The sequence below is a fragment of the Xyrauchen texanus genome, chromosome 6, assembly GCF_025860055.1.
Source record: "Xyrauchen texanus isolate HMW12.3.18 chromosome 6, RBS_HiC_50CHRs, whole genome shotgun sequence".
Classification (NCBI taxonomy): Eukaryota; Metazoa; Chordata; class Actinopteri; order Cypriniformes; family Catostomidae; genus Xyrauchen; species Xyrauchen texanus.
Genome location: NC_068281.1, coordinates 13,586,863 through 13,708,758, shown reverse-complemented (window position 1 = coordinate 13,708,758; position 121,896 = coordinate 13,586,863). Strand labels below are relative to the sequence as shown.

The 121,896-nt window shown below is 38.7% G+C and overlaps 2 protein-coding genes across 3 annotated transcripts; both read left to right on the top strand.

The window, feature by feature from the left end:
• Positions 1 to 11,371: 11,371 nt before the first annotated feature.
• LOC127645590 (tripartite motif-containing protein 16) lies at positions 11,372 to 15,734 on the top strand. Its single transcript, XM_052129251.1, has 6 exons — positions 11,372 to 11,738; positions 12,401 to 12,496; positions 12,625 to 12,867; positions 13,335 to 13,494; positions 14,536 to 14,595; positions 14,758 to 15,734. The coding sequence occupies exons 1-6, from the start codon at positions 11,400 to 11,402 to the stop codon at positions 15,348 to 15,350; spliced, it is 1,491 nt and encodes a 496-aa protein (XP_051985211.1). The 5' UTR covers positions 11,372 to 11,399; the 3' UTR covers positions 15,351 to 15,734.
• Positions 15,735 to 19,102: 3,368 nt separating this feature from the next.
• Positions 19,103 to 113,782, top strand: carmil3 (capping protein regulator and myosin 1 linker 3). Of its 2 annotated transcripts, none has more exons than XM_052129317.1 (40): positions 19,103 to 19,239; positions 22,424 to 22,518; positions 46,657 to 46,707; positions 46,797 to 46,856; positions 53,157 to 53,278; positions 56,795 to 56,889; positions 58,704 to 58,774; positions 58,926 to 58,999; positions 61,108 to 61,183; positions 61,934 to 62,022; positions 62,199 to 62,293; positions 68,003 to 68,089; positions 70,127 to 70,236; positions 71,609 to 71,686; positions 71,920 to 71,996; positions 80,918 to 81,022; positions 85,893 to 85,962; positions 88,181 to 88,262; positions 88,401 to 88,497; positions 94,082 to 94,136; positions 95,061 to 95,233; positions 96,883 to 96,951; positions 97,526 to 97,619; positions 99,268 to 99,366; positions 99,499 to 99,618; positions 101,113 to 101,226; positions 101,324 to 101,499; positions 102,805 to 102,892; positions 102,992 to 103,102; positions 103,260 to 103,326; positions 104,300 to 104,487; positions 106,218 to 106,297; positions 106,419 to 106,583; positions 107,661 to 107,859; positions 108,232 to 108,511; positions 109,813 to 109,934; positions 110,289 to 110,430; positions 110,939 to 111,013; positions 111,186 to 111,293; positions 112,595 to 113,782. In XM_052129317.1, the coding sequence occupies exons 1-40, from the start codon at positions 19,182 to 19,184 to the stop codon at positions 112,633 to 112,635; spliced, it is 4,158 nt and encodes a 1,385-aa protein (XP_051985277.1). In that variant the 5' UTR covers positions 19,103 to 19,181; the 3' UTR covers positions 112,636 to 113,782. The 2 variants fall into 2 exon arrangements, with proteins under 2 accessions (XP_051985277.1, XP_051985276.1); XM_052129316.1 differs by having other exon boundaries at positions 111,144 to 111,293.
• The last annotated feature ends 8,114 nt before the right edge of the window (positions 113,783 to 121,896 follow it).

Genomic DNA, 121,896 nt, shown 5'->3' with positions numbered 1-121,896 from the left:
TCGAGTGTGTTAAAAATGAGAATAAAAAGACTGACCTTGAACTTGCTTTGTTGTCTCCTGACTCCTCCATTGCCCACAAACTAAGGTCTCATTGCAATCTTCTTTTCACCAAATGTTATACTTGAAATGTATACTTGTGCAATCTTTCTTTTAAATAAAGGCCGTTGGTTTTATGGTTTGTTATCTCATGCAATGTAATTCAGAAATTCATGTGTGACTTTAGTCAGCAATTTGGCAATTGTAGAATAGTTTATTTATTAGCATTCCTCAATGTGGTACCATGGGAAATGTTGTAAGAAAGGTAGTGATGTATTCTTAGGTTATGGTTTTGGTTTGTTATAAGAAAAAGTATTTAATGTCATAAAACATGACAAAGCAATAAACATCTTTCTGTATATGGCCATAATATGAGTTATGAATGTGACATTAATTGAGTTAACAATGAGTATATGAATGAGTATATGAGTATTTGACATCTCTGAATTTTTTACTTTTTCTGCTACACATTGTCTATTTTCACATGGCAATCAATATTTATTAGTGTAACCTGCCTATTTAAGATAATCTTTTCTATGTTGGCTAAACATTTCTGGATATAACACCAAGTAATTTGACTCAAGAAAATTTCAGTAGGCCTATATATTGTCTCTTTCATAAGGTGTAGGCTGCTACTTATTGTGTTGTTAATGTAACAAGATGTATTAGTAGACATGCTTTCCTGTAATTATCTGTGTGTTGGACAACACAGCAAATAAAATTTACATTTAAAACTACAATGAAGTAAGGGTATGATATAATACTGGGATAACAATGAAGTAAAACACTGCAAAGGGGATACGTATTTTATTTTTATTGAAAAGACAGCGATACATTTTTTAATTATTCTGTAAATAGAAATTCAGAATGCATAAATCATTGGAAAAACATTGGGAATCAAAGCTAAGAGACAATTTTTAACTCCACATTTGAATTATTTTCGAATATTTGCAGTTTTTTTTTATTCTGTCAAGATCCCAGACGAAGTCCTCCTCCAGTCCACTTGCCACCATCCCACAATTAGAAACCCATGCTGTGTTGTATCCATGCTGGTGCCATGTCTTCTGTAAAGGGTGTCCTTGGTAGTCCGTTTTCTTTATCCTTACTATATTTACAATCAGTTTAAGTACAGCAAGAAGATCACCTGGAATTGATTGGAGAAGGTAACGTCCGGCTTTCTCAAAACTCCTGCTTACATATATTCCAGGACCAAGCATTCCATTTGAAGAGCAGATGAAACCATAACGCTCAATATGATACATATGATCCATAGTTTTTATAGTCTGCGAATGCAGTTAAACCCAGAGCGTATCCTGCATGCTCCATCTCAGAAAAACTCAAGACAAGGAGCTTGAGATTTCCAGAAGAAGACTGTCTGTCTGAATTGTCTGTCTGAAACGATAGTGAATTTGACCATTTAAAGATTTGTCAGTGGATCAACATTATTGTCAAAAGAATCACTGCACCTGTGTGCTCACCCTTGCCTTGCTTATGAATTTAAAGATTATGCTACAGAATTTAAAATACTGTGGTTTTGTCATAATTAATTTCTTGTTGAGCAACCTTCTCATAAACTAGAATTCAAAGTATTTATTCTGAAATCTTTTTGATCATATCTGTCTCACTGATTACACTATATGCCAAGTCTAAAGTAAGAATTATTTTAGAGTTTTGAAAAATAATAATGATAATTTATTAGACAGACACCAAATGAGCGATAAAGAAATGATTTCTTTCTCTTTTTTTTTGTACATAAACAAATCAAGAAGAGCATTTCATACTTGATATTATGAATTGCCCATTGTGTTTGAAATAAACAAGAAATTATATACCCTGTTCTGAAGTCTTCTTTTGAGTAAGCATCATCTTAATTTGTTGCTCAAAAAAGCATCTTGCTGTCTCAAAAGTATTTGCATAAGTTGTCAAATAGTGCCCTTTAACTATTTCCTCAGTATCTACACTAAATCAATTTAACTTTTTACATTTTTCTGTTTCGAAAAATAATAATAATTATGCATCAAGCTTACTTTTATTAGACAGACATCAAATGAGCCATATACAAATTCTTTCTTTCTTTTTTTATTTTTTATCCTCCCCTTTTCTCCTCAATTTGGAAGGCCCAATTCCCAATGCGTTTTAAGTCCTTGTGGTAGCGGAAATGTAAAAAATCATGAAAATTTCAACTGAAGCATTTAAAAATAAAGTTTGATTTATTAGTTTTGTTATGAAATAAAGAAGTACCATTTAATCTCTTCTTCCCCATTTGGGTGGCAAATTTACTCAACCTCATGCCATGCCAGATACTGTATTTATGAATTTATTTTGCAGAACACAAATGAAGATATTTAGAAGAATATTTCTCTGTAGTTCCTCTCAATGCAAGTGAATGGTCATAAAGCCAGCGGAAAAGTAATGCATGCGACTCCAGTGGTTGAATCCATATTTTCTGAAATGGGTGAGAAACAGATCAATATTGAATTCCTTTTTATTATAAATCTCCACTTTTGACCAGCCCCGACCAGTAGGTGGCTGAATGTGAAATGTGATGAATGGTGAATGTGGTCTGAAAGTCACTTTCACACCAAAATAAATAAATAATGTGTGCAACACAGAAAGAGATGACAACCCAGTGAGCATTATAAAAAAGTACAGATTTCACCCAAAATAAGGATAGTTTCGCTGGTTAGCATGTGACATTTAGAAGCATGTGAAGCATTTTTTCAAATGAACTTTCTGTGATATGTTAATTTGTTTCACGAAAATAACAGCATGAGAAAAGTAGAAAAGCTTTCCAGCATTTGTGTGACCATAAAATGTAACCACAAAAAATACAAACATACTTTCCTGGATTTACCTAGATTATATAAAAAAAATGTAATTGCATGATCTCTTCTAAGGTTTCACTTTTGTTTTGCAAGTTGGGTGGAACCTAAAAAGGGGGAAAAACAGGTTGGATGGAAACTTCCAGGTTAGAATGTTATCTCATCTTATACCATGCCTTTGCATGATATGACGTTGATGCTCAATGCTGTAATAAAGCAATTGCAAGCAGTTTTTAAATATACTGACTCTAGCAGATGTTCAACATATTATCAGGGGTGGAAAGAGTACTGAAAATCATACTCAAGTAGAAGTACTGTTGCTTCACAAAAAATGTAGTGTGAGTAGAGTAAAAGTAGCTGTCCTAAAAACTACTCAAGTAAGAGTAAAAGAGTAGCTCATTTAAAAGTACTCATGAGTACTGAGTTGCAAAACCTATTCCCCTTTATCAAATCAAATCAAAATCAAATCACTTTATTGTCACACTACCATGTACACAAGTGCAACAGTAGGTGAAAGTCTTGTGTGCAGTTCCGAGCAACATAGCGGTCATGACAGTGACGAGACATATACCAATTACAGTAAACAACTTATTTACACAACACAATTTACATATCAAATGTACACATACTTACACAACACAATAATTATATACAATGTACAGTAGACAATACACACAATATAGAATACACAATATACAATAAGTAAGAGTATATGTATATATATATATATATATATATATATATATATATATATATATATATATATATATATATATATAGCAGTTGTATTGAGGAGAATATGTTGACAGTCCAGTGTGAGATTATAGATGAATAAAGTGTAATAAACACTGTATGCCAACTTTAAAATACATCACTTATCTATTATAAACACTACATGAATCTGATTCCAAAAAAAAAGAAGGGAGACATGATAACAGAAATGAAAAGATTAAAAAGTTATTTTCAATACACTGATCACCATTTTAAAACAATGTATGAAATAATTACATTAAAATCAGTTTATGTGTAGGGTCTAAATTTCCCTTAATGCCAACAAAGTGTTATTGTTGTGCATAAAACATGTTCAAACAATGCAAGGATTGCAAACAAATGCTAAATAAGCAGGATCACTTGGCATGTCATGTCCTGAACAAAATTGTGGAGGTAGAGCAGGCATGGAAAAAGTTGTTTTGTACAGGGGCCACATCACACATATAAAGGAATAATTCACCCAAAAATGAAAATTATTTTGTGAAAAACTGCAGCACTTTTATTTTACACACACACACACACACACACACACACACATGTTGTGTTTCCATGTTTTATGGGGACTTTCCATAGACATAATGGTTTTTATACTGTACAAACTTTATATTCTATCCCCTAAACCTAACCCTACCCCTAAACCTAACCCTCACAGAAAACTTTCTGCATTTTTACATTTTCAAAAAACATAATTTAGTATGATTTATAAGCTGTTTTCCTCATGGGGACCGACAAAATGTCCCCACAAGGTCAAAAATTTCGGGTTTTACTATCCTTATGGGGACATTTGGTCCCCACAAAGTGATAAATACACGCTCACACACACACACACACACACACACTCACACACACACACACACACACACACACTCAAAGAAAATACAAATAAAACATACTGGGTAAGTTCATTAAGTTTGTGAAAGCATAAAATAAAATGAAATGAATTTTTTTTGGACAAGTTCAGGTAGAATCCAATTAGTATTCCAGATTTTTCAAAGATCAAACATTTATCATTTTTGAGTCTTTAAAATATACAGTATGTAAGACTCAACACAGACTCGTGACGAAAGACTCGAGACTTGACTCTGACTCTAGTATAAAAACAATGGCGTCGACATGTGGCAACCTGTTGGTTGTTACTCCTCGCAAACTCGTCTTTTGTGTATTTTGGGCTTTTTATATCATTATTTTACCAGTCTGTTATATCGTCTGTTTTTTCACTTATTATGCATGACTAACAGATGCTTCTCAATATTGGTGGAGAAATTATACAAGGCACATTTATAAACACATTGAACATTGACCTGCTTTACTTATGGCACTTTTCCACTGCACATTACGGTTCGACTCGACTCTGCTCACTTTACTTGTCTGAGCTTGCTTTTCCACTGCAGTTTAGTGCAGCCTCAATGTGGGTGGGATTATAGGCTGATCATCCTAGTTGCGCCGCCTCTTCTGCCGTGATCATCTTAAACGTGACACAATCACACTACAAAGGAGCAATGGAGGATAAACCACTAAAAAAACAGGAGAGTTTGGGAAATCATACACTAAAGAGCAGACAAAGACATCACTGTATTAGCTCGATGATGCACGAGGGTAAGCTAACCTGCCATCTAGCTTATAGTTTCTCCCTGGCTAATCAGTGATCTTCAGGGTTTTGACGTCACATTTAGTATCGGCTCGGCTCGCTTGGAACCTCGACCGAGGCGGTACTAAAAAAAGTACCAGGTACTATCCACAGTGGAAAACCCCCCAAAAGCGAGCAGGGTTGAGTCGAGCTGTACTGTGCTGTGGAAAAGCCCCATTACTAAGGTCTACCTGTAAAAAAAGAGGCCGACATGACCCACATGTCCCACCGGAAATTTAGGAACTGTTGTGTTTCAAGCATCATGGAGACTTGGCTGACCACCAGCATCCCAGACCACTCAGTACAACTGGAGGGCTACACAGTATATCGTTCTGATCGAACTGAATTATCCGTCAAAATGCGCGGAGGGGGAGTGGTGTCACATGGTGGCGTGTTCTTTACTAAACACCTCCGCTAACTTAGCATACTCATTGGGAACATTATCTGGTAATGGAATGAGGTGACCAATGGATTAAATCCTTGTTCCTCCATGAAAACTGTGGTTCACGAGTGACAACCAAGGATATCCTAGAATCACTGGATTTTGAGGTGATGAAATTACATACAGGGGGATTTCTTCAATGTGAAGCAGACCGACTTAGAGTGTTAAAGGAAGAGTTTTATGAGAGATATGACCTTATCAACTTATACGATAGCAATCCAAAGACATGAATCCAGCAAACATAAGCAATTCATAACAGTCAGTCTGAACAATGGAATGGAAGAAACACTTGGTAAGGCAGATTGTCTGGCAATACTTCACAATGCGTTAATGTGAACACATAGCTTAAATACATGGTGAACAGGAAATGACAAGACAGGAACTGATTTGGCAGGAACAGGAAGAAACAGAGTTCAAAATTCAGGTGAGGGCTCAGTCTGGTAGATGGAAGACTGCTCAAATATTACAAGAGTAAGCATCCATTACATTGTATGTGAAAGTAACAAGTTACTCACTACTTGAATATTATTTTATTGGATAATTTCTTACTCTTAATCGAGTAATTTTTAACATTATTACTTTTACTTCTTGAGTAATCATTTTTTTAAAGTAATTGTACTTTTATTTGAATAGTTTTTGGCTACTTTACCCACCTCTGCATAAGACTGTTCAATCATACTGTTACATCTAATACAGAACTTTATAGACCCCTTCACATACACACTTAATACAATTTAGCACTCATTTCAGAACACTTACCATCAACCTTTTTGCTCTATTATTTCTGTTCAGCCTGCAACTGGTGTTTATTTATTTATAACATTGCTGTTGCCTCCAACATACTGCTGCTATTTATAGTTATTAATTACACACTTATATACATATATACATATTTCTATTACACATTAATATACGAGTGCATATATGCATGCTCATTTTACATATTCATTACACTACATATTCTCCAGGGATGGGGTTGGCTAGCCCTGCTCTATACACGTGTACACTACACATTCTCTATGCACATTGCTTTATTGTGTAAGCTCATGTAAATTTGCTGTCTGTCACTCATTGTTTGTCTTGGTTTCTTTGCATACATGTTTGTCTCAGGTTTGTGAGAAGCACCCAAGTAAGAATTTCATTGTACTTGGTATTCTGTATTCTGTACTCTGTACACATGCCAATAAAAAAACCTTTAACTTTTGGCTTTGAATTAAATACTTCAGACTTGTCTTGAACTTCAGTTGAAAAACTCCTAGTTATGGGTTGATAACTCCTCTGTTATCAACCCAGTAGATACATGATGGCATTTGATAATGTGCCATGAGCAGCCCCACACAGAATCTGTATGCACACAACACCGCAGAGTGAGTGCATTGATCTTAGCTTGGAGAAATGTATAAAATCAAACTGGCAAAATGTTTTAATCAAAATATGGAACAAAGCTGAAATTCTAGCATGTATTTAATGTGCATGTTGGCTAGTACAGCAAAGACAAGTTTGAAACTCAGAACTCCAGATAGAAAAATAAACATTAAAGTTTTTTTTTTAAGAAAAGTAAAGTTTATTGTTAAACTCCTATTACACATACATATTTTGTTATGACATATTACTTACTAAGATAATACAGAAATAAAACAATAAAGATTATTTTAGTGGCTGTGATTTTGTGTAAATGACAGAATAGGACAAGTGGTGGATCAGAAAATGTTCGTAAGCTAAAACATATTTCTTTTAAAATAAGACCCAAATTGAGATGTATTTTTTTTTTAATATCCAAGATTAATAAAACAAACAAACCAAAAGTAAATAAAATAATAAGCATCCATTTCTATTTTTTCCATTAATTAATTAATTAATTCTTTTAAATTAAGTTTTTTTTCTTCTTCATATAAATCATTTGGCAAGCATTAGCAGTGCAACATATTTACTTTTTTTTTTTTTTTTTTTTTTTTAACTTTTTTACATAGTTTCTTTTTCCTTTGTTTTGGAAATTGTCAACAATTATGTCATTTGCACACATTTAACGGTGCCAAATATACCTAGCAAAGGTTCTACCAGTTTGTACAATTTTCAATGATGTCTTAAATCCTTTGGATCAATAGGTGGTATAAATCCATTGTGTTTGATCCTATGTGCATTTGCCATTGTAGTGCCATGGAACATGATGTATGTTCTCCGTCCAGGATATTTCTGAAGCCCAGTGGAATAACCATTGCCTTCCACTGTATTCACAGTAATCAAAGCACTTTTAGAGGTTTCAAAATATTCGATAATTCGTTTTAATAATTTTTTTTGGAAAACAATATGCAATTTGCAATGTTAAAATTCTGAAAAAGGAAACTTATTATCAAAAATTTAGACTAATTATCATATTAAAAAAAAATACAACAAGAATTTATTCTTTGCAGAATTATTGTTTCAAAGTGCATTTTTTAATGTCACATTTCATATTCAACACAGGGTAGGATAGGAAATATAAAATAGGTCAAGAAATATGTGGTGGCTTAGTCTCTGTCAATAGCAGTTCTCTGAGTCAATTTGTTTGCCCCTGGCTTCCTGTCTAAATCCACACCCTTACCCATAATATTTCAATTCTGCAATGCCACAATCACACTTTCATAGAAACGAAACTCACAAAGTCGGATACTGCCAGTCATTCCACCATCACAATCATGGAGGAAACAGCTACAGCTCTTCACTCAAGTGAACCCTCAGATGTGTGTGTGATGTGTGCATCGGAAGGAAACGCAAAGCTGAAAAGGCCTGTTTGGAACACGTGGCTTCATGCTTCGATATTCATCTGGACTTGCATAACACTCTGCATGTCGGAAAGCGGCACAGACTGGTTGAGGTGAATGAAAAGTTGCAGGAGGAAATCTGCCCCGATCACGACAAGCTGCCGGAGGTCTACTACAGTACAGACCACAGTACATCTGTTTTCTGTGCATTACCGATAAACACAGAAGTCATGTAATAATTCCTCTGAGACGCCGCTCGCTCCTTCTTCTGAGACTAGTGATGTCCAGTTTGTGAACTAATCGTTCTTTTGAACTGGTTCTTTTTAGTGAATGAGTTGAACTAGTTGATCAAATCGGACTGAATCGACTGAAACAGTTTGCGTCTCAAGTCAACACTGATCCACAAGTTACTCTATCTTAACCTGTCTCTCGGATGTGCCTGACACTCCGAATCAAAATGAGCCGATAACTGGGAGTAATGTGATCCTAGAACTGGTAATATCTGCTTTTGCCAACTCTTCTTTGGAATGAACTGGTCCAACAGGTTCACAATCGAACTGAACACTCGGGTCGCAACAGTTCTCGAGTCAACAGTACAATGAGTTGCTCGTATCAGTTCTCGAGTCAACGGTACAATGAGTTGCTCGTAACAGTTCTCGAGTCAACGGTACAATGAGTTGCTCGTAACAGTTCTCGTGTCAACGGTACAATGTGGTGCTCGTAACATTTCTCGAGTCAACGGTACAATGAGTTGCTCGTAACAGTTCTTATGTCAACGGTACAATGAGTTACTCGTAACAGTTCTTGTCAACAGTACAATGATTTGCTCACAACAGTTCTTGAGTCAACAGTACAATGATTTGCTCACAACAGTTCTCGAGTCAACAGTACAATGAGTTGCTCACAACAGTTCTCAAGTCAACAGTACAATGAGTTGCTTGTAACAGTTCTCGAGTCAACAGTACAATGAGTTGCTCACAACAGTTCTCGAGTGAACATTACACTGAGTTGCTCACAACTGTTCTCGAGTCAACAGTACAATGATTTGCTCACAACAGTTCTCGAGTCAACAGTACAATGAGTTGCTCACAACAGTTCTCAAGTCAACTGTACAATGAGTTGCTCGTAACAGTTCTCGAGTCAACAGTACAATGAGTTGCTCACAACAGTTCTCGAGTGAACATTACACTGAGTTGCTCACAACTGTTCTCGAGTCAACAGTACAATGAGTTGCTCACAACAGTTCTCGAGTCAACAGTACAATGAGTTGCTTGTAACAGTTCTCGAGTGAACATTACACTGAGTTGCTCACAACAGTTCTCGAGCCAACTGTACACTAAATTGAGAATCGCCTCTTTCGGAGGTGTCCGACATAACTGAGAACCGATTAGCTGCTGACATTGAGCATATGTGTGATTAAGGGGCAAAATCATGTTTTAGTTGTGAACAACAGAGAGTGCAACAAATAAAACATACTGGAAATATGTTTATGACTTGATTGTATTACCGTTTTATCAACGTGTGAAGAGTATCCAGTCTACAGCTCTCAAGTCAACAGTACATTGAGTCGTTTGCAGCAGTTCTCGAGTCAACAGTGCACTGATCCGAGTCCAGCAGCTCTTGAGTCAACAGTACATTGAGTTGATCATAGCAGTTTACGAGTCACCAGTACACTGATCCGAGGACAGCAGCTCTTGAGTCAAAAGTATATTGAGTCGATCACAGCAGTTGTATATCACAGCAGTTCTCAAGTCAACAATACACTGATCCGAGGACAGCAGCTCTTGAGTCAACAGTTTATCGATTCCATCACAGCTGTTTGCGAGTCACCAGTACACTGAACTGAGAATCCCCTTTTCTGGACATAATACTGAGAACTGCTGATCAGTGAGCAGCTGATGAGTATGTGTGAACCGAGCACTTGAATGAGGTGGCAAAATGTTTCAGTCAAGAGATGTAAAAAAAAAAATTACTATTGTGTATTGTGCATGCAGATTATATCTCAAGTTGTGATTAGCTGGATCATGGTTTCTGTAAAAAAGTGTGAGTTGATTAAGATTAGTTTAATACATTTTTATACTTTCAACATGTGTAGAATATCCATGCTTGTATATCAGTGTCAGTATTGGGTGCTTTAGGTGCAAAACTTTAATGTAGGACAGATTGTAAGATCACTGAATGAAACACTGATGACAATATGACACCCTTATTATAACTTAATAAAAAGAAAATTATAATCAGCAATGTGCCCTTACATATGCTTTATTGAATGTATTTGTGCGTGTATTCTACAATGCCATTACATGATGATATAGTTTAACTGGTGAATCGTTTTTTGAACCAGTTTATTGAAACGAACCGTCCAAAAGAACTGGTTCGCAGAAAAAAATCGGACTTCCCATCACTATCTGAGACTGCGCCTACTCCTTCTTCTGAGACTTTTCGTCCAGCGGCTTCACTCTCTCCACCTCAAGCGGCTCCAACCACTCTGCCCTATTAGTCTTCTGAGGCTTCCGTGGCTCTGCCCTCCAAGCTCTCAGGGACTCCACCCACTCCACCTTCTGAGATTCTTGCAGCTCCACCGGACTTAACTATATTAACTGATAAACAAATACATTTCACATTCTTAAAAAAACACTGAAAACTCAAGCTCATTTCAATATTATTTCTGGCTAGTTGCCATCATGATTTGAGCATGGCAAGCAAGACCTACATAAAATTTAAAAAATTTTAATGTCACATTTCATATTCAACACAGGGTAGGATAGGAAATATAAAATAGGTCAAGAAAGATGTGGTGTCTCTGTCAATAGCAGTTCTCTGAGTCATTTGTTTGCCCCTGGCTTCCTGACTAAAACCACACCCTTACCCATAATATTTTAAATCATTGCCACAATCACACTTTCATAGAAATGAAACTCACAAAGTCGGATACTGACAGTCATACCACCAGCATAATCATGGAGGAAACAGCTTCAGCTCTTCACTCAAGTGAACCCTCAGATGTGGACTGTGATGTGTGCATTGGAAGGAAACGCAAAGCCGAACAGGCCTGTTTGGAATGTGTGGCTTCATACTGCGATATTCATCTGGACTTGCATAACACTCTGCATGTCGGAAAAAGGCACAGACTGGTTGAGGCAAATGAAAAGTTGCAGGAGAAAATCTGCCCTGACCACGACAAGCTGCTGGAGGTCTACTGCCGTACAGACCAACAGTGCATCTGTCATCTGTGCATTACCGATAAACACAGAGGTCATGATGTCATTAAAATGGAGAAGGAAGTGACTGATAAACAGGTCAGAAATGTGATTTAAAATGTAAAAATGTAAAGAATGGCATTCTTGGAAATTAGACGTAAATTTTACACTAAATATGTCAGAGATGTTCCTTAGTGGTTAGCGCACATGCTCCAAAATACTTCCCATGAGGGCAGTAAAAGCATGAGTCCTGCTCATATTACTGCCCATTTAAGTGGTAGAAAGTCTAAAACCATTAGAAATTTTACTGAATTGAATTCTTTTAAAGGTGAAGTGTGCAATTTTTTTATGTTTTCGATGTACTTTCTCCTATCCAATTTAATGTGCAGAGTTTGTAGGTTGATTCCCCTGAAAAATAACAATGTGGCTTTAAAGAGCTTTTAGAACAATGCTCTATTTGTTTGAGCATTCAGACTAGACCAAAATGGCATCACTGACTCAAACAATTTTGAGTTTAGGGCGTGGGCATCTATTTGATTGACTACTTTGGTGAATGGAGGGAGTGGTCAGGAAAACTGTTTGAAAGCAGTGGCCGAGTTCAGAATGGCATACCAATATAATAATTGTACTATTTCTGCCATAGACCGATAGGGCAGAAGTAGTAAGAGTAGTATGGGTAGTTTGCCATCCCAAACTCAGCAAGTGGTTTTTGTGCAATTTCATTTTTTGTGCTTCACCTTTAAATCCTCTTTCTTTTTAAGATTCAGTTGGGCGAGTTGCAGAGGAGGACCACTGACATAACTGAAGCAAAGGAGAAAGACGTGCAAGAGATTAGACAAGCTGTTGAGGCTTTTAAGGTCAGAGTACTTATGGCTTTGCTTTGAACCAGTAACTATGTAAATTGTTTTATGATACCATATTGGTTACTGTATGTAGTTCATTTTAGGACATCATTCTGCTCTTTCTTCTTTTTGCAATTTATTAGACTTCAGCACAAAATGCACTGGAGACCAATGAAAGGAACTTCACTGAGCTGATCCAGTCTATAAAGGACAATCAAAGCAAAGTGACAGAGCTGATTCAAGGTCAGGCAGAAGCTGCAGTAAGGCAAGCGGATGGATTCATAGAGACACTAAATCAGGGAATCAGTAATCTGAGGAACATCGATGCTGAACTACAAAATCTGGAGCTGCTTTCTCATACAAACAATGATGTCCAATTTCTTGAGGTATAGTGATTAGAACAGTGAAAGAGATTTGTGTGCCCATTTCAGAAACAATAAGATGGTTGGTTTTACTTATAACATATTCAGGTAAAAGACACACCATGACCAGGCTCAATTAGAATATATGGCCACAGAACTCTATGGATTTCAAAGAGTTGACCCTTCGCTAAGCTCGGCCCCCCTTGGCTACTGTTGCTAGCTCTAAAAAGCTTTGCAGAACTTCCCACAGGAATGAATGGGAGATTGCCATGAATGGCACAGTTTTTGGCTAAATATTCTCATATCTACATGTATACAGACAAGTTGCTGCTGCTTGTATCCTTTCTGCAGAATTCAGATTTTCTTCCCAAAATCAGCAAAGAAAATGTAGAAAAAGTCTGCAGACTTGTGACTGTCTTGTCTCCGGTGTTGCCAATGGCTCTTACATTAACAATTCAAACTTCTATTTAAGTGTGTTGTATTCCCTACAGAGTGCTATGCCTATGCCCTCTCTGAATGAGTACAAGAAACCTTTCGTCCTTCTTGAGCATCCATATTGTTCATTCGAGCATGCAACTAAGGCAGTCTCTGAACTAAAACAAAAGCTAAACATAATCACCCAATGGAGTTTATTAACAATCTCTGGAAGAGGTAAGTAGGAGTTACTTGTGAAAATGCTTCTGCATTACTACTGCTTATTCTTTCTATTTCTATTTTGCCTAAATTATCATATTATCTGCATTTGAATTTTGTGATCAACATTAATTTCTTAGTGCAGGATGGCTTCAGTGACTACATGCACTAGGAATATTCCAGGTTCAATACAGCTTTAGCTCAATCGAGAGTATTTTTGGCATAATATCTTAATTCTAATTTGCTCCTCCTTTCCTTTAAAAAACAAACAAAAAACTAATATCTGGGTTGCGGTGAGGCACTTAGAATGGAAGTGAATGGGGGCCAAGTTTTGAACATTAAAATGCTCACTACAAAGTCACCCTAAAATTACTGTAAAAATCACAATTTAAACAACTTTACAGCTCAATTAGTTTTAACAGAAGAATTAATGTAAGTGCTATTATAAAATTATAAGCTTCATATTACTGCCTTTAAACCCTCCAAAAATTGGCCCCATTCATTTCCATTGTAAGTGTCTCACGGTATATACATTTTTAGATTTTGTTTTTAAAGAAAAGGAGGTAATCAATATTATGCCACAAATACTGCTGATTGAGCTTAATTTGTATTGAACCCCGGATTATTCTTTTAAATTTGTGCAAAGCCTGATGATCCAATTTATTACAAGCATGATTTGATATTGTTCCGAAGAGCATCTTGTGTGCTTAAATGAAAGCAACAAACTCTGACTTTTTGTACAAAAGAGTTAACAATGTCAAAATATTTTTTATTATTAGTGGCCTAGAAATAGTGCACAATCTTAAATATTTCTTATTTATTTTATGTCATAACATTTATTTGGTTTAAATGATAATTCAATTTCTTTTTTTTTTTTTTTACTTTGTTGAAATTTATTTCTAAATGTATGTATAACTTTCTAATTATTTCCAGGTTTCAATAATTTTTTTAATTCCCAGATTTTCCAAGTGGTCTCAGACTTTTGGACCCCACAGTATATCATGGTTATATTAATGCATGTTAACGTGTCTGGCTCACCTCATCTATTTATCTTCGCAGTGAAAAACACTGGAATTGTGACATCACCACCACCACAGACACGAGAGGAGTTTTTACAGTGTAAGTTTCCTGAATAATAATGAGCAGAGCTTGTAGAAAAACATTCTTGTTTTCCAGTTGTCCTTATTCTATATGCCTGCCAGTGAGAAAGTTAAAGAATGACCCCCAAACGTTGTTTGGACTAATGTTGAACCTCTGTATCTGTCCATCTATTCAACACAGATGCATCTAAGCTCACTTTTAATACCAACACAGCACATGAAAGCCTCTGCTTGTCAAAAGAGGACAGTCAGGTGACTGCCACACACCTGCATCAGGACTATCCTGATCACTCTAAGAGGTTTGACTGCAGGTCACAGATTCTGTGCAATGAGGCACTCAGAGGGTCCCCTCAGTATTGGGAGGTGGAGTTTGGCGGTGGGTGCTGGGTCTGCATTGCTGTGTCCTACCAAGGAATCTGTAGGAAAGGAAAGCGGGGTCCTCTCTTTGGGAGGAACCCCTACTCATGGGGACTACGCTGTAAATGGGCCTCATTTGAGTTCTGGCATAACAACAAGGAGACAGAAGTTAAGTATAAGACACATTGCTCCACTATAGGAGTGTATTTGGACCACAGTGCTGGAATTCTGGCATTTTACAATGCTTCGGACATGAGTCTTATTTATAAGGCCCAAATGCAGTTCACTGAGCCCGTTTATCCTGGGTTTGGACTGGCAGGGACAGGTTCCTATGTGAGAATTTGTAATCAAGCAGAACAAGTGTCTGAAACATCTTCTCCTGCATTTATCTCTGACAGTTCTGACAGTTCTTTGTAAGATGTAAAGTTTGCACATTATCAAGCCATGATAATATTTGTAAGAAAATTGAGAAAAAAAATCTGTCTCTGATAATTTTATTGTGATTTCATATCAATTCATATCAATTCATCCATTTATACCTTTTTCATTTTTTAAGACTTGCAACAGAGACAGGATGCTGTTTTCACATGGGCACACTTGGTGGCAGCACTAGATAAGTTTTAAATGCAATCCTTTTATGTGTCTGTAGTTAAGGACAATTTGATCCATGTCTAAGCTCTGTATCTGTTCTGAGTAAAAAGAAAATAGGAGGCACATATGTTATACATTTGGTTAGTTTGATTTATTATTTTTATTTAAAAAAAAAAAAACATTGATTAAATTATGAAGGTTTAAGGGAAATAGGACTGTATATGTTAGCTGCTGTGTCTGTTTACCATTCTTTTCAGTTTACATTTTTAATAAAAAAAAATATTTTAGTAGTTAATTTTAAATGGCCCTGTTTTGACTAATTGTTTTTAAAAGGACAAATATTGCATGTAGTCTCAATAAATATGAGCTGCAGAAAAGCTCATGCAAAATAAAGAATTAGAAAAATTCTGTTGAAAATAGTTTTAGATGGAGTATAACATGTCACACTGCAGGAAAAGTCAACTTCCTAAAAGTATTTTGTGTCAATCACCCATTCACATTTGATTGTTTTTCTTTTCTTTTTTCAATATACTGTGAATTATTTTATGATTAGTGAATCATTATCTCTGATTTTATAAACTGTTGGAACCTCCATTTAACATTAGTTCTTAAAGGGTTCGTTCACCCAAAAATGAAAATTATCTCATCGTTTACTCACCCTCATGCTATCCCAGATGTGAATGACTTTCTTTCTTCTGCTGAACACAATCAAAGATTTTTTAGAAGTGTTTCTCAGCTCTTGAGTTCCAAACAATGCAAGTGAATGGGTGCCAACATTTTGAAGCTTCAAAATCCACACAATAGCAAAATAAAAGTATTCCAGATGACTCTGGTGTTTAATTCCATATATTCTGAAGCGATTTGATAGGTGTGGGTGAGAAAAATATCAATATTTAAGCCACTTTATTATTTTTTTTACTATAAATTCTCCCTGCACAGTCAATTTCCACAAACTTTTACTTTCTCATTCTCTTTCTGTTCTTGGTGATTCACATCATTCTTGCATATTGCCCCCTAATGGGCAGGGAGGAGAAATTATGACAAATTTAACCACTGGAGTCCTGCTGATTACTTTTATGCTCCCTTTATGGATTTTGGAGTTTCAACATTTTGGCCCCCATTCACTTCATTATTTCACGAATTATGAGGATCTACAGAGCTGAAATATTCTTCTAAATATTTTAATTTGTGTTCTGCAGAAGACAGAATGTCATACACATCTGGGATGGCATGAGGGTGAGTAAATGATGAGAGAATTTTCATTTCTGGGTGAACTATCCCTTTAAGTAAAGACAGAATCTCTGTTTTAAACTTTATTTGATTTCTAAAATGTTTCTTAAATAATTTCAGTACTCTCACCTTGTCTAATCTTTCAACAATATCACATACTTCCTCTATCCTATTCCTGTTACCCGCTGTCTGTCTATATTGGGCTCTTTCTTTATGCTTAACTCCTTCCTTCCTGTCATGGTGCCTTCAGGGTGTATCTCTTTCATCAGAATGACATGTTTGAGCAACACAAGCATAAAGGTCCCAACAATTAGACCTACACTGTCTCTTTCATTCTCATTAAACACACAGATGTAGATACTCAGACACACACACACACACACACACACACACACACACACACACACACACACACACACACACACACACACACACACACACACACACACACACACACACACACACAAACACACACACACACTTTCATTGAGGAGATATTTGGGCCCCTGAGGGCCAGTAGAGAGGACAACACCAAAGCCATTCGTCTCCTGCCCTTCCCCCTGCCATCCTTCTACATACAGAGGCAGCCAACGGGTATGTGTAGGGCAGAGAAAGAGAGAAACATGGCAAATGTGTGTGTAGAGAGAAGGATAGGCAGAGTGAGTTGTACCACTTGCCTCTGTCCTCTTGGAACCCATTTACAGTTCTGTCCAATCACAGACATCATTTGATGCCTGTATCATCCTTTTATGAGTGACGGGATTTTAAAATACCCTATAATTAATGTTTCACTCGCTGTCAAGGACACTGAGACAAGTCTCTAGAAATACCAGTTTCAAACACTGAGTCACCATATAAACTAAAAACGGTACAGTCACAATCTACCCACACTCTCGGGAATTTTCCTGAAGGCAGATGCTGAGGTCTATCATTCTTACTGCTAACAAGGTGATTGACTTTTTTGAACCTGTTAGTGTAATTGCAATGTAATGAGTCAGAAATTAACCAATTAACTAATTCAATCATCATTGACACTGACTTCTTTTAATTATTGTTAGTGCTTACACTTCAGTGCTTAGATTTGGTTCCATAGTAGGATACTGAATGATTAACATATTAATATACCATAACATTTAGGGAGAATTTAGATAAACTGGAACACTTTACACTTTATGATAAATTTGTCATTAGTGTTGTTTTTAAAATCAGCTATCAGTGTGATTCTAATTTAGGATGAATTTAAATTAATAGTTCTCCCGAAAATGGAAATGTGTCATCATTTACTCAGCCTCATGTTGTTATAAACCCATATAATTTTATTCCTCCAGGAAAAATAATTGAAGAATGTGACTGCTTTTTTATTTTTCATGCAATGAAATTAAATGGTGACTTCGGCTGTCAGTACCTTAAAGGAATAGTTCACCCAAAGATGCAAATTGTCTTATAATTTACTCACACTCATGCTATGCCAGATGTGTATGACTTCCTTTCTTTTGCTGTACACAAAGATTTTTAGAAGAATATTTCAGCTCTGTTGGTCCATACAATGCATGGGAATGGTGGCCAGAACTTTGAAGGTCCAAAATGGACATGTGAGTCCAGTGATTTAACCCATGTCTTCTGAAGCAATATGATATATTGTATGTGTGAGAAACAGATCTATGTTTAAGTCAACTTTTCATTGTTTTTTTTCTTTTGTTTTTGGTGATGTGTTTTTTTGTGCACATCACCCCCTACAGGGCAGAGAGGAGAACTTATAGTAAAAAGCACTTATCAATCTTTTTTTCACCAACACCTATCATTTAGCTTCTGAAGACTTGAATTTAACCACTAGAGTCATATGGATTACTTTTATGCTGCCTTTTTTGCTTTTTGGACCTTCAAAGTTCTGACTACCATTTACTTGCATTGTGAGGACCTACAGAGCTGAAATATTCTTCTAAAAATGTAATGATTCATTATTGTAAGGAAGGAAGAGTATAGCTATAATTATAGATGATTATATCCTACTTTATCGGCTGTATTCACCTACATGGTTCCATCTGTCTGTCTGTCTGTCTATCTGTCTGTCTATCTGTCTGTCTGTCTGTCTGTCTGTCTGTCTGTCTGTCTATCTATCTATCTATCTATCTATTACATTCATTTTTTTATTTTATTTATGTGTTATTCATTAACATCAAAAGACCTGACTGATGTTATAGCAATTGCCTTTGCCTTGCCTTTTCATTATTATTTCATTGCTTTACATAGATATATGCACACTTATGTGTGAACTCCTCTCGCATGCCCTCCTCCTCCTCCCCTCGTTGGCTCTTTTCGGTATGAAATGTTTATAGGCATTGGTTGAAGGACAGAGAAAGAGAGAGTGCACTATAGCTGTTCCTGCTTGATAAGAAAAGAAGAGGAGAGAGAGGGGCGCTGGACGTCATGGCATCGAAAGACACCGTCTCGGCTGGTTTTCTCCCCGTGAGCCGGGAAATGACAGGTGATTAAAACCCAATATCTCTCTCTCCCGCGCGCGTGTTTTCTATTCGTATCAGACATTCGACACGCGCGCTGGGGATTTGTTATGGGCTCTCGCGCTCGCTGCTTTTTGTTTAGTGGTTTGAAATGAACACAAGGGCTGAATGTTTGAAAGGTGGTACATTTTTGGAAGATGTAGCAAATTATATATCATGCTAAATTAATGGGATTAGCCTAATGATAGTATCATTCATTGCATGTTTGCTTATAGCCATGTCAATCCCGATAACCGTCATTTCGTGTGCATCTTCAAAGGACCAAATAGTGTGTATGTATGAGTTAGCGTTTTTCTGCAGTGTTTGCGCGAGTGTGTGTACTGTAGTACGTAGTTGTGTAGGTAAGCGTGTGTGTGTGTGTGTGTGTGTGTGTGTGTGTGTGTGTGTGTGTGTGTGAGAGAGAGAGAGAGAGAGAGAGAGAGAGAGAGAGAGAGAGAGAGAGAGAGAGAGAGAGACTATTTTCCCTTTGATGTTTCTTCAGTTATGAGTTACTTCCAGTTCTTTGCACATTTGTGTATCGCTGCTGCTGACGAAAATTCGCAGTGGCTGATATTCTTGACGTGTATCTTCAGGGCTTATTGAGCACATATCAACATTCACACACACTACACACACTCATCATAGATGCCTTCATCTTTGCACAGTGATGCATCCTCACACCTACTGACACATACCATGGCACATTGAGCACACAGTAGCTGTTTGACATTTGGAGAGCACTCACTGTTAATTACCCTCACACATTATTATCTTCCTTTGGTAATTAATCCCTATTACTTACCCAGTATTGACTGTCCTACATCATGTCTCTCCACACAATCTCGCTCTCTTCCCCTGATCTCTATGTGGATCTTTTTCTGTTTCTCCCTGTATCAATTTAAATTTAGTGGCATGAAAGTGACTGTACATGGATGTTAACATGACAAGTCACCCTGACTACAGTGTCCTGCAGTGTGCATGCTGTACTCAGTTTAAAACTATTTTAAACATTTTCATAATTCTTGCTTATTTGTCATACATGCAGTTTTTTATGACCTGATATTAATTGAGATACTACATAGAAAATGTGTACTTTTAATTTTTTTTTAACACAGCAAGACTAATTGACTGTATGTGGAACACAAAAGCATAATTTGAAATCAATGTCCTGGTCTGTCTTTTCAACATAATGGTAGTTCATAGAGATTCACTTTAAATCTTAATAAAAGGACCCTATACAGTATCATAAAAGTAGGCCATGACATTTTGTGCGTCATATGCAATAGGTGTTAGAAGAAACAACCCATAATGTAAGGATGTGCAATGGATAAGATTTTCATTTACTTAATGATTTTAATTTGACTTACATTTGTCATTTCTGGTGGTTTCTTACCAAATTCTATCCCTTCAGGAGTCTTGGAATATGACAAGTCCCATGGACTACTTTTATGATACTTTTGGGTCCTTTTTAAGCTTTACAGTGAGTCACTATCATCTGCCATTATACTGAAAAAAAAACAAAAAACAACTGGTATATTAATTAAAAATATTTATTTTGTGTTCTGCTTTACATAGAAAGTCATAGTTTAGAAAGACATAACGGTGAGTAAATTATGACAGAATTTTCATTTTTGGGTGAATTATTCCTTTAAAGGTAACGGTGACCACACAGCACATAAAATATACACTTTCCATTTCACATGCAGTATATAGGGTGAATTCAGATAAATCATGTAACTTTTCAATGAAATTTAGAAATTTAAAAAGTGGTGCAATGTATCTGAATTTACCCTATATACATTTTATCCTAACTAAAAAAAGAAAAGAAAAACTAAAATAACAGTATAGATAGATTAAACAAGTAATATTAACCAATTAGAATAGAATCCTTCATTGCAGTCACACATTATACACACAGTTTTTTTGCATATATACAGTGAAATGGATTAGTTTTCACATATTCCAGCTAAGCTGGGGTCAGAGTTCAGGTTCAGCCATGATACAGTACTCCTGGAGCAGATAGGGTTAAGGATCTTGCTCAAGGGCCCAACAGTAGCATCTTGGTGGTGCTGGGGCTTGAACCCCCAATCTTCTGGTCAGTAACCCTGAGCCTCAACCACTGAGCCACCACCCAGACAAAACAACACAATAGTGGTAAGTAAAATAAGATATACTGTAGAATAAACAACAGTGCTGAGTTTAACTAGAAATAAGCATTCAGCAAATGTAACAAAATGTAATCAATTATGAAGACCACAAAACAAGACTAGATGTGCCAGTAATGGTATTGAACAAAAGTTTAGTGATAGGAGCACAGGGCAAGACAGATCACTCTCTGCCCTTCAAATTGTGGTGGGTGGAGACATTCTGTGCTGCTAGAACACAGCAGTCTTGGCATTACACTAATAAGATGTGGACTTTTTCATTGTTTGGCAACGTCTCAAATGTGTGGTCTAGGTCTCTCTCTCTCTCTCTCTCTCTCTCTCTCTCTCTCTCTCTCTCCCTCTCTCTCTCCCCCTCATCTCTCTCTGTCTGCACTTCTTTCATCTGATCTCCATCTCACTCCTGCGCACTTCTCTCTTCCCTTTTCTCTTGTTCTTTTCCCATATTTACATATCCCTACCCCATTTACCCATTTATTTATCCCTCTGTGACTTGCTGTAATGGAAACATGTGCTCTAGTTTGGCCCTTTGCTGTTTTTAGTGTCAGTCGGAAAGCCCTGGATTCCGGGATTGGGTCTTACACAGATTAAACTTGATTGCAACTGTATTAGCTGTTGCTCACTCTGATCCTCTCTCTCTGACTCCCTCTCTCTTCTCTCTAGTATTTTCCTTCTATGGTACTTTCTTGGTAAAAGTGTAAAGTGCATATTCCAGGAATTATATCAGAGGTATCATAAAAGTGTTGAGCCACACAGAAAGTATTATGTTTCTGTTTTAGTTTCTGTATTTGCTTTGACGGACATCTTGAGCTGCTTTTTATTTCTGTGCAGCTTTGCTCTTTGGAAATACTGTACACACACAGACCTCCTACACAAGTTAACAAGGTGTAAAAATAAAACATATGGGTGTAATGCAGTCATTTTATAATCCTGTGAGCGTTGAAAATATTCTTATGTGTCTGTGAGAGTGCTTCTCTGGCCGTTAATGCATTGTCTTTCTGTTTTGCAGAGAGCATCAGACGTATTATCGATAAAACCTCAATCAAGCTTGTGAGAGCTATCAAAGTAGAGAGCAAGAGTGGCAAATCAGAAGATCGGATTCTGGTAAGGCGTTATGTTGAACTTCACTACCTCATGTACAGTATGTCCTTAAAGGGAGAGTTCGCCCAAAAATGGAAGTACTGTCATCATTTACTCACCCTTATATCGTTCCAAATCCCAATTACTTTATTTCTTATGTATAACAGAAAAGGAGTTATCTAGCAGAATTTTCAAGCTGAGCTTTTCCATACAATGAAAGTAAATGGTGACCATAGCTGTGAAGCATATTTTTCATATGGCTTCTGAAAATGCTGGACATAGACATAGTCATATGGACTACATTTTGGTGCTTGCTTGTCCTTTTTGGAGCTTTACAGCCCCTGGTCATTCACTTTCATTATTTGGAAAAGAGCAGCTTGGACAATCTGATAAATATCTCCCTTTGTTTTCCACACAAGAAAGAAAGCCATACAGGTTTGGAATAAAATGAGGGTGAGTAAAAGACAATTGACCATTTTCACTTTTTTGGTGAACTATCGCCTTTAAAAAACGCCTTTACTTTGTGCCTCTATTATGCAGCAATATCAAAACAAAGAGCCTGAAACTTTAACCTTTCCTACTCTTAAATGGTTTGCTCTTTGTTTACTGCCTGCTGGTTGAGTTGTTTTTGCCAATTCCATTTGGAGAATGGGCAATAGAATCAATTATAAAAACAGTGTAAGTGTGACGGTGCGCGCACGCACACACACACACACGCCACACACACGCACACGCACGCACACGCACACACACATGCACAATCGTTGGAGACCAGTCTCCTGCTGAGCTGTGAGTATTAATATGGCCATTGAGTTTCATTGTCGGTGGGGCTGACCGTGTGATATGGGCGAGATTGAGGATGGTTGGAGTAATGGTGGCATACGAATGCTGGTGTGTGAGTTTGAGCCATTAATTGAAGCTCAATTAATCATCCAGATCTGTTTCACATATACACATTCACACACATACACTCACCAGAAACAGAGAGTGAGGGATGTGACAGAGGTGAGGTATCAGACTCATTTCCTGCTGAGTGGCAATGGACTAATATTGTCACAGAGGAATGCATTCCAAATTAAGATGGTTCCATTCTATTTAATTGATTTAGTTCAAAATCTGTCATTTACTCACACTCATGTTGTTGCAAACCTATATGACTGTCTTCTGAAATGAATTGTATTTTTGAAACATATGCATAAAATCATGACCACTCACATGAGATGAGGATTCTAACTGATGAGTCATATCAGTAACCTTATAATAGCTGTTTATTCTACATGAGGCAAGGGTGCCCTCATGGGGCTGCCATTTTAGAATCACATGACCAGCTGAATAATACTCACTTAATCTCAGTAACCGTCTTGTTATTGGACACTTCCACTATTGGATTAAATTAATCATGGCTGATTGTGAACAGAGAATTTCTACATGGCATCTGTAACTGAAAATGATTGATTTTGAATGATGTTGCATCCACGCCAATAGGTGTCACTGTAAGGCCAAGATTACACAAGCAAAAAGTTACTGAGTGCACCTTTAAATTATCATAAAAGTGGTCCATATGACTTGTGTGTTATATTCCAAGTCTTCTAAAGCAGCATAATAACAATAGTGTGAGGAACAGATTTAGTAATTATTTACTTGACATCCACCCTAGCTGCTCTGGGCGAGTTCATGAAAGTTAAAGAGAGAACTAGCAATATCTGATTCATGAATTAATTTGTGTTGGATCTTTTCAATTAATCAGTTAAGTTAGATCCAGTTCATAAAACCAGTCTGAATGATTTGTTCAGAAATTGGACTGATCCATTCTCAAGTTCAACTCACTGACTCAGTGATTTGGTCACAGTGGTCAACGGCCCACTGAAGGCAAAGATTATCACGTTTCGTTCTGTTAGCACATAAAGCTATCGTAGGTCTTCATAAGACTTGAAATATAGCACTAGTGGTATGGATCACTTTTATGATATTTTGATGGTGCTTTTTTGTCATTTAAAGCTTGACAGCCCCGGTTCTCATTTCCTTTCATTAAAAGGACAAGGGTGACGAGTACAGTCTTCAAAATATACATTTTTGTGTTGCACAGAAGAACGTCATAAGGGTTTTGAATAACATGAGAGTGAGCAAATTCTGACAACATTTTCATTTTTGAGTGAACTATTCCTTTACTCTCACCCATCTGCCCTCTCTTTCTGTCTGTCTCACTACCCCCCACCTTTGTTTCTCTCTTCCTCTTTCTGACTCTGTCCATTTATGTTAGTGTCTTCTTCACCCCACCCCCCTCTACTCCCTCTCTTGTCTCTCTTTTAGACAATTCTCTCTCTCTCTCTCTCTCTCTCTCTCTCTCTCTCTCTCTCTCTCTCATTTTTCTCCATCATTCTTTTATATATATATATATATATATATATATATATATATATATATATATATATATATATATATATATTTCACGCTTTGAACAGTCCTACTTTTCTGTTCTGTCAGATTGATGTCAAGAGTGTATTTTCAGTAGTTTAATGTGCTTATGATTTTTGGTGTTTAGACATGGCTTGCTAAGACCTAAACACATTGAAATGTAGGTTCAACACAACAATGAGAGCTTGCAGGCATGCAAAAACACACTTATACCAACGTACACCACACCTCAATGCTTTCTGTCTCTGTAGAGATCACTTGTTGTCTGTCACTCTTTTCTTCTTTACCCCAAGCGTCTTTATGTGTGTGCATGTGTGTGTGCTATTTCAGCTGTACCAGCCAACTAACACTCCTTCAGCACATCCATCCAAACAGACATAGTTATTATACAGTAGTTTATATTTCTATATTATTTTGAATTTGTTCTTAAAATTAAGTGTAGTCTTGTTAGTTTTAAATCTCTTTGTTTTAGTTTTTTCAGTGTTTTCTAGCTTCAGTTTAGTTTTAGTCTTTCAGTATATATAGTTTTTTATTTTAGTTTTAGTTTTAATATCTTAGGGGGTGAAGTTAATGCATTAACTGATATATTTTAAATATCTTTAACAATGTTACATTTCTAATGTCTAGTTCTATCACTACTCTATCTGGAAGCATTTTAATGCTTAAGGAAGGTGGGCTGAAGGCTGGTTTCAAATTTTATAATATGCTGTGTATCAAAAATTATAATACATTTATGGTCAGTTCAATTTTATTTTAGTTTGTTAGATTTGGAGTCATGGAAAGTAATTTTAGAGCAGTTTTTCCAATTATTTATTTATATTTTTAATTTCAGTAAACAAAAATGTTTTAATTTTGTTTTTGTTTTAAGCCACGGTCACACTACACTTCACACTCCATTCACTTTCTTTAAAACGCAATTGAATGCAGGAGACTGGAAACATAAGCTCATGCGAAGAAATTAGGCTTGACGGAAGTTCAAGTTTGGTCAGCTGTGACTTGCGAATTTGGATTATGAGAAGATGTGTGATCAAATAGAAGATTGCAATGGCACACACTGATCTCTTGGCTTAATACAAAGAATACAGATTTCAAAGCTGTGTGTTTTTAATGTGGCAAGAAAGTGGGTAGATGGTATATTTTAACATTTTGAGTATAATATTATTTGTATTTGTGATTTATTATTTATAAAAAACAGAAGTCCTTGACATTATATCCGGTTCATTGTGGTGTCTGAAATAATTTGGCATGCTCGAAGCCTACAGTAGTGTGACTGCAGCTTTAGTTTTCGTTAATGATAATAACTCTGACAGACACATACACAGACATCACTTGCCATGTTTAAAGTACAGTCCTGCACAATAATGAGAGCTTACAGAAACAAAACACACTTTGGGAGACAAACAAATATACATAGATTTTCAATGAATTTGGTTTTTGTAGAGATCTTCACTCGAGATCTGCCAATCTTTGTTTACCTATTTACCCCCAAGGGTGTGTGTGTGCTGGTATGCCAACTCTACCAGCCTAGTAACAAACCCTCATCTGCACATCCATCAAACAAACACATACACTCTCAAATATCACTGGCTCAATACAGATGTATAGATGTTCAGCAAGACATCAGCACAAAACCCCAAGGCATACTAAAAAATATCACTCAGAACACACTTCCTCTCGTACACATTCACTTAGAGATCACATAGCATTGTGTATACACACACATTTTAATGCCATCCACATCACTGCCCCCACAGCAGAGAGCATTGGTGTGATGTTGGAAAAGGGGAGAGGATAAAAGCTAGGCTTGGTGTACAAGAACACACTAGGGAGAGGCTCACGGGAGGGGGCACTGAGAGAGAGAGACGGTGGTGGGGGGAGCAGATGTCAGTTGTTTTGAAGTCCCAAATGTTGCCTTTTCTTCCCCTTCAATTATTTACCTCGGTCTGTCGCATCAGTTTTCCCTTTCCAGTGGAATAATAGGCCAATTACAGGCCGTGAACACCACAGTGACTGACGTGATGACTTTATGAGACCAAGGCAGTTCGCACCACCACGCTGAGCGAGCTTACACCATCTACTTAGCTCATCAGGGTGTAGAAGTGACCTTAAGCCTAGCGCACACCAAAGTTAGTATAGTTAACTGAAACCGAAACTAAACCTGAAATGAAATCCCACAAAATAAACTAGAAAATAAAAATAAAAACAAAACTTTTCCATAAAATTTTAACAAAGCTGAAACTATCATTCATTGCTTCAAAACTAACTTAAACGAAATAGAAATGATCATAAAATATGTTTTTAATATTTTGACCTGTGCATGTCACAATATATTTTTTCTTTTTCTTTTAATATCTCCATCTGTTGCATCACAAACATCTACTGGCAATGAGTTTCATGTGCGTGTTCCCACATTCAGTTATGTGCTCAATGTTTCAAGATAATGGATTATATTGTTTATCACATCATACTTTGCTGTTAAAAAAAATAAAGGGAAACATATCTCCACATTTGTAAGTCCTTCTTGGTTGTTTTTACCATGTTGTATGTTAGCCTACCTATACACTATGTAGACCTATGTAGAATCTGGACTGGATAGGGAATAGTTTAATTTAAGGAACATTACACAAAGTTGTCCCCTGCCAAGTCATTTACTTATCAGGGTTTACTGAAATAGAAATAAAAACTAAAATATATTGACAGACTAAAATAAAAATGAAAACGAAAATGTATTGAAAAACTCAAACTAAACTCAAACTAACAAACACAGTTGGTAAAATAACTGAAACAAAACTAAAACCAAACTAAATTAAATAAAAAAACCCAAACTATAATAAATGTTTGTTTTTAGCCCTGATTTTGATGTCTGCAACAAATTTAGTAAATTCATTTCATAATAAGTTAAAATCGGCAATATTTGAATGACAGCTGAGCTTTGCATTGAAACTTAAAGCAGCAATAGACTTCTAAAGAAATGAAAGAATGAATGGGTGTGATGTATATTTTCAAAATCTGGACAAAAAGTGTTTGTTGTGATGGTTCAAAACAGCTGGCAAAATTTGTTGTGGCTGTTAAACACCTTTTTACTGCCATTGTTCCACATCATCAGTGAGTGTTGCTCCACCAATTTTGACGCCAACATCTTTTTCCAGTTGATTTCTTTTGATTAAAATTTTCCAAGACCATGTCATGTGATTTCTTTCTTAGATTAAGTCTACAAAACTCAAATACAATAACAGATGGCAACTGGTGCATATTATGGCCATATATACGGCCACAGCTTCTTTTGTTAATCTCATCTGTATTCTATTCATAGAATGGAATAAAATTTTCAATGTAATACTAGTTCATGTTTTACATGTAATCTGTTGACAGGACAGCGTGCATCTCATATCCACATACTCCTCTAAATGCTGGCCCCAGCTGCATGAATATTCTTAAAAACTGTTTCAAACTTCTTCCTAGCTCTGAGTGAAGAATGAAGAGGAATTTTGCTGTGAGTGTATCTAAAGCTTTTGCCTCTCATGATGTTCTGATAGAGTCTGAAATTCTGGGTCTCAGTTCTGCAGTTTGACTGCTCTTATGATGGCCGTCTAATGAAGAACCAATAAGAGTACAGAAATTAACGATGCGTGTTAAAGATAGTCAGGGAGATAGGGAGCGTGACAGGGAAAGGGAAAAATGTGGACACTAGCTTGTCAAGGTATATGATATGCAACATAAATATCTTGTTAATTAGCGTTCCTTTCACATATGATCTATTAACATTACATTAAATTTGCTATGAGGAATAAGAAGTTCACAAATTCTCTTTTTTACCCAGCCACGACACACTTCAGACACTCTTGACTTTTTTCTTTTCCTGGCAAAATATTTCCAACATTACTGCGTGGGCTTGCTTGGGTTTGTGCATTTTGAGAAAATCCAGTAACAACAAAATCCACACTAAAATCAAGTAACTGTTTTGTTGGTATATTTACTGTAGTTACAACCTTTGTATGGCAGTACTGTTATCATGAAAAAATTATAAACATTGGCTTTATTTCTATTATTTTATTCACGAAGTGGCACTTTACATTGATTATGAACGAGCTGAAAACAAATTATGTAATACCCATACAATTAAATAAACACTTCTCTATGAAAGCAGAGTAGAGTTTCACAATTTTTCATTTTTTTCTTTAGAAACTTTTATTATAGAGATCTCTTTAATACACAAGAAAATAAATAAAAGAAAATAAATATTTTTCTCTATCAAAACACTGACTACTATTATATTAAAAACTTCAACTGATTATATTAAAATAAAAAAAATATATATATTTTTTAAAGCATTGTTAATAATTTTTTATTTAATAGGATTCAATTATCTATTAGAATGAATCTATCCCAAGCCTAATCATTGCCCATTCTTTGCTGTCCCGACAAGCGAGAGGCTGACAATGAACAACAAATATAGAGAAAGCGTAAGAGGAGAGAAAGGCATTGGGAAGCAGGAGACAAAATATAATTATAAAAAAAATAAAAGCTTCACCCGCATCTCCCATACCGCCGTCTGTTTTTACTGTTCTGTGCAAATCAGTGCAATAACTGGTGCAAGCCCATCTTTCATGATATCATGAATTAACGCTCCCGTTGCTATGTGTCCAAGTTTGCAAATTAATTTTAAGATTGTAGTTTCAGTTGGGGACGATGGTTGTTTGGTTGATACACCCAGAATCGCCATGCAACGTTAAATAAAAAATAAAAAAAACTCTCCCACTCTTATTATTTACTCACTCTAATGTGACTTCAAACCCCTTAGACTTTCTTCAATGAAATATGGCAACTATGGCACAGGTTTGACTTCAGTAACATTAGACCTCATTGATTCATGCTTGTCTTGCTTGCTTGACCACATGTCATGACATCAAACCTGCACTGTAGTCGCCATATTTGATTTGGTTGCCGCATACTCAGCTCATCAATGTCTGTTCATCACACAAAGTTATAATATGGTTTAAGGAGACCTGAAAAATAACGTAGTTGTATCAATTAATTTTACTGGTGTTTTAAGGTGTTTTGTACTGTTTGGAGCTTGACACCCCAGAGTCACTATACATTTTTAGGGGGATCTGTTCCTTTAAGTTCAGTTAAAGTGATTTGATTTGGATATTTTGTAAAAGATTCTGTATTGCCATCGAACATACAGCATAAGCTTTATTAATATGCTGATCATTTTGCACCAGATCCTTAAATATAAAACTGACTATAGGATTATGGTTGTATGTCTTGGGGAAGTAAGCTCAGTAAGTATTTATGGATTATGGATGTATCACACAAGGAAATGAGCTCCGAAAGAATCTTGGTGTTGCACAACGGCAGCATTATGATAGTATAGGAAGGAGAAAGTGGGAAATATGAAATGTGAGACAAGGTGCTTAAGGGGAAGTCAGTGGTGCCAGGATAACATACAAAGATGTTTAAAGTTATTTGACGGGGGGGGGGATTCACTGCAGTCTGGGCGTATGTGATGCAACAGTGAAGACAGATCCTCATCTAAAGGGTGAGGGAAAGAGAGAAAGAAAGTTTTGACATAAAGGTCACGACAGTAGATACAGTGTTATAAATGTCCCTTGGAGTCTATGTTTATCTGTGGAGTAAGCCTTTTCACTGGAGGGTGGTGCTGCCTAGTGGTTAAAGATCTTGACTTGTTTAAACCTTACATTTGTGATCTCCATGCACCCTTGAATAAGACATCATTGCCCAGCAAGTGCTAGCTAATAGTGTTTTCCTATGGGACACAATGTGGTCCTCCAGGGGATGTTTGGCAGCTTAGAAAAGCCAAATCCCCTATTGAACTGCTTTCAAATCTCAGGACATGTTTTGCTTTTCAGTAATGCAGACCTTTTTATAATAAAAAGTGTAATTGTTTAAATCTTAAATTCCAAAGATAGGTACCTGACATACCAATTGAAATATGTGACTCTACATTGTGCATTTTCAGTTGTGCAAAACGCTAGAGCTAAAATTGGAGAATTATTCATTAGATCGCTCTTTCATCCCAAGGGGGTTCACCAATTATTCTTTGACCTTAACTTTTTATACTGAACAAAAAAGTAATAATAATAATAAATAAATAAAAAATATTAGGTTAACTTCAACTAAGGATAAAGTTATTGAGGTTTCACATTAAAATGAATAATTAAAATTAGTCAAATTAAAATGTAATGTTCAAGTATATGACGCTTTTCACCAATAATTATCAGCAAAGTATGGAAAATACATGAATGTGGTATTATACGCATGTTATTAATGAAATAGCTTAAAGGAATATTCCGGGTTCAATATACTTCAGTCATGACAACTCTCTGAAAGGATGATAATGTGGGTATGATAGGATAGGATATTGGTCTTGATGGACTATATCTGCTGTTCTGCTGCTGCTGCAGAGCAAGTACTGAGATTTGCTACTGCAAGAACATACACAACATGCACAAGACATGCTGCATCAAGCATGTTTGACATGCTGCTGCACAATTATACATAAATACAATCCTCCATGTAGCAAATCTAGACAGTGGAGCTGGGGAGGTGAAGGGTTTCAGAGAAAACACTTCCAGCACGCTGAAGTGAATCTGGCTTTACTTCCAAAATGAGCAAATTCAAGTGTTTGGCAAAGAGAGAGTACGCAAGTGGCTAACAGATAACAAGTTCAAGAACCTATCAGCTTGCACCATTCAGAGTTTCATGCCTGAACAGCATTTTTGGCATAATGTTGATTATACCACAACAAATTCTTTTGACTTGTCTCCCTTTTTTTCCTTAAAAAGGCAAAAATCAAGGTTGCAGCGAGGCACTCACAATTTAAGTGAATGGGGCTAATACTTTGATGATTGAAAGGCACAAATGTGAATTTTAGCATTTTATAAAAGCATTTACATAAATTATTCTTTTAAAACTTTTATATTATTTGTGCTTAAAGCTTAAAGTTGTTTAAATTGTTGTTTTTACAGTAGTTTTAAAGTTATGTGATTTACAACGTTACATCTTCATGGCAACAAAGTTGTAACATTGGATATAACTTTACACTGAAAAGGTTATTAAGTGATTTTACCACACTAAAAGCATGTTAATGTTGTTTACATCTTGTGGTATACTTTTGAAACAGTGAGTATTTTAATGTTTACATATTGGCCCCATTCACTTCCATTGTAAGTGCCTCACTGTAACCACGATTTTTGCATTATTTTTAAGAAAAGGAGAGACAAGTCAAAATCATTTTTATTGGTAATCAACATTATGCCACAAATGCTGTCAATTGAGCTGAACTTGTATTGAATTTGAAGTATTTCTTTAACTTACAACATTACATTTTATATACAGTATGACTTTATTAACAGTTATTTTTCGATCTTGCACTTGCACTGCTATATTATGGTATTGAGCCACCTTTACTATAACACATCATTTGAAAAACTATAAAGTTTAATGCTTTAATGCTTGTATAACAGCCCCACCTACATTTATACACTTATATCCATGTGGTTAGCTTCCACGTTAGCTCACATGATAGAGTGTTGGACTTTGGACTCGGAAGACCTCGAGCCCAGTTAAGCACGCAAGCTGACATGTGAGATGAAAATGTGCTTTTCATGTCGCATTTGCTTTTAAAAATCTATCGGGAAGGTTTAGGCAATGGTTAAGGGTAACCGTCTGTTTTGTTAACCTCTCATGAGCTTTTCGAACACTATTGTGTTTGGTTATTGGTTTAGACCAAAGTTTTAGGTAAGGGAAGTACGTCTTACTTATTATAACCTCCATCTAATATTCACCTCAAAAACCTTGCCTGATTACAATATAATTTCACTTACCTTTGGCGCCCCCCGCTGGACATTTCACTGGAAAAATGCAGACAAACGTGTAATACAGCTACAAAAAATGTACCATGGCAACATCATTTCCATAAGATCAGGCTGCCATATTTCTATACACCAAAGGGTCCTTGGTCAGAGACTCCAAAATGTAAATCTGTCATACTTGACTAATTAAAGAAAACCTTTTTGCAACTAAGCCCCACCAACTGCCATTTTCCCAGCCATTTATACTGGTTGCCATACTGTTGCTTATTCTATTGCTATGCAAGACTTCAAGCCAACCCCCAGTTTACTTCCTTCAGTGTGCATGGCCCTTTAATGAGCATACAGTAAGTAACTTTTAAAAAATCATGTAATAAAAACTAACATACTTACTCCAGCAGTCTTGCACTCTCAGCCCCGCCTCTGTCTTTCTCTTTCTTTCATTTCATATCCTGCACTCTCACTCTGGGCTTTAGCTACAGAGCTGCTTTGATTCTGAGACTTTTAATCACCAGTGAATCTGGAGCATACAGCAATTCAGCTCTGATTCATCCTTCCTTCTATCCTCCCTTATTCTCACTCTTTATTCCTCTCCTTCCCTCTTAAGTTCAGTGCAGTTAAGAGATGGACCTGCTGCGGGAGTGTATCCACACTTGTTCTTTCCCTTGCAAAGGCTGACAGCCAAAATAAACCAATCTTAGGCAATGATACCTTCGTGCATGCAGTCAGATCAGGCAGATCTGTCTAAGATGAGGGAGAGGCATGTTTGGAGCAATCTATCACTCTTTCTGAGTCTCTTGGGCATGATGCTGATGTGTCCCCAACACCCTTTGAATTACGGGACACGTTTGAAGTGTCAAGCTAGATCCCAATATCTTATGATTAATATAAACGCTCACCCTTCTGTGCACACAAAAACCACCCCTCCCTCACTTATTCTGATATACGCATCCTCATCTATCTCATTCTTTGAAGCTGGCAGTGAGAGGTAGTGGTTTTTAGGGCAAGTGTTCATAGTCTCCTCAACAGAGGGGTTACCAGGATATCATGTTTGGGGGGGCATTTGGCTTGTTTGGGGGGGCAACATAAACAATTGAAAAAATCGGCGCAAAATTAAGCTATACTACACACAATCTGTTTTAGTGCATATCTTTTTCTAAGCCAGGAACCCAGAGATAGGCACAGGGCCCCTATTAGACTATAGGGCTTAAACTGGATTTTTGTTGTGTCAGACCTCACTCATCTGCTAGCGATGGAAAAATATGCACAAAACAATCCACTTTTAAGTTGTAATTTATCATCAGATGCAGAGGCATTTCCAGCATTGAAGGACATCCGGGGCTTAGCCCAGACAATTTTATTTTCACACTAGCAACCACTTCCCTGTAGTCCAAAGCTGGTGAGAGGGTATTCTTTGAGTTTTGCTCTGGCAGATCCTACAGTTCCTAAATCTTCCACTCTAGTACTATCCTCGACTAACTCATCCTCTCTCCTCCCTGAATCATCTGTGATGCAAAAGAACAGATACAGCACATAACTTATTGCAAATCAGCTTCAAACAACTAATTCATCAAGTGCTACATATGTGAAATTGTAGAACAATACCATTGAAGAAAATGTATTGGGAAGAGCAGATCAGTGGGATTGCCCTAAGATCTATCACGATTCTTGAATTTTCATGTACATTAACATAAAGTCATCACAAAAGAGTTATATTATAGTGAGTAAAGTGAGGTAAAAAAATATTGAATATAAATAATTTATATTTTTTTACATAAATAGTCAAAATGATGTATAAGATCCTAAGTTAAAGCAATACATGAATGACTTTAGTCTAAGTTCATTGACACACTATGGCATCGAACTGTATATAATTCTCATCATCTCTATGAGAATAATTCATCTGTCAAAATCCTTTCATTAGGATCATTGAGATAAACAATGTTTCACTTTTAACTTTCTCTAAAGTAAAGTGACTTATTAATTGTTACCAGTTTCCATGCCTGATTCTGGCACAGCTGCTGCTGGCTCTTCAGTCTGTTGCTCATCTTTGCTACACTCTACAAAACCATTTAATCAAATCAAAGTGTATATTTCCTACAAACTAATATCACAAAACAAGTCACACATACATTTTATGTTAATGCTTATTGGTTATCCTTAGCGAAAACAACACCTGATAAACAAGAAAAGTACACTCCGAACGGGGCTCAAACCACGGTCTCCGGCGTGAGAGGCAACTGCGTTAACTCGGAGCTACCAAGCTGCATCAATCTAAACAAGGAGGTTAGAGGCTACAACTCTTGAGGTTTAGCCTACTGTGGGTGAAAGCCAGCTAGATGATGATCTTAAGACTTTAAGGACAAAAACAAATGTGAATTCTTACCCACTGACTTCTTTCGGAAAAATCCCCAAAGCCTCATTTGCTTAATTTTTGCTGTCTTTCCTGCTAATTGCCGTTAACTCGCCACTAAGTAACGTTAGTTGATGTCAACGACTGTGCAAGCTCCTCCTCTACCTGCTGCATATTCAACAGAGAGGAAGAAACGGAGTCGCCCATAGGCTACCGACAGCAAAGGAACTTATTCTATAGGCTAGATTATGCCTATGTCTATTTTTACAGGCTGTATGCAGTATGTGCAAAGCCAAAGCACAATGAAATAAGGCAACTTATGATTTCGGGGGTTTACATAGGCTTTTGTCCGGTTTCATATTTGTCAGTCAACTATTCAAAATACATTCGGGGCTACACTCAAAACAACAGATGGACAGATTATTTCTCAAATTCTCAGGGGAGGCAGAGCTTATCCTAGGGGAGGCACTGCCTCCCCCAGCCTCCCCCTAGACACGCCCCTGCTCCTCAACCAGTCTAATCATCCCGGGCTTAAATGGACTATGACAGCAACAGACTAAGTTGCCCAATCTCTCTCTCTCTCTCTCTCTCTCTCTCTCTCTCTCTCTCTCTCTTCTCTCTCTCCATTCCATGATTGGCTGTCTGCAGGACTCTAATCTGATTAGACGAGCAGCATTCCAGGAGTATTGATGTTTAGTATAACTGCAATTGGACACTACTCTGTTTGTATCACTCTGCCTATCAGTGTTGGTGGACTTAGATATACATACGTAGATGCCAGTGTCAATTGCTTAAAGATTAGATGGGAAGCACGGCTTCTCTTAAAATTTCATTAAAATTGCGCAATGGAATGTTTATGAAATTGCAAATAAACTCTCTATAATTCAGATCATTATTGTCCCAGTTCAATACTTTATGTAACAAATGTGTGCAATAGCATAGAACACTTTCACAACATTCGTTCGTTCTATGTCCGTTTGAGTTATGAGCTGTGCTTCAGTAAGAGTCTAAGGCAGATACGTGTCTCACTTTATTTTTTGTCGTTCCAGTACTGGTGTTCCGCATCCTCCTTTCCAAATGGTAACCGGTTAGAACGAAATAAAATAATGCTTAATAACATTCTTTTTAAATTGACAGTACTTTGTTTTAATGGTGGGTGAAAAAGCAGTTGCAGTGTTTACAGATCTCACAAGAGAAACAAGGCACCTTGTGGCAGCGGGGGCGTGGTCAAGCGCTCGTACGGGAGAGAAAAGCGGTAAGGGCGCTCTCACCTGAGCTAAATTATGTCTAACACCTGTCTCTAATTACAGTAGAGCGAGGAGAGCGGATAAAAAGCCAGCAGCCACAGAGCAGAGGGAGACGGACGTACAGCAACTCAGCGTTCCTGTGCTTACGTGTGTGTGTGTGTGTGTGTATGGTTGCACATTATAAAGAACCATTAAAAGACTTACCTTGTGCCAGATCCCCAGTTTCCCTGTCCTCCTTGAGAAGGTCCTTACACTGGTGCCGAAACCCGGGAAAAATTGATGATGGAACAGAGTCGCCCCATAGAGTCCTCCCAGCTGACGGAAGTCCTCCAGTCCCTCGCTACACTCCATCAGAGCCACCAACAATCCCTGCTTGAGCTCCGGCAAGACCAGGATCGTCGGTTCTTCGAGATCATGCGGGCTCAAGCAGAGGACCGGCACGCCATCCGGAGCCTCCTCAGCCAGGAGGCCGCTCCAGCCGCAGCCGCGACCCCGGACACCCGCTGCCACACACCTGTTTTGGAAAAAGAATCTCAAAATGAGGCACTTGCCTCACCCAAAATAACAAGCATAGTATACAGTAGCTAAAACAAAGTAACATCTTTTCAGTAAACGCATTCTTAATATTAAATATATCGCCTAATTTAAAAAACATATATTTTAAATATTCATTTGGCTACCTTAAATCAATCAATAACCTAAATCTCTCTCCTGCATGCACGCACACACTGCGTTGGTGTGTTTGGACTACAAGTCACCTTTTATGGGCTGAACAATTTTAATTTTGTAACATTTTAAACTTCTGGTGTCCTTCAGAATCAAAATGCATGCTTATGTTCTGCTAAGAAGAGAGAAGCCTATCTTTTTTGGGCAACAGGATGTGTAATTCGAAAAGATACTGTGATAAACGCTTTGGACTTTGGTTTCATTACAAAAAATATCAGAAAAAAATTAACTGTTATTAACTGTTTACCAGCATTTAAAAATAATGTATTCACTCCGGAACAGTTAAAAGGGATTTCGTTCCCATTCTCAGTTATGTTCTGCAAAAAGAAAATGTTTCGTTTTTGGTTTTGTTCCTTGAACCTTTTTTAGTAATGGACAAGAGGCTATAACTGTGTCTTTTTTTGTCCTGCCCTGACACCTTGTGTCTCTGATAGCCTACAGGAGCTTCATGAGCGATATTTGCATGAGGGAAATTATCTTATTGTAAACTGATTGGACAGTCGGCTTTCAATCAATGTATTTTTTATCCCACTTAGAAGCCGGCTTCTCTATATGATGATTGATTGAGCTCTCAAATGGGCTGAACCACGTAACAAACGGCCAATCATTGAAACGTTGATGTACGTGAGTGACAGCATTTGGAATTAAAACACAATTGCTGTCATTCAGACGGTGCAGAGTGATCGGCGGCGCAGAAGTATTTTGTTGAGGTGTTAATTAACACAATTATTTTAATGATTATAATTCTTCACTTTTGCCATTGCCATATGTATATGTTGTAAATAAAATTGTAAATATTAGGGTCTGTAAAAAACCTAAAGTTTTTTTTTAAAAGCTGAAAACAAACAGAGACTAATGAAATAAATAATTATAATATTTAAGACTGACATCTGTGCTTAGCCTCTTTTAAAAGCATCAGCCGCTACTGGTAGATCCCTCATTAGTAGCTGTTCCTATGGACTGTGAAACAATATTAGAAAGGTCAAGATTGACATTAAGGTGAATTGACAGATGTTTTCTGCAACAGTGTGAAGTCTTATCCAGCCAATTTTCATGAGAATTGATTTGCCAGAAACATTTGACATTATAAAATATAATATGATAAATGATAATATAAACCTTGACATATAAATCGATTGAACTAATTTATTAATAAAACAGATATTAATAATTACAGTGCAATTTCTAACCTATAGTTTACATGCACATCATACATACAGTATACAGCTAGACAGGGCTGGACTGGGAAGATAAATCGGCCTCAGATTTTTACATGTCAACTGGTCCAACTGTTGAGGGGGGGGATGTTCGCTGTTTTTTTCTGCATATCGCGGCGCCGTTTTGTGGTCCGTCCTGCATAACGTAGCGTGTCATTGTTGCTTATCGCGGCCTATTCTGCACATTTCGCTGCCGAACCACCGGCATACTCGGTTCTCCCGATGTCCATTCCAACCCTGATCGGCCCAAAAGTGCGTCGGCCCACCGGGAAAATGTCCGGTATGCCAGATTACCAGTCATGTCCTGCAGCAAGACAACTTTACCTTGGTGACATTCACATCAGCAGAATTTGCATCAATGCTCGGTACATCACAGGCATAAAAACACATGTACTGTGAGAACAACAACCACAAGACAATGCAGCACTCCCCGAAACATTCTCAGACTTTCCCTGGGGGTATTAGGAACTCCTTATTGTTTAGCTCTGAGTCTATGATCATGGAATAAAAGTCTTTATATTGCTCTTTAACGAGTAAATGTAGTGGGTGACCTGTGACCCCTTACATTGAAAAAGTTGTCAAAGACAAACTCAGCCACGCTTGGCTCATTCAGTTTTCCGCTGAAATCCTTGTTCAACAAGGCTTGTATCTGATAATGAATACTAATGTCGATATAATTATATGCTGGTTGCCGTATTCTGTCTGCGGGGTGAGTAATGTGTATCAGAGCTTAACTACTGCATTCATTACCATGCAATCAGCTGCAGTCCCCACCCATACAATGTGTTAGGTTGTCTTTGATGTATTCCAAATTCTCCTAATGGGGGGTACCCCTCTTCCATCCATCCATCCATTCATCCACAACTCGGTCAAGTCCAAACACACCAGCAGGCTTCAATAATTAATGTGGCTGTTTACATGCTGATCTTTTGTGTCTGTTTCCTTTAATAAAGCCTTTGATGAGTAGACAATACTTGCTGTTGCCAAAACTGACTTTTGCTTCTTTTATCTGTCTGTCTCTTGCTTAAAGAGTGTTTATATATTCTCACATAGCCAGAGATTTGACTTGCTGGTGCTCATTGCAACTTATTGTGTCCAAGAATAGCACAGTTAGGCAAGGGACCGTCTGATCAGGTCCGATTGGTGTTAAGAGACCCAAATGTTCTTTTTTTTTTTTTTGGGTAATCTGAAAATAGATTATACCCCAATAATAAAGTTGTGTTGAAAAATAAAGAAAAACTAGAAAAAAAAAGGAACTAAGAAAAAAAGCAGAAATACGTGAAGAATTTGTGATCTAAATGTCTTCTATCTGTACAGTTGTAAAGTATTTATCATTTGAAAATATAAAGTTGGTCAATTGCTGCGTTTACATGGACACTTTTAAAAAAAAATCGGAATTCAATCAATCCAATAGATGATTCCGAACTAGTGTTTACATGAACGCTAAATAAAGTGATTGGGTTGATGTGCGCATTTGCAATAAATTTCAAAAGCATCTAATTTCAATTGAACTTGTGACATGCTTGCACTTCACAATTATACAGCATTCTCTTGATGTTTGAAGGGGTGCCATTTAACAATGTGTGAATGAACCTTCAATGACCATGGAGCCTCTGTAGACTGGGCACACATCAGAGCTCTTAAGATGACGTTCATCTTCAGAGAGCTGAAGGGGTGGCCACACTAGACTTTTTGCATGTGATATTTTTTGGACAACACAATGAAGGAGGATATGTCACACAAGGGATTCTGGTTTTAATAAACAATATATCACAAATAAAAAAATCATTCAAAATGTTTACATACAGTCTATTTACTATCCAGCAACAGTAACAAACATCTAGCTTTGAAATATTAGAGGTCAGTTGTGTGTCACGTTTCGATCATCTGTTGGTCACACATCATTCAGCATTCCCTCATTTTCATGTCAGTTATGGACATGCGCACAACGTCTCAGTTTCAGAAAGCAATCCGATCAAGCAGTTACAATGCAAATATTTTCTTCTCGAATGGATAATGAAAGGTTAACACCACCCCTTACAATCCAAATTAAGTTTACATCGAATTTGGCCAATTTATTCCGTGGTTACATCAGACTTTTTATTCAGGCTGTGCTACAAGGCCGATCACAAACAGATTACTAAGGTCCATGTAAACGCACCTATTGTCATGGATGCTCATGGATATCTAGTTAGCTTGCTATTTATTGCCTCAAACAAAACTCTGAATATCTTTCAAATTTGATACCACTAAGCCGGAAAACTTTTGAAAATCCAGTGATTAGTTCTTCTGATCCTGGTACCTTGCTAACTCAACTTTAAGACTGATAAAACAACCTGTGTGCCCTTACTCATGGAAGTTACAAGTTTTGTGTGCAACATGTTTCAGACAGTTACGGCTGAGGCTGAAACTAGTATTTCTAGAACTTATATTCAAATATTATTTAAGTTTTCCTAACATGTTAAGGCAATTTGAAGCAACTTGTAACATTCTCTGAAATAGGCCCCCGCATAACTCAGTGGTTGTGTGATATCTATTGACTCTCACAAAGCCCCAAGAAATTCCATTCCTTGAAAATGCCTAAACTTCTATGCTTCAAATCTCAAGAATAGACAAGAGAGGCCTATGCAAAATCTTTATTAAGGATAAATCTGGGATCTCCATCTCTCTGTTCTTGGTGGGGTGCCATTAGTAATACATTGGTGGGAGACCTTGGAGAAACGAAAGTGACAGAACAGAAAAAGAATAGAAAAGTGAGGGAGAATAAGATAGCAGGGGGTTTAGGTGGGTGTATGGGGTGTGTGTGTGTGTGGGGGGTGTAAAGCAAGCAGGTCGCAGATGAAGGCAGTAAGAAAGTTTGAGATAAGATAAAGGAAGAGAGTGTAGCATACCAGATCATTCAAAAAGAGTAGAACAGTAGAAGAATGTGGGAGAAAAGACAGCAGGGGATGAAGAGAGAGATTGGAGAATGTTTATATAATGAGGAAGCATGCAGGGCTCAACAATAATAATGCTTTCTGCTGGACCAGTCTGGCCAATAACACCATTAAACATTATTAAGTTTTCTTTATAAAAAATATTTACTAAATAATTTATTGAAAATACATTTGCAATAATACCTGGAAATTATACAGTTCACTGTAATGTACCTCAATTCATACGCTTTTACTAGAAAATGTTACGACATACAGTGCAAAACACTGTTTTTTGAATTGTTTGTTGCTCACAAAACTATAAAGTTATTTTCAAAATTTTGACAAAACCTGTGTCAGCTAGCTTTATAATGTTACTGTAAAGGACTTGACATAGGGAGGGAAAGGAGGACACAGGGAATTGGATTCTTCAACTCAGGTAAGCTTTAATAAATTGACTTTCAGGGCTTTTCAGCACAAACACTCTTTAGCTTCGAACCAGCACAGGCTCTTTCAGAGCAGTAGCTCTCTCTATCTCTTGCCGCTGGCGTGGTCCCTTGTATACTGCTCTCCCCAAGCTTACTGCATTAGAAACAGGTGTTAGTCATTATCTTGTTCAGGTGTATGCACCTTTACCGCTTTCTCTCTCTCTGGACAAATGCTCAACCACACCCCCTCCGCCACAGTTACCTTTGTGGCATATTTAAATCAGAATTCAGAGCAACAATGGTCAATATATCACACAAAACCAATGTTTACATTTACAACGCATAAAAGGACATGTGGGCTAGTCCATGACAATTCAGATGCTGTTGCTGCACCGACTCAGATGTTGTTCATAGTTTGCTTATTTTATTTAGCCTTTTGAAGGGAAACAGATATTAGATCTATGTCCATGCTATATTTCAAGATTCTCTCAGGTAGTAAAAATTGCCAAATGAGTGCCTAAATATGAAATATTTATTGTACCGTTCTCAACACGAATGTTAATGTTAATTTTGATCATGATTGGGACTTATTGACAGAAAGTTAATCAAAGCTTATGTTTTAAGATTAAAACACATTTATTAATATCCTTGGTATTTTAATGTGTAATTAAGGTCTCAGTACTGCCCTTGTCTTGGAATGTTTGCAAATTTAGGTGCTAGTTATGAATGTATTTATACCATAAGGAGACTGAACCATTTGGACTTGAAGGGAAAACCTTCGTCTATGTATGTATTGATTTGTACACTCAAAAAAAAAATAGTTTAGCCCATTTTTAAGATTTACACATTTTAATTTAATAAAAAAATGTTATCAAATTGAATTGTGGAATGTTTAACAAAATAAAATTAGTAAAACTTGAAGATGAAGTAATGGGAAATATATAAAAAATATTTATTTTTATTAAAGATTACTCAATTCAATTAGATGAAATGATGTTGAGAATGAAAATGATGTTTTTATAAAAATGTAAATCTTCAAATATTTTTTGCATGAGACCAGAAATCATATTTCTTTAGACACCCCAAACATGACTACCCAGAAAATAGCGAAAATGTTAGAATCGGCAAGAAATGTGTTACAGACCTTAGCTTTAGCTTCCAAATAACACAAACAAAACCTGAACAAAATGTAAGTCTGAGCAGCAACACACTTATTTAATTCTGTCAGATTTGACATGTACAGACCCATGTTCATGATCAATGAACAACTAAGTAGTGATAACACAGCAAATGCCCCATAGGACAAGGGGCACTTCCATCCCGAAAGTCTCTCACAGTGGTCTTGAGTCATTGGCAATCCTTATTGTTAACCCTAGCTGGGAAGATGAAGAGATGGGAAGATGTTTTGTCAAGTCAAGTAGTCATTTTATTTGTATAGCGCTTTTCACAACACACATCGTTTCAAAGCAGCTTTACAAAAAATCATGCATTTACAGAAAATTAAACTGTAAAATCTATAAAGTCTTAGAGTTATCATTGTGTAGTTTGATTAAATATGATTGTAAATTGTTTATAATTATAATAAATAAAAATGTATTTAGAACCCCACTGAGCAAGCTGAAGGTGACTTTGGCAAGGAACACAAAACTCCATAGGATGTTGGTTATGGAGAAAAATATCCTTGTGAGTAACCAGGCTCACTGTGGGGGCCAGTTCCCCTCTGGCTATACAGGATGTATATAATGCCAATATGAGTTATTCATATGCAGTGCAAGTCATGGTTTAAAATTAGTAAACAAAGATTTTGAATGAAATGTAAGATTAATGACAATAGGAGTGGTGGTGGCGTAGTGGCTAAAGCACAGGGCTGTTAATCAAAAGGTTGCTGGTTCTAACCCCACGGCTACCACCACCATTGTGTCCTTGAGCAAGGCACTTAACTCCAGGTTTCTCCGGGGGGATTGTCCCTGTAATAAGTGCACTGTAAGTCGCTTTGGATAAAAGCATCTGCCAAATGCATAAACGTAATTGTAATGTTTTTTAAGCTCATATTGGATTAACTACAGAAATTCACATAGATGCATTGTCCTTTGTTAGTTGGCCGATGAAGGCTTTTGTTTGCAATGATTTGATAGTCTATGTATGTCATTTTAAGAGTGTAATCCATGATTAGACCAAGGTGATGCAGGATCACCTTGGACCTTCATCCAGAAGGTCATTTCGGTGAGGTCTATCCTAAATTCAAGTTACAGGCATATGAAGTATCCCATGTCTTATGGTTGGAGTTGGCATCAGTTCATCCCCTGAAGTCAATCGTAATAGACTGAAGTGATGTCTGGCTGGCACCGGCTGCATTTAGTTGTCATCACTCAGAGACACGTAGCAGTGGAGTCTGACACCAATCAGGAACAGAGCTGGGTCTGGCCGACACTGGTAACCTCGGGATATGAATCCAGGAAATAAATGTAATAATTTTAGCGTAGATGCAAAAAATTGTTTCCGGTTCAGGCAGTCCTAGCTAAAGCAGACTAATTGTGAGTCGATGGCTAAATTAGGTGTATACCTGGCTAAATAGATGAGTCTTTAGACTAGACCTAAACAGAGTGAGTGTGTCTGTGTCCCAAAAAGTGTTAGGGAGACTATTCCATAAATTTGGAGCCAAATAGGAAAATTATCTACCCCTTTTGTGGATTTTGATGTTCTAGGAACTATTAACAGGCCAGCATTTTGTGATCATAATGTACGTGATGGAATATAGTGTAGTAGAAGGTCACTTATGTACTGCTGAGCTAGACCATTCAAAGCTTATTATGTAGTTAACAACATTTTAAAATGAATATGGAATTTAACAGGTAGCCAATGTTATGATGATAAAATGGGGCTAATATGATCATAATTCTTGGTTCTCGTCAGCACTCTGGCTGCTGTATTTTGAACCAATTGAAGTTTATTTATTGAACTTGCTGGACATCCTCTCAGTAATGTATTACAATAATCTAGTTGTGAGGTCATGAACAAATTAAAAACATTTTCGGCATCAGCAACAGAGAGTATGTGTCGTAACTTTCTGAGGTGGAAAATGCTGTTTTACAAACATTGGAAATTGTATTTTCAAAGGACAGACTGGTATCAAATATAACACCTAAGTTCTTCGCTGTAGAAGATGATGTAACAGTACATTTATCGAGAGTCAAATGATATTTTAATGGCTTATTTTGAGAGGTTTTTGGTCCAATAATTAGTACCTCTGTTTTGTCGGAATTGAGTAGAAAGAAATGTCTTTGATTTCACTGATTCACTCTGCTAATTTGGAGAATTGTGAAGTTTTGTCAGGATTCGAAGAAATATAAAGTTGGGTATCGTCTGCATAACAGTGGAAACTTAGTCCACAATTCCTTCCCAGGGGAAATTTATTGTAACACATAAAGGATGGGCAATGAGGAGGCAGAAACCGGCTAAACAGTAAACATAAACTTGAATGAGATATATGAACTTAAATCCAACATAAACAAATGTGCTGTATGGCTGCGTGCGTCTTTCTCTCTCTAACCAGCACCTCCGGCTGGTTAGAACATCGATAAATGCTAATCCCAATGTGCCGTTATCATGATACAAGAGACCAAACAGTCTAATAAACTTCAAGCCTAACTTTTATTGTCTGGCTCACATGAGTGATACATCTCACTCTGTCCACAGCATGCACACACAGGAACTAGAAGAAACCCGTAATCTAGCAACCCCGAACAGTTCACTAACCAATTTGTAACTAACAATTACAGCCTTTTCCACAGTAACTACTAGATCTGATTTGAAATTGAAAATGTGCAAATTCACCAAGGAAATCAAAATATTGTATGGGTGATCTGTATACTGTAGCAAGGGCAAAAAATGACAGAGATTTTTTATTTGTATCTGACGTTGTCACATTAAGCATTATTAGTTCAAAATACTTAAACTTATATCCTGTACTCTGAGTAACCCCAAACACTTCAGGTCGAAGAGGAGGTGCTAAAAGCTTTGTACTAAAAGAGGAAAGAGTGGAGAGGAGTTGTGACAACAACTGAGGCCTAAATGAAGTAGGCTACTCTAATAAGGAATATCAATTATGAATGAGATTAAGAGGCTCTCCAGACCTAATCATGTTATTACATACACCCCTCTTTTCTCCTTCCTTCCTCAAAATATAGTACAATCTGTCATGTTTAGTCCCCTGGCATCACACAAATCCTTATTCCGTCTTCTATGCACCTTCTCATCTGTCTGTTATGCAGTTCTCCTCTCTCCTTTTGTCTCTTCAGCACATATCTGTTTAAAATATCCAAAAACCGCAGCACCCCAAAAACACTGAGTAAACTGTACCAGAACTTAGTTAAAACACAGAATCACTATTTAAGTTATTTTTACTTTTCTGAATGCTCTTAAAAATGTATTTCCTGCATAATGCACAAGCCAACAAGAACAAACAAGAAGCTGGTCCTTCGGTAGAGTTATCTTTGTAACTAAAGAGCTTAGATTTGCAGATGAGTCAGAAGAAAACATTACACTTCTTCACTTTAAAATTACATAATCTCTGTTATCCCTTTTGATTCAGTTAAAAAAGTTGTTATTCTCTCATATATTCTATTAAATTCGACCCAAATCATTATTAAAGGACATCTATTTTTTACTGTAGTGTTGTTCATTCTTTGTGTGTACTGTCTGCCACCTGAACCGTATAGACGTGCCCTGTGTTTGATTCCTGTGCCATGTCCTAGCCGCATCGTGGCGTGCTGCTTCTTGTCCGGTGTGCGACCACCTTTAGTCACCATTCACTTTCAGAAAAACCCAATGAAAATAAATGATGACTGAAGCTGTCATTTTGCATGACATCTCCTTTTGTGTTCCACTGGAGGAAAACACCATTCTCCAGTGGATGTGAGGCATAAATGTAGCAAAATCGATGCTTTTTAAACATAAACATATTAGTGTGGACGTGGCCTTAATCTTGCACTTTATTTACGGTGATATCAACACTTGTTTTGTCTCTCAGGTTCTGGCAACATGGCGGCTATACCTCATGTTCCCCAAGATACCAACAAAGGTACGGTAGGCAATTACACACCACCTGTCTGCTCTGTCTCAAATCATTGCAGTAATCTGATTTTGCATGACTTCTCATTTTCTCCTTAGGTGGAACAAACATTCAACTTCCTGGAGATTCGGGCAATGAACACCCACCCAGATAATCAAGTATGAAAGCAGCCTTTTCAGGGATCCAGTGTTTTAGCCAAATTTTTTCACTCTTTTGGTTTGCTGGCTCTCCATCGTTCTCTTACGAGAGGTTCTCTCGTATTGCGTAAGCTAGCTTACGCTACGGGAAAGATTAATCTTTTCTGAGATATTGAAGCCAAAAAATTATCCTTAATTTTGTATCATTTGTCAACGCAGTGCAGCAACTGCAGACCTTGAGCGGGCTAGCTAGCGAGCTCATTGGTTGCTCTGCGGCAACTGCTGCAGCCTATAGATCGAACTTGGGCGTAACTTGCGCCCAATGAGAGGCGTCCGCGCTTACTGCATCAAAGCCCGCCAAAATGGGCGTGGCTAGAGTGCATATAAGCGTAGTTCGTGAGGCTGGAACCCTGATTTTCATCTCTTCAGCGAAGCTCTTCGCATCTCTGAACTGGAAGCCGTGTCGCCGCTCGAGGGGCATCTAGCAAGCTTGGACAGCTCGAAGAAGCCGGCCGCCTCCGCCACCTTCAGCCATCCTGCGAGCTATGCCATCCGGCGACGTATCCTTTTTAGAGCAAGCTAGTTCTTAACGAACTTCACAAAAGAGTAACGAGCGTCTTTTTAAGATGCCTCGCACCACTTGGCGCTTCATGCCGCGCCCTCTCAGCGCCGGAGACCGCCACATCATCTGGCGCCTCTGCCTGGGACTGGGGCATGCAGAGCTCGCCTCGCTGAAGGCGGATGCGACCTCTGCGAGGAGCTTCGATGTCGACCCCGCGGGCTCGACTCGAGCGCTCAGAACCGGCCGCCGCCGCCTTCCGCTCGCCACAGCAGGAAAAAGCGCCGCCCCAAAGGCTGCCAGAACCGGTGATAGAAGCGACTGCCTCGCCGAGCCTCTCCTCGAAAGCATCGCTTCACCCTCCCCGCCCCGGGATGCGCAGTTGCCGCCCAGCGGCCACACTACTGCCATCTCGGAGGACGAGGCGGAGGATAAGGGCTGTTCCATCATGGCTTCGGACAGCAGGAGTGGTCAGGCTCTCACGCCTCCTCCTCGCCCAGGAATCCAGCAGGACCCGCGCCGAGTCGAGGGGAACTAACACGCTCCTCACACAGGCCGCCGACCGCCTCGGGCTCGAGTGGTCACTGCCCCCTGAGCAGGCTCCCAACAGACTCGACGGCTGCTTTCTTCAGAGCCGTCGCCGCACAACACCCACGGCCCGGGCCGCTCCCTTCCTGCCGGAACTCCACACTCAAGGGCTACTCCTCCATCCCCCCGGTCGAGGATTCGGTAGCAGCACACCTTTGCCCGCCCTCCGTGAGATGGCGGTCTAAGCCAGTACTCCCGTCTCGCCTGCAGAGCGACTTCCGCCTATGTTGGCCGCGCCTATTCCGCCGCCGGCCAAGCCGCATCTGCAGAGTGACTTCCGCCTATGTTGGCCGCGCCTATTCCGCCGCCGGCCAAGCCGCATCTGCTCTGCACTCCATGGCCGTCTTACAGATCCTCCAAGTGGACCTTCTTCGGGAGTGGGATGAGAAAGGCAGGCACCCAGAGGCTGTTACAGATCTAAGAAGCGCGACGGACCTCGCCCTTCAGGCCACCAAAGCTGCAGCCCAAGCTCTAGGGAAGTGCATGGCCTCGCTGACTGTGACCAGAGACATCTGTGGCTAACGCTAGCCGACATGGGAGAAGCAGAGCGCTCCACGTTCCTCAACGCACCGCTCTCTCCGACCGGTCTCTTCAGCTCCGCGGTGAGTGGCATTGTTGACCGCTTTCAGAAGTCCAGAAAGCCACCCAAGCCATGAACCTCTTCCTGCCGCGTTGCGCTAGCTCCTCTGCAGGCCGCCCACGTGACCAGCCTCCTGCACGAGCCTCTTCACAGCGCCCAGCTCAACAAAGTCAGACTTCTCAGCGTCGACAGGCGGCGCGCTCGAGGCCAGACAGCCGCGAGACCGCCGCCTCAGCGGGCCTCGGTCTAAGGTTGCGCTGAAACCTGAGCAACCAAGTCCTCCTAGCCTTGTTGAAAAAATGATGGCTCAGTCCGCCGCGGCCGGACCGCCGTCAAAGCTTCGCCCCTGTAAGTCCCCTCTCTCAGGCTACTACAGTGGTGGATTCAGCAGCCAACAAGCCAGTGATACTGCCCGCTTGCTCTGCACTCAAACGCCGCTTTCACGGCGACCCAAAGAAATCTTGTAAAGAGCAAACATGCCTTATGTGTAGAAAATGTGCCCACAATCCAGTGTTCACCCCTACACACAAGCATTACACTTCCTGTGTTCCTATCAGAGCCCACTCACATAAAGCGGACACAGCCCGCTCGAGTGTTAGAGTCAATAAACGCCCACCTAATCCATGCGCGCCTCTTCTCTGGCCGCTCTGTCACACGACCAGCCTTATGTGTAGAAAATGTGCCCACAATCCAGTGTTCACCTCTACACACATGCATTACACTTCCCGTGTCCCGATCAGAGCCCACTCACCTAAAGCGGACACAACCCGCTCGAAGTGTTAGAGTCAATAAACGCGCTCACGAATACGCGCGCTGCCCATTCTCTGCCCGCTCTGTCACACGGCCAGCAAACACTTCTCTGTATGTAAGTCCCATGCCTGTGACTATGCTCGCAGCATCACTTAACAGATGTGACACTTTCCCCATTCACCTCAATCGGAAGTCACTCACAGAACAGCCTGTCCCTGCTGTCTGCGAGCAGTCATGCATAAGCACAGTAAGCGCCACACATTCTGTTCAGCTGCTGTGCGGCAATCAGGGCGATTTGGCCATTCACCCTCTAGCGCTACGCTTCAAAGCGTGGGAAGCTATCCCAGGGATATCCAAATGGGTGTTAAGCACAATAAAACAGGGCTATTTGCTACAGTTCGATCGCCGCCTCCCCGCTTCAGAGCTGCTCGAAACTATTGTGAACACGGAAGCAGCCTGCATGCTTCGCTCAGAAATAGCAAACCTTCTGTGCAAAAGGGCCATAGAGAAGTGCCGCCTGCTGAGCTGAGTCGGGTTTTACAGCCGTTATTTTCTTGTTCCCAAGAAAGACGGCGGCCTCAGACCAATATTAGATCTCAGGGTTTTGAACAAGGTGCTTGCAAAAGACCGCTCAAAATGCTTACAATCAGGAAACTCCTCGCACGATACGCGCCAGGGGACTGGTTTATCTCTCTCGATCTGAAAGATGCCTACTTTCAGATTCAGATAAATCCCCGTCACAGGCCATTCTTGAGATTCGCCTTTGACGGCCAGGTTTATCAATACACCGCCCTTCCGCTCGGCCTGTCTTTAGCACCTCGTACTTTCACGAAGCGCATGGATGCGGCGCCGCACTCCTCGCGGAGTCAGGGCTTGCGAATTCTGAACTATTTGGACGACTGGCTGATTATGGCACAGTCACATACGGAGCTTCTGTCTCACAGAACAGTTCTCCTCAGCCATCTGAACAGTTTGGGTCTTGCAGTCAATTGGACCAAGAGCTCACTACAGCCCAGTCAGGCAATTTCCTTCCTTGGAATAGAACTAGACTCCGTGGCAATGACGACTCGCTTATCTACACAGCGCACGCGCCGTGTTCAGCGACTAGCCGCGTCCTTTCAGATGAACAGCCTCACGCCTCTGAAAAAATTTCAGAGAGTGCTAGGTTACCTGGCCTCAGCCGCAGCAGTACTTCAGCTGGGTTTACTGCGCATGCGCCCGCTTCAGCATTGGCTAAACACCTGCGCGTCTCGCCGGGCTTGGGCCACAGGCCGCCAGCCGATCAAGGTGACTCAGACCTGTATTTCAGCTCTGCAGCCCTGGACACTGGCCGAATGGTATCAGCGGGGAGTGACGATGGGAGCTGTATCTCGCCGAAAGTCATCTCGACAGACGCGCCCAACACGGGTTGGGGCGCGGTCTGCAAGGGCTCTCTGGTTTTTGGCCTATGGTCAGTTCAGGAAAAGCTCCTTCACATAAATTGTCTGGAAATGATAGCGGTCGAGTACGCCGCTAGCGCTTTCTCCCAGTCATTCAGGGTCACCACGCCCTGGTCCGCTCGACAACAGATCTGTGGTATCCTACCTAAACCGTCAGGGCGGTGTCAGATCCAGGAACCTCTTCCATCTGACTAAACGCATACTGAGTTGGTCCCAGTGCCACCTGCGCCGCTGAGGGCGACGCGCACGCTGCCTGAACGACGGCCCAGACAGACTGTCCAGAGACAATATTCCTCCAGGGAATGGTCCCTGCACGCTCAAACAGTCCAGAAGTTATGGCGCATATTCGGCAGAGCAGAGATAGACCTCTTGGCGTCAGAAGAGAACTCTCACTGCCCAGTATTTTTCTCAAAAAGCGAGGACGCGCTGGCCCAGGACTGGCCCAACCGCCCGCTTTACGCCTTCCCTCCCGTCTCGCTATTGCCACAGATAATGCAGAGGATCAGGGAAACGCGTCACTCGGTGCTCCTCATAGCCCCGTATTGGGAGAATCAGACATGTTCCCGGAGCTTATGCAGCTGTCACTGACAGCGCCGTGGCCCATCCCAGTGAGAGCAGATCTCCTCTCTCAAGCTCACGGCACGATCTGGCATCCCCACCCAGAGCGCTGGGCGCTGCACGCGTGGGTGATCAACGACTACCCGTCGCTCTGCCAGAAGGGGTAATAAACACCATCATACACGCTAGAGCCCCTTCCACGAGAAGTCTCTATGCGTCAAAATGGTCTGTGTTTTCAAAATAGTGCACCGACAGAGACCTGGACCCACGGACATATGGGGCATCGTCGCTGCTCGTGTTTTTACAAGAGCTGCTGGGATAAGGGCAGATCCCCATCCACGCTCAAAGTGTATGTGGCAGCCGTCGCGGCGTTCGCTGATCCCCTGCACGGCCAGTCACTGGGAAAAAACGAGCTGGTCATCCGCTTCCTCAAGGGAGCTAGAAGGATGAACGCCCCCCATCGGTTCCTATCTGGGATCTTGCTATAGTTCTCGAAACTATGAAAGCCCCCCCTTTCGAACCGCTTCAATCCATGGATTTGAAATACCTTTCACTCAAAACCGTTTTTCTGACTGCCCTGTCATCAGTCAAACGTGTGGGAGACCTTCACGCGCTGTCTGTCAGCGCTGCGTGTCTTGAGTTTGGAACAAGTGACTCCAAGGTCATTTTAAAGCCTGGACACGGCTATGTTCCCAAGGTGATCGGTACTCCTTTCAGAGCACAGGTCATTTCCCTATCGGCGCTGCCAGCATCCGATAGCGAACGTGACGCCAATCTCCTTTGCCCAGTCAGAGCACTGAGATTGTATACTGCGCGCTCCGCCTCTTTCAGACGCTCTGAGCAGCTTTTCGTTTCGTTCGGAGATGGATAGTGGACGCTATTGCTGCCGCATACGCGTCAAAAGACCTGCCATGCCCGTTGGGCATTAGGGCTCACTCCACTAGAGGCATGGCCTCATTCGTGGGCATGGTACAGCAGGATTTCCATTCATGACATATGTGTGGCAGCGGGCTGGGCTTCCCCCTCCACCTTTGTCAGATTTTACAATCTGGAAGTGCCCACCCTGCAGGCAAAACTACTAGCGGTTTAATACGCTACAGCTCCCCTGGTGAGCTGCACTGGTGGGACTCATTCCACACAGACCGGCACCGCCGCTCTGTCGTTCCCTTCCCACTATGTGCTTATGTATTACACACACACTGGCCCGCACTCTTGCCGGCCAAATATTATTTCCCCACTCACAAGGGCTCCCCGGTCCCCCCACCCCGGGCTCATGCAGTGGATGCTTGGCGCGACGGCGTTGACAATGGGTTCCCGTAGCATAAGCTAGCTTACGCTAATACGAGAGAACCTCTCGTGAAGAGAACGAATCGGTTACCTAACGTAACCTCGGTTCTCTCTAGATGAGGGAACGAGTATTGCGTAGCCGGCCGTGCTCGCGCCACGCAGCTGACTTTCGCTTCATTCAATGAAAACCAGGGTTCCAGCCTACGAACTACACTTATATGCACTCTAGCCACGCCCATTTTGGCGGGCTTTGATGCAGTAAGCGCGTGACGCCTCTCATTGGACGCGAGTTCACCAAGTTCATCTATAGGCTGCAGCAGTTGCCGCAGAGCAACCAATGAGCTCGCTAGCTAGCCCGCTCAAGGTCTGCAGTTGCTGCACTGCGTTGACAAATGATACAAAATTAAGGATAATTTTTTGGCTTCAATATCTCAGAAAAGATGAATCTTTCCCGTAGCGTAAGCTGGCTTACGCAATACTCGTTCCCTCATCTAGAGAGAACCGAGGTTACGTTAGGTAACCGATTCGTTTTCTTCTGTAAAGTGTTCTTTCCTTCACAGGTTGTCATAGAAACAGATAAGTCCACATATTCCCTGAGGCTGCAGTCTAATGACCACCTGGATCAGCTGATTAGCCACATCAACTTTGCACTCTCTCGGATCTTCAACAACTCCATCTACACGTAAGTATATATCACAATATATTTGTAATGATATAAAATTGAGCAGCATCATGAATCACAATGATTTTAAAGCACTTTTTATTTGGCCAATAAATAAAAAATTTTGTGGTTTTGTGACTCATACAACAGTTTAAGAGCGTTAGGGGAAAGAGTAAGATTAGATCTATCTAATCCTCAAATTTGGGGAGAGCTCTTGTTTCCAATGTTCAAGGAGAATTAAACATTGTCTAAACAACCTTTAGAAGATGCTCTACAGGAAGAGGGTTAGAGATAGGTTTAACGTTAGAGTTGGAAAGTTAAATTCATTTTCGTGCCATTGTTTCATAAATCTGATTTAATGATTTGTTTGCATTATCACTCAAATGTTTTCAAGTCTATATGTAAAAGTAAAAAAAAATAGTTTTTTTTACTATGTATTTTTATATTGAGAATAAAAAAAAAGATTTTTATTGTTTTTTACTTATTGAATTAAACTTTTTGAAGCTGGCCTGCTGCAGAAAAATGTAACTAATATGCCACAATTTAGTGATGACCGATATGTATGATCTGTTCTGTTACAGATATGTACTGTAACTAAGCTCAGAATCTGAGAAAATGGGGTGTGAAAATTCAGAATCAGAATCAGCTATATTGCCAAGTATGCTTACACATACAAAGAATTTGTCTTGGTGACAGGACAATACTTTTGGCCACGGCTGTATGTATCTATACGCACACATAAACACACATACACACACATGCATACATACACACATACATATACATAGTGCAAATTTAAATATAAATCTGTTATATATAGTGCAAGAGAATATAATGGCAGAATAGGTGGGATGTGTTGGATAAATATAAAATGACTAAACTGTGAATTGCACATCATTATTGCTCAATGAGGCAGTTTTAACAGTTCATGAGATGGATAGCCTGAGGGAAAAAACTGTTCCTGTGCCTGATGGTTCTGGTGCTCAGAACTCAGTGTCGGCCAGAAGGCAACAGTTAAAAAAGGTAGTGGGTAGGGTGAGTGGGGTCCAAAATGATTTTTCCAGCCTTTTTCCTCACTCTGGAAGTGTACAGTTCTTGAAGGAAGAGCAGGGGACAACCAATAATCTGCTCGGCAATCCAAACTGTCCTTTGTAGTGTACTGATATCCAATTTAGTAGCTGAACCAAACCAGACATTTATTGATGTGCAGAGGACAGACTCAATGACTGCTGAGTAGAACTGGATTAGCAGCGCCTGTGGCAGGTTGAACTTCCTTAACTGGTGAAGGAAGGACAACCTCTGCTGGGCCTTTTTCACAATGGAGTCAATGTGGGTCTCCCACTTCAGGTCCTGTGAGATGGCAGTGTCCAGTAACCAGAATGACTCCACTGATGCCACAGTGCTGTTTAGAATGGTGAGGGGGTCAGTGTTTGGATGTTCCTCCTAAAGTCCACAATCATCTCCACCATTTTTAGTGGGTTCAGCTCCAGGTTGTATTGATTGCACCAGACAGCCAGTTGTCCTCCCTTCTATATGCAGCCTCATCGTCATCTTGGATGAGGACGATGACAGTAGTGTTGTCTGAAAACTTCAGGAGCTTGGCAATGCGGTCATTTGTGTACAGGGAGAAGAGTAGTAAACAGAGTACACATCCCTGGGGGGCACCAGTGCTGATTGTATAGGTGCTGGAAGTTAATTTCCCCTGTCTCACAAGCTGCTGCCTGTCCCTCAAAAAGCTGGTAATCCACTGACCGATAGACATGGGAACAGAGAGTTGGTGTAGTTTAGTCTGGAGTATAGCTGTGATGATGGAGTTGAAAGTCGAACAGAAGTCCACAAAAAAGGATCCTTGCATATGTCCCTGGTCTGTCCAGATGTTGCAGGATATTATGCAATACCATGTTGACTTTATCCTCCACAGACCTGTTTCCTCAATAAGCAAATTGAAGGGGATCTAGAAAGGGTCCAGTGATGACCTTCAGGTGGGCCGACACCAGTCTCTCAAATGATTTCATGACCATAGACGTCAGGGCCACCGGTCTGTAGTAATTAAGTCCTGTGATTTTTGGTTTCTTTGGGACAGGAATGATGATTGTGCGTTTGAAGCAGCATGGTACTTCACACTGCTCCAGTGATCTATTGAAAATTAGTGTGAAGATGGTGGCCAGCTGGTTAGCACAGGATCTAAGACACACAGGTGAAATGCAATCTGGGCCCTGTGCTTTCCTTGTCTTTTGTTTTCGAAAGACATGGCACACCTCTTCTTCACAGATCTTAAGTGCAGGTTGAGTAGCGGGGGTACAGTAGGTGTTGTTGTTTGTGTGAAGTGAAGGTCAGAGCGGGTGTGGGGTGTACAGTAGAACACGTTCAAGTTGTCATCCAGTTGTTGGTCCCATACTGTGTTCGGGTTGGAGTCCTGTAGTTAGTACGTTGTTTTAAGCCACTGCACACTGATGTGATAAACTTGTTTTTCAGCTTCTCAGAGTATCTAATTTTAGCCACTCTGATTTCCTTATTCAGTGTGTTCCTGGCCTCATTGTAAAAGATGTTATCCCCACCTCTGTAAGCATTCTCTTTGGCCTGGCAAAGCTACCTGTGCTCTGCTGTAAACCATGATTTGTCGTTGTTGAGCGTTAAATAAGTCCTGGTAGGAGTGCACATATCCTCACAGAAACTGATATATGATGTAACAGTATCTGTGAGCGCATCCAGATTGTTGTCTGCTGCCTCAAAAACACTCCAATCAGTGCAGTCAAAGCAGGCATGTAGTTCCAGCTCTGCTTCATTGGTTCCTCTCTTTACAGTCTTTACTACAGGCTTAGCAGATTTTTGTTTCTGTTTGTAGGTGGGATGAAGATGAACCAGACAGTGATCAGATAGTCCCAAAACTGCTCTAGGGACAGAGCGATATGCATACTTTATTGTTGTGTAGCAGTGATCCAGTATATTTCTTTCTCTGGTTGGGCATGTAATGTGCTGTTTGTATTTGGGAAGTTTGTGTGCGAGATTTCCTTTGTTAAAATCCCCCAAAATAATAATAACTGACTCCGGGTATTGTTGTTCTGTTTAAGTAACTACAAAACTCCATACTAAAACAAAATAACTTTCAGAATTTTTAGAAGTAATTTTTCCAAGTTTAGTGTTGGCATGGTTACTGCATTTAGCTTTTTTACGGGAGTGTGTTGCAGCACGGTTCATCTTAACAGAAGTAGAAATCAGAATACTGTTGTCTTTGCTCTGTATCTTTTAGTGCTGAAGTAGTTTTTCTGTGGATTTTATAATGCTGCCTATAGGAACAAGTATCTGCTAGAGCAGCAGAGGTGTGAGGCACTGCTGTGCAGTTAATTGAGAGATTTTCTCATATTCAGATGGGGTAGAGATTAGTGCAATGTATAATAGTGCTCTTTTCACTCTCTCTCTAGCTCTCTTTCCTGTTTCAGCTCTTTTGCCAGGTGTTCACATGCTGGGTCAGAATAGCTGAGATATTGATGTATTCCAAATCTCTCTCCCGTTCTCTCCCTCCTTCCTCTTTCTCAGTCCTGCTATCTTTCATGCAGATGGAGAAGTTACTGATGGAAGTCGGAAATTCTCTCCAAGCTCTGAGAGTTCATTGGAGACCCAAAGGGCATGTGGTAAGAGAGAGATATAACTTTTCTCATGTAGACTCATAAATTCTATAACTCTTTTTATATAATGCACCAGATATTGAACTCTCGAAATGCTTATTTTTCCTCCTTTTGCCCCATTTCTGTCTTCATATAGAATATTTTAAATAGTGCCACAATAACTGCAACTGTAGGCAGTGAAGGACAGTGCTAAATAAAGAGCTGTGCTAAATACATAAATTAAGAAAATATAAAAAATATAATAGTAAAAAAAAGGAAAAAATAGAAATTATAATAAATGTACAAATAAAATTACAAGGATAGATACAGTGTACTACTAGCACAAAGCAGGCCTTGACTTTGAGATAAATATACATATTAAAACATGGGTTTAAAGCCTAGTGCCATAGGAGAATCTTCTTAGGTTCCACAAAGAGGTTTATTCACTACTACTTTAGAAAACCATCTATGTAATGGTTAAAGGGATAGTTCACCCAAAAAGGAATATTCTGTCATCATTTATTCAACCTCATGTTGTTCCAAGCTTGCATTACTTTCTTTCTTCTGTGGAACATATAATAAGTTGTTTGGCAAAATGTAGCCTTGGTAACCATTCACTTTCAATGTATGGAAAATAGATGCAACGGAAGTGAATGGTGACGGAGTCTGACATTCTGCTTGTTATCCCGTTAAGTTTTCCACAGAAGAAAGAAGAGTCATCTGGTTTAGAAGAACATCAGTGTGAGTAAGCAACCACATAATTTATATTTTTGGTTGAACTAACACTTTATTGCTGCTGATTTGTTTTTCTTGCAAAAGATTCCCCTACTACCTGGCAAATATCACTGAAATGGGTCTCTGTGACACTCAGGTAAACAGCAAAAAGGAAATGGACCATGGTGTGTTAGCCAATCAGAAAACTTAAATTCTGCTCTGTGCCAATAGTGTGAATGTGGGGCAGAACTACCTGTTTGTCCAACCAGTGGAACAAAGGAAAAGTGTTTGGGAAACTGTTTGGAAACAGTAGCAGCAGTTCTACAAACAACATTTTATTCTCTGGTTCTTTAGAAAAGCTTTTACATAGTAGTGCTTCAAATAACCCAGAGACCAAAGCCACCATAGACGCTGTTATTCAGATTTGTGGTTGATCACAATGGGCTATTCAATAACCAACTCTTAAAACTTTACATTTGGTCACCCCAAACATGAATATTTGGTTAGATCCTTGCCAGAAGACAACATGCTGATCTAAAAAGCTTGCCTTGACTATGTAACATCAACAAATCCTAAAACCCTAAACTGACTGTAAAAATTACAATCTAAACAAATTTACTGCTTAAATAATACATGAGTTTTAACATAAACATTTATGTAAGTGCTTTTATAAAAATATAAGCTTCACATTTCTGTTTAAATCCTCCAAAAATTCACATTCACTTCCACATTCGCTTCCATTGTAAGTCCTTCACCGTAATTTTTTTATAGAATATGAAGGACGGGTCTAAATTAATTTTCATGGTGATCAACATTATGCCACAAATTCTTTCAATTGAGCTTAACTTGTACTGACCCTGGAATATTCCTTTAACTCAGGAGCCTTTTAAAATGAAAAGATTGAAGAACCTTAATTTTAAGTGTAGGTAGGGCTGTGTGGCATGGGGGGCGTGGTCGTGTGTCGGTCTGCGGGAGAGAGACAGAGCGGTACATGACCACGCCCCCCATGCCACAGGCTGTTTTTTTAGTAATAGGCATATTATCAAATGTTGGGTAGATGTGTTTCATTTTGATGAAGAAGTTGCCTGTTTTTTTCTGTACTTGTATCTTCTCTCATTCTCTTTCAGGGGGTTTTTCTGAGACCTATGCAGCTTTGTGTGACTACAATGGCATTACCTGTAAAGAGGAAGTGCAGTGGGTAAGAACCTCCCATTGACCTCATAAATAACTTCAATGCCTTGAAGACCGTGTCTTTTCTTGTGTCATTGACATAACTGCACTCTATATATATTGTCTTCCCCTTTCTGTATCTCTCCTTCATTCTTTATCTATTTTCTACTTTCTCTCAGGATGTGGACACAATCTATCATTCGCAGGACAATAGAGAGTTTAACCTCCTGGACTTCAGTCACCTGGAAAGCGGGTAGCCAGAACACACACCTCTCCCCTACTGAAATTAATCCTGCTTAGACCAGCATTCATTTTGTTTATGCTGGTTTGGTCCTGGTCTTACTGGTGGAACTGCATAGCCATGTTCTTCACCAGCAATACTTAGGTGATGAAGCTGGTTGACCAAGGAAGTTTTTCTGGTTAGCCTAGTAAAAAATCTTGGTGGGGACACCAGCACACCACCATCCCATACTTGAGAGAACAACATCCAAAGAAACATGTTGGTAACCAGCTATGGTGGTATTTTCAGCAGGGTCATCTTTATGTTCTTGTTCTTTTTCTGGAAAGAGGAAGTACCTCTAATTAGCCTTCACTCTCATTGCCATCTCTACATCACACAGATCAGTAGTTTAAAGGCTTCTTCATTTATAAAGGATTAATCTAATCAAGCCTCTTTGCTTCGTTAATAGCTTCATTTTGACAGGGATTTGAATAATTGCCAGACAATCTGATGTGTGCTTTCAATATGTGCTGAATTGGCACAGTAATAATACATTTTGGCTCCTTCCTGTTGCATGCCTGCTGACTTCCTGCCTGACTGATTTCACACTCGCGTCCTTTTACATCTGGCCAATCGGTGTCAAGTTGTCCCTTGCTCTCACTGATCCCAGATCAGATTCTGCATTTTCTGCTGATGTTTGAGTTTGAAGTTTAGTTTACGACTCTCTTCCTGTTGAAACAGGATTACTGACAAGATGGTACCCATACATGACTTGTGGAAATCTACATAAGCTCTGCATGTTTTAGCCACACGACTCTCAACCAGCTGCCTTTTAACTCATAAAAAAGGAAATACACTTAATATTTATACTCTGACTCTGAGGAATGATATGGTTCGTTGAGCACTTTGCTCAAGGGCAATTTGACTTATCTGCAGAAAAAGGATTTTTTCAGCAGTCTCAATTGATCAAACACTTACAGGCGTATGACTGCATGTAGATCTTATGTACATTTTTACATTTATGCGTTTTAGTAGACCCTTTAATCCAAAGCAATTTACACAGCATTCAGAGAACATATTTTATCAGTACGTATGTGAAACCATGACCTTTGCATTGCTCTACCAGATGAGTGACAGAAAGCAAATTTGAACTCTAATTTGCATTTTGAACTTGGAATTTGTCATTTGAAATTTGAACTTTAAACTTTTGAATTTGAACTTGCAAGAAATTTTGCTGTGTTATTTCAGTTACAGAGCTTTGAGTGCTGGCTGTCCTTTTGTGCTTCTCAGATAATCTGAGGAATTTCATTTATTTAGAGTTCACTCTAAATCAGACTCGATGCATATTGCCTTGTGAGTTGAACATCAGAAAACATTTGTAAAAGAAGAATATTTTAGCATCTATACTGCTGGTAGATGTTGGCACAAAAACATTAACATCAACATATAAGCCTTTATCCTGCCATTGTTTCATAGTATTTCACTGACCTGGGCACTTACTGTCTACAGATCCTGCCTCTGTCTTGAGGAGGTTATGTTATTGATTTCTAAGGGTTTGTTCCATTAGAACATCTTGCGAGGTACTGGAGATTTAGAGACTCTCATTTAGGAGAGAGCAGCTGAGTATAAACTGCCTTTAGCCTAAAAACATTGTCCAAAAAGAGGAATAATGCAAATGAGAACACAGCCATAAGCCGTACTCTAATGGAGAAAGCCTCTGTCTGTTTTTTTCTTTCTTTCTTTCTTTCTTTCTTTCTTTCTTTCTTTCTTTCTTTCTTTCTTTCTTTCTTTCTTTCATTTTCCTCATCACCAATGAGTTCAGTAAGGTCTATTCTGTATACTGGGTAAAAAGGTTTTAGGCTGAGGGCCAAGATTAAAAGCTGTATCATAGACACATTGCACTGAGTAATCCACTGACCTGGCATCAGTTTTCTCATTGATCCACACTGTTCTCTTCTCTTCCTCTCTTGGCCTCCCTCTCAGGGAGCATTTACTGCTGAATCTGTCATTTTTCTTGAATAATGACATCTCTATTTTAGTCTTAGGAGATCATGCAATCTTATGAGGAATTGCATGAGAAATGTGAGAACACCACTGGTTGTTGCAGTACCTCTGTGATAAAATCGTCTCTTTTGTTACAGGGACCTTGCAGTGATTGTGGCTGCCATGGCTTATAACTCATGGTTCACCAAACTCCATTGCAAAGACTTGCGCATTGTAAATATTTTTTATACCCTACTTTATCTTTGTTGTGTCCTAGTACTGTACTGTTTTTTTCTGTTGGTTCACTCTTGAAATATATATATATATATATATATATATATATATATATATATATATATATATATATATATATATATCTTGGAATCTCATACTGTAAATTACCATGGTACATTGAGGATCAAAAGATTGAGATCATAAATTAAAAATCAACCTCTTGGTATCAATATAGCATGATTTGAGGATGTTTCACAGATTATCTTTTGTGCCATTGAAGCAAGGCAATCCAACATATATGACAAATGTGACAAATTTGCTCATATTTGACCAACATATTGTGTATTTTATTATCGTAAATATGTCTTATTCATTTACATCATAATATTTATTATATATTTTTCAAAATCCTCAATTCTTTTTGTCTATTTCTTAGTTTAAACTACATTTTGAATACGTCCCAAAATTTCCATGTGCGCTTTTGAACCCAACTCTATATGAAAATGGTAACCATGCAGTGCCGTGGTATATTTCAGAGTACCACTGAACCATAGTACCACCACATTACTGTTTTGTAAAGGCTGTATCGCCACATGTCTCTTAGATCTGTTGTCTGTGTGATATCTGGTGTTAGATTGTCAATATGCATGAGATTAAAGTCATAACAGTGGGTCTTACATCAGATTTCAATTCCAGTGCTTTTGTTTTTTCTCTCTCTCACACACACTCTTTCACTGTCTCTCTGCACAGAGTTCAGAGGTTGTAGAGCAGATTTTGCATACTGTCAGTAAATCTAACAGTTTGGAGGAGCTCACATTGGAAAACGCAGGCCTTAAACCGTAAGTTATAAATCTCTCTAATGTTCTCTTTCTGTTATACAGTACATCACTCGGACCACTTTACTCTCTTTCTTTTCATCTAAAAGTCTGTTTCATGTTCTATACTGATTCCTGTCCCAGAGTTCAGTGCTTCTTATTGTAGTTCCTTTCCTACTCACTATCTTTCTGTCATTTAGAGATTTCCCACAGAAAATGGCCACTGCTCTGTCAGAAAACCCAGCATCAGTCATACACTCTATTAACCTGGCCCACAATACACTGGACAACCAAGGTACATGCATCAAAGTCTCTGGTTTTCTATGATAAAACCTCTTGCTTTCCTCCTCTCTCCTTTTTCTCTGAGGTGGATTCACTAAAAAAGGTGGCACTTTTGCAAACTGTATTTTGACATAAATACCTTATTCACAACCACTTGCAATACAGTTTAACCAGATGCTATATGCACAGTGTAAAAATAGGGCTGCACTGTGAGCATTTAAAAGGTGTATTAAGTGATTTTTATTTGTTTGTTTTTTGGCTTATTGCTAAACATTAAACAAAAAGTTAGTTTAAAAAAAAAAAAATTATGTACACACATAAGTTTTGGACAAAAAAGCTGTTTTACTCTGCATAACATGAAAAAACAATGAATAATTTATCATAGCCAATAGTGTATTTCTACAATGGCATTGGTAACTAAGAACTTTTAGTCTTAAGTGATGCAGAATCTACACTTCTATGAACGTAACATAACCACAAAAATTATGGTGAACACCTTTAAATTAAGTCATTGTCACTCTTTTAAAAAAAAACTCACTGTCATGGAGAGAAATCAGGCAGAGGGATGGACACATTCGTGGGTTTTATTGATAAAGGAAATAGGTGAGAGGTGAAACAAACAGGTGAGGTAATCCAACACTGGTATGGCACGAACAGCAGGTGAGTAAAGTTCAAACAGGGTAATGTGACAATGAACAGATGATCGGAACACTCACAACAGTCTTTTGGTCTTTGTAAGAAACGTTGCTTGAGGAATACATGGAGGATGAAACAAGCAGTAATCTCAGGCATGGGAAACAAATAACGGGAAAGTATAGAAGGACTAGGGAGTCCGTAGTCTTTGAAAATTGATGAGAACAGACAGTGAATGAGAGTGTGAGAGGGGTTTATAATCAGTCCATGATTGGCGTTCTGATGACGTGCCGGTGCGGGTAATTAAAACTCAGGGGAGAGTGAATGCTGTGCCAGCAGTGAGGGAGAGGGAGAGAGAGCCCGGTGGATTCATTACTGTACACCACCTTTAGGGAGGGCCGGAGCCTCCAACATCGGGGCCAACCTCGTCCATGCGGAGCTGGACGAGAAGGATTCTCCGCGTGAAAGGTGGTAAGTTCTGATCCAGGATGTCATCTTGGGTAACCCAGGACCTCTCCACAGGACCACACCCTTCCCAGTCCACCAGGTACTCAAGATGTCCTCACCAACGTTGGGAGTCTAGGATGGCTCGAAACTCGTAAACCAATCCATCCTACAGGAGTAATGACTAAGGGGATTCCTCAGTCGCACCGGGCTCTGGGGAAGGAGACAGAGAAAGATAATGAGGTTTGAGGAGGGAGACATGGAAGGTGGGGTTAATTCTGTAGTAAGGGGACAGTTGTAATTGGTATGTGACTGCATTTACTTGGTGGAATATAGTGAAGGGACCAATGTATCTGGGACTTAGCTTTCGACAGGGCAGCTAGAGCCTGATGCCCAGGATGGTAGGTAGGCTTCTCAGATCTCCTAGTGTCGGCCTGGCTCTTCTGGCACCGGACTTCCCTTTGGAAATGAACATGAGCTAAGTCCCAGACCCTCTCGCTCTCCTCGAACCAGTGGCTCACATCTGGAACATCAGAAGTTACTCCTGACCATGGAAACAGAAGAGGTTGGAAATCGAGTAAGCACAGGAATGGGGTGAGTCCGGTGGCTGGCTGACGAAGGGAGTTCTGGGCGTACTCGACCCAGGGTAGGAAACAGTTCCAGCTGTACTGGTGGTTGTGGCAGTAGGTCCGCAGGAAGTGGCCAATCTCTTTGATCTTCCGCTCTGTCTGCCCGTTTGACTGCGGATGATATCCAGAGGCTAAACTTACTGACACACCCAGGAGGGAGAAGAAAGACCTCCATACCCCCAAGATGAATTGGGGACCGCGGTCAGACACTATGCTTTCTGGGAGGCCGCTGTTCCGGAAGACATGATGGAATAAAGCTTCCACAGTTTCCAGTGCTATGGGGAGGTCCTTCATGTGAACTAGATGACATGCCTTGGAGAATCTGTCAACAGCGACTAGGACACAGGTGAAAGAATCTGAAGCTGGTAAGTCAGTTATAAAATCCACCCCCAGGTGTGACCAGGGGCGCTGATTAAATTAGCAGAGGAATGGGTTTACTGGTAGGAGGATGGCATGGAGGCTGGGCAGCCTTGGATGTGTCACTGTACTTCTTGGGACTTACGGGCCACCAATATCAATTTTGGAGAAGCGAGTGGGTTTGATGGTAGCCAGGATGACCAGAGCCCAGGGAGGAGTGGACAGAAGTGATTAGGGAGATCAGAAGGTGTGAGGGGATGTATTTGCGTCCCTCGGGACATCCCGGCGGAGCTGGTTCTTCTCTGGTTGCCTCTTCTATTTGATCGTCCAGGGCCCACTGGATAGGACTGATGATTAATCCGGGAGGTAGAATGGTCTCAAATGTTCCCTTGGGAGGTTCCACACCGTGTAGTTGGGATAAAGCATCCACCTTGGTGTTTTTGGACCCTGGACGATCAGAGACAGAGAGGGCCTGGCAGGGGTTCAATCATTTTGCTTCTCTCAGGTACTCGTTGTCACGATGATCCGTGATGACCAGAAATGGATGCCGTGATCCCTCGAGATCCACTCCTCCAGAGCCAGCTTGATGGTGAGTAGCTCCCAGTTGCCGATGTCGTAATTCTGCTCCGCTAGGTTTAGCTTTCCTGAGAAGGCACATGTGTGAAGCTTGGTAGGATCCCCCTGCTGCTGGGATTGTACAGCTCCTACACCTGAGGTGGAGGCATCTACTTCCACGACGAATGGTCTCTATGGATCGGGATGAACTAAGATGGGAGCTGTCATGAATGCTTCCTTCAGGTGTTGAAATGCCTCTAAGGTGGGTCGGTTCCAAGACAGGGAATTGGGCTTAGATTTAAGTAGATTAGTTAAGGGTGCAGACATGAAACTGTAATTACATATGCAGCATCGGTAAAAGTTTGCAAAACCTAGGAATATCTGAAGCTCCTTTATTTTGGTGGGTTTGGGCCAGGAGTGAACTGCACTAACCTTCCCCTGGTCCATTTTCACTCCTCTGGGACTGATGATATATCTGAGGAACTGAATTGATGGTCGATGAAATTCACACTTTTCCAATTTCAGATACAGTTGGTGTTCTCTAAGCTTTTCCAGTACGAACACTACATGTTGACGATGATCAGTCTCATTTCAGGAGTAGATGAGGATGTCTTTGATGTAGACAATGACAAATTGGTGGAGATACTCCTTGACCGAAGGCCCGTTGGCCAGGCCATATTGCATGACCCGATATTCATAGTGGGGTCACGAAGGCCATCTTCCACTCGTTACCCCTCCAGATATGAATGAGGTTGTAGGCACTACATAGGTCGAGCTTAGAGAACACAGTGGTTCTTCTCAGGAGTTCTAGCACAGCCAGAACCAGGGGAAGGGGATACCACAATTTGACGGTGACTGCATTGAGAGCACGATAGTTGATGCTTGGCTGTAAGCCTCTGTCCTTTTTGGCCACAAAGAAGCTGGAAGCGGCAGGGGAAGTGGAAGGGCGGATATAACCTTGTTTAAGCGCCTCAATGACGTACACCGCCATGGACTTTTGTTCTGGAAGTGAGAGTGGATAAATCCATCCCCTGGGCAATGGTGCTCTTGGCGTCAGGTCAATGGCACAGTCCCATGGTTGATGAGGTGGTAAGGTGGCTGCTCATTGTGGACTGAAGACATCTTGGTATGCACGATATTCCTGGGGCACGTCTATCTGAAGCTCACTCGCAGGACTCTCTATAGAGGTGGCACACACAGGCACGGGTGTGTGGGGACAAGTAGGATGGGGAAGTTGTAAACATTCGTGGAAACACTCTTCATCCCACACTAGAAGGTTCATTCCAGCCACTCGCGGCCGCTAGTGTACAGAACTGCTGGGCATAATCAGTTATCGTTCTCTTTCCTTGTTTAAGGCGATACAGTCATTCACTCACCGATGAATCACCTGAGGGTAATCAAAAAACTTCCTTGAAGTGCTTGAAGAAGTCATCCAGTGACTGGACCATCCTGATGCCACAAGGTGTTTGCCCACTGCAGCTCACGTACGGAAAGTAGAGAGAAGACGTATGCGACCTTGGCTCTATCCGTCGCAAACCTTTGAGACTGCATATCGAGCATCAGTGAACACTACAAGAGGAATCTGCTGCAATCCTCCACCGCACCTGAATAAGGAGATGGGTTAAACATGGGACTGACATGGTGAGAAACCGGTGATGTAGGTGTGGATATTGAAGGAGAAGAGGAACTCCAGGCTCCAGGTTGTGTGATGACTCAACGAAGCTCATTGACCAGCTCCTCTAAGATGGTGGTGGTGATCGGTGGGAAGCCCCCACTGAGTCCATATTGGTTGCCTGTTCTTCTGTCATGGATGTAAATTTCAGAGGTAGAAGGATGGACTCATTCGTGGGTTTTATTGATAATGGGAATGGGTGAGAGGTGAAACAAACAGGTGAGGTAATCCAAACAATGGTATGGCAAGAACAGCAGGTGAGTAAAGTTCAAACAGGGTAATGTGACAATGAACAGATGATATAATGAAGGGCTAGGGAGTCTGTAGTCTTTGTGAGAACATTGACGAGAACAGACAGTGAATGGGAGTGTGAGCAGGGTTTATATGCAGTACATGATTTGCGTTCTGATGATGTGCCGGTGCGGGTAATTAAAACTCAGTGGAGAGTCAGTGCAGTGCAGTGTGGGAGAGGGAGAGAGAGAGCCCGGTGGGTCTGTGACACTCACCTCTTTTCTATGTAAATTAAGCTTATTTTAGCAATTTATTTACAAAACTCAGCACAATTTGCCTGACTTAATTAATATTGTGCTATTGCCCATGGCAGTAAGCAGAATTTTATTAAAAATGGATACTGTATTTGTGTAAATTTTCTACCTATCATTATTGCGGAAATTCATCAAATGATTACCTTGAATATGTCCTGACACTTTATGTAGTCGAGCGCATTTTTGGCATTTTAAAAAGAAGATTCAGTTAAGTTTGCACAGATCTCAATAGTCTGCTGCATCTTCCACAACCTAGCACTCAGAACTAACCTGCAAGATGAGAAATTGGGCCACTAAAATTTTTAGCGTTTGCGACGTCATCTGTTTGTCATGTTTTGGGTGTTAAAACAACTCAGAAAGTGAATGCAAATAAACCATCTTTAAACACAGTTCATTCTTAGTGAATCCCCCCACACACCCATAGTGTTTTTACCTATCTTTGTCTATATCACACTTTTTGTATCAGCTTGTGCCTCTGCTATTTCTGTCTCTGTGTGAGTGCTTTTTGTTTTTTTCCTGTCTCTGTTTTGCTTTGCTTTGTATCTGTCGCTGACTTTCAAATAAGATCTGTTTGTATGTGTGCAGTGTGGTCTGACTTTTTGCTTGTTTGTGTGTGTGTGTGTGTGTGTGTGTGTGTGTGTGTGTGTGTGTGTGTGTATTTGTTAGAAATGTTGTCTTTATGTCCTCTATATGTGTCAGGGTCAGAGTTTCAGTGTGTCATCATGTCTGACACGTGTCATTTCATATCTCTTCACATATGTGTGCATGCATTTGTGTGTGCATGATTCTGAACAGCAGCAATGCCAGTGTTTGCCTTGGGATGCATGTCTTTATGCTGAGTGTAAATTAAGCTGTGACTGATCCAATGTGTATATGTTTGCCTACAGGAGTGTCTAACCTCATCCAGCAGGTGTGTCGGCTTAGTAAAGGTTTGCGTCTGTTGAACCTCTCCAAGACGTCGCTTTCTTCAAAGGGTGTGTGCAGGATCAATCTGTCCTCAAGGATATAGTGCTCTCTGCTGGTTAAGACCATAACAGCCCCACAATCTCCATAGACCAGGACTTGCATGACTACTCATTTTTGTTAACTGACTCTTTGTCCAGAAACCTTGTAGATTAGTTGGCGGGTCAGTGTTTATTAAAATGACTCAACATACACCGTGCTGCAACTTTGGGCTTTCCTGTTTTTAGCAAGTCTGACACTTCATTGTCAAATGATGCATATGTGGAGAAAATGTCCATGTAGAGATGATGATCTCTATTCCTAGATATATGCTACATTGTCATAAAGAAGCAATGTATAGAACAAGTACAACTGTGTAGATCAAGCTCAATTGAAGTGTATGCGATCAGTGCTGTAGCAAGTAATTCTGAGCCCCCTAACTATATTGCTCTGGGCCCCTACCACATTTCACTCCACTAGCTACGGGCCTGCATGCGATCCACGACTAGTTGAGTGTGTGTCCCAACTTGACTGGTATTGACAAATTGTCAAAGACTGGACCCACTCAAACCAAAACCAGAAATCATACATATCATATCAAATTCATTCGCTGAGTGAGTAGGCCCAGATACAAAGATTATCATAGTTTTGACTCAAAGATGGAGTATGTGTGTGCGTATGGGCATGATAAAAATAAAACATAAAATATTGATAATGATATTTTTTCTCTTTTCATCATGCACCCAAACCCAGGTTGCATGATAAACTCACTTAAACACAGCTGGAAATCTAATGTTTATAGATAGCAGATAGCAGACTTCTACCACACTCAAGTCACTGCATATAGATCAACCTCTTACAAAATACTTGTTCTCCTTTAAATGGCTAAGATTTCCAATGGATTAGTTACACCTGACTGCAGACCTGAGTTAAAACCAAAGTATGTTTCCTCTTGGAAACCCTAGACTCAATTACCTGTATTCTTGGCTGCTTCCAGGATCTGCGAACTCTCTGGTTTTCTCTTTCAATCAATATACAGTTTTAACCCATTGGAAAGATGAATAGCCTTCCAACATACGCAATGAATCAATCGTCACCCAACCGTCACCCTCATTAATCCTTATTTGTAATCTGATTTTGAAAACTTCATTGTAAAATTTTGACATTGAAGATAGAAGTTACAGGAACTTGTGCCACTAGAAAAACACACCTAAACATTTTTTTATTTCACATTAAAATGTTTCATTTCAGTATCTGCATAAGTTAATACATTTTTATAATTAAAAGTTGTAAACATTAGGTAACGCATTATGAACTAATATGAACTATGAACAATAGTATATTTGTAAATTAACTTAACCTGGTTAATAAATAATAACTGTTGTAAAATAAATATTGTTCATTGTTAATTAATAATACTTAATGCTTTATAACAATTATTATAGAGCCTTATTGAAAAGTATAACTTTCTCATCGGTCAACGGATGCCTACATCAGAGTGTGTTGCAACAAAGTAAAGATTTCAGCATCTGTTTGTCACAGTGATGGAGAATTACTTTTGCATTTTTCCTCTACGTTCTTGTGACACACTTCCCTCAAATCAATGGATTCACAGCATTCTCTGATACAGCGTAAATTCTTGTGGTTATCGTGCTTATTGTGAACATTGAAAAGAAATCAGTCCAGCCTAAAAAACAGAATTTGCACATTTAAATCTGAAATAGTGCAATCATTAAAGGAAGAACCAAGACCTATTGGATCATGAAAGGTTGCAGTGGTTAACAATTTGATGGGAAAATGTTTCCTTTTAGAGAGAGCAGAACAGTGTTTTTTTTAATTCTCTGGTGAGGAAATGTACTGGTAAATTTTACTGGCAAGCTGCCACCTAACAGAGTTAGCAGAGCTGTCTTTTTGTCTCAATGTATAAAAGGCAATCACTGGCATTTTCTTCTTGTATTTAGTAACAGGATGAGAATCCACTCTGCTTAGCGGGTGCTGTGTGTGTTGCTATGGTTGACTGGTACTCTGTTTAACTGTATCATTCATCCTCTCCCTGTCTTTCTTCCCAGGTGTCACGTCTCTGTCTCAGGCTCTATGTTCCAGTGACGACTACTCCAACTCACTTCTGCACCTGGACTTGAGTAAGAACCCAGGGATTCTGTCTGGAGAGGACGCAACGGTTAGAGCCACAACACACATGCATGCATGCTTGTTTTTAAATCTCTTTGACTTCTAAAAATAAGCAAGTTATGATTACTGTACAGAGTCATGGTGTAGAGGATAGTCGATATGCTTCAGACATGTTAAGCTTTTGTACAGTAAATTCCTGGCTACTAGTTGCATTACTTTCATAGTGTATTTTACAATTGTATTTCTGCAATTTTTTACAATTAAAAGACAAATGTATACTGTGACTATGCACTGAACAGGGCCATGAAATTACTGTAATGTAGCTGTGCTGTGTTGAGTGTTGATAGATGTGCATCCCTGGATGCCAACTCTACCAAAAGTTTGTGCAATACCAGATCAATCATATCACAGCATGACATTGCAATCATCACTACCTCATTGTTTGATTACAACTTTTTTTCTTACAAATGTAACATATTATACATCTTGATCAGACTTAGTCAATCTCTGAATTGAATTGTTTGAATTCAAATCTGAATTATTTTCTCCCTGCAGTACAGTACAAAGAAAAGTGTTCTTTAAAACAGTTGTATCCACTAGGTGAAAATATATTAACTTTAAATAAGTCAAAGTTCCCATTCAAAATGAGCACTAAGCACCATCATGGTGACTTTGAACGAAACACAATTATCCCACAATGCAGTGTGATATTGTCATTTCTTTTTTCACAGTAATTTGTTGTGTTATAAAAGAAAATGGCATAGTCTGATTTTACAGTAAAATTCTAAATACAGTACTTTATTGTAAGAAATTATGCTGAAATCTTGTAAAATCAGCATTAATCAGTGTCACTATTATTACTTATACTTAGGGATAGGGGTAAAATCCTGCCACATTTTTGCTTCATACATTAATGTCACCTCAAATCATGTGTCTTGTTAAGGAGATTTTATGTTACTTTTACACGTGATCAGACTTATAGTAAAATGTTTGCCTTCTGGATGATACAATCTCATAGTATTTCAGTATACTGACAGAGGCACTTGAGACAAATATAGGGACAGGCATCCAGCTATCCTTCCATCCATCCATCCATCCATCCATCCATCCATCCATGCATCCATCCATCCATCCATCCACTCACCTAAATTTGAGAAATGTTATATATTTAGTTCTTTCATGAAGCTATTAGTCTTTGGAACTATAAGGTAGGTCTTCACAATATCCATTTTTTTTTCTTCAGTTTTTTGCTATCATTTTAGTGACAGCTTTGGAGCCTCCACTCAAAAAACCTGCCCTCACACACCTGCACAAACACACAGATGCTCAAAATAACTCGCACTCACACCTACAGTGTCAGGAACACAAACACACACATGCACAATGTTACTAAGAGCCTCAATTCTCTTCCCCCTTTGTAGAATCTGTACCTCTTCTTGGCACAGCCGAACTGCCTAGTGCATTTGGACCTGTCAGGCACTGACTGTGCCATAGACTCGGTGAGTTGACAGTACGTCTTATGCTTTTGAATTTGTTATTGCCAAACTCCGTTTTACTCGCTTTTATTTGTGTCATTCTACCCGCAATGCGAAACAACAATTGATCTCTGATTTCTAATTGATTTTTCTCTCACATTTAATGGACATGAATTGCAGAATTATACTAATGTTCACCACTCTTTTGATGCCACTCTCCCTCACTGTCTCTCTCCTACCTTTACATTTCCTCTCAGTTATTTGGAGCTCTGCTGCGGGGCTGCTGTGCCGATCTCTCCTACTTGAACCTCTCCAAAAACTCTTTCTCTCATAGGTGAGTTTAACTGCCTCCCACTGGCACAAGCACATGATATTCTGTCACATCACAGCCAGCCTCACAGGTGTGTAAAACCTTCAGCTCAATCTATGTAACAGGTCATACCAGCTCAAGATGGTTTTTAGAACATGGTAACTTTGTCCAAGGTGGTCTACCAGCTCTAACCAGCTTAAACATGCTAGTTTAAAAGGTCAATTGTTTTAACTAGTTGCTTTTTAACTGGTTTTGTTTAATGACCCAGATGTTTCATTAGACATCAAGTGGTGACCCAACCACATTGTCAACATTTTGAAATGTATTCATTTTGAACTTCACAGGCCCAAAAATATACTCCATTATTAACACTATTTAACAGAAGTTTGATTATAGTATTATTATCCATATATTATCCATATTGTATAGGAATTAACAGTATTACCAAGTGACTTTCAAGTTGTTTGTACGCACAGCCTTTGACATCAACACCAAAGGATATGAAAAGTGCTTTCTCCTCCATTTTATAAGTTGATAAATTGATATTTACTTTCCTATCCTAAATATACACAATATATTCTATAGTTATTTGCATTGTATTAGTTGCATTCAGTATTGTTTTTCCTGGCTGTTTTCACCTTTATCAGAGCAGACCTTTTTTTCACCAGTTGAGAACCACTAATTTAGACCAGCTTGGACCTGCTAGACAACATAAATGTCCATCTTAAATGAGCTACCATCGTAAGCTGGTTGTAGGTGGATTTCCCTGCAAGGAAAAGTGCTTGTATGGATACATTCCAAGTCCGCGATTATGAGTTAAACTGGGACATGAGTGATCAGGCCAGTATGTTTCACAGATGGTAGTTCAGCTAACAGCATCGGATGAAATCAGATGTTTGTGTGTGTGTGTGTGTGTGTGTGTGTGTGTGTGATGTAGGCTGAGGAGATATGGACACACAATAATCCATCTTCCTCCTTGAATCCCTCTGGAACCTCACTACAATTCCATCTCCCCTTTCAGCATGTTAACAGCATTATGAGAAACTCTCTGAAAAATGAGGCTAATTTTAGCAGGACTTATTGTTCAAGTACTGAAGTCACTGCATGCTTTGCTCCTTCTGCAAATTCGTTTGTTTTTAATTGGGTTTGAATTTGCAAACGGATGAGTTTATGAAAATGATTGGGTGACTGTATATTGAACTCTTCTCAGTTTCTTCTTTTAAACACTCACACACTCTCTCTCTCTCCCAGTGCTAATTTCATCCTCTCGTGAACACCCACCCAGACTCCCACACTCGTTTAGAAGCTAACAAACAGAACACATCCAAACACAGAGACACTGTATGAGGGAATCTTACGATAACATATACTGGCCACATTACACTCCAAAATCAAAAGAACAAAATGGGAAATTATGATTTAAAAGAAACTGAATCTCATTTTTAGGACTTCTTTGTACATTTGTGTAAAATTTTAATTACAGATCTGCTTCTCAGTCAAAACCCAACTGCATCAAATCTGTAGTAATGCATCATATCTAACAATAATTTAGTGAATGCTTTTAAACAACTGAGAAAATACTTTTTACCTCTAATAATATTTTTGTTGTATCTGGATTAGCCATGCATGTACAGTATATGTAGCAGTTATACATAGCTGTAAAAAAAAGGTCTTCATGGATCAAGGCACATGTTTACTTTTTTCAGGCAACATGAAGTGGAGTAGTTACACAAAGTTAACTGTAATAAATCCTTTGGCCTTTAGTTTCATGAAAAAACGTTTTTACTCCTGAACAATTAAAAATCATTTCACATTTTCCCCTTTTTCGGTTACGTTCTGCAATAAATTAAATTCATTTTCGGTTTTCGTTTTCATTCCTTGAACCGTTTTTAGTCCCTGCTGTATAGATACATATATACAGTCACAAAAACATCACAAAAGTCACAAAAACCTCATTTGTGCATTGAACTACTTTCTTATGCGACAGATCAGAATCTGCTGTTACTAGTTCAAATCAAATGATGTGTCCAAGCCTCTCAAAAATGTAACTTTAGAACTAGTATCACGGCTTGTACTGTTCTAACAAATTATTGGAGAAACAAGGAAGAAAGTTTGCATTCGATGTCCTTGTTAGGCATGAAAGTCGGTACGTTTGAAATGGTTACTTTAGTAGCGAGCGGTTGAATTTGGCAATATGTTCCTTTGATCATCACTCAACTCTCAATCAATCGATTAACAAAGGATTCACAACGACGCCTTTGTTCATTCTTGATGCAGATTTTATATCTTCACAGCCAATTTGTTCTCCAACAGTTAACAACACATCGTCCACTGTGAAGCCTTGCTCCGGCACGTACCTAACTCCATTGTGGAGTGAAAGAGTTGGCGCACACTCACCAAGGAGTGATGCCATTCTCACACCCACCAAATGAGTTTTAACACTAATCTCTTGAGAATAAAATCCACAATACACACATTTCTACAATAATAAAATTTTTAAAAACAGTAGAGGCTTTCTTCCCCCATCACTATCTTCACCACTCCCTACTCCAAGAGAGAGATAGAGAGAGAGAGAGAGAATTTTAAATAAACTTTTATTACATCACAAATAAAAAACTGTTACAATTGCCAAGTCACATTACAATATTTTAAATTATATTACAATATGCAAATTGCAATAAACAAATTACAAGACCAATTTATATAAAATGTGTAAAAAACAATTAACCTTCAAACACAGAGCACAAAGCCTCATTATTGCACCAAATACATTCAAAGTTAACAAGATCTTCCATGGATCTATAAAAATATAAATTGATCATCACTCTTTACTGCACTAGATTTGAAAATAACATGGTGATATTCTGGCCGACTTTTGTTCAACTTTATTTTTACTACTTGTATAAATGGCCAATTTTGCCTGACCCAAAACAAAGTTCAACAACTGACATACAAATAATTTTTTTTCAGCACATATTTAAAGATAAAAGTCTCAAAAGAAAAGGTTTCAATTAAACTCTTAAACTCTTAAATAAAAAATAAAGGTTCCAATCTAATACAGTGCATAAATGTATGAAAAACAGTTTCTCTTTTAAAACAAGATGGACATTCAGGACAAACCTCAGAATTTAAAACAGAAATAAAAGCATTAACAGTGACAGCACTATAAAGAATTCTCCACTGCTTTGCAGATGTATCAGTCCATGGCCACCCTCTTCTTTAGGCAGATACAGAACACTCTGTGGGACCTAGTGTAATTTATCCCAGAAAACCTCCACTAAGCCAGCCTGAATTTTTGCCAGCAGGTGTGAAAGAGGGTCAACACAGGCAAGCCTGTGCCATAGAGAAGATGGCACTAAAATTATTTACAATTAGTGTGTGCACTCTATATGACATTTTTGGAATTAACCACTTCCATCGTCCAGGCGACCTTTGACTTTTTCAACAGCTCCTTCCCAATTTCTTCGTACAGTCACATCTTCACCCAAAAACTCACTTTTATTCCAATTTATCTTTACAGAAGATAAAACCTTGAAATCGTCAAGTAATTTTAATCACTTTGTTACTAATCATAACTACCACACTACCGATCAAAATATCATAATCTTAAAAATCTTTTGATCTGTAGGCATATGCTGAAATGTTTGAAATTTGTTTTGCCACCATTTTAATTGATTTCATTATAAAATGTAAATTTAATTAAAAAAAAATGGTTTTTGAAATTGATGACTTGGACCAAATAATAAAGAAAAGAAAAGTGCCTAACATAAATGGGAACTCCTTCAATACAGTTTAAAAAGCATCCCAGGGTATACCTCAAGAAATTGGTTGAGAAAATGTCAAGAGTACATTCTAGCAAATTCTAGGCAAAGGGTGACTACTTTGAAGATGGTAAAAAAATAACACAGTTTTTATTTATTTTGGATGTTGTTTAGTCATAACAGAAGTACCATAGTTCCATTTATGTTATTCCATAGTTTTGATGACTTTACTATTATTCTAAAATGTAAAGAAAAAAAAATTATAATGAAGCACGAGTAAGTATTTCAAAGCTTTTGACCAGTAGTGTATGTCATCAGCCTAAGCTCTTAAATGAAAACTGCTTTTACAATTTTGAAAAAATATATCATCAAGTTTGATTCTTATTTGTTACAAAAATTGTTCTATGGCCAAAGAATAAAGCATTCCAGAAAAACAACACTCATGCTTAACACCTCTTTGAGCCCTAAAAGGAGCCGTTTCCCTTGAGTATACTCTCAACGTCACTATAGAGGACCCTTACCTGATCTATACAATCTTAGCAAAAGCCAAAAGCCGCTAAAACTCTCCTTAAGTAACGATGCTCAACACGGTCAAAAGCTGTTTCTTAATATAACAAAATTAAACCAGAATCTAAATATAACAGCTTGGAGACATCTAAAACCTCCCAAAACAGGGGAATAATATAAACAATTGACCAACCAGGCACACAGTGGGTCTGGTCAGGATGGATGACTTGGTCCAGCACTCAGCCAGCCTATTTGCTAAGACTTTGGAGAGCAGTTTGTAGTCACTGCAGAGGAGTGAAACAGGGCGCCAAGTCTTAATGTCTGCAAAGTGAACTTTTTAAGGCAAGAGAGTAAGGACTGTTCTATGGCAACTCAGTGGCAGCCTCCCTCCAGCCAAGCTGCCATACAGTTCCTGCAGCAAATTCTCTCCTACCTCTGAACCAGAAAGACTCGTAAAAGTCAACTGGAAGGCCTTCGATCCCCATTGCCTTTCTAGGCTCCATGCCTTGGAGGGCCTTGTACAATTATCCTGTACCCAAAAACCTGAGATTTTCAAATTTGCTTCCTCCGACACCTGGTGTAAACTGTCAAACAATTCACTTTCAACCCTGTACTCACTTTTGAATAAATTCTCGTAAAAACAAACTTCTCTCCTCTGAATGTCTTTTGTGTCTGCTAGTTGAACTCCAGACTCAGAGCGCAAAGCATGGATGATCCTATTCTGCCCATTTTTTCTTCATCTCCAGATTAAAAAAAAATCTGGATGGGTCATCCATCTGATCCACGTTCTGAAATCGTGACCGGACCAGAGCCCGTTATGTTTTAACCCCCAATAGGTGTCTTTTTATTTAGAAGAGACTCCATGTTACCTTGATCTCCAGTAGACTTAACCAACTCTTGCAATTTTATAATATCAATCTCCAAGTGTAATGTTTAATGTGTGAGTTCATGTATGGAGTTAGGTTTTTCACATATATAAATAAACTGCACTTGGGTTCTCCATCTTCACATCATCGTCTTCGTCATTGCCAGCACCAGCAGCTACGTTACAGAATACTTGACCACCCATAATGAACCCAGCAGTTCAGCTCCTCCGCCTAAGTCAGGGGTATCGTCCCCTGGAGGATTACGTAGAGGACTTCTGCGATCTGGCCAGCCAGGGGGATTTTAATGAGGTTGCCCTCAAGGACTGTTTCCGATTCGGAATTAATGAGCCCATCTCTTCTCTGATGCAAGGTGGTAAGTGTACCCTCACCCTCGCTCAATATATCGACCTCGCCCTTCAGATCATTGGTTCCACGTTCACTGTGGGGGAGCCGGATGCCGAGCCAGAGTTCCACTACATGGTCGCCGGATCAGCGTTCCATGTCATGGTCGATGAGCCAGCATCCCACATCATGGTCGACAAGCCAGAGTCCCACATCATGGTCGACGAGCTAACGCAAAGCCTGCCACGGCCAACCAGTCAATGCCCACACCTGCCACGGATGTCGTTTACAAGTCTCTGCCCCTGTTCAAGACCACAGAGGTCGTCTACGAGTATCTGTCCATTTTCACGACCACAGAGGTCGTCTCCAAGTCTCTGTCTATGCCCACGACCACAGAGGTCATTCCCGACACCAAGTCCATACCAATGTAAAACAGAGGTCATTCCCAACACTAAGTCCATACCAACGTAAAACAGAGGTCGTTCCCAAGACTCTGCTCATGTTCACGACCACTGAGGTCTATTCCGAGTCATCTAGAAAACTTAGTTTCGAGCCTCCCACAGCTCCTCCTTCCACGACTTGGTCCCACATCATGGCTGCCAAGCCCGAGTTCCAGGCCATGTCACAGCCATGTCACAGCCATGCCAGAGTCAGCTCCAGGCCATGTCACAGCCATGCAATGTCACAGCAACTCCTCAGCCTGCTTCATGCCATGTCACAGCAACGCCTCAGCCTGCTCCATGCCATGTCACAGCCTCACCTCAGCCTGCGCCTCAAGACCTGCGCCCCTCCCCCCCCCATATCCCTACAAAACTTTAGGATTGTGTATTCATGTTTTGGGGTGTCAGGAGTTTTCATGTATATTTATAAACTGCACTTGGGTTCTCCATCTTCACGTCATCGTCTTCGTCATTGCCAGCACCAGCAGCTACGTTACACCAAGGCATTCGTAGACCTGGTATCTCTTTAGTGGCGTTTCGAGTATATTGTTGGCAAAATGTCTTTATTTGAGCCTTTCTAAAATACCAACAATGTTTTCGTGATTAAAAAGATGTCTATGGTTCTAAATTCATCCCAAAAAAGTTTAAACGTGTCTTTAAAATACTTGTCACTTAGTAAAGTGGCATTAAAATGCCAATAAGCGCTCTTTGGCTTATGGACCTTAAAAAGACAGAACACTGCACCATGCTATGATTTGAATAAAAAACACCTTCTTAGAATACCATAATAGTGTTTAAAAACTTAAAACCTATCAAGTCTGGCTAGAGAAATCACACTATCATGAACATAAACCCAAGTATATTGCTTTTGTCTCCCTTTGAATTGCCTCCAGACAGCACTTGGCTCATGTGTCTTAATGAGCTGGGCAAGATGTTAGCGGGAAGACAAATTAAGTTCAATGTGATTCCTATCCAGACTCGATTCTGTGCAATTAAAATCACCACCAAAATAAGTATTCTGAGTGTATATAAAAACAGCATTCTTTCAACTGCTGAGGTTGGAATATACACAAAGAAACAAACAATAACAACATTTTCAAACACAGCTTTCACTTTAATCTGCCTTTATGACTTCTTCAACCTGGTAAGAACATGGGCTAAAAGCAAATGATTTTCAACTCCCCCACTAAGTGAAGTGTTGTGACTTAAAACATAAATTCCATCCCATTCCCTTGCCCAATCAATAGCATTCCTTAAGTCACCGTGTCACTTGTAACAAAACAATGTCTACCTTTTTCTGTTGAAGCACTTCAAACAGCTTGCCCTTTTTCACATTTCTCTCGCACCATTCAAATTCAAGGTTACTATATTAATTTCACTCATACTAAATAACAACAAGCACACTCCCCAAAAAACTGCCACTCCGTTAAAGTTTTCTCAACAAATTTTTTTATATATGGAAAATGTTCACTAACTCACACCCCTCTTTTCTTTTTGGTGGGTCTGAGAAAAAGCTTAATATCATCCACGTCATAACTATGACTAGAACGTTGCTCTGGGAGAAATTAACGCTGGAATCAAATAACTCGCTGTCACTTTCTGTTTCATCCTGATCGTTAAACTCTTCCATGTCTGCCTTCTTTGCTTGTCTGACATCCTGAGTTTTAAAATGTTTCTTCCATTTCAACAGAACTATAAACACAATCTGCTCCGTCTCCATATCAATGCCATCATCATCACATACAGATCTTGTAACTGGCTGCATGTTATTTTCGGAATCATTGTTTGTTTGCTTTTCAATCTCAGTAAAGGTCACATTTTTGACACTTCTGCTGGAGCAGATCTGTTTTGAAGGTCCTGCTGCAGATGACTCGGCTGTATTTATATTTGCATGACTTTCATCATTATCTTCACCACTACCAACTGATGAGTTGTGTTGGATTTCTTTATTTTACCAGGAGAAGCATGAACTAAATGACCCACTTTTCCACTACCAAAACACTTCATTTTGTCGGTTGTTACAGAAATGACATAATTAAACTCAGCAACACGAAAATGCAAATCCATATCTAATTCATCATCATCTTTTATCATCATATAAAGAATCACCTAAAATAAATGTTTTAGCATGTTTTAGCAGTGGGGATTTGCTGACAATCTGTATCTTTTTAATGGGTGAGACCAGTTTGCCGTAGCGAGAAAGAGTTTTCACTAGTGTTTCATCGCTTATGAACGGCGGGCATTATATAAGGTAACTTTGTTGATGGCATGGAAATTGGAAGAACAGAGTAAAGAGATTTTTTTCTTTAATTTGATTTTGAAGTGAAATATGACCAAGACATGTTCTTGGCAGGTGTCATATGATTCATCCCCATATGCTCGAGCATGCATGGTAACTTGCTGTACCTCTTAACAGCGAGTTAGGGTGTTGCTGTGTGTGTTTGAGTATGTGAGTAAATCTGGTTATGCCAGTGCCATATTCAAGCAGTAATGTAAATATGTTTTGAGCTGATAAGACACACACCTCATGAATATTGAAGGGCAATATTACCGTAACACTCTGTGCTCATGTTAACATGTTCGCCACACAGTCTCTCTCTCTCTCTCTCTCTCTCTCTCTCTCTGTCTATCTATTTCACTGACTAATGATAATGTCATTGTGTGGGACATACTGAGAAACACAGAAATGCTATCACAAACTGTCATGTTTTCTCCCCACTCCACCCTTTCCAGGCATCCCTCTAACTGTCTTTCTCTCTCTCTTTCTCACTCTCCCTGTCTTGTTCCATCCCACCCGAATGAATACATTTTTGGGGCAATGGTTTTATGCCAAAAACCCAAGACAGCTTGTTAAAATGTTGAATGTTGTTAAAATGCTTAACACATTATAGAGGGATACAAATGGCTTGTTTATAACAAGCCAGAGGGTATTCCTTTGAGCCTGTTCTGGCGTATTGCTCAGGGCTTTGTGAAGTGTGTTTTAATGTATTATGAATAAAGTTTCCCCTTTATTTTTTTTGCACTTTTAGGAAAGTGAGAGAGACACTTCCTTCCTTTCGTCAGTTCTTCAGTTCAGCATTCAGCCTCACCCACATCAGTCTGGCTTCTATGAAGATGCCTCCCGATGTGTTGAGGTGAGACTGGTCACCATTTTGGTTCAAATTCTCAGGCTTTTTACACTATGCTGTAAGGTGAAATGTGTACTTTTTTTGTCAAATGCGTCATCAAACAGAATTGCAAGAATAATAACTATTTTCAAACTGGTATCCTGAACACTAAGGCCATTTTTAACCTTGGGGTTTGCAATATTTCTTTCTTGTAATTTCATAAGCGAATCTGTTTATAGCAGGGTGTGTATGGAGTTAGATATGTGCCAAAATTCTGTGTGCGCAAAATTGTATTTTGAGTGTGCAAAATTATATTTTGAGCACACTAAAATGCAGGTTTATATTTTGAGCACGTAAGTTGATATTTTGAGTGCCAAAAAATATTTTGTATGTGCAAGTTGACATTGTGAGTGCACAAAGAAGTTCTGCATGCGGAAGTTGATTTTGCACGTGCTTGAGTTCAATGTAGCAATGTATCTTCTTGCAAAGATGAATACATTTTTTGTGTGTGCAAGATCTCACTCGCTCTCTCTCCTCGTATGCACTCTGCGTGTGCTCTGAACTTTCGACTGCTCACTTGCTTTTACACCCGTTTTCTGACTAGTCCCGCCTCCTGCGTCAGGATTGGCTATTAGGAGCTGCTTACAAGCACTCTTTGATTGGACAGTTGAGGTAGCTACAGCAACCATGAACATCTTAGTGTAAATGTAGCAAAAGACCCAACAGGCACAATGCTCCTAGTTTAGTATACACTTTATATACTCTATGCAGTTACCATTAAAACATATATTTACCACTTGGATTATAGACATACCATGAATACTGTAAGGCTTAACTTAATGCAATGTAATTTTTTCAAAATATTGTAGTCTGGGATCATGCAATGCTAAAGATTTTTTCTATTTTGTTTAATTTTTACAGTCTCAAACAATTGATGTTCAATATACTGTACATTCAAATTTACCTCAAACTATGACAGGAAACATAATTAGCCTCTTTTCCTTTTCTTACATTTCTTCTCATTAATAATTTTTGCAATATGGGTTGTTGTAGAATGCATAAACTTCATAAAAATAGCATACTGAACATTTCAAGATACTCCACAGCTTTAAAATGCAAACATAAACAGCTTTTCTAATTTATTATCAAGAATAGAAGATGTTAATTTAGGCAATATTTATAATATTTATAATACACATAAGGCTGATAAAAATGGGAGAGTACACACTAAATAAGGTGGGTAAAATAACTTGTTTATTAAAGAAAATAATATTACATGTAATAATAACAAAAATAAGAAGATTCAGTTGTTGCAGATCCATGGTAGACGGCAATCTGGTCACATTTATTTTAATAAACTGATCTCTCAGAATATCCTTTGGGATAGATAGAAGTCAAATTAAGTTCCTTCATAACTGTAGTTTTACACATGGGAGGGATTCAATTAATACAATCTCAGATAAAAGTGTTAGCTAACATGGCCAAGATAGTTGCTATGTAAGTTTAACTTGGTAACCTAGATGACCAAATATTAATATAGACAAAACTAAGAGAGCTAGACAGATAGTTATCTAGCTTGTAAGCCTATTGGCAGTGTACAGACTAAAAATATATATTTCATTAAGGTTAAATAAAAACAGTCAACAAAAGAACTGCTTTCATGTGGTCATAGTGTTACACATTTCCTTTCTTGAAAACAAACCATTCCCTTCTCCTCTTCCTTCTGTTTTGATTAGCAGTTTTATCTCTGATCTAGCCAGCCAATCAAAATGTACCACCTCATCTCTGATTGAATTAAGTTCTGACATATTATAATACTGTAAACTTGTTGAGCAAACAAGCAGTCAAAGCTATGAGCACACGCAGAGTGGGTAGTAGGAGAGAGCGAGTGAGATCTTATGCAAAAATTGTGGCGTTACACACATTTCAGAAATCTGTGCAAATTCACATTCAAAGACACTTTATTCAAGCACAAAATAGATCTTTGTTTGCTCAAAATGAATAAATCTTTGCAAGAAGATACATTGTTTTACAAAACTGAGCTCACAAAATACCTTTGAATGCACTCAAAATATAATCTTGCGCATTGAACATTTTTGTGTACTCAAAATAAGAATTGTGGCACATGTATAACTCCTTAGGTGTGCACCCAAAATTGCAGATGCAAAGGTTAAACAGTGTTGCTAGATTATATTGATGAGTTGTTTAGATATAGACAACCAACATATATTAAACAATGATTGCCTCATTAAAAATGTATGCACTTTGTACAATCACATAAACTTTTGTGTGCTGTGTTTACTTTCAGCGTCTTAGGAAAACCGTTTAAAATGTCAATCCTATTTTCTGAATCATATATACATAGCACGCCATCCATTTATGTAATTACTTCAAACCCTTAATAAAATAGATAGGCCTAGAATGGAATATACAGAAAAACAACAAAGATTCAATATGCATTCACTTCAGGGGACATTTTTTGCCCCAACATTTTAAATATCTTTTACAATTTATTTGTCGTATTCTGTCATATTTTTGCCCCGAGCCCTGGTCAATTTCTGACTCTGGCACAAGACAACCATAATCGCATTAACCCTGGCTTTAATATGATTCAAAAGTGTGAAAAGTCCAAAAGCAATGTCTTCTTTTTTCCAGTCTCGTACTATGAACATTACATGACCGTGGCAACATTTTAGCAAAATGATATTACGTACCTTATTACATGTTTTGCTGAATATTCCCAATGAAATCTCAAGTTGGTGGCACTGAAAGCTTATTAAATGGTGATGCAATAAGATGGGGCTTTTAAAGTTCATATTAGCTGAAGATTTTAATGAGTTAAACATACCTGCCTAATCTAAAACTTCAACCTAAACCTAACCAATAGTGATCTAAAATCAAATGAGTCGTAGAGGCAAAACAGTCATCTTTACCCTAACCCAAGTGACATTCGCAACCTGATTAATGAATTATGTTACAATAACTACATTTTTGCGAATTTCTTTTTACATGGCCTCATGTAAGTAACATGGTATTTTCCTGTTTAAATGAACACTAGAGGAGCTAAAACAACAATTACCTGTATATCCATTCACACAAATCACAAGTAAAATGGCAGAATATCAGTTTACTAACACTTTTCACCCTGTTCCTCAAGGGACAAACATGTATGATATAAGGTTTAGGGTAGGGAGGTCGGCTTTGTTGAATCTCGAGGGAACATTAACCTTAAAAACTCATCTGTTCAGGTAAACATTTCACTCATTTTTAGCACTCACAAATTGCGATGTCAGATCACCCAGCCCCTTGAGACAGAGAAAGATCAGAAAAATTCCAAATAAGCTTTGAAGAAAGTTTGTAATATTGGTGGTTTTGTGAATTGTTTTCTAGGTTGTAGTTATTCTTATAATTAATAGTTGCTTAACATCAACAACAACAATAATTATTCAGCAAATAGGGAGAAGAAATTAGTAGATATGATTTAAATATGAAGGCATGTTTAGAAATAAATGACATATGCACATTTAGTTACAAAAGCTTTTTGTTTTTATATATATATATATATATATATATATATATATATATATATATATATATATTTGCAAAATGAATTATATTTTTCTTGATAACTGTCCAATCTATAAAGTAGCAGGAGTTTAGAATAAAGTTTAGGATAAAAACTGTAAATGTTTCTCATTTCATGCTCATAGTTTTGCATGAATGCATCACACTCAGTCGGGCTGTCACATGCGTGTCTAGTCACACAAATATTTGAACGTATCGGAAGCTCAAATCAGATCCGAATTTCCACTTCTGCAGATGGTCGGAACTCCACACAGTTGCCGTGCAACACTCCATTTGAAATGGCTGACCTCTGGTCTGTCACCTGGTGTTTGTCGGATGCAGTGAAAAGGCGTCTTCAGTCCAGTAAAAAAGTACTTTACAAGTTTAAATAAAATTGTAATTAGTAAAAAGTACAATTTGTTCTTTGTAAATGTAATTAAGTAAAAGTACAAGTATTCAGTTTTCAAGTATTCAGTACAAGTATTCAGTACAAGTATGCAGTATTCAAACTGCACTTAAGTAAAATCCCAAAAAATAATACTTAATTATTTTTACTCAATAACTTTACAACCCAAAGTAAAATGTATTGATTTTGTAATGATGCCTTCAGGTAAAAGTGTTTGGATATCATAACATTGCACTGTGTAAGCAATAGTGTGAAAAATACATGTTTATATAGTCATAATCAGCCAGTGTCCTCAAGATTTGTGTGAAATTGAATAAAACACATAGTTGTTGTAGCGCCTCAACTGTTCATTTCACCAGCAAGCTGCGACGAAATTAAGAACGTGGCAGGTAAAACTATGTTTGCAAAAATTTAGTTATATCAACATTCATTCTGTTGAGACTAGGCTGTTTTTTTCCCCAATAGTATAGATTCATTTCTAGTTTTAAGAGCTCGATACACCCTAACTAATGTCAGAATTAAGATAGAATGCTCATGTAGGTTCAAATTTTGGGAATTCAGAATGATTTGAAGGAAGTATTTCAAACAGGGTCATACCTCCTCCCAGCTCATGAACACAATCCAAGTGCAAGACGGGCTGTCAGACCCAGCCAAACACCTGAATTTAGCTCTCTTCTGTTAACACCAGCAGCCCCTGGAGGAGTCGAACTAATCTCTAAGCTCTTTTCCCCTTAATCCTTTAAAACCCACATAATGCTTTGACACTGTCCATATATACCTTTTCTGATTTGATTTATTATGGAGCTGATCTCCATAATGATGAGAAATGAAAAGCATGAAAGCACACAATAGAATGTCTTCTAAATGAGGCATGTAATGGTCTCAGTAATGACAGTGTTTTTTGTCCATACACTGTCACTTCCACAGGACTTTGTTCCTTGGGCTTTCATCCAATCCCCACATCACTGACCTGCACCTGGACATCAGTGGCTGTGAGGTATACCCCCACCCCTTCCGTCCTCCCTTATGGCCCCAAATCTGTCTTTAATGCTATAAATGGTTGTCCTTCTTTCTGTGGTTACAGCTGTCAATCATTCTGTCTTTGCTACAGAAATAGTCATACAGAAAGGTTTATAAGCTTTTTCAAGCTTTTCAAGGCTCATTCTGCATTTTTTTTCTATGTGGGGCCTGCATTGCTTTATTTTTTTACATCACCAAGTCATTTTATTTATTCTTTGAATTCTAACTCATTAAAAGTAAATAAAAAAATAATCTATTTAAGAGCTATTTTCCCTTAGTACTTCTTATTAAAAGGTATATAAACCTTTCAAGATTTCTTTCGAGTGTTTGTTGTACATTTATCTATGTGGGGCTTGTATTGCATTATATTTACCTTACCTAATAATTTCATTAATTTTAATTTAAATGTTCATACATGGAATTAAAGGTCATCTATTTTAAAGTGATAGTTCACACAAAAATGAAAATTCTCTCATCATTTACTCACCCTCATGCCATCCCAATTTTTATGATATTTATTTCTTCTGCAAACACAAGTGAAGATTTGTAAAAGAATATTTCAGCTCTGTAGGCCCTCACAATGAAAGTGAATGGTGACCAGAACTCAGAAGGTCCAAAAAGGAGATAAATGTAACATTAAAGTAATCCATATGACTCCAGTGTTTAAATCCATATCTTCCAAAGAGATATGATAGGTGTAGGTGAGAAGCATATCAATATTTGAACTGTAAATCTACACTTTCGCTTTCACATACAGCCACCTACTGGTTGGGGCTGGTCAAAGGTGGAGATTGATAGTAAAAAAGGACTTAAATATTGATGTAAATGTAAATTATTCAAATATATAGATATATATGTATAAATATTTAGATGAAACTTTAAAATAAGTTCTGTTTTGTTAACATTAGTTACCTAATTTAAATTATTTAACATTAACTAACAATGAACAATACATTTACAGCACTTATTTATCTTGGTTAATGTTATTTATAACTTATGCAAAAAAAAACATTTATCCTTAAGACCAAAGTATTCTTCGATTTTTATGCAAATGCTCAGTGTCTGCGTACAGTCAAATGCAAGCCTATATGTGGAAGTAAAGTACAATATGTGGATTGTAGAGTAAACTTTGACAGTGGTGAATGGGAGTGAATGGGAGACCACAGAAAATATTTTTATATTTGGAGCAAATATCATTTTCACTTTCTCATTTGCTCCAAGAGCAAAAATAAAAAGTCCACTATTACATTTGAATGTTTTTCCAGAAGAAAATTAAGTGGATTAAGACGTCAGATTGAGTAACCAAGAAGTAACCAAAATTAATAAATGCTGTGAAAGTTTTGTTCATTTTTAGTTAATGTAGTAACTAATGTAGTTATCTAATGTTAACAAATGAACCTTATTGTAAAGTGTTACCAAATTACTGTTTATTGTTATTTCATATTTAATACCTAACGCCTTAACTAATATTAACAAATAGAGCATTATTTTAAAGTGTTACCAATAAATTGATATTTTTATACTATGTCTAAAACAATATTAATTTGCAGTACTTTAAATATAGATATACAATAATATGCTTCTACAATACACTCTATAATATGCTTTTAAGATGCTTCTTTTCAAAACAACTTACAGTGCAATCAAGTTATTCAATGTATTCGAATGCATGGTCCCTGTGAATTGAACCTTTGACTATAAGAAGTCATACGAGTTGGCTCATACAAAAACGTATGATTTTTACACCCTTTCTTAAAATGACGTGTTGGATTGGAGACTAGCAAATTGTTATGCCTGTGTTGCATTGGTTTGAAATTCTGTTTACTTGGTTGATCTCTATGGGAAGACAAATTTTACCTCTTTTGTATGAGCCAAACGATAGCAATTTTGGCATCTCACTCACATTCGTTAGTAAGTTTTCATGTATTTTATGTATGTTTTTGGTGTTCAGGAGATTGTTGTCCTCCTGCCAGGCTGTTATTGTAATCAGAATTTTGTTCTTAAGTGACTTGCCTGGTTAAATAAAGGTAAAATAAAAACTCAACCAAATAGTCATGAGACTATATAGGTCTAAATTATGAGTGTTTGCTTTAATAAATTATGCATGGAAGAGCCTTTGAGTTATCTCTGTCTCTCTGCCCCCATGTGCCCTGTCTTTCTCTATCTCTTTCTTATTCTCTCTGTCTGTCTCTCAGCTCAGGTCTGCTGGAGCAGGTATAATACAGGACCTGTTCCCCCGAGTCTCCTGCATCAGCACACTGGACATCTCAGACAATGGTGAGACATCCAACAGCTTAAATCGAAGAAAGCTTTTGTATGTCTCTTCTCTCACTGACCTTCATCCCGTCTCTTTATTTCTCCTGCATTTCTTCAATCATAGTTGACTGTGCTTGTGCATCTCTCTGTTCATTACAGGGCTAGATGCTGATCTGCTCTCAGTCATTCCTACATTCTCCAGACATCCATCCCTCAAACACCTACTGCTGGGCAAGAACTGCAACATCAAGGGCAGGTACTTGATCACTGACCCAGAGAGAGGCACAGATAATACATATACGTACATCTATTAATTTGGCAGATGCATGTATTCATAGTGACTTAAAAATAAAAAAAATTGCTACATAGTCCCACTGAAGATATCTGCTTAAAGAAATATTCCAAGTTAAAGCAAAGTGATTTTAGCCATTCTGGAACTTTCTGCCTCTGAATTAGACACGCCCCATCTTTCCAAAACCCCGCCCACCAAGGAGATCTTTGTACCACAGAGACAGTTGTAATTGGAGGTTGAGCAGGAGAGCCGCAGTGCGTCATCTCAGTTTTGTCAAAGTTGTAAAAAGCAGCAGTAGCCAAATATCGTTCTCGCATGACAAACTTAAAGTATTACTGCTTATAAATCTGAATATTTTATGAGAGACTTTAATGAACCACTTCAACTACTGCACTCTCAGCTTCCTTCTTCCATATTTGGGCTGTACCTTGAATCAGCAGAATGTTTGACAGGCAGACAAGCACCTCAATGTCTTTTGATTGGCTAAATAAAGAATCTAAATGTGGCCCACTGTCACTTTTTGGTATGCTATTTAAAGAGACTTTAAAGAGAAAACAGGTGTGATATTTCAGGACACATACAGGGCTCCAGACTAACATTTGAGAGTGTCAGCACTGGTGCCACCAAGTTCTACAGATGGTCGCACCAGCACCTGAGTTGGTCGCAAGGGAGGGGAAGGTGAGGGGGGACTCGATAGGTACCTTGAAATCCATACACTAAAATAATTATAAATGACAGTAAATGCAGATGTTGCAACAGTCATATGGAACAGTCTGTTTATTGAATGGATTTATTAATTTTCTATCTGAAGCTGCATATGGACATACACTTTCTATGACAAATCTCAATGGGATAGTACATGATCAAACATACACAGGGCAGTTACTTTATGAATCACATCCAAATTTAGTCTATTACCTTTTTTTCTCTCCTTTTCTCCCCAATTTGCAATGCCCAATTCCACCAATTGGTGTTGTGTCCTCCGGGAGGCAGGAGGACAAGTCTCAGTTGACTCTGCGTTGACTCTGAGACGTCAGTCCACGCATTTTATCACGTTGCTTGTTGAGCACATTACCGTGGAGACGTAGTGTGTGTGGAGGCCCACGCTATTCTCCGAGGCATCCATGCACAACTCTCCACACGCCCCACCGAGAGCGAGAACCACATATTATGGCGACCACGAGGAGGTTACCCCACGTGACTTTACCCTCCCTAGCAACCGGGCCAATTTGCTTGCTTAGAAGAGTCACTCAGCATGCCCTGGATTCCAACTCATGACCCCAGGGGTGGTAGTCAGCGTCAATACTCGCCGAGCTACCCAGGCCCCAGTCTATTACCATTTTTAATATTCATGCACTCACGCAGTACTCTGTTGCTATTTTGTCAATCTCCATGTGACAGGGAAGTGGAGAGAAAGTCAAAATGAGCCGATGTGTGTGTGTGTGTGTCTATGACAGAGCTCCGGTTGAAAAGAACGAGACCCCAAACACAACATTCATAGGTCTGTGACATCCTTGGCGAAAATAAAGTTGTTTTGAACTGGCTAGTGTGACCCCAACTTTAATATACTGTTATAAGAAGGACGCATTTTTATGTGGCCATTTTTGCCATTTATTAGAAGAAAACACATCCTGAAATTAAATTTTATTCCCTCACTACCCTGATATATTGGTATAAGTTCATGGTTAATATTTTTTTATATCTGTGATGTGTGGATTGAAAGCCTTACAATTTCTGTCTGTTCATGGTACAGATTTTTCCTTAATTTAATTTCAGTGCTGTTTAGAATGTTGTCGCCATTTAATATGATTTTAAACTAGTTTAATCATCAACACATTATTGTTATCATAGAGGTTTTAAACAAAAAATCAATGCCGAATCCATGACCTAGCCTGCACTTCTCTTTATGATGATCTGCGTGGCTGAGCGCTGGAGAACGGTTCTCATGTAAATGTAAGTCTCTGCACTGATCTGTCTATTGAGGCACGTTGACTGATCCAGGTGGAGCTGCTTCTTTTCACTTTTGGATCGTCTGCTGTTAGACATGCTGTTAGACATTTCTCTTGCGCAACAAAAAATGACAGTGGACAATCAGAGAGTCAGCCAACTTTGCAGTAGCACCAGTGTGACCTCTTTCGCACTGTTAGTTTGTTAGCACTGTTAGCACTGTTTAATAGCAAAATGTGACCAATTAGTCGCAGTCTGGAGCCCTGACATAATTCAGTGATATCTGACAGGTAGTTGAGACAATTTTTGTGTGCAATTCCATGAAAAAACAGCACTTATATCACCTGTAGCAAGCTTTCAGTTACCAAAGAAAAGCATTTTAACTCTGCCCTCAGTTTGTAAAAATGAACAACAAACACATATAAAATAACTGACTTTCAATGGAAGCCTAGGCGGCACAAAAGCTAGAGATGTTTAAAAGCAGAAAAGTGAAGCTCGTATTTCTGTTAAAGCCCTTGACATTAATTCTTGACACTTGATCATGAATTATTCACTTAAAAATTTGCTATTTGAACTGTAGTTGTAAAGTCTAAATTGTCCTTTTTAAGTGGGAATACTTCACTTTGTGGATGTACTTCTGGTTGTGCTACTGACGCAATTCCTGTGTGTGGAGTTTGCAGCTTGTAAGCAGTGTTTTATGGACAGTTACACAAAAGGAGATGTTAGGCAGAATGTACAGTCTCAGTCTCCCTTCCAGCAGAGCTCAGAGACAGGATTGTGTCGAGGCACAGATCTGGGGAAGGCTACAAAATTTTTGGCTCTATTGAAGGTTCCCAAGAGCAGTGGCCTCCATAACTCTTAAATGGAAGAAGTTTGGAACAGGACACTTCCAAGGGCTGTCTAGCCAAACTGAGCAATCGGGGGAGAAGGGCCTAGGTACGAGAGGTGACCAAGAACCCGATGGTTACTTTGGTTGAGCTCCAGAGATCATGTGGGGAGATGGGAGAAACTTGCAGAAGGACAGCCATAACTGCAACACTCCACTGATATGGGCTTTATGGCAGAGTGGCCAGATGGAAGCCTCTCCTCAGAGCAAGACATGTGAAAGCCTGCTTGGAATTTGCAAAAAATAACCTAAACGACTCACAGACTATGAGAAACAAGATTCTCTAGTCTGATGAAATGAAGATTGAACTGTTTGGTCTTAATTACAAGCATCACACCTGGAGGAAACCAGGTACCACTCCTCACCTGCGCAATACCATCCCAACGGTGAAGCATGGTGGTGTTAACATCATGCTTTTGGGGTATTTGTCAGCAGGACGGACAGGTCAGGTTTGAAGGAAAGCTGAATGCAGAAAAATACAGAGATATCCTTAATGAAAACCTGGTCCAGAGCACTCAGGACCTCAGACTGGGCCGAAAGATTCACCTTCCAACAGGACCCTAAATACACAGCCAAGGTAATGCAAGAGTGGCTTATGGACAATTCTGTGACTGTCCTTGAGTGGCCCAGCCAGAGCCCGGACATAAACCCAATCGAACATCTCTGGAGAGACCTGAAAATGTCTGTCCACCAATGGTCCCCATCCAACCTGACAGAGCTTGAGAGGATCTGCAGAGAAGACTGGCATAAAATCCCCAAATTCAGGTGTACAAAGCTTGTGCAAGACTTGAGTCTGTAATCGCTGCCAAAGGTGCTTCAACTGAGTACTGAGTTAAGTGTCTGAATGTATATGTCAGTGTCAACTGATATTTCAGGGTTTTTTTTTCTTTTTATTAAATTGGCAAATGTATTAAAATCATTTTTTTTTTTTTTTTTGTTTTTTGCTTTGTCATTATGGGGTATGGAGTGTAGAGAATTGTTTTTAAAGCATTTTAGTTTAAGGCTGCAACATAACAAAATGTGAAAAAAAAAAATGAAGGGGAACTGAATGCTTTCTGAATGCACTGTATATCTGTATATAAGTATGTACACTCACTGAGCACTTTATTAGGAACACTATACTAATACTGGGTAGGGCCTCTCTTTGCTCTCAAAACTGAATTCTTCATGGCATGGATCCCACAAGATGTTGGAAACATTCCTCTGAGATTCTGATCCATGTTGACATGATTGCTTCATGCAATTTTTGCAGATTTGTCAGCTGCACATTCATACTGTGAATCTCCCGTTCTACCACATCCCAAATGTGTTCAATTAGATTCAGATCCAGTGACTGGGAAGGCCACTGAAGAACAGTGATCTCATTATCATGTTCATGAAACCAGATTGAGACAGCTTTTGCTTTGTGACATGGTACATTATCATGCTGGAAGTAGCCATTCGAAGATGGGCTATGAAAGGATGCACATGGTCAGCAACAATACTCAAATAGGCTGTGGCATTCAAGCGATGGTTGATTTGTATTAATGGGCCCAAAGTGTGCCAAAAACTTTCCCCACACCATTACACCACTGCCACCAGCCTGGACTGTTGACACAAGGTAGGTTGGCTCCATGGATTCATGCTGTTGCTATCAAATTCTGACCCTACCATCTGTGTACCACGGCAGAAATCGAGATTCCAACCAGGCTGTTTTCCCAGACTTAAACTGTCCAGTGTTGGTGATCCTGTGCCCACTGCAGCCTCAGCTTTCAGTCATTGGCTGACAGAAGTAGAACGACGTGATCTCTACTGTTGTAGCCCATTCGACTCAAACGTTGACATGTTGTGCATTCTGAGATGCTATTCTGCTCACTATATTTGTACAGAGGAGTTATCTGAGTTACCGTAGCCTTTCTGTCAACTCGAACCAGTCTGGCCATTCACTATTGACCTCTCTCACCAACAAGGCGTTTCCGTCTATGTTTTTGCATTTTTAGCACCATTCTGAGTGAACACTTGACACCATTGTGCATGAAAATCCCAGGAGATCAGTAGTTACAGAAATACTCAAACCAGCCTGTCTGGCACCAACAGTCATGCCACGGTCGAAATCACTGAGATAAATTGTTTTCCCCATTCTGATGGTTGATGTGAACATTAGCTGAAGATCCTGACCCGTATCCACATGATTTAATGCATTGCACTGCTACCACATGATTAGCTGATTGGATAAATGCATCAATATGTAGGTGTACAGGTGTACCTAATAAAGTAGTCAGTATATATACTTTATATTGAGCTGAAAATATAAAAATATAAATACAAAATTATATTATATATGATAAATTACAAAATATATGTCTGCTTCTGTTACTAGGATCTGAGGTAGGCCAGAGCTGGCATATATTGTTTTTATGCTTGATAAAATTTATACACTAAATTTGGAGCAGGTACAGAGTAGCCTTAACTCAGCTGTGTAAAGGTGCCTTAAGAGAGCACAGATAAAAAGTACAACAGATATCCACACTAATACAGACAAATGAGTTATGCATGCTAGAAAAGTATGTGAAATATTGTGCAATCACAAACCCATTGTGAACACATAGTAGGAGGCTCTCAAAAGCATGAACCAGAGCAAGAGACCGTGGGCAGCTGGGTGAAGTGTCATTAATCTTGGAGTTGATGGGGTTTGTAGGTGTGTGTGTGATCCTTGTTGTTTCTATGTGCTTGCAGGGTTCTGGACGAGGTCCTGCAGAAACTAGTGCAGCTAGTGCAGGAGGAAGAGTGTGTGAGTGTTTCACAAACACACTCAAATTTACACACATGCAGTCGTGCACATGACTCTTTCTTTCCTGTACCCACATTGCAGCTTCCTTCTTGGATCAAACACATATGCAAATGCTCCGTTCTAAAACCAGCCTGATCTCAATTACGTGACTTTGGCGAAGTTTTCGCAAAATTATATTATGTGGTTCTTTACATGTATCGTGGCAGTTCTGAGGTAAAATGTCCACAGTGTGGTGCTAAAAGCGAGTAAAAGTTTCTCCCAAACAGATGAGGTTTTTAAGGTTAATGGTCTATCCAGGTTCTACCATAAGCCTGGAACCTAAGCCTAATTGATAGCATCATAAAGAGTAAAGAGTGACATCAAAATACAAAATTGCGTAAGAAGCCAGGCTAGTTTGTGCTGCTTCTGTGACACTTTCGACTATCATGTTGACTCGCATGCTCTTGATTCATATTCCAGTCTTTCGCATGGCAAGTACAATGCTCTATCAGTTGAGCTACCACGCAATTTAATTGCGGACGAATTTGTAAATGTATGTTATGTACTGCAGACATTAGCATACATCAACTTATAAGTCATTTACTATAAGTTTTTTATGTCATAACATTGTTTAAGTGAAAGGGCAAAAAGTAAGTGTTAATATAAACTGATAATCTACCTATTAGGTTTTGGAATGTTTAGTCTATCCTTCCTTCCCCCACGAAAAACCAAGTGATTTATCTATCCATCCATCCTTCTGTCTCTCTCTTCATCTTTCTTTTTGATCTCTCTCTATACTTCAGAGCTCAAAGCTCTCTCACTGCAGATATCACAGAGTGCTTGATGAATTATTAAGCCATGTTTTCAAAGATCACATAAACTGCATAGACACACAGGGGGATACACATGAGCACACACTCTTTCATTTCTCTTATATCATGACAGGCCCTGCAGAGTCTGTCTCTGGCTGACTCCAGGCTGCGTTCGAGGGGCACAGTGCTTGTGAACGCTCTCGGCAGCAATGCCTGTCTGAAGAAGGTGGATCTGAGTGGGAACGGACTGGAGGACACAGGAGCGAGGATGCTCAGTAAAGCCCTGCAGATCAACACCACGCTCAGGTACAGTTCTTAGAGGGTGTTTACTCTCAGTTGGGTAAATAAATATTCTGAAATTTACTGTGGAATTTCACCACAATGAAGGGGGAATAATTATTACTAATCTTGCCAATTTCTGTGGAATTATAACGCTAGTTATTTACAAAGTTCTATACATTCCCAGCCCTTTGCATGTTTGTTTATTAATATTTGGAAAACTTTAGTAAAGCTTTCAGCTACCAATAAGCAGCAGTGGTCCTTAGTCTTGGATGCTAATTTGTAAATGAATGTTGATAAAGCCTGCTCTCCTATGATGTAACAAGATATGGAAGGAGACTTATGTATTTTTTCCCCTTTTTCCCTGATGATATTTAAAGGGAAAAAATGACATTGCATTATTTGCATATCCATTGTGATTGGTAAATGTAAACATATGGGGAATTCCTCTTGAATTCATGTAGTGTTTCAAACCTGACTAGTAACTATGCTTTAAATAAAATAAATCTTTATATTATATATATATATATATATATATATATATATATATATATATATATATATATATGAATTATGCACTTTACTACTGTAAGAGATTAAAACAACAGTTCATTTTATTGCTTTAGTTTTTGGTTGATGAGGCTGAGCCTCCATTTCCTACACTGATGGACCTACACTGTCAATAACAGCTTTGTTTGACACATTCTACCATATTTAAAGGAATTATTTACCCAAAAATGAAAATTCCCTCATCATTCACTCACCCTATTGTCACCCCAGATGTGTATGACTTTCTTTCTTCTGTTGAACACAAACAAAGATTTTTAGAAAAATATCTCATCTCTGTAGGTCCATACAATGCAAGTAAATGGTGATCATACCTTTGTAGTTCCAAAAATCACATTAAGGAAACAGAAGTAATCCATAAGACTCCAGTGGTTAAATCCATATCTTCAGAAGCAATATAATAGGTGTGGGTGAGAATCAGAATAATATGTAAATCCTTATTAAAATGTAAGTACTTTTTTACCCTAAAACTTCACTTTCACTTTTACATCGGAAAGTAAAACCTTTCAGCCCATGTCTACATAAAGCTGTGAGTGTGTTTAAGTCCTTTTTCACCCTAAAACTTCACTTTCACATCTAAAAGTAAAACTTTTCAGCCCATGTCTACATAAAGCTGTGAGTGTGTTTATGTCCTTTTTTACACTAAAACTTCACTTAAAGTTTTACTTAAAAACAAAGTGAAGTTTTAGGGTAAAAAAGGACTTACATTTTAATAAGGATTTAAATATTATTCTGATTCTCACCCACACCTATTAAATATGGATTTAACCATTGGAGTCTAATGGATTATTATTATGGCTCCTTTATGTGATTTTTGGAGCTACAAATGTCTGATTACCATTCACTTGCATTGTATGGACATACAGAGCTGAGATATTTTTTTTTAAATCTTTTTTTGTGTTCTGCTGAAGAAAGTTTAGCACATCTTAGATGGCATACTTTTTTTTAAAGTACAAAGATTCTGTGTGGACCTACTTGTTACATAGTAATAACACTATAATAATGCATGAAATAATATTTTCATTTAGAATATGATAAAACAATATTATTGTAATGATGCTCTTTATGAATATTGCGTGTTGATGTTGTGTTTTGTTCTCTTCTTTTAGAAGTGTGACATGGGATCGAAATAACACATCTGTCACGGGTTTCCAAGATGTGGCTCGAGCCCTTGAACAGTATGACACACACAAACTTATACACACTTTCACATTCATGTCATGCACGCTCCTCAGTGCATACCCACCCATGTGAGTGGCACTGTCTCACTTATAGAGCCTTTTAGAATCTTTTTTACAGCATGCGTTCACTGTGGAAAAAATTTAAAACTTTTCAGCCCATGCCTACATAAAGCTGTGAGTGTATGATTGCATAGTCTTTCATCACATCTCTGACCTGCCTGTGATGCACAATTAGACCATTGTTCTGGGAACACCTCTCTTCCTTGGAGATCTGTACCACTAGTATTTAATGTAAAAAAAATTTTAGCAAACCTGAACTTTGGGGAACATTTCAGAGGACTAATTATCATGAGAAAGATGTTCTCAGTACAAAATGCTTTTGAAAGGAAAGGAAGGAACACAGGACTCTGTTTCTATAAAATAAGAATGAACAAGAAATAACAGGCAGAGACACAAATTGACAGTTACACCCATTTACTAGTTTGCTGAAGCTATTCTGTGTTCTGGTGTTTTGAGAAAGCTTTAATCCTTCTTGAAGTTTCTCCTTCACTGTCCGCTCCTCTCTCCTCAGTAACTTTACTTTGCAGTACATGCCTATCCCACTAAGTGATGTCACACAGGCATACCGCAGCGCACCTGACAAGACAGAACAGGCACTAACCAAGGTGAGAATGCAGATTTCAATTTGATGTGGGCCAAATCCTACACTTTACTGTCGGGCACCAAAAACAGTAATTTATTTTTCACCCTTCTGACCCCTGGACCAAAAAATTAAAATCCTGTCAACGTTCACTCAGCCCCATGTTGTTCCAAACCAGTATGACTTTCTTTCTTCTGTTGAACACAAACGGAGACGTTAGGCAGAATTTTGCCACAGTCACCATTTGCTTTCATTGTATGTAAAAAAAACAAAAAATGCAATGAAAGTGAATAGTGACTGAGGTTAACATCTTCTTTTGTGTTTCACAGAGGAAAAAAAGCCACACTGGTTTAGGACAACATAAGGGTAAGTAAATAGTGACTGAATTTTCATTCTTGGGGGAGCTATCACTTTGAGCCAGTTTCCACATGGAATTAAGATGCGTTTTCTGTGATCCGATCACAAGTGGTCAGCCGAGACACATTGCTGTGTCTACCTGGTATTACCATGCATGCCAAATGCATCTCCTTTGACCACTTGTGTTCGTATTTCCAGGGGATGGTCTCTTATTTAATCATGACATGCATCAAATCATTATGTCGGTGTGTTACTGCATGATAATAAACTGCAAAAAAAGTCATAAAATGGTGCACTGTGTCTCCCAGATGCAGCTGAAATTATATCTAAGCCCAAAAGCAACATTTCTAGCAGAACTCTGTTATTTTTGTGGAGTACCTGAATTAACCTGAGCTTCAGATGTGTGCTTCTCATCTGTGTCAATTCACATTGATATCAGACACACTGAAAAAAATAAGTGAAGTTCTAGTGCATGGTAGATGTATTACACCTCAAATGCTTTGTGGTCTCATAGGATTTTTAACTTCCTCCAATTGTGGTTTTTGTGATCCGATCACAAAACATTTTGGACCCTGTTTCCACTTCTATTTAGTGCTGACCACATGTGATTGGATCACCAAAAATGCATCTTAATACCAGTTGGAAATGGGGTCTTTACTGTTACCAACTGTCCTTATAGTATTTTCTTCTTTTTGTAATTGGGAATAGTAGTATCTATCCTTCTTCCTTCTTATTGATCAATGTAACTAGGCCAAGTTATTGAATAGGCATTGATGTGTAAATACGGGTGGTCATATCTTAATGAAGGGTTCTGAATAAATCTTTTTGCACCCTAGTTTCAATAAATAGTTTGGGTTGACTGAAAGTTTCAGTGTAATTAAATTGTACATACAATATATTTAAAAAGAACACAGAATATCAGTTTGATATGACACTATTAGATCTCTATAACGCTGCATGTCCTGCTGTTTTGCAATTTACAGTCCCGCAGAGGTGAAATGTTTGTGCACGTGGTTAATGAGCCTGAGAGAAATTAACATTTTACAAGGTCACTGCTGAGACAGAGACCCAGCAGAAAATTAATTTATCTATTGTTAATAAGCACTATAATTAGTATAATTTCCACGTGACTGCATGAGTTATCTGATCATCTATCTATCTATCTATCTATCTATCTATCTATCTATCTATCTATCTATCTATCTATCTATCTATCTATCTATCTATCTATCTGTCTGTCTGTCTGTCTGTCTGTCTGTCTGTCTGTCTGTCTGTCTGTCTGTCTGTCTATCTGTCTATCTATCTCTATCTCTCAGATCCAGCGGGCTCTGTTGAGGAATAACCAGACACAGCGTTTCTCTCAGAAACAGGCTCTCCGATTGCATCAGGGCCTGGTTACCAGTACTGCAGAACAGGTACTTCTTTAACATCTCTCCCATTCATTCTGTCTCTCTGCCTACCTATCAAAACGGCGCAGCGATATGCAGAATCCCCCAACAACTCTTGGTTCAAACACCCCCCCAGCTAAACAACTTTTGTTTTCCTAGGTGATGGAGCGTCTGTGTGTGCGCGTGCAGCAGCAGGTGTGTGTTTTGAGAGGAACAGGTGAAGAGGAGGAGCTACAGGCTGCTAGACAGGTCCTCAAGGAGGCCAGGAATTCTCGAGCTGTGAGTGTGCTTAAGTACCAACATTATTATTTTTCCAAATTAAAAAGAATGAAATTAAAAACTATGCAATAACACAAATGGAAGTATAGAAATCATGTAGTGAGCAAAAATGCTAAATCAAAGCTATCTTTTATTTTATCTTAGTCCTTTACCTAGAAAACTGATGACATGTCCATAAATATGCACTACATCTGTGTGAAAAAATACATTCACTACAAATCACCTCACCACAAGCTGGTTAAAGGTAATAAAAAATGGGTTCCTGTAGCTCAACTATGAGAGCTTGGTGCTATCAACGCCATGATTGTGAAGCATTTCCGGTAGCAGCATTTTTATAACCCAGACATACATAATTAGTCAAAACAAAATGACTAGCATGTACTTTTAGAGTCTAGCTAAAACAGAGGAAGCAAGATATGTGAAAAACTGAAAATAAACAATGCGGTGTCATTACTGGATCCTTTAATTAAGACTCTGAGTGAACACATTTTCTCAAAGAACATCACGCGTTTACCTCAAGTGACTTATCCAGATGTGTACCAATATCTCGTTAATCTTGAGCGTCTACTGGAGAGAGGAGATGAAAGTCTGTCGTAGTTTAGATGGTCATTATAATTTATCAGCGGCAAGTTTTGGAATTTTGGATCTCTCCTATTATAATCAATGACGCTGTTAGCGCTGTAAGCACGTGACTTGCAGACAAGAAAAGGTTCTGCACTAGCTTTTAATCTAAGATCTTGGCAGTGCAATACTACAGATATTGTTGACTTTTGTTTGACAAATTGCCTGTTATGTTTTTCATTTGTAAGTTGCTTTGGGTATAAGCATCTGCTAAATGACTAAATGTAAATGTAAATGACTTGCAGCTTCATTCATTATATTACATAATAAACTCTGCCTATCAGACTTACTATTAGTTGGTAAAAATGTTCTTCACCTACCAGAGATGTGTGCTGCTACATATCCTAGTTGTTATAACTGCACGTATCCAGCCGTCTCACTTCATTGCAGCTGTTCATGCGTCCATTTGTGGTGGTTCTTTCGACAATCCAAACACTTTCTGTTAGTTCCAGGCAACCAGGTAGCAACCAGCCCCCTAACAACATGATCCAAATTGTAATAATTACATTCTATTACAATTGTATCAACGTTTGTAAAGGTAATCGTGTTAAAGTCACTATAAATGAAGCACTCCCGCTGTTGTTTTGAATGAGTTTGACAACTAGTCTTAAATCTTCAAGGGACAAAGACGTCACTTCCTTAATCCGACGTAAAGTCCTTGAATTGGTCAAATAAAAATGACTTGACTTGACAATTTATATTTGTCTACAAAATTAATTTCAAGCATTTAAGTATAAGCCTTCAGGTTTTTAAGAAATTTAGAGATATAAACTCAATCAGGTGTTTCCAGACTTTTGACTGGTAGTGTATACCTCTGGGTGCATTGGAGAATGAGAGCGGGAGAATTTGACAGGTGTCTGTACCGTCCTCTAGCTGTACCCATCTCTGTGTGAGCTAGCCCATGTGCTGTCAGTGGACGGGCCCGTGAGACAGAGACTGGACTCGCTGGCTGGAGAACTGGCCAAGGCTGCTGATAAAGAACTGCAGGTGATATTCCTCTCTTTCGTGCTGTAGGCTAATTTTTATCTGGTTTCTTTTCATAATTGACTCCTGATTTATGAAAGTACTGATTGGATTTATGCAGGTAATCGTAGACTCTATGGTGTCTCTGTGCCGGGAACTGTGTCCACTTTCATGTGCCGCTGCAGAGTGTCTTTCTCCTCCTCTCTCCTCCATCTCTGAGCGTGTGTCCATCCCTCGTTCATCAATCCGCACAGCGCTCATGGAGAGAGCAGCTCAGGATATCAACAGAGCTCTGGAGTAAGACAATAGGGCATGGAGTGGGAATCGTATGGGTTAATGGCTCTGAAATCAACAATTTGTCTTAGGAGGACAAATCGCACCATTGAAGCTTTAGTCATGTTGCAGAGGATGAGAATTACAGAACAAAAACTTATACCATAGTCATATTTATCAAGTCGCTTCACACGGCAGCCATCATTGTAATGCCTCTGGGCAGCATTTTCCAGTCAGCTATCAAGTAGAGAGAATAATTATCTAATTCAATGGGAAAAGACAGATATATCCAACATTGTTTTGCAAGCACCAATACAAATTTGACATAAACTTTGCTACTTTAGCTCAAGTCGCTCTAAAAACAGTTTTTGTGGATTTACTGAGGTTGGTCCATGCTCTTCAGGATGGACTGTCGTAAAGACTAGGTAATGTCTTTGTCAATAAAGCGATTGGTTCCTGTTAAGATCCCATTATTCAATATTAGAGTTTTGTGGTTTAGCTCATGTCTATTAGCTTTAAAGCCATTTACTTGCTAGTGTACTCTTAAAAGCTGATCAAAGGGATAATTCACCAAAAAAGAAAGTTTCTCCCATCATTTACGCAGCCTCATGCCATCTAAGATGTGTATGACTTTCTTTCTTCTGCTGAACACAAACAAAGATTTTTAGAAGAATAGCTCAGCTCTGTAGGTCCATACAATTCAAGTGAATTGTGATTAGACCTTTGTAGTTATAAAAAAATCACATTAAGGAAACCTAAAAGTAATCCATATGACTCCAGTGTTTAGATCTATATCTTCAAAAACTATATAATAGGTGTGGATGAGAAACAGTCTCCACTTTCCCTTTTACATCTGAAAAGTCATATGTGGTGCCTGTTTGTTTCACTTTAAATCTATTTTAGAGTAAAAAATTAATTAAATATTGTTCTGTTTCTCACCAACACCTACTATATTGTTTCTGAAGATATAGATTTAACAACTGGATTCATATGGATTGCTTCTGTTTCCTTTATGTGATTTTTGGAGCTATTAAGGTCTAATCATCATTCAGTTGCATAGTTACCTACAGCATAGTTACCTACAGAGCTGAGATATTTTTCTAAAAATCTTCATTTGTGTTCTGCAGAAGAATGAAAGACACACATATCTGGAATGGCATGAGGGTGAGTATATAATGAGATAATTTTCATGTTTGGGTGAACTTTTCCTTAAAACTAACAGCAACAGTTTTGTGCATTTAAAATGTATAGTCTTTCTTGTTCTGAAAAATGGTCTAAAAAGACTGATGATATCATGTTTTCTATTTCTCAATATTTTTTTCCACTTAGGGAAGTGAAACTGTCTGTGGTCTCCTATCTCACCAACTCTGTTGTGGACCAGATACTGCAGGAGCTCTATGCTACACACAAAACCCTGGTACTGCAAACCAATCTCTCTCTCTCTCTCTATTGTCTTTTCTGATCGCGTGCACATACTGTACATTGCTGTTTCCTGTGCATCTGTTTGTCATCACAGCTCCGGCAAGTTTCACAAATAAGACAGCTGGAAGACGGGGGAATGGCCAGACGCTCACACAGACACACCGACATACTGGACGTGGTGGAGGATGACTTTGGCATCAGCATAGTGAGTGTGTTAGATGGAGTCACAAAGATGGAGTCACAACTGAATCATCGCTGTGTTTACTGATATTTACAGTATCTGTCATATCATGCAAGTAAGTGACTTCGTCATCTGCTTGGTTTGCGATGTTCTCACTTTTGTTCTTTCCGCCTGCGCACAGGACACAATCGCTATTAAGAAACGCAGCTCGAGGACCAGACGCATCCGTCCCGTGTCCAACAGACTCAGTGAGTCACAGACACACACATACACACGTTCTGTAGAATGAAATCAGGATAAGAATGATTTTTTTCTTGGATGCTCATTCAGTTTTTAAGTCATGTGTACTTCATATATGGCTTCATGTTTTCCAATACTCATCTGCAGCTTATACCCATTCTTTATATCATATTTGAAGCTGTATTTAAGTAATTACATTTATTTAATTAGAGATGCTTGCTAAGGCAATTTCTATCATATTTATTCTTCTTCCAGACAAAACTTTGTATGTAGATTCGCAAATAAACAGCCTAACCCTAACCCTTTCAATGTGACCAGTGGCATAGCCTAGGGTGGGTCGGCACACCCAAGTTATAGAGATTGTTCTTTGACACTTTGAACTGTTTGAATGTTCCACTTTGACACTTTGAACTGTTGTGAATGTTCTCCATTACTTTTATTGAGGCTCACCCAAAAGTAATTTCCTGGCTACACCCTTGGATCTGGCTCACAACTTTTGCCTTGCTGATGAAAAATGTTTGGACTTCCATTGAAAAGGGAATATTAATTAAATTGGGCCACTTTGAAACCAATTTGTAGTGCTTGAGAAATGGCCTATTAATGCCATAGCAACCACACAGATAACGTTTGCATCCCCTTACCAACACGCTAGTAACCATTTAGCACACCGTAGAAACCTCCTAGCAATGCCCTATAAACCACTAACTTCTTAGCATTCACCTACCAACTCAGGGTTGTGGTCAAGGAGCGACAGCCGGGAATGTTGTCCCGGAACCTGTGATGAGGGAGCCCCCAATAGTCTTCTGTAGTAAAAGCTATTTGTTGGGCCTTGGGAACAGGGGGTGCACCCATAACATTTTTGTCCCATGCCCTGTGAATTCTAGTGGCAGCCCTGTAGCAATCAACCTAGCAATTGCATAAATAGGTCTCCCTGCTGTATCTTGGCACTAATATTAGCAACCCTTTACCACTCTCCTCCAGGTCTAGGTGACGACCCTAACTCTTCACCTTTAGTCTCCACTCCTCAGACGTCTGCTCCCATTTCACGCTCGGCATCATGGGAAGGTCTTTCCACCCTTCCTACCCAGGGTTCACCTCTGCGTCATGTGACTCATGTCAGACCCCGTCCACCACGAAGGCACAGAGCTGCACATGCTCCCTTTGAGACAGTGAGCAGATTTTTGATCTTTTGATTATGTGATTGATGAGAATGTGTAAGTGGCAGCTACGTGCCATTAAAATAAATCAATAATAATGTAAAGTAAATGTGCAAGAAGGACTTTTTTCCACTGAAATGCGGCAGGACACTTTATATTTTTGCCTAATATTATATTTTCTGCAATTCAGTTTAATAGATAAACTTAACAACTCAAGTACTTGTTTATTATGGGAGAACTCAATCCCATCAAACTGAATTTGCTTATGTATTTTACCTGTAATCAAATCAAATCTGCCACAGATGCACAAGTATTGATGCTTGAAATTCTACTGTAGAGGTGTCCTTTATCATGTTGATCATTGAACTGCTTGTATCCACTGCAGCCTTCTTTTAGTTTCTGTTATTCAATGGATGTTTGCATTATTTAAAGTGGAAAAACATGCAATGTGGATATTACTTTCACATGTGATGGTACTCCTTCTTTTGCCCTCATACTATGACCTGACCATTTTAAGTGCTTTTCAACCATCAGCCCGAACAGTTATGAACATAGTAAAGGTTCCAGTTCCACTTGAGTATGGTACAATTACAAATTGTTAGTGTCCTGGAATTCTCAGCACTGTCAGTCAACCAGTCCTCGGGACAGAGAACTGTGCTGGTGGAACGGCTTTAGTGATGTGATGACTCATCAATTAGTCAGTCCATTCTAAAAATGATTTCACAGCACCACAATGGAAAAAGAAACCAGCTCCAATCGGTATGGAACGGCACTGTTTGAACAAAAACTGTTCACCCCAATTGTGGAAAAATGCCTCTTTTCAAAAAATACCCAAGCTATGAAATACAAATTTAATATCCTGACAGCCATTCAAGCAGCTAACAAGAGGAGGATGGGGGAGGATTTTAATCATGTTTTCATGTCAACTTGGTTTCCTTTTCCCACACCAAATGTGCAGAATTTTGTCTGAACACAGTGCCAGATGTTTTCTGCTGGGACTCTAGAAATAGCAAACATGAAACATCAAAGGCTCTCTCATTTTAAAACACATCTGATCAGTCAAAATCATGTGATCAAGCCATTTCTTTGTTTTCTCTGTTGAGTTTTTTCTTTATCAAATTAATGGACTGAGGAAAAATAGATAAGCAAACCCCAGATGACGAGATACAGTACCATGAAAGCATCATCCAGTAACATAGTGTTATAACCAGGTTTAAGTTTTCAGTGCCAAGTCATTTGTCTGTCCACACTGAAAGTGAAAATACTTCATTAGGGGACACATGGCAATGAAGTTATAAAATTGGCTATAACTTCACACAGAAAAAGTTAGTAATTTATTTTATCACAGTAAAATAATGTTTACACAAATATTATTTACGTAATATGGCTATACTGTAGAAAAAGTGAGTATTTTAACGTTCAAAAATTGTCCCTCATTCACTTCCATTGTAAGTGCCTCACTGGAACCCAGATATTTGCTTTTTTAAAGAAAAGGAGAGGCAAGTTAAAATAAATTTTTGTGGTAATCAATATTATGCCATAAATGCTGTTGATTAAGCAAAATTTGTATTGAACCCAGAATATTCTTTTATTATGAGATTGGGTGGGGCTTCAAATTGGAAACATGATTTAGTGGAAGAGATTTAACATAATTGTAGAGCAATTGTGTTCTCCAAAGCCCTAGATGCCAAAATTAAAGAAACTCTCATTGTCATCATCTTTTTTTTCCTGTCGTCCTACAGCACTGCTCTGAAAATGGTGGAGTATCTCTACTGGATGATGGACTGCCTGACTTCTACACAAAGAGAGTTTTACCAGACAGGTGTGGAAAACTTTTGTATAATAATGAAATCTATGTTAATGTCACAATGTTTCCCTTTTAAAAGGATGTTGGCATATTTGGACGTTGCTTGTCTCTGACACCCTGACTTTCTATCCTGCAGTCAGCTGTCCTCCCACCATCACGCTCAGGCTCTGAGGAGAAAGAAGAGACGCAGTGTTCTGTCAATCTTTTCTGGGTTCAGAAAGAACAGAAACTCTGCCATACCTCATCAGGAGCCAGATCCTACCGGAAGGGGCGGGGCCTGCGGGGACGAATGTCGCACTAAGTAAATCATTCCTATGTGATTTATTTTTCTTAGCACTGTGTGAAAAAGTTTTTACCTTTACTGAATAATGTTTAAAAAAATTTGTTGTGTTGTTTGTTTGCCAGTCATACATTTTGTATGGTTGTTAGCGTTTACCTTTTTTGCTCTGTACAAATGTCCTATAATGGTTGTAGTATACACATGTAGTGTAAGCACGTATACGTCCCAGACAACATCAAAAGACTGCCTACTTACCTGTAAATAATCCTCTATGCTAAAACAAATTTTTTAAACTGGCTGAATATAGGATCCTATAAAAGAAGCTAACTGTCTGAATGTCTGATTGAACAATTAGGAGAATCTCACATGTAATAGATTCACAAGAGACACATTTGAGATGCACGTGGAGGTCTGTCTCACCCGACAACTTGTGATCGTATTACACAAGATGGGTGTTAAAGGGATAGTTCACACAAAAATGTATTTCCTCTGTAGAACACAAATAATTAGTTTTAGAAGAATATCTCAGCTCTGTTGGTCCTAAAATCACATAAAGCCAGCACAAAAGTAATCCATAACACTTCAGTGGTTAAATTAAAATCATTAGAAGCGGTATGATATGTGTGGGTGAGAAACAGGTCAATATTTATATCATTTTGATACTTTAAATTTCCACCTTTGACCAGATACTACCTGTAGGTGGCAATATGCATGAAGAATGTGAATCGTCAAAAAACAAAAGAAGAATGTGTAAGATTTATAGTAAAAAAAGGAATTAAAAGTTACGTGTTTCTCACCCACACGTATCATATCACTTCAGAAGATATGGATTAAACCACTGGAGTGTTATGGATAACTTTATGTTGCCTTTTTTTTTTTTTTTGGGAGATTCAAAGGTCTGGCACCCATTCACTTGCATTGTACAGACCTACAGAGATGAGATATTCTTCAAAAATCTTCAATTGTGTTCTGCAGAAGAAAGTAAGTCATACACAGAATTTTCTTTTTTGGGTGAACTATCCCTTTAATACCAGATGTAAACATGGCCATTATAATTCAAAGTCTTAATCTCTCTATGTTTCTCTTTTGCTTTCTCAGTATTGCCACTGAGAATGTGTACTCCTTGACTCAGCACCAAAAGGATCGTGGAAGATTAGACCCAGGCACTGAGGGCATTAATGGGAGGCTGGTGGGGCAGGGTGTCCAGAGGACCCCTCAGCTATCAGGACGGCCCATTCAGGGTATACCACTTCCCGGCATGATGGGGATGAGTCCTTCATGTTTCACACAGAGACAGGTAAACTCTGCCACATTACATCATCCTTCATTTACATAATTAGTACAACCTAAGAGCACTAGTATCACTGTTACTTTCGCGTAAAATTAGGATTAAGGATTTAAATAAACCTTGGGGTTGGGATCTTTTGACTTTGGCCAGTAAGCATGTGCTTAGTTCTTATATTATTATTCCTTTTTTGCACAAAATATCTTTTATGAAATGGGAAGTGTTTAGGACAGAAGGAAATTAGTATTTTGATTAGTAATAATGTTATGGCGATCTTTATTGTTAGCATCAATTGTTTTTGAGCTATTCGAAAAACTACAGTAAATATGGATTTCATGAACATAATAAAAAGTTGACCACATTCTCTTTTGCTGTTTCCTATAGTCTCCTGATTACAGCGAGGTGTTCGGCTCATCTGATGAGATTGTATATACTGAACATGAGATGGACCGACACTCTGATATTGTGACTAAAGCACACACATCATCTACAGACAGACAGACAGAATCAGGGAGACAAGAGTTGCAGTCAGACAGCCACAGAAAAACAGACAGTATAACTGACTTTCAGCAGCTGGAAACCAGAAATATACCTGAACCACCTCCCCAGAACACCAAACCAAGCCTGGCGACTATACGACAACTCCACCTGGAGGAGAACTCTGGTACTGCATCTTTTCTCATCGCTTTAGTTAGAAATAGGCAAAGAATGTTAAGAATGGCATACTTCATACCTTGGCAGAAATAGTAATAGTATGGTAGTATGCAATTCCAAACTCAGCCGTAGAGTTCCTTAGGATGATTTATTTCATCATTTACTTATAGTTCACCCAAAACATTTTATTCTTTCATAATTTACTCATTTATAATATCTCAGCACTGTAGGTCCATACAATAAAATTGAATGGTGACCAAGACTTTTAATTTCCAAAAAGCACATAAAGGCAGCATAAAAGTAATTAATAAGACTCCAGTGGTTTAATTCATGGCTCTTTTTTAACTCTTTAATTTTTCCACTGTACATCTTGGCATTGCAGGTTCTGGGCATGATCATGATTTAAACTTAATTAATCTTACAAGCGCTTGACGTATGCGCAGAGAGCTAGATGGCGCTAGGAATTGAAATCAAGCTTGAAATCATGATCGTGCCCAGAGACTGCAATGGTGAGATGTACAGTGAAAAAGGAGTTACCTTTTGGTCTGTTCTACCCCAAAACTGATTGGATCGCTTTAGAAGACATTGATTAAACCACTGGAGTCATATGAATTACTTTTTTGCTGCCGTAATGTGCTTTTTGGAGCTTTAAAATCTTGGTCACAATTCACTTGCTCTGTATGGACCTACATAAGTGAGATAAAAGAAAGAAGAAAGTCATACACACCTGGGATGGCATGAGGATGTTAATGAGAGAATTTTAATTTTGGGGGAACGATTACTTTAAATGATCCCATCCTGCCCTGCATTTATTTTATTATGCACTACATATTTGTAGTGAAACACATTTGGTTCTTATTCAAATTTGGAGTTGTTTATGATTTAGTATTTGCTTGAATTTGAGATTTTGGTTTAACCAAATCATTAAAATGAACCAGTTCAAAGGCACTGTAGACAATTGAGTTTATGGCATGTGACCAAATCTTTTTTCCTTTTATTTATTTATTTTTTTTTCACAAAAGTGATAGTGCACCCAAAAATTCAAATTACCCTCATGTTGTTCCAAACCTGTAAGATATTCTGTTAAAATGTTGAAAACATACAGATGTTAGGCAGTAAGTTGGGGGACTGACACCTTCATTGTATGGAACAAATATGTAGTGAAAGTGAATGGTGACTGAGGCTAACATTCTGCCTAACTTCTCTTTTTGTGTTCTTCAGAAGAATATGGTATGGGTTTGAAACTACACAAGGAACAATTTTTACATTTCTGGGGAGAAATCTGTCTTTGACACAATGCTCTTTCCACAGATACATCCACTGAAGATTCTGGAGAACAGAGAGAAAGGGATGAGGAACAAGAAGAGAGGAGAGGTGGACAAGAGCTGAAAGACCTAAAACCAGAAGGACAGACTCCACCTATCCCTGAAAAGGTGTGTGCATTGTAGCATGCCTTTAATTGTAAATGAGCGTGTGACTCAGTTCTAAAACCTAGTGAGCTTCATTGTTCTACGTAGGCAGCTGTCTTCTAAGGCAGCATCCTCACTGAAATGGAACCTTATAAGTGACTGATTAAGAATGCTCTACAATACAATCTGGATTTCCTTCACCACAAACAATACATACGATGCTGGACAAAATGAGGGATCTTACTCATTAGGTTTTGGAACAGAGCATGTGTGTGAGCTCAGAATGTTGATGATTGTTTCACCAACGATGAGTGTATACTTGTACTCATAGCAAAGATGTATCATTACAACAGATTTTGATTATGTCATTACTTCCAGCCTTGTTATTATTCACCTCATATGTCTCCCATTGGCCCCCCATCACATGACGTGGCCAATGAGAATCAGCCACCACCTGCTCTGCCCACCTCAGCTAAGCCTGTGTTTCATTCTGCTTCAGTAGATTCTGCTGTTCTTCAAGGTAATCCAGGGACAACATATGAGAACAATGATTATATTTATGCAGTACTTGTAGTCAGGGATGCACATATACAACTTATTGGTGCGCAATACAAGGAGAAGGGACCAAAATCACAGACTATTTTTGTTACATTTTTGCATTTATATGCATTAAATGCATATACAGCAAAGCTAACAAAAATACATGCATTTAAACAATGAAAACAACTTAAAAAAAATGACAATTTTAGACAATCATAACAATAAGAACTGAAAACAATATTTTATATTGTTTTAAGAATATTTGTATATTGTTATAAGAATATCGTATGTAATGTTTTGTATATTTAAAAAAAAAATATGTATTTTTGTTTTATAAAGATTTAAGCTAATATTACATTTTAGATCACATACTATCTAATAGACACCTGAGATCAAGTATAATAAATAGGTTGAAAATAGGTTTATTGCAATGATGATGATGATGATGATGATGATGATGATGATGACGATTGTATGGTGGTGGTCAGGTGAAGAGATCAAGAGCAGCCCTGGAGGTCCCATGAAGCCATACAGAAACAGGAAGTCAAACTCATGTGACACAGGTACACACTTTCAAAGGGAGTCTTCCGAGCATGTGATAAGGGTCTGTGTGAATTAATTGTCTAATGCTGCTGCATGCATTCATCTATAATCCTCCAATACTCATACATTTATTGTGTGATCCTCATATAGGTCCTCCACCTCCCTCTGTATGTCCCCCTGTATTTCCTGTAGGTATGGAACAAGACACCCGCTGTGATCTGGAAAGATCCTCAGATCGCAAACCCCCTGTGAAAAAACCTAGACTCCCTCCAAAGCGAATAAAATCTTTGGATTTTCCCGGTACTGTATAAATGTATATGTGTGTATGTGTGCATCTGCAAACATCCCCTCTGAATTCTCCTTCAAAGATTTTGGTTGTTTTATTGGATAGTCTGAATAGCTGCTTCAGTAATTAGAATATTTTTTTCAGTGTTACATGTGAGTGTGAAAGCATACATCTGTCTGTGTTTGTGTGTGGGTCAGGTTTTGTCTACATCGTGGGGACCAGCTAATGGTCCCCTCTGAGTAAACAGCTTAAAAGTATAGTTCACCTAAACAAAAAAAAATTAAATAAAAATAAAAATCTGACATTATTTTCTCACCATCATTTCGTTCCAAACCCATATGACTTTCTATCATCTGTGGAACACAAAAGGTGATTTTTATTAAACAAAAGTCCTGACCAATCTTTTTCACATAATGAAAGTGAATGAAGATTGGGGCTGTCAAGCTCCAAAATGAATAAATATGATCCATATGACTTGTATGCTATATTCCAAGTCTTCTGAAGCTGTACATTAACATTTGCCCTAGCTCTACTTAAAGTGTTCATGAGAGTTCATTAGAAAAGTGTGAACATTTTTGCACAAATCATTCTTTTGCATCAGATCATTTCAATGAATCAGTTAATTAAACCGGTCTGAATTTGTTTACAAAATGGACTGATTCACTTCTCAAAGTTAACAGCTCAATGAAGTGGAAGATTATCAGTGAATTACAACTGAACCTTCAGTCTGTTCCTCACCAAAGCTGTTGTATAGCATACAAGTCATATGGACCACTTTTATGGACTTTAATTTAGCTTCTTTGTAATTTTGGAGATTGACAGCCCCAGTTCTGGTTCCCTTTCATTATATGGGAAAGACTGGCCAGGATATCCGCTCTTTTTAAATTCACCTTTTGTGCTCTACAAAAACAAGAAAGACTGTAACAACAGTTTTGTAACGACATGAGGGTGAACAATTTTTTTTTGGCGAACACAAACCAAATAATGTTTTACGAAAATGTTGTAAACATAAAGCACACTCTAACTTGTGTGAGGATTAAGTAAGGTATGGTTAAGAGATAGATTATATGATTAGGTTAGTATAAAACAATAGAAGACAAAAGAAATTCCCAACCATGATAGATTGTTAAAAAGTGTGTGCCTGTGTGCGCGTGTGTGTGTGTGTGTGCGCGCGCGCGCGAGCAAGCAAGCAAATTCTTGGACAGATGGCTCTGGCTTGACCTTTAACTAAGCCAGATTAGTAAACAGGTAACGTAAATAGACCATCATTCACTTCTCTTTTCCTCTCTCTCTCTCCCTCTCTGAATCTCTGCAGGTCATCAGAGTTCGGAGCCAAGCAACGCTGAAGTATCCTGACAACCATTTGAGCCAAAGCTCTGTGAAAGCAGCGGGTCATTGTGATGCTGAAAGGATACAGAGGGAGAGGAAGAGAGAAAGACATGATCAATAGATGAATTTGCACCTTGATGAAAATTCATAGAGAGGAAAAAATTCAGAAAGATGCTTGCTTTCAGCTCTCAGTCAGTGTCATGTTGTCATTTTATCACTCTAACCGGCCCACACATACATACACACATGTTATTGCTTACTCAATTGAGTTGTTTTGCTTTCCCTCAAGATCCTGCACTACTTAATACAGTTTTACTTAGCCATCGTTCTTAACCTTCTCCACATATAGGGATAGTTCACTCACTCAAAAAAATGTATATCATATTTAAAAAGTGATGTCTCATCCTCTTGTCATTCCAAGTCAATATGACTTTCTTTCTGCTTTGGAATACAAAAGGAGTGTTTTTGAAAAATGTTCATGCTTCTCTTTTCCATATAATAAAAGCAGATGGTGAAAAAAAGAAAGGAAACCATAAAAGCATCATAAAGTGACTAATGCACTGTATTATAAATCTTCTGAAGCCATTTGATAGATTTGTGTAAGGATCAGACTGAAATTTAAACCATGGTCACTTTTCGCTTTCATTGAATGAAAAAGAGCAGCTTGGACATTCTGCTATAAAAACTCCTTTTATTTTCCATGGAGGAGGGAAAGCCATATGGGTTTCAAAAGACATGTGGGTGAGCAAATGATGACAGAACTTTGATTTTTGGATAAACTTCCCCTTTAACTATCATTCCTTTATATCAGTCTCTCTCACTTTCTTCCATTTCTGAGTCTGCTGACAATCTTTGACATAACAGAACTTTTGCTATTTATCTTTAAAACGATAGAATGATATTTTGTAAAGCATAATATAGAAACAGAACAAATATTTGCACTAATCATCGCTTGAATTCTTGTTCCGTTCAGTGAAGGTTCTTCACCCCTGTCCAACATTACCATGTGAAGTTTTGCAATGTACGACTAACTTATTCTTATCCTTTTTGTCTACATGACCAAAATCATTAGCAGTATTACTGTTGTCATGATTGAGCATTGTTTATGCATCTGGATAAATGTTTTAAGAGTTTGCAGGCCCTAAATATCTTTATTTTCTACGCAATGTGATTTGAATGAATAAAAAAAATAATATTACACATGCTTTTGTTCCTTTTTCCATACGTGATGCATTTTATTGACAGGTCTCTAAAATATGAGGTCTTAGGACCTTTTAAAAAAAATATTACCATGTAATACCATGGTAGGCTACTTCGATATGTATATACCAGGGTGATGAATGGTTTTCATATTCATGTACCATGGTATTTATATTGCACTTAAAGATCTAAAAGATCGGGTAATACCATGGTACTATCTGGTACTGCTTTTAGTGGAGAAACAACTAGGGAATTTGACTGAAAACATTATTAAAGACATACTTAAATTGCCTTGCAGGTGAAGGCTATGTTAATATGTTACAAAGGAAGTTAAATTAATTACTCATGAACTCATTAACTTTATGCTATGATAATTTTTCAGCCAAGTAATGGTGCAGAACTGAGTATCTGATGCCACTTCATTTATTGCTTTTTAGTGGCACAGGAGGGCAGTAGAGTCCTAAAGCCAAGTAAACATCTTCTTGCTATGGAAGAGCAATTTTCTAACAGAGATTAAGGAATTTATTGTGTGTGACTGGCATTGAGAAAACAGTCTCTAAAGAGTTGTCTATCCATTCCATTGTATTACTTTGTGAGGCTATTTATTCCACTAAATTACCTCTTTGAATAGAAAAAGAAGGTACATTAAAAGATAGAAATCACTGATTGCAATCACTGCAAATTATGAAAAGGTATGAATATTTTCATTAAGATTAATTTAATCAATACAAAAGAAAATGACATAATAATTTAATTAGGAATATGGTAAAACTCTCAATCTACCCAGAGAAAGTGTTATTGTTCAGAGAGGTTGCACTTTCATCACTCGGGAGACTTTCTGGTATGTTTCAGGTTCAGTACAATTTTAAGTAAATCGACAGCATTTGTGGCATAATGATTTTACCACTAAATAATTCTGACTTGTCAGAATAGACAGAAAAGAACTTGGATTGGAAGTGGATGGGCCCCATCCTTAATTTAAACACACATAAGTCAGTGTGTAAAATTAAAGTTTCAAATGTCTTGCAAAACGATTTAAATATTATATGTTTTAACATGAGTTTAGTGTAATAAAATGTCATTTTACATTTATGCATTTGGCAGACGCTTTTCTCAAAACGACTTACACTTATTACAGGGACAACCCCCCAAAGCATCCTGGAGTTAAGTGCCTTGCTCAAGGGCCCAACAGTGGTATCTTGGTGGTGCTGGGGCTTGAACCCCCAATCTTCTGGTCAGTAACCCTGAGCCTCAACCACTGAGCCACCACCTATTTTGTGAAAGCTTATAGGGTTGCATGGCCATGGCAACAAAGTTGTAATGTTGGATATAGCATTATACAGATAAGGATGGTAGTGATTTAATCACACTAAAATCATGTTAACACAATATAATGTTTACGTCTCATGGCTGTCTGTGTGTGTGTGTGTATGTGTGTTTATCAACATGCCACAAATGCTGTTAAAGGGATAGTTCACCCAAAAATGAAAATTCACTCATCATTTATTCACCCTCATGCCATCCCAGATGTGTAAGACTTTCTTCTGCAGAACACAAATTATGGTTTTAAATGGGTGCCAAAATGTTAATGCTCCAAAAAGCACATAAAGGCATCAAAATAGACATCCAGACGACTCCAGAGCTTTAATCCATATCTTTAGAATTGATACGATAGGTGTGGGTGAGAAACAGATAAATATTTAAGTCTTTTTTTTTTTTTTTTTTTAGAAATGCTTCTCCCTGCCCAGTAGAGGGTGGTATGCTTGAAGAATGTGAATCACCAAAAACACAAAAAGAAGAATGTAAAAGTGATCTGTTTCTCACCCACACCTATCACATTGCTTCTGAAGATAAATATTTAACCACTGGAGTCTTATGAATTACTTTTATGCTGATGAATGTGATTTTTGGAGCTTAACATTTTTGGCACCCATTCACTTGCATTGTATGGACCAAAAGAGCTGAGATATTCTTCTAAAAATCTTAATTTGTGTTCTGCAGAAGAGAGAAAGTCTCTCACATTTGGGATGGCATGAAGGTGAGTAAATTATAAGATAATTTTCATTTTTGGGTGAACTATTCCTTCAATTGAGTTGAACTTGTATTAAACTCTGTCCATTTCTTAGATTTTGTTTTTTGTTTTGTTTTGTAACTTTATCTTAGATGATACTCCTAAAATAATTAAGGTTATAAGTAAAAAGAGAAACAGATGAAACTATTGTTGACACACAGTAAGATTATAGAGCAATAAAATAAATGTAGATAGCATAGCCAAAATAATTTTGTCTTGAAAGAATTTGATGAGAAATATTTGATGGGTTTGAGAGCCATCTTTTGAGAAAAAATCCAGAGGAGATAAGAGTCAAATAAGAGCACATAAGAGTCATTTCAGGAGAACAATCTGAGAAGCAGTGGCAAAAGTCTTACTGTTGTCTAGGAGAAATAAATGAGATATCAAAGTGATTTCATTTGTGATTTTCTTTCTAATGACAAGTAAACCTGAACTTGACACAGATTGTCTTATAATGTTGATCTGCTATAATGGGTAGTTTAGGCAATAGATCCACTACACTGCAAAACGTACATTTTTGCTCTATTATCTGTGCACTGCATGAATATGGCAGCAAACTACACAATACGCAGAACCGTTTTGTCAGAAGCAACTCCCAAAAATACATTTGCAACAAACAAGACATAAAACATCTGTGGATACAGCCTGATTCTAACTCCCATATCTCACAAACTCATTCACAATTGTTCTGATTGCTATGGGAAAATGTTATCGCAGATCAAAAGAGCAATTTGCTGTGTTTAAAATGTGAAAGCTACATTCATATATATGTCATTACATGAATATGTCTAATGTGCATTAACACAAACACACATACTAACGTAATGTCATAGGGAATCTCAGTAGTGCTCTCTCTAACAAGCGTACACCTACATCCCTACACGTTCAAACCAGTGGTGGGGGAGGCTGTAAATGAAGTGGCATGACGTTAAAGGCAGCTGAATAGGTAATGAGTCTCACTTGGGGAACAAAGGACTGTGAGTGGACCAGTATTCACATTAATTACCTGTAGTTTAGATATAATCACGTTCATTAAACAAGGATTACACGACACAACAACACATGTTCCCCCACACAAACATGAACATTTGCACATCATTTACTCACCCTCATGCCATCCCAAATGTGTATGACTTTCTTTCTTCAGACGAACACATACATTAATTTTTAGAAGAACTTTGCAGCTCTGGAAGTCCATATAATGCAAGTGAATGGGTGCCAAATTTTGAAGCTCCAAAATTCACATATGGCCAGCATAAAAAGAATACCAGATGACTCTGGTGGTTAATTCCATATCATCAGATGCAAAATTATATGTGTGGGTGAGAAACAGATCAATATTTAAATCCTTTTTAATATAAATTGTCCTCCCTGATCATGCAACTTCCACTTTTTCTTTCACATTTTTCTTCTTCTGTTTTTGGGGATTCACATTCTTCATGCATATTGACCCCTACTGGGCAGGGAGGATCATTTATGAGAAAAAATGACTTAAATATTGACTTGTTTCTCATCCAAACCTATCATGTCATGTCTGAATACATGGAGTTCACCACTGGAATCATATTGATTACTTTTATGCTCCCTTTATGTGGATTTTGGAGCTTCAAAATGTTGGCACCCATCCACTTGCATTGTATGGACCTACAGAGCTGAGATATTCTTCTAAAAATCTTCATATGTGTTCAGTTGAAGAAAGAAAGCCAAACACATCTGGGATGTCATGAGTGTATGTATATATATTATACAGTATTAAGTAACTTTTTTAAGACAAATATTTTTGTGAAAAATATAATACGCCTATGACTTTTGCACAGCGCTGTATATATACTGTGTCACCATGTTCCTACCATGTTTTTGGACACATACCATGGTAATGCCATGCTATTTGGATATGGCACCATGATCTTATCATGTTTCTTGAACATGAATCATTGTAATACCATAGTGTTTTGGACATTTACCATGGTAGTACCATGATATTCCTTTAGGTACCAAGGATTAGCATGCAAATACCATGGTACATGAATTTTTGTACCATGGTATAAATCAAAATGCAATGGTATTATCATCTAAAACCATTACGGTTCCATGGCATCACCACAGTACTTCTTTCTAGGGGTACACAGAGTGACAAACATCTACCCTCCTAGTAACAAATCATAAATTCTAACTTTCTCTGACTTTCACACTCTCAACTGGTCCTAGTTGAACAGTGCAAATAGTGAGTAACTCAAGCAGATGGCAGCAATCACAAGAAACCAGTAAACACCGGAAGACTCCTAAACAGCATTTACGAGCTGCTTTAAATTTATGAGATGAGAAACAAGTAAACAATTCATGTTAGACTGTATTTTGTCTCCAACGTTACCAACTAATCACACATTTTCACACGTTCACTCTACAATTATGAGTCCGTTAGGATGTAGAGAAAAGTGTGTTCATATTCTTCATATTTTGTATGCGTTATGTGTGTATATATTTGGGAGTTGTGGCGTTAGGGACAGGGCATGCAGCATCAGTATTTATAGATGTAAATGAGCTCCTTGGTTCACACTTTCAGCCCTCCAACAAAGTCTTATAATTGGTTTCTTTCCCTTGAAAATCTCCTTAACAACACATGAATGCTGTTATACATTAATGAGGCGAGATTACGGTAAATTAAAATGTGTGTGTGGATGAAAGCAGTGATTCAAGTATGGACACAGGTGTGGCCCCCCTCATCTGTGTATGAGGGCAGGACTGTCTATGTTAGGGGATGTTGTGTTGGACGAACAGAAGTGCCCACAAACTGCCAGACTGATGTCTGATCATGTAATTCTTTAATTCTCTCCTGTGTTCAGTGCTGTGTTTGTACCTCTGTCCTCTCTTGTCTCCTGCTACAGCTGCTCACACACTTTCACAGCCCTTTTCATGTGGGTTTCTGTTATCTTCTGATAAGCTTGCTATTACTCTGATAGGGTATGACATGTAGCAGTTTTGTTGATCTCAATAATTGTTTAAGGATAGAGGTATTATTTATTGCTCTACTCAGAAATTACATATAGCTTTCTTATCAGACCTGCCATGTTCAGTTTTAATGGCTGTATGGATGTTCTGATGGGAAAGTTGAATTGTGGATATTACAAAATTGTGCTTTGAATGTTTCCCTGTCACAGCCTCAGTTAGTAATTGGTCACTGTGGTAATTGAAAAAGTCGGTTCCGGGATGTATGTCCCATATTTAATGGATGCATTTCTTTTGCTTGTTTGCATATTGTATGGGGCTGGTTATCATGTCTTTTCATTAGATTATTTGCTGTGGAACGGATTTTGGTTGTATAGTGTATAAATTCAAACTTTTATTTATTTTTACCAAGTTTTCAGACATGTGCAGACATGTTTTCAGAAAAACATGTGTTTATCTGTTCATTTCTGATTAGTGTTTTAAGCTGGTCTTTCAGCCTGACCAGTCTGGGTTTTTAGCTAGTTTAGCTGGTCAACCAGCTGATTTTGCAGGTTGGCCAGCTTGCTCAATACCTCTCTAAAACAAACAAATCAGACCAGCCTAACCTGCTTGGCCAGACCTTAACCAGGCTGTTCTGTATTTAAATTATTATTATTATTATTATTATTATTTTCATTTGGCCATGGCCAGGCTATCTTGTCTTAGCTGGTCTCCCAGCATGGTCAGATGGCTGTTCAAGAGGGGTTTTGGGGCACTTCTCAATTGATCAGGTTGGGAGACCAGCTACATAAGCTTGGCCAGGCTGGGATACCATCTTAAAACAGCTAACGCTAGTAAACCAGCTTAAGCTGGTTTAAGGTGTTTTTTGGTTCAGCAGGTGTTGCAATATCTATTTATCTCCATCATTCTGCCTCCTGTTCTTCTTCACCTCTCTGCCCCAGAGACTGGCTGATTTTCCACATACTCTTCGACATGTCAGCTATTGTGTACCTGCTCTTCAACACGGTCTCCACCAACACCACCATCTCCTTCTCTCTGGTGCTGCCGCTGGTCAGTATCCTCTCCCTGCTGGTGGGGGTCGAAGGTCACCTGCTCATGAGGTTGGTTTTGATGCATAACCCATGCCGATGTTCAAAGCCCACCTCGGTTCTCCTGCTAAACCTACATTTTGCTAATCTGTGCGCTTTGCTCACTCTGCCTGGCAGCTCTCAGAACTGGCAGCTGGGTGGAGGCGTTTGTGTACTGTTGAGCTTCATGACCTCACTGACCACCGGGGTGGACATTTTCAGTCTGGCTGCACTGTTTGTTCGGTGTTATCTGATAGTGGCTCTGTCAACAAGGCCCCCCCGCCACCCTACGCAGGTGTGAGTATCTGAAGGAGAGCAAAAAAAAGCAGTAATGTGTGTGACAGATGCATATATGTAGGAGTTGAAAAGTAATATTTATGTATTACACAAAGTAAATAGATAAACCTAAGATACATGCTATATTTTTCCTTACTGAAACAAAAAATCCTTCAAAATCCTTAAAACAAGACATACTCAAGCAAAACATAAACTATCCCAAAGGGGAAAAAGTTATCCAGGGAATTGCAGAGGGAAACAGGACGAACCGGACCGCACAGTAACCAGAAGGTGATATGGGAAAACAGGATTCTAACACACATGCAGAACTGACTAGAGAACAAGACAAACTGGCACTGGACAGCAAACACGTGACTAAAATAGGGAGATAAATTAAGTGGGTTAATACAGGGCAGGTGTTACTAATGAAACAATAACGTGCAAACAAGGAGGCGGGGTGTGACGTAAGACCGAGAAGCACGTGGCGCTACAGAAACAACAACAAATCCGCATGATCTCATAAGCAGGCAAAACAGGCATATACACTCATGCCAATCGACAAACAAGACGAGAACAGACACTTGTGTGAGAGTTCGGCCACACACACACACCCAGGGCGTAGAATCCAGGGGGGATGGGGGGGAGGTAACCCCCTCAATAATAAAAACAATCAAGTACAACTCCCCCAATATCTATACCATGATCAGTGGAAATGTAAATTCTTCATACTTGTTCAACCCAAATCTACGCCCTTACACATAGGCTACCCAACAACTTACCAAACCTCAAACCACAAACAAGAAGACAGCTCACGCCCCGGGCGCACGGCACAAAGTGAGTGCAACATGCATCTGCGGACACGAAAGACAGACAAGGAATATGAATACAACAGACAGAAGAATAAAACAGAGCCCACGCGCTCACACAAGGACAGACAGAAGAGCACACAGCTGGGAATAAAACAGGGACTGCACGCTCACACAAGACAGACATGGGTGGATAATACCACGGCCCTATCAGGCAAAAACCTAGACTGACAGAGACAGGACCATGATAAAAATTTAAATTCTCTCATCAATTTAAACTCACCCTCATGCCATCCAAAATGTGAATGACTTTCTTTCCTCTGTAGAAAACAATTGAAGATTATTTGAAGAATATCTCAGCTCTGTAGGTCAGTAAAATACAAGTGAAAGGTGTCCAGAACTTTGAAGCTCCAAAAAGCACATCAAGGCAGCATAAAAGTAATCCACATGACTCCGATGGTTAAATCCATATCTTCAGAATTTCATAAGCAGTATTATAGGTGTGGGTGAACACAAGATCAATAGTTTATTTTTACTAGAAATCTCCACCTTTGACCAGCCCCAACCAGTAGGTGGTGATATGCACAAAGAATTTGAATTGCCAAAAAAACTAAAGAAAAAGAAAGTGGAAGAGGAAGTGAAAGTAAAGATTTATGGTAAAAAAAAGGCCCTAAATATTTATTTGTTTCTCACCCACACCTACACTATCACTTCTGAAGGCCTGGATTTAACCAGTGGACTTAAATCTAGAGTATTCACCTGCATTGAATGGACCAACAGAACTGAGATCTTTTTTATGAAAATATTTGTTTGTGACCAGCAGAAGAAAGTCATATACATCTTATATGAAGGTGGGTGAATGATGAGAAAATTTCATTTTTTTTCTTTTGTGAACTATTCCTTTAAGTAAAAAAATAAAAAT

What these genes read in the sequence shown, in the direction of transcription:
- LOC127645590 (XM_052129251.1), top strand. Translation starts at nt 11,400, where the DNA reads ATGGAGGAAACAGCTTCAGCTCTTCACTCAAGTGAACCCTCAGATGTG. An exon ending in AAGCTGTTGAGGCTTTTAAG is followed by an intron (nt 12,497 to 12,624) that starts GTCAGAGTACTT and finishes GCAATTTATTAG; the next exon opens with ACTTCAGCACAAAATGCACT. An exon ending in ACGAGAGGAGTTTTTACAGT is followed by an intron (nt 14,596 to 14,757) that starts GTAAGTTTCCTG and finishes TATTCAACACAG; the next exon opens with ATGCATCTAAGCTCACTTTT.
- carmil3 (XM_052129316.1), top strand. Translation starts at nt 19,182, where the DNA reads ATGGCATCGAAAGACACCGTCTCGGCTGGTTTTCTCCCCGTGAGCCGG. An exon ending in CAATACACTGGACAACCAAG is followed by an intron (nt 62,294 to 68,002) that starts GTACATGCATCA and finishes GTTTGCCTACAG; the next exon opens with GAGTGTCTAACCTCATCCAG. An exon ending in TGTCTGGAGAGGACGCAACG is followed by an intron (nt 70,237 to 71,608) that starts GTTAGAGCCACA and finishes CCCCCTTTGTAG; the next exon opens with AATCTGTACCTCTTCTTGGC.